Genomic DNA, 144,179 nt, shown 5'->3' with positions numbered 1-144,179 from the left:
AAATTATGGTAAAAAGCATTTACAAGGAGATTATGAACATTTGGGTGTATCACTGGAGCAATCCTAAAGTGATGTCTCTGTTGGAAGCCTTCAATGACCGAGGCTATTTCAGAGGCTCCGCATTCTTCCCTTCCTAAATAGACATCTACACATCCATATACATACACATTTTTACAATACACACACACACACACACACATGCACATTCACACATATACATAAATACACACATATATACATGCAAATATATGCAACATATACACAGATACACATGTCCATACAGGTCCACATACCCAAAAGCATATACATACAAGTACATGCACACATATACCCACACACATTCACATACACATACACACACACACACACACACACACACACACACACACACACACATATACTGATATTGTCCAGCTGAGTCAATGATTTCAGATACAAGTTACTGCGTTAAGCTTTGGGATACTTCCCCAGCTTTGTATATCCACTGACCCCTCACTGTCAGGATGCTTTCTGCTGCCATATGCTGTTCATCTGCAGGGTTGTTATTTTTTCTGAGTACTATGTTTCTCTTCCTTGTCATTTGCTAAACTTCTGCTACTGTGGGGCTCTATTTCCAGAAAGGAGGACCAAATAAGAGATATGCTAAAGCCAGACAGGAAGTCAATTGTTAAATTTTCAATGAGAGCATTTACATCTCAAAATTGAAAAGCTCAAATTAGGCCATGATTAATTGTTTTGTTGATGGTTTAGATTTAAGAATGTCAAAGAGAAAATGTTTAAAATGTGGATTAAACTTAGAAGTGCCTCAAGCATATATTTTTCTAGAAAGTTGATTGTTAAACTTTTGCCAGCATATCTTTGGAGGGCTTTCTACCTCTAATTATTCCAGAAGTGTCTCCTTCTTTGGTGGTAGCCCTCTCTAGTTCCTCTCCAACCTTAAGTTAAGAACAAAAATCCTTAGGCTTAGGTTAAATCTATCTTTTGAACTCTTTTGATTTTATCAGAGCTGCTATTCTGTTAGTTTATTCCCTTGTCTGAATTAGAGTGAGAAAATTCCTTTCCATTTTCAGATGCCAGTTAGGGTCCTCAGAAACAACCACCATGGGAGCTTTAATTAGCAATGTTGGAAAAGCAGGATGGGGTTAGGGACTTTTTGTTCCTCATTCCTGCCAACCTCAAAATCTTTGCTCTTCCTATGCTATTATTACTGAAGTAACTATTGCTGCCACCATTCATTGGATTAAATAGTTTGTTTTTGTTGCCTTATGCTAGGTTTGTGACTCTGTCTTTATTTCTAAGGAGGAAGGTCTCAGTAAACTCTTTTTTTTGACCATTATCAGCAAAAAAGTCAGAAGATTCTTTAATGTCCTGTACTCTCCATTCATCACCTTATCTGAAAATGTTGAAGCAATTTGTAAATTAGCCAAAAGAAATAGAGACATGGTTTTAAACTGGAGACTGGCTGATTAAGTCTATGGTTGTTTCTAAAACTAAACTTTCTGTCTCTTGTACAGTACAGTATTACAGGGGGGACTCTACTCTCTGGTTGGCCAGACAGGAGCATCCATAGGAACTGACGGAAAGAGACATAAATTTCCATTCAGATAAATATCTTTATACATGAGAACATACACACCTACCTACCAATGACATATTTATTTTCTTTTTTTCTTATAACTTTTTTATTGACAGAACATATGCTTGGGTAATTTTTTACAACATTATTGCTTGCACTCACTTCTGTTCCGACTTCCCCCCCTCCCCTAGATGGCAGGCAGTCTTATACATGTTAAATATGTTATAGTATATCCTAGATACAATATATGTGTGTAGGACCGAACAGTTCTCTTGTTGCACAGGGAGAATTGGATTTAGAAGGTAAAAAATAACCTGGGAAGAAAAACAAAAATGCAAACAGTTTATACTCATTTCCCAATGTTCCTTTTCTGGGTGTGCCTGATTCTGTCCATCATTGATCAATTGGAACTGAATTATGTCTTCTCTTTATTGAAGATATCCACTTCCATCAAAATGCATCCTCGTACAGTATCATTGTTGAAGTGTATAATGATCTCCAGGTTCTGTTCATTTCACTCAGCAACAGTTGATTTAAGTCTCTCCAAGCCTCTCTGTATTCATCCTGCTGGTCATTTCTTACAGAACAATAATATTCCATAACATTCATATACCATAATTTACCCAACCATTCTCCAATTGATGGGCATCCATTCACTTTCCAGTGTCTAGCCACCACAAAAAGGGATGTCACAAACATTTTGTCACATACAGGTCCCTTTCCCTTCTTTAGTATTTCTTTGGGATATAAGCCCAGTAGTAGCACTGCTGGTTCAAAGGGTATGGCATATTTATTTTCACAGTGACAAATGTCATCAACCTGATGTAAAATTGTAAAAAAAATTGTTGCACATCCCCTCTTGCCCTTCTGTGGGGACTTTGATTCCTAGGGATCCCCCATTCTATTTTTGGCAAGGCAATTGGAGCTAAGTGACTTGCTCAGGATCACACAAGTAGTAAGTGTTAAGCATCTGAGGACAGATTTGAACTTTGGTTTTCCTAACTCCAGAGCCAGTGCTCTATTTATTGTACTACCTAGCTGCTCCATGGTTCACTATTCTTATATACCTTGGTAATCTAGAGAGAGAAACTTAGGTACCTTCCCTAAACTATCTCCTTACTCCAGCTTTTGCACTGACATCTTTCCCTGTAGGAAACTATTCTCTTCTCTTAAGACACCATTCTTTTCTTCTGATAACTTTATTTGTGTCCATATTTAGTGGGTGCTAGTGACTTAAGGTGTTATGAGCAAATAATATATTTCCTTTTTTTTTTTAAACTGAGGCAATTGGGCTTAAGTGATTTTCCCAGGATCACATAGTCAGGAAGTGTTAAGTGTCTTGACTTCATGGCTAGTGCTCTCTATCCACTACTCCAACTAGCTGCTCCCTATATTTTCTTTTTTTGCTAGAAGATTTACAAAGCTACAATTCCACAACTCACAAGAATTACTGTTATTGTGACAATTGAAATCACTATCACAGACTAATTGAAAAGTTCTGATCAAGAGGAGTCTTTTTTTCTGCAATACCAAATCTTTCCATGGAGGTAGATGTTTATCCCATCTATGTATACACAGAGTTTTCTCTGTGTCATACCTACTCCCATTTCATGAGTATTTGAAAACGCACCATTTGCTATCCATCTGCTTTTGTCCAGATTATCAAGAATATAGAGTTATTATATAACAATTAATTAGAGCCCTGGGGAATGTTCAGGTACCACATTTCCAATTACAAAGAAGTCTGGGAAATTTTGATTAATTCTCATCCTATCTTTGGAAATCTTTCTTCTGTCAAGAGAGAAGTTCAAACATCTAAGAAGATCCACAGAGTTCAGTCTCTGTCTTCATCTCTAATATTCACAAACATATCACAATCATGCATATTGAGATCACACCAGAGGGCAAGAGGGTATGCCTTTTATAGGCATATTCACTTTGTTTGGTTTTTTTTGTTTTTGTTTTTGGGGTTTTTTTTAAAGCTGAAGAGGAAACACTGAAAGCCTGTCACCTCTGGAAAACTCTGACTAATGACCTAACAGACTAGCAACTGGCCCATATTGCTTTGATAAGGCTGTCTAGCCCTGTTTATTAACCTCCAGGAAGGGAGACAATGCTGGTATGTCCCATAGCTATAACCTGGAAGCTATCAGGTTGCCGAACTTGGAAGCTGGCAAGAAGAGATTCCCTGAGCTCACTCCAGTGGAATGAAAGGTGCCTAAGTTGAACAAAAGCATCTGCTTAAACAAGATCACAGCTAGGGCTTTAGAGACAAGAGCCACACCTAGATTCTATGGTTGTCTTTGTTTTCAGAAGTTGGCAATGGCCTCTCCAAACTTGAATTGGACTGTTCTTGGCACTTGGGTGGTTTAAACTACGTCAGAGATCACTTTGAGTTTCCCTTTTTTATTTTCAAAAGGAAGATAGAAATTCAGATTCCTGCTTTCTTCTTGAAAGTCATTTTAATGCAAGTTGGCAGGCCGGACCTGTCCTTCAACAGAAAAGGCTATTGCCTACATAGCCTAATAGGAAGAAAACCATTCATTCTTACAATGTCAAAATTCCATACTTAGTCCTTTAGGTTTTTCTTCCTATACAATTTCCATAAAATGCAAAATAGAGTAACCAATTTTAATTGATTAGTATTATTGACATCAGATCCTTTTTGTTCTAGTAGGAGGATTTTGGTAACAAGAAGATGAGAGGGAAGGTTAGAAGGATGAGAGGAAAACTAGAAGGCATCTTAGCCTCCTTCACAATTTTTCTGGGTCCCATGATGAGAAAGATGATAGTGGAGGATCTTCTGTCCGATGCCAAATGATTTTCCTTAAAATTCTTGTTGCTCTTGGATCTTCCTTAAGGGTGGTTACATTGGACAGACAGAGCAATCACTCAAAGTGTATGGCTGCAAAAATAGTGCAGCATAGTAATAAACCTATTATTTTATAAACAAAGGAATAAGATAGCTCAAAGTAAAGAAGTATGCTTTTATTTCTAACAGTTCAATGTCATTCTCCCATCTTCCAGGGACTGATGAATATACATTGTGGACATCAGCAGCAGCTTAATAAATGTAGTGTTAATTGACCACATTATTTATTGGAAACACGATAAGTAGTGACAGAGAAAGTGCTATCAGGTTGTCCTTGTGACTCTCATGGTGGGTCTATTGGTAAATGGAAATACTGAAGTGTTATTATGGCAACAATGTAAATGGAATATCTTTATCGCCAGAGGAAAAAAAAAGAATTATAAACAATCCTGATATACGAATCAATAACAGCCACTATATTAATGACTGTGGGTGGTAGGCAATGGCACTGGAGGAGATTCACAGAACTTACAGTTAGAAACTTTGGTGTGAACGCCAACTTATAAAATTAAGGCCTGAAGTTATTTAGTCTAGAACAAAGATGGTTATGCTGAGATTTAACTAGTGTTTTCAAATTCTTCTAAGAAATTTGCTAACAGTTAAGAGTGACAGAGGTCCAAGAAGTTATATGGCAACAAGATAAAATTAAGTGAGACAAGAAAGATGTTCTGGAGTGAATAACCATTTCCAAAGATCTCCAAGAATAGTATCTTATGAAGTAAAGTATTTCATTATAATGAACATGAAACTAATTCTCCATTTAATCTCCCTAGATTTCCATTTTCCTATGTGTAAAATGAGAGGGTTAGATTATGTGGACACTATGTTTCTTCCAGTTCAAAATTTATGATCCAAAGGGGCTACTTAAAGAAAGGGATTCAACAAGATAATTAAAGAATCCTAGATAGAGACTTAGAAAGAACTTCAAGACCTTCTGGTCTAACTTTCTCATTTTACAAATAAGATAAGGGAGGTCCAAAGAAGTCAAGTGGTTTGTCCCAGATTCTCAGTCTAATAAAATCTCTTCCAATTCTAGGCTCCTATTTTAATTCTTTGCATTTTTTTTTAGAAATACCATTTGGAATCAAGAGAAACTTTGGATAAAAATTGGATTTGCTGTCATATTTAGTTATCAGTTACCTCATTTGTGGTTTTCTTGGTAAAGATATATGAATGGTTTGCCATTTTCTTCTCTAGCTCATTTTATAGATGAGGAAACTGAAATAGCATTAAGTGACTTGCCCAGGGTCACAGAACTAATAAGCATCTCAGACTGGATTTGACCTCAAAAAGATAAGTTTCTCTGATTCTATGCCCAGAATACTATCCACTACAATTAGGTACAGTTAAAAGTGTTCATCTGCTGTTCTAATTGTAGGGCATCTTTGTTTGCTATTATTTCCAATTCACCATGTTGAAAATTAAATACCATTTCCTCCAAAACCAGCTTTATTTATAAGCTATTGTCCTAATAGTAATTTTTGAAGGCTTTTGGAGAATCAGGAAGGTACTATAGGATTTCAGAAAGGCAAATGTTTAATGTGTTTATATATGAAAGAGAAAGAAATCTGTGAAATATAGGCCTATGAGCCTAACTGAGATTCCTGGCACAATCCTAAAATGTTATTACAGGCTTGTGTATGAACACTGAAAAGAGAAAGTGGGGAATCACAAAGATCCAGCATGGTTTCTTTAAGAAGAGATTATGTATGCCAAACTGATTTTATTCCCTTATTTGACTTAGTTATTAACCAACAGAAGGGAAAGGTGCTGAAGCTATTGTTTGCCTAGATTTTAGCAGAACCTTTGGTCAAATTTATTATACTTTTCTAGTACAAAGATAGAAAGATGAGAGATCCATGCAGCAAAGCAATAATTAAGAATTCAGTGCTAACTTAGAAGAAGATGTCTGTCTAAGTGAGGGCCCGAGGAATCTGTACTTAATCTGTAATTTCTTTTTATTAATCCATGATTTAGATAAAAGTTTCTGTGGCATACCTATTCAATTTGCAGATAGCAAAATCCGGGAGGAATAGTTAATACAGGTTCCAAAATGAAACAGTAGGGCTAAATCTAGTCAATCAATATGTACAAAAGTATTAATGTATCTACTATGTGACAAAAATTGTTTTTAAAGTACTTAGAATACCAAAAAAGTAAAAAAAATATATCTCTGTCCTCTAAGAGTTCACTATTATAATGAGAGAAATAATATGTAAAAACCACAAAGATTTATAAAGAATATATAAAAGCTAATTATGGTAGAAAGGCACTCACATCTGAGGGACAGAGAAAGGTTCAAATAATTGATTTCATTAGTGCAAGATGGGGAACTATAGATAACTTGAGCTATTCATCCAATTCAGTATCATTCTATAATTTAAACTGGTAGCTAAGAAAGTTAATACAGTTTTAGGCTACATTAACAAAGATATAGCTTTCAAAAAAGAATAAGATAATAGACACTTTGGACTGTGTTCTGATCACACTAGAATATTATGTTCAGTTTTGAGTAGGAAGAACATAGATTGAATGGCGTTCCCATGGAAGATCAACCAGAGATTCAAATTCTTGCCATCAGTAAATTGGTTGAAGAATCAAAGTTTTCCATGGAGAGAAAACAACTCAAGGGACATGACAATTGTCTTTTAGCATTCAAAATTTTATTTTGTGGAAGAGGGATTCACTTTGTTTCACTTGACCCAGGAATGTGTGGAAGATACAAAGAAGCAAATGTCAGCTTAATGGGGAAAAAACTTCCCTACAATTACAGCATTTCCAAAGTATCATGATTTGCTTCAGGAAGTAGTGGCCCTTACAAGTCAGCGAGAGGTGTGCTTCTATCAGCTAATGAGAGAATATCATTAAATTTTCAGTATGAGCATTTATGCCTTGGAAATCATCAAATGCTACAAATCATGTCTTGACATATTTTTGGTTACTTATCCAGACTTAAGAAAGTGATGGAGAAGAATGGAAATAATGCAGATTGAATTTTAATTTCTCATACATGTACATTTCTCCCCAGAGAGGAAGTTGCTAAACAAGCACACAGCTGGTTCCATCTCATTGGAGGACATCAAGCAACAACTGGATGTTTGTTTGTTGAAAAAGTTGCCATGGGAATTCTTTATTCAAGTAGGGGTTGTATTTATTGGCTTCTGATGTCCATTTCATCTTTGAGATTCTGTGATTCTCATCTTCATTTCTGTCACTACCACTCACCATCACCCTGCTTAGAAAGTGACTAAGTTTCTGTGATCTTCCTGTCTTTCTTTATCCATAGTATCAGTTCATTTGGAATCACTTGAGTTATATGGAGTGATACTTAAGAGATTGTATGCTTTAAACTATAGTGAGTGCTAGCCACCACTCCAGTTGATGTACCAATTTACCATCCCGTAAGATGTCATTATCTAAGACCCTTTGAGATTCCAATGCCCTTTGATTTAGTGTCTTTACCTGATAAATCATTCATATCTGGATAGCAGATGTGATTTTTATTTGGTTGTTTGAGATTTTATGTTTTTTTTAAATAAAACAGAAATTTTTAAATATCATAATAAGTTCCAAGTCATACCAAGGCTTTTTTCACTGTCTATGCAAATAAGTACTAGTTTAAGACTCCAAGACTCCATCTAGATGAACTACTTGTAGCCAAACTATTGGTTTGGATTTAGGAATGAAGGAGAAGCAGAGCTATATCTCAAGTTGGCATTAATAAATAAATTAAAATTATTTATTGTACAATCAGGGAGGTACTAAAGGATTTTGAAAGGGCAAATGTTGAAACAGTTTCCACTAAAAGGACTTTCTCTAACACATCAAAATTTAGAGGGTACTAACAATACTTATGCTCTCTCAGGGAAAAACAACTGGAATTAGCTCCTAATAAATAAGAATAATTGGTTCAAATAAGCAGATGCCCTTCTCCCACTTTCAACTACTGGTCACATTCTAAAGGAAATTCTATCAGTCCTTTGTTCCCAGTCCTGCTACCATCATTGTAGATCCCCCCCCTCCATGTATTCCAGACTTTCCCATGTGCTGGGAATAGAGACTGGGGCAGCTCGGTGGCTCAAGGGATAGAGCACCAGGGGATAGAGACCTGAGTTCAAATCTGGCCAGAGACACTTCACATTTCCTAGCTCTGTGACCCTGGGCAAGTTACTTAACCCCAATTGCCTCAGAGAAAAAAAAAAACGGAATAGAGAGACAGTATTCTAATGCTAAGATCTCTATTTTACCTCACAGAGTGAGTCAAGAAAGCTTTTCTGCCATGTGGCCTTGTAAGCTGAAGATAAGATTTTTCTGTGAGATCTCTTTTCCCCTAATCATGTTTGTATCATCATTGTTAATTATGATTCTTAACAGAAGAAATTTACAAATAAATTTAAAATTTCCAACCTCCAAATATGACTAAAATGGTGGCAACAAAGACAGAAATAGGGGAATGGGGAAAGAAATGGTTTGGGAGAGAAAAGAATGAATCAGATAATATAATTTGAGTGGATGGCCAATGAAAAATGGAAATATCCTATACAAAGTTGAGAATATGAAATTGGAGTTTAATTGGAAGGTCAAAGGTGGAAATGTAAACTTTGGTATTATCATACATTTAACAATTCTTACTATTTAATTGATCTTTCATAAGTCAACCAGCAGTTACTGAATATTGGTGATTACCCTTAAGAAGCCAACATCTGGATTCCTTCTCTGGTGTGTACATTCTACTCTAGTGTCTACCCAACATAATATGAACAACTTATAAATCTCCCAAGTGACAAAAGTTTATTAAGCTAACTGATCACTTGCCACAAAATCTGATTCATTGAAACCAAGAACAATTGTACTACTCTAGGACAAACTTAGGTAACATCTTATTTCTACATGAATCATTTCTAAATGATGTCTAAACATCTCCAAATTATCTGACAATCCCTTAACTCACATCCCAACATAGAAGGGTCAAAAGGGAATGAGGTTAAACTATGTTCTCTGAGGATGCAATTTATTTTCATGTGAAGTTTAGGCCTATTTTTGCAATCAAGTATATGAGTCACATTTTTTTGGCTCCTGGAAAAAATTAATGTGTGTAATAGATTGCTTTAAATCTATATTAAGATCTAGCAGATGAGAGGTACTGTTTGGATACAATCTTTTCTATTTTAGTTTCTTTCCTTCAATGTGCATTCAAAGTCCACATCAATGTGTAGCTGATATTTCTGGCTTCAATTATTCAAGGGTTTCATTCTTGTTGAAAGTAAGGACTTCTCTCTATTCTAAGAAGAGACTTCCAATGGATTCCTTCTCCTAAATTTTGGAATATATAAATGCAACTTTGCCAGCATAGAATGTTTAATCCCACCCATCTCTTGCCAGTTGATGCTTTCCTTCATCTGATTTCTCAAAAGCCATTTTCCTCTCAATAGGCTCCTTGGCTGTCCTCAGATCTTCCAGGCATTTTGGTTCCTGTTCTAGGGAACAGGAGTTAGAGAGAGCGTCAAGAATACACAGTGACTACTGTTAGAAACGCCAGACCTGGCAAATGCACTCCTTGCCTTATGTTGGGATAAATGAGTATTCCCACTGCATGAAAATTCAAAGGATTAGAGCTCTAGAACTAAGCAGTTTAAAATGTCATTTAGTGCTAGGATTATAGATTTAGACCTTAGAGACTACTGAGTTTGGCTCTCTCTCATGTGAGGGTGAGAAAATTGTATAATCCTTTTAAACTTGTTTACTTACAGTTCCTTATTCCTCTTATCCCAGCATCTTTTCATAGTTGTATTTACAGACAAGGCTCAGCCCTTTCATCTCTGCCTCTTAGCTTCTTTGGTATCAATCAAGAATTAGTTTCTGCCTTCCCAGGGCAGGAGTGTCTTTCCTGGTTTCTCCCTTCCCCAACTACTAACTCTTTCCCAATCTGATTGTCCTCATCTATTCTCTATACATCCTGTATAGTCCTAGTTATTTATATTGTTTCCACACATACACATACCCTAGAATGTCTGCTTCTTGAAGGCAGGAGTTAGTGTTGGATTTTTTTTTACTTTGGTTTTGGTTTTTTACCTTACATTGTAACTCCAGGACTTATTATAAGGCCTTTGAGATATCAAATGTCCAAAACCAAGCATCAGAGAGATTTAATGATTTACCCAGGATCATTCAGAAATCAAATGTCTAAGGCAGGATTTGAACCAATGCTTCCTGATTTTAAGTTCAGAACTTTACCCGCTATATAATACTGCCTCTCTACTCTAATCTCTTCCCCTTACTTTACATTAGGAAACTGAGAACCAGGGTGGTTAAGGAACCTCCTCAAAGTGTCATAGATTGGTAAATGCCTTCTTCTGTTTCCAAACCCAATGTTCTTTCACTGTGAATTCCAACATTGAAGCCATTATGTCAGATATTGAAGGAAACCCAAATGTAAGATATAGCAATACATTCAAGAAGTTAGTAGGTAATTTGCTTATGCACAGGACATTTCCAAACATTCACACACAAAAAAAATCAAATTTATGAGGGAAATATCAATAACCTATGTTCAGGAGAATGATTGCTGATTTCTTTAAATGCTCTTATGGTTCTTCTGTATGTATGAGATGTCATCATATAGGTACTCTCTCCAACAATACAGGCCACAATTTCCATCTATAAAATGAGAGTGTTGGACACTACGAGCCCAAATGTTTCTTCTTGTCCTAAATCTGTGAAACTATCCATGCCTAATAATTCAGTGTGATTCCTGTCTATGTCCTCCCTTTAATCTGCATTATTGTTGTTCAGTCATTTCAGTTGTATATGACTCTTTGTTATCCCATCTGGGGTTTTCCAGGCCAATATATTAGAGAGGTTTGCCATTCATTTTTTTTTCCAGCTCATCTTATAGATGAAGAAATTGAGGCAAACAAGATTAAATGACTTGCCCAGGGTTATATAGGCAGTAAAGTCAAATTAGATTTGAACTAAAAAAAAGATGAGTCTTCCTAGCTCCAGGCTGGCATTCTGTTCAATGTGCCACTTATCGGATCCTTAATCCACCATAGAATCATAGATTTAGAGCTAAAAGGTGACCTTAGAAGCCATCAAGTCCAAACTTCTCGTTTTCCAGATATTAAACTCTTTAATCCATCTAAACAGGCCTACATACAATTGATGGGGTATACCCAACATAATAGAGGTCTTCCTCTATCTTTCTTTGGATTTTGCAAGTATGGTTCAACCCCATCCTTACAAGTAGATAGCACTGAAACTCTGAAATGAGCTGCTAAAATTTGCATAGATTTTAGGTAATAGTTACCAGATTTATTGATGATTTTTCTCAGGAGTTGTAGTAAAATAATATGCTAAAAGAGATATAATTCTTCTGGCAGGAAGGAAGTCAAATCTCAAATATCTAGGCTCATTTCCTTAAAAAATCTGTCATTCCTACCTTCATAGTATCCCTCATCTATGCACTCTTCTCTCCTCAGATACTGCCATTGCCCTAGACAAGGTTTCATTAGCTCCCACCTAGATTATTGCAAAGTCTTCCTTCACTTAATTCTTCCTCCACTCAACTGTCAAATTGTTCTCCCTAAAGTCAAGGTCTGATGTCACCTTCATAGTCAATAAATTCTAGTTTCTCCTTATTACTTCCAGAATCAAACATAATATCATGTTTCTCTTTTAAACACTTTATAACACTACCCCTCCTTCCTTCTAGTGTTTATAATATACCTTACTCCCTTCTAAGTACTTTACTCATCAGTGATACTCTTCTCCCTCCTATTTCTCACTCATGATTCTAAAATGATTCCAGGAATTTACACTGGTTGTTCCCAATGCCTGGAACTCTCTCCCTTCTATCTTTACTCTAGCTTCTCTGGCTTCCTTCATGGCTCAGCTAAAGTCCCCCTTTCACAAGAACACTTTTCCAGTGTATTTTCTGTCCTACTGCCTTTCCTTTGAAATCATCTTCAATTTATCTTCTCTGTGTCTTATTTGTATATACTGGTTGGAATGTTGTCTACCCATCAGACTAAGCCCCTTGAGAACACACTTTTTTCCTTTTTCTTTGTATCATTAACTTTTAGAACTAGCTATCTCATAATGGAGACTTGATAAATGTCTATTGACTTGATTTTGTCATTTTAATAACTGGCATTCCTATAGTATCCTAAGGTTTTTAAGCATTGTACACATGTAAACAATTGCTGACATTTCTATGGTACCCTAAAGTTTACAAAGTAGTATACATATATGAACAATAGGTGGTGCTGAAAACTGAAAAAGGCTGAACTCTCAATTATCCCTGGAGTTAGAGGACCTAACTGTATAGGTATGACAGCTTGTTTCCCCCTCCCTTTGTGTGGGTGAAGCTTCCCTATTAGTGAACTAGTAAACTAGTGAATTCCTTTTGCAGGTATGTTAATTTGTTTTATAACCCAGTGAGGGAAAAGGAAATAGTGGCTTCTGGGGAAATGGGAAAGTTAGAATGTATATACTTTGCTCCTTCATAGTCATTTCACACTAATTTTATTTTGAGATATCCAGATTTTGGACCCTTTGCTAAATATCTAATAGTTTCATCATGGTTATCGCCACAGACAAATGGATATTTTGGAAAGATCTTAATTTAGAAAGGTCTAGGTCACCCATTACATCCTGTGCTATTACTGGTTGTCTTGCTACTGGACTCCAATGACTGCAGAAGAGAGAACAAGAGTGATGACTTAACACAGCTCTGCCTCTTCCAACCAAATTTATGTGCAAGTCTAGACATCTCGCTGATAGTCATTGATCATTGTCAAGAATAAAAGGTGAACAACAACATAGACACATTTTTTCCAAAGTTTGCTCTCCAAGTCCATATCCTAACTTAGGTAAATTTTCTCGTCTATGGAAAGGAGGGTCATCTATAAACTTAAATACTGAGTAAAATAATATATTAACACACTGATTTTCCATTAATCAATAGTAGTGGGGTTTTTTTTATTTGTTTGTTTGTTTGTTTTGTTCTGTTTTGTTTTGCTTTTTTTAACCAGAGTAAGAAACAAAGTAAAACCATATAGAACAAAGGTATATTATTCCCTGGTTCCTGAAAAAATCAAGGAGTTTCAAATGAGCAAAAACCCAGACAAGGAAAGAGGAGGAAAAAGAAGTGGCACTGGTCTCTATCCCTAGCCTAATCCAGAACCACATTATAGATTTCACTCAGGATAGAACTCATACTTGAGGTATCCGCCCTGCCCTTGCTCAGGACTTAATTGCAATACCTCCACCTCCTCTGGATGGCTCTGACTTTGTTTCTCTTGCTTATGATGGAATGTGCCTATCTTTTTTTCTTATTTGCTTAGTTAGATATTCTGGCTTCTATATTTCCCTCCCCATTAATCCCCTTCCTAGGTTGAGTTCTGAGAACCATGAAGAATCTGCTCCCAGGTCAAAGTTGAGCCTAGCTTAAACTTTGGGAAATGCTGGACAAAAATTTTTTTTAAAAATAAAGTAAAATAAAACGGTAATAACAGCCTTAACCATCCTGCTTTTCTCAATGGTCAAGTTTTTTGAGAAAGTTTAAAAGATAGATTACACATATATGAGCTCATTTGATACAAAAATCTGAGTTAGGTACTGTCCATATTAATATCCCCATTTTAAAGATGAGGAAATTAAAGGTGAAGAGATGAAATGACTTGCTCATGGCCAGTTGACTGGTAACTGTTGGAAATAGGATTTGAATACCGGTGTGTTCTGACTAAATTTTAGTCTGTTTTGTTCTTGAGTTTGCTTTAGCTTTTGTTTTGTAAACTGTATGGTAATACCTAATAAATCATTGGAACAACATAATTAAATTATTATGAAAATTATTGGTATTTTCAAACCCATACTATCAGTTGTACAATTATAATCACCTTCCATATTATGTTGCAGTTCAATTTTGAGTGCCCATTTTATTCAATGTTTTTCTTTTTTTCCTTCACCATCCTGACACTCCTTCCCTGTCCACTTCCATTCTTTATATTTGAATGATATTATAGGTCAGCAATGTCTCTGTCTTGTGAAAATGAATGGAGAAACCAGAAATGCTGCATTTCATTTTGATAAACTGAACATCTTCCTCCAGATTTCCTTCCCCCCACTGCCATCCACACCCTTGATAAGCTGAGCTCATTGTACACTTCCAGAGACAGTCACTGGAGAAGCATGGCTGGCCTTCGTCAAGGGGATTTAGTGCCTTCATGCCTTGTTAGTCAAGTATAGCACAGACTCGTCATTCTGCAGCATTCTGTGATCAGCTTGCTTTGGAATTCTATCCCTTGACAGTCTAAGAATCACACTGGTTCCCAGCCAGCCATTTCTCAGGATGTGCTGTGGCATAGCAATCATGCTGAAAATCCTCATATTAAGAAAAAGATTCAGAATATGACCAAATAATAATGATTTTACTAGTCACTTTTCTCCCTCATGGGACTCATAGAGATTTCTTTTCAGTATTTCTCTGTCTAACCCTCAGAATGAATTGTGCTCCACAACGTACACCAGGCCAGGCCCTCAAAAATTACAGGCAGAATGTCCAAGAGAGAAATTCTGATCATATCCTTCTCTCCCTGGAAAATTGTCCAAAGTAGAACTTGTCCTATATATTAGCTGAGTATCACAGGATTGAAGTTTCAAAATTAAGAGGAATGTCATTTAGCTCAAACCCACCATTTTATTGATAAGTAAGAAAAGTTAAAGAATGTATCTTTCCCAAAGTCACAAAGGTAGTAAATAGCGAAAAGTCCTCTGACTTTGAGTCCAGTGTACTTTTTACTATACCATGCTGCCTGGCACACAAGTAGCTGATGCAATCTTGCAGTATACATTTGCATTCTCCCCTGTGATATATATTCTCCCCTGTCCAACAGCCTTATTGGTATTACTTTTCTCTTTCTACATATTTCTCCAGTCATTTTCCCAAGACTTAATATTACATTTCCAAAGGGCTCATCCATTTGAAGTCAAATATGTCAATAATAGTGTAGCCAACTTGGCAAAGAATCTGGAAAATATCATATAAGAAATGTAAGAAGTGAGGGAAGAGAAAATACAGGTGTCTTCAACTATTTGAAAGTGTATTATGGACTTCCAGTCAAGATGGAGGCATGGAGGCAGACAGCTGCTTGAACTCCACGTTTTCTCTCAGGACTTACTTCATGACAAGCCTCGGAGTTAATGCTTGACTGGAAAAGAAATCCACAATTAATCACCAACAGAAGACATACTTGAAATTCGCCAGAAAAGATCTATGTTTGTTTGGGGGAGGGTCAAACAGACTGGGTGCAGATTGAGGGCAGGCAGCGAGAGCAAGACAGGCAGCTCACTCAGCTCAGACCAGAGGGGGGAGGGGTACAATCTCTGCCGTTTCTGCAAAAAGACTTTTACCCCAGTGTACTGGTTGGCAGTAAGTCAGGAGCAGCAGAGAAGATGTAATTACTGGAGGTGAAGAATAAAACCCCAGAAAGCTAGCATCTCTCTGGACTCGGCCACTCCCCCTCACCCAGAATGACTCAGTGAGTTCTCAGAGCCTCAGAGCCCAGATGCAGTGCAGCCATCACTGTCCTCTTAGTGGCTCGCTGCTGTCTCCCTCAGTCTGTAGAGGAAGCTCATTAATACCATCCAGCCCCATCCCCCCAGAAACAGACCAATTGTTTTTCTTGTCAATTTGTTCTCTTTGAGTCCTGCTCTGAACAAAAAATTCAAAAGGGCTCCAACCATTGATAGTTTCTGTATGGAGAGAGAGCAGACTTCAAATACTGAGGACACTAAAAGAAGATTGTCTCCAGAGGAATCCCCTAAGGGAGATATGAGCTGCTCCTCAATACAAAAGAATCTCATAGAGGAAATCAAAAAGGCTCTCACAAGAAAGCTAGAAGAGAAATGGGAAAAAGAAAGGGAAGCTTGGTAAGAGAGCCTGGAGATGTCATCCCACGCATTTAATGATAGAGTGGATAAAGAAAACAAATCATTGAGAAATAAAATTAGTGAATTGGAAAAGGTAAACAACTCCAAGGAAAACAAGATTAATGAGTTGGAAAAAAGAAAACAGCTCTCTAAAAAAATGGATGAAATGGGAAAAAAAAAATTCCATAGAAGATAAAAACTCAATTGGACAATTACAAAAAGATATAAAAAAAGTGAGTGAAGAAAATACATCATTGAAAAGTAGACTCGAACAAGTAGAAATGAATGACTCAAGGAGAAACCAAGAGGTAGTCAAGCAAAACCAGAGAAATGAAACAATTGAAAAGAATGTCAAGTACCTTATTAGAAAGACAACAGACCTGGAAAACAGATCCTGGAGAGACAATTTGAGAATAATTGGACTCCCTGAAAACTATGAGGAAAAAAAGAGCCTGGACACTATTTTCCAGGAAATTATCAAACAGAACTGCCCAGACATTTTGGAAACAGAGGGTAAAATAGACATTGAAAAATTTAATCGATCACCCTAAAATCAAAACGCCAAGAAATATATTGGCCAAGTTCAAGAACCATCAGATGAAGGAAAAAATACTGGAAGCTGCTAGAAAAAAGCAATTCAGATATGGAGGAGCCACAATAAGGATAACTCAGGATCTAGCAGCATCCACATTAAAAGAACGAAAAGCCTGGAACATGATATTCCGAAAGGCTAAGGAACTTGGTATGCAGCCAAGAATAACTTACCCAGCAAAAATGAGCATTGTTTTCCAGGGAAGAAGATGGACATTTAATGAAATAAATGAATTCCATCTATTCTTGATGAAAAAACCAGACCTTCACAAAATATTTGATCTTCAAATACAGAACTCAAGAGATTTCTAAAAAGGTAAAAAGAAATATTGAGAACTATATTTCTCCATAAAAGAACACATGTATAATTTGTCCTAGAAACTAGAGGTGGAAAGGAAATTATATCATAAAACGTTAGGATTACTAGGTGAGAACTCAGGTTGTCTGGACAGTGACAAGGTGAGAATTAAGGTTGTCTGGACAATTACAAGGTGAGAACTCAGGTTGACTTGACAGTTCTCTGGCTCAGACCTTTGGTTTGGGCCTTTAAAGGAAGTTTACACCTTAGGAATTCTAAGAGGAGCAAGTTCATTGGTTGGAGTACTTCTTCCCAGAAGCCCTTGCATTATCCCACGCCCATTCTCTGGGAGGATAAAAGAGGACAGCACTCCAGAGATAGAAGAGTCTCTGCGCTACATCAGGCTTGACGCGGCTCTCTGCAGGAAGGGAAGTCACTTCTCTGGACAAGAGTTAACGACAACTGTCTGGAAACAACGGTTCTCTACAGGAAGAAGAATCTGTCTGAGAGATTTGAGTTGACACAGCAGATCGCCTCCCAGAGAGTGATCAGCAGCTTCATGACAGCATGTTACAATAAAAAAAGGTAAAGTGGTGGTATTACATCTCATGAAGAGGCAAAGGTAACCTATTGTATCTGAGAGAAAGAAAGGAGGAAGATGAACATAGTGTGTATCAATAGATATATTCGATTTATGGTGAAACTTCTTCTACTTCATTGAAAAGTGAGAGGGAAGGAATAAGCTAAGGGGAAGGCAATTCAGAAATTGTGAGAAAAAGGGGTAAAATAGGAAGAGGAATTTTAAGGTGGAGGAGGGATATTAAAAAGGGAGGGCTGTGAAAAGCAAGTGGTGTTCACAAGTTTAATACTGGGTAGGGAGGTAAGAGGGAAGGAAAGGAGAAAAGCATAAGCAGGGGTTAACAGGATGGCAAGCAATATAGAATTAGTCATTCTAACCATAAATGTGAATGTGGTAAACTCCCTCATAAAGAGGAAGCAGTTAGCAGACTAAATTAAAAGTCAGAATCCTACTATATGTTATTCACAGGAAACACACCTGAAACAGGGTGATGCATTCAAACTAAAAATAAAAGGGTGGAGCAGAATCTACTATACTTCAGATGAAGCCAAAAAGCAGGGGTAGCCATCCTCATATCAGATCAAGCAAAAACAAAAATGGATCTAATTAAAAGAGATAAGTAAGGGTATTATATCCTGCTAAAGGGTAGCATAGATAATGAAGCAGTATCAATATTAAACATATATGCACCAAGTGGTGCAGCATCTAAATTCTTAAAAGAGAAATTAAGAGAGCTGCAAGAGGAAATAGATAGCAAAACTATAATAGTGGGAGATCTCAATCTTGCACTCTCAGAATTAGATAAATCAAACCACAAAATAAATAAGAAAGAAGTCAAAGAGGTAAATAGAATGCTAGAAAAGTTTGATATGATAGATCTTTGGCGAAAGCTAAATGGAGACAGAAAGGAGTATACATTCTTCTCAGCAATTCATGGATACAAAAATTGATCATATACTAGGACATAAAAACCTCAAAATCAAATGCAGTAAGACAGAAATAGTAAATGTATTCTTTTCAGACCACAATGCAATGAAAATTACATTTAATAAAAAGTCAGTGGAAAATAGACCAAAAAATAATTGGAAACTAAATAATCTTATACTAAAGAATGATTGGATAAAACAGCAAATCATAGACATAATTAATAACTTCACCCAAGAAAATGACAATAATGAGGCATCATACCAAAATGTGTGGGATACAGCCAAAGCAGTAATAAGGGGAAGTTTTATATCTCTAGAGGCCTACTTGCATAGAGAAAGAGAGGGTCAACGAAATGGGCTTACAACTAAAATTGCTATAAAAGGAACAAATTAAAAACCCCCAGACAAACACGAAACTTGAAATTCTAAAAATAAAAGGTGAGATTAATAAAATTGAAAGTAAAAAAAAAAAACTATTGAATTAATTAATAAAACTAATAGTTGGTTCTATGAAAAAAAAAACAACAAAATAGACAAACCCTTAGTAAATCTGATTAAAAAAAGGAAAGAGAACAAGCAAATTGTTAGTCTTGAAAATGAAAAGGGAGAACTCATCACTAATGAAGAGGAAATTAGAACAATAGTTAGGAGCTACTTTACTCAACTTTATGCTAATCAATTCGACAACTTAAATGAAATGGAAGAATACCTTCAAAAATATAGCTTGCCCAGATTAACAGAGGAAGAATTAAGTAGTCTAAATAGTCCCATTTCAGAAAAAGAAATAGAACAAGCTATCAACTAAGAGATAATTATACACTTCAACAATGATATTGTATGAGGATGTATTCTGATGGAAGTGGATATCTTCAACGTAGAGAAGAGCTAATCCAATTCCAATTGATCAGTGATGGACAGAATCAGCTACACCCAGAAAAGGAACACTGGGAAATGAGTGTAAACTGTGACCAATTTTTTTTTTTTTTTGGCTTTTCTTCCCAGATTATTTTTACCTTCTGAATACAATTCTTCCTTTGCAACAACAACAATAAAATTCAGTTCTGCACATATATAGTGTACCTAGGATATACTATAAGATATTTAATATGTATGGGAATTTCTGCCATCTAGAGGAGGGGGTGGAGAGAAGGAGGGGAAAAATTCGGAACAGAAGGGAGTACAAGGGATAATGTTGTAAAAAAAAATTACCTATGCATATGTACTGTCAAAAAATGTTATAATTATAAAATTAATAAAAAAATTAAAAAAGAAAGTGTATTATGTGGGCAAGGGAAAAGCATTTTGTATAACCCCAGGAAAAAAAAAGAACTAAGAGTGGGAGAAGTTATTGGAGGAAAAACACAGATCTGAGCCCACAATGTTAAATTAAAATCCTTCTGACTTTTCCTTTGCTGACATAAAATACCTTCAAATAGTTGAAGACACCTGAATTTATCCATGGTGTTCACATCATTGGGTTAAAATAATGTAGTATCAGAATACAAATATCTTATAGGAGAAACATACTCTACTCTTACCTCTTTTAACATTTTGAGTCAAAATAGTTTCTCTTAAATTAACAGGACCAGATCAGACTAGCTAGCCTTTTCACTTAAAGAACAGATCCTGAGTTAGGGGAATCAGGACAGGTAAATTTTAAAGAAAGAAATAGAAAGAAAAAGGGTAAGAGATGGAGCTTATTTTTACATCTACCTCACTTATACATAATAATGTACAATAATATGTATTATTTACATAATATTTATAATAATAACAAATGTTTACTGAATCAATTATGCTATACTCAAGAGTATAGGTATAAATAAGTATAATTAAAGATGAGGATAGATATAGAGATGATGAATGTGAAAGTGAAAGAGGAAAGAAAAACATAAACTTCATCTATTGTATTTGATGTATTTCTCTCATTAGCAAACCATAAAACTGACTCCCTAATTTTGAGAGCCCCATGCTAATCAGTTGTGACTTAAGAAACCTTCAATCTAAACTGAGTGAACGTTACCTTTGTACCTATTACCCTCAACATCTTTTTGCAGATAAAAATCCCGTATTCCATGGGGGAAATTATTACCTGTAAAAACAATTTTCAAGAGTTCAAATAGAAAAAAAGCACTAATGAAGGTGAAATAGGTTTTGTCAAGGAACTGTATTCATCCTAAGAAACAATGACCTCACCGTGCTTAATTTGCTCAAAACAATATTGACTGGAAGAGTGTTTCTCAAACTTTTATTCTCAGTATCCCTTAATACTATTAAAAATTATTGGAGACAGCTAGATGGTGCAGCGGATAGAGTACCATCTTGAGTCAGAAGGACCCAAGTTCAAATGTGGCTTCAGGCACATTATACTTCCTAGCTGTGTGACCCTGGATAAGTTACTTAAACCCAATTGCCTCACTAAACAAAAAAGAAAGACAGAGAAAGAGAGAGAGAGAAGCAGAAGAGAGAAGAAGGAGAAGAAGAAGGAGAAGAAGAAGGAGAAGAAGAAGGAGAAGAAGAAGAAGAAGAAGAAGAAGGAGAAGAAGAAGGAGAAGAAGAAGAAGAAGAAGAAGAAGAAGAAGAAGAAGAAGAAGAAGAAGAAGAAGAAGAAGAAGAAGAAGAAGAAGAAGAAGAAGAAGAAGAAGAAGAAGAAGAAGAAGAAGAAGAAGAAGAAGAAGAAGAAGAAGAAGAAGAAGAAGGAGGAGGAGGAGGAGGAGGAGGAGGAGGAGGAGGAGAAGGAGGAGGAGGAGGAGGAGGAGGAGGAGGAGGAGGAGGAGGAAGAGGAGGAGGAGGAGGAGGAGGAGGAGGAGGAGGAAGAGGAGGAGGAGGAGGAGGAGGAGGAGGAGGAGGAGGAGGAGGAGGAGGAAGAGGAGGAGGAGGAGAAGAATAGAAAAAAAGGAATGAGAATCTGTCCTAACAGTTTTTTATTTATGTGGATTTTATTTAAAGATTAGAAATAAAAACTAATTTTGGATTTGTAGACCTTCTGAAAGGTTTCTCTGGATTCTCTGGACCATATTGTGAGAACCACTGGGCTAGAGGAACAAACCCACTTTCCTCTTAAGGTCCTTCCCACAGTAAGTATAAGATAAATAAGGGTCTTGCATGTGCAAAGAGTTTTCTAATAATACAAATGGGAACTAATCACACAGAGAAGTTTTAGCTTTAACTGGAATCAGGAAACCTGAATTCAATCTATTTTCAGATATTTGCTAGTTGTGTTAGTGGTGTGTCCCCGAGCATGTTCCTTATGCATGTAACCACATTGTGCATATTTTACATTTATTCTGCAAGTGTGTCAGGATCTATACATAATACCATAGAAGATAAGCTTCTTGAGAGGAGGAAATGCCTCACTTTTTGTCTTTCTATCCTCATCATCTGGCATAATGTTTGACACATTATAGGGTCCTTAATAAATGCTTTCTTGACTGAATAATTTATTAGTAAAGACAATTGAGAAAGATCAAGATACAAGGCCTCTAGAGCCAAATGCAACTCAATTTTCTATTTATTTCCATTTTAATTTTATTCTGAAGTTCATTACATTACAATGATACCCAAAAATGTCACTTGAATTCAATGTCTGTATTAACAAACTGCTATTTATCATACTATTTATTATAGTAATAATAGGTGAGAATGTGTCTTGATAATTTTCAAAATCTGTATGCCACAGAGACAGTAAAAAGCACATTGGTTGTGAAATTCAAAATGAGAATTTAGGCAAGTCATTTAATTTCACATGGTATTCAGTTTCCTCATTTACAAAATCTCCATTGAGATGAACAAGATGACCTCTAAGTTCCATTTCAGAAGGGGGATATATGATTCTATAAATGAAATATTGGATTTTGCATCCACTATCAGTTTTTGGATTAGTTAGTCTCTGAGTTGCAGTTTTTCATATTAAAAATTAAGAGATTACATTAAAAGACCTCTTTTAATGCTCCTAATTGTAAAGTCCTATGACAGAACTCCTATATAGGGTCAGAGCTAGAAGGACTATTAGATGCTATCAAGTCTAGCTCCCTCTCTTTTTTAGGTGAGGAAACAAAAACTCAACAAGATATAGTGAAGTATCCAGAATCATACAGCTAGTAAGGATCTGAGGTGTGATTTGAACTCAGGTCTTCCTGTCTCCAACTCTAGCCCCTCTATCCACTATCATAAATAATAGCCTCATCCTTCTTGCCCAATTATAGCTTCTTTCAAAACTACATACATAATCCCCCCATTTGGTGTATTTCTCTCATTATTAAACCATAAAACTGGAAGGTCCCAAGCTGATTAGTTATGATTTCACTAACCATCAATATAAACTGAGTCAATATGTCACCCTTGCTTAAGTCAATATATAATGAACCAAAGCCAAATTTGCCACAAAAGACCTACAATATCCTCACTAGGAAAGTCCCTTATATTTAGTTTGTCCATTGTTCCTGACCAAGACTTTCAAAGGAATTCTTAGATAATGATTTGGGAACCACAAACATTCCTTTCAATCATAATAAGTATCTTTTTCCATACTGAGAACATCCCATTCACACACAGGTCTCAAAAGCAAGAGGATTTTTTGAAATAACAAACTACATGAATCTAGGTTAGATTTTACAGCCAATACAGCATTTGTGCCCTGAAGACCAAAGAAAGATACTTTACAGTGGTCTTCAGGATCCTAACCCAACATTGACTCAAAAGAATATTTATCTGGCAGTGAAAATGCCTTCAAACATGAACTTGGGACCAATATTATGGAGAAATTGAGCCAAGGTGTGCATATGAAAACAGGAATAGACCAGAAGTTCATTCCAGTTCTAAAGCCTTTCTTTTCATGACATTATAATTTTAGTTTATCAGGGTGACCAGCCAAATTCAGTCCCCACAAATTGTAATAAGAGACTTCTCGCCCAGAGATAACTAGTCTCTAGGGGTGTTTAATTCAGGATGGATATAGTCCAAGAATCCCTGTCTGAAGTTCTTAAATAAGAAGATACGTAACTCTGTCTTGACTGTTGACAGAGAAATTGGCTCCATAGCTTAATAGAAAGAGGATTGAAGTTAGAATCAAAGAACCCACAGTTGAATCTTGGCTTTGGCATACATGTGTGAACTGGAAGAAATCTTCCTTTTTAGGGTCTGTCTTTTTCTATAAAAAATGAAAGATTTAGAGAGGATGATATCTAATTTTAGGACTTTAGATTACTTAATACAAAGAATCATTGTAATAAGAATTCTAACCAAACCTTCCTGGGCTAGATGAATGGAACCTAATTAAACTGTGCTTATATTAGAACATTATTATTGAATTATTAATTTATTAAGACATTATGAAATATATATTGATGAAAGAATTTCAAATTGCTGGAGGATCATGGAAGTCCATTGTGTATTTTTCACACTCTATTGAGGTATTATGCAGTGAGTAGTGAAAAAAAAAAAAAAAACAATAATTAAGAGCTAGAAGACTCACATTCTCCAGGGTCTGCATTTACTAGCTTGGACAGCATTGTTGACTACTCTAAGATGTATTGCCTCATCTGTAGAGAGAAAAAAAAATTTATTCCCTGTCTCACAGGATAATTATGAGAAAAATATTTTATGAATCTCAAAGCACTGTATAAGTATGAATAATTTCAAATGGAGTCATAATGTGTTATAGAGAAGTAAGGATTTAAAATCAGTGTTTGTTTTTTTTTTTGAGATGGTAAGAGTCAATCAACTAGTATTTATTAAGCATCTACTAGATGCTAGGAATCTTCACTTTTTTGAACTTCATCTTGGAAAATTGGAATAGTAGTACTGTCTAATGAGTCTGAGCAATTGATAGATTAAAGGAGAATTGTTTATAGATAGACAGATAGATAGATATGTAAAAGTAATTTAAGAAATGGGAATCTAGTTATTGACAAGATTTCATGGTGTACTGAAACAGCAATTGCCTAGGTTTTAGAAATAATGTGATATAATGGCGAGAATATTGAAATTCTAACACAAGGTTGCTGTATGGCACTGGGAGAGGCACTTAACCTTTCTATGCCTCAGTTTCCTCATCTATTTTGGGCATCTAGATAGTACAGTAGATAGATTATTGATATTGAAGTCAGGAAAATTTTCAAATATTTCCCCAGATAATAGTAGTTCTATGAATCTGGTCAAATCACTTAACCAGCCCAGCTTCCATTTTCTCACTGGTTAAACTTGAATATTAAACTCAATGGGCTCTCAGGCTTTTTCCAACTACATAGTCAAATGACCCAGATTCAAGCCCAGACTCTCCAATATTCTAGCTATGTGCTATTTTATCACAGATAACAATTCCTGTACTGCCTACCATGGGCAGCTAGATGGCACAGTGGATAGAGCACTGTACCTAGAGACAGGGAAACAAATTTGACCTCATACTTTAGCTGTATGATTCTGGGCAATTCACTTAACCCTGGTTGCCTCAGTTTCCTCATCTGCATAATAAGTTGGAGAAAGAAATGGCAAACCACCCTAGTACCTTTGTCAAGAAAACCACAAATTGTGTCAGACAGACTGAATTAACTAAACACAACCATAAAACTACCTATTATGAAATTCAAACTAAATAATGAACTAAAAGTGTTTCAGTGGTTAGAATGTTAGGCTGAGAGTTAGAAACATTTAAATTAAAATCCTGCCTCAGATAATTACTATGAAAATCTGAACTTTCCATATAAATATTGTTAGTACTATTAAAACCTAAAGTGTATGTAAAGGTCAATCATTATTATTATCAATATTAACTGGAATGAGGAGCAGAAAATATTGCTGAAGAAGTGATGAAAATAATTTTATTTGAGAATGTGTTTGTTTTTTCTTTTTAATTATAGCAAAGAATAACATATTTTACTGATCTCTTTGATTCATTTAAGATAGATCTAAATATAAGGATTTCTGGCTTTCAGCCATTGCCTATGTGATGCCCCTGTTCCAAGGCCCTGCTATAGAAAGGGCTATTCATGGTGAGGTTATCCTCATTAGTCAATGCTTATCTTGGCTCATGTCTATTTGCATTCCATTTAATAAGACCCCACTTCAGGGGGGAAAGAGGGAAGTAATCCAGACCCGTGATTTCATCAGTATAAGGAGCTCCCATGATAGAAACTCCTTACACAGAAACAAATTGGTTAGTGTTAGGGGGAAAAAATTCATTTATGTGAATCTGTAAGATTTGTAGCCTTAGAGAGTTGGGTGGAGCATTGAGAGGTTCACTGATTTACTCAAGGTCGCATAATCAGTATGTGTCAGAAGCAAGAATTCTTGACTCTAATATGAGCCTTATCTTTTACTAATATAATTATTATTTTTAACATGGGAAGACAGGAAAAGTTCTTCATTGGTTAAAATATAGGACCAAAGTAATGTGTCTTTACTTCTGCTTAAAGATTTATTAGCTCAACCATTGGAACAAAATAATCTACAATAATGCTGCTTGGCTTTAAAGTCAATTAGCTCAATTGCTTCTTTTTAAAAATGTATTTATTTACTTGATTTTTGAATCTAAGCAAAATAAGAAAAAAACAAAACAGGAAAGATAGAAAAAGAAAAACAAATCCCTGACAGAGCATGGGGAAGATTCAAAGTGTATAATAATAAATTTCCATTTCAAGAAAATGTATATAATAATAGAAGACATTGCATTCACAACTGCCCATCTTTTCTTTGTTTTCTTGTAGATTTTCTTTTGCTCTCTGCTCTGTACTTTTTACTTTATTCTTTTTTTTCCTCTCCTCACCTCAACCTCCTCCAAGCAGGCTGCAGTTAAGTATGGATATATAATGCATACACACATACATACATGCACACATATACATAAACAAATATATACATGCATATATTCCTATATATCTAATACCATATTACCATGACTTTTAAAAAATGAAATGACTTTTTCATTTAAAGAAGAAAATACTGAAAACTAAGTTTATATTAACAAGGTTAATAATAGGCGGAAATTATTTAGCACTTTACGATTTGAAAAGTCCTTTATATACATATTGATTCTCATGACAATATTGTGAGATAGTTGCCATTATATTTTCATTTTTACAATGAAATGAGATACAAGATGTTAAGTGACTTTCCTCGTATCAAACAGGAAATCTGATGTGAAATTTCAATCCTGGACTTCTTGACTACATGTTCAATGCTTTATCCACTATACCAATCAATTGCATCTAGGTTAAATGATTTGTACAAGGTCTCACAGATAATAAGGGGCAGAAATAGAATTCCAATGCAGATATTCTGATACAAACTCAGAACTTTTGTCACTTTGCCCTTCAGACTTAGAAATGGGTATCATTAACAACCCATTTTAAAAATGCTACCTGCCAAAAAACAATGACAAAGTAACAGAATCCTTAGGGATGACCTATGGAAAAAAGGAAAAGGTGGTCAAATGACTAACCCATTTATTATTAATTTTAAGAGAAATTAAAGCCCTTTTCAGGAATGTATCCGAGGAATAAAACTTTAAAAAAAACTATGGATGAAATGGCCAACCTTGACTATAAAGCACTGTTAAAACATATGGGCTGCTAGGAAGTATAGTAGATAGAGCATTGAACTTGGAGTCAGAAGACTCCTACCTCAGGCAAATCCCAGGTGTGTGATCCTGGCAAATTCAATTAACCTCCTTTGACCTCAGTTTTATCTCCTATAAAATCTGGATAAAAATAGCATCTACCTCCCAAGGTTATTTTGATAATCAAATGAGATACCATGTTTAAATACTACAGATTATTATAGTCTTCTCTCAGACAGGTAGAGAATTTAAGTATAGAAAAATATAATATCACATATGATAATGTATCATTACTTTAATATACTTTGTAACAAGGAAGGATTTTATTGGATGATGAATATTGAGAAGTGAAAACTATGTTGCTTTTTAAAAGCATCAATAAAACATTGGGGGAAGGACTGATAATATGCAAGGCATCTAGGATTCTAAAGAAAATGCATTTATCAAAACTAGTCCTCTCCATCCCCTACTCACCTCCCCCACTCCTGCCCATCTCCTCTTCTGCTAATGAGCAATACATCGTGGAAAGCTGTTAAATAGCAAATTTCATATTCTAGGTGTTCTAGATAATCATTAATATCTGGCAAGGGAGTGAGACAGACAGGTGGCAGTGCCAGGTTCCAATCAGGAGTGGGAAAGGAAGATAAAAAGAAATATGCTGTCTCTACAGGATTAAAGGGTTCTGGGTTTAATCCCTTGTCTGAGAAGGGAAAAAATACTTTCAGGGCCCAGATCTGTGATACTCATTAAAAACAAAATGATGGTCCATCACTGGACAAGGAGGTATAAAAAGAAAAGGTTTTGCTGGTTTCATTTTACAGGAGTCATTAAGTCACTAACCCAATACCATCAAGCAATTTTCAGCCCGAGTTGAAAAAACTCCCCTTTATATAAGGTACTTGCACTGCTGCCTATAGCAGACAGATTCAAAATAATAATGTTTTTCTTCTCTACTCCACCACACCCTTCTTCACTCTCCATGACTTTTCCTCTCTATGTACCCACCAGCACTTCCTAAAGTGAAAAACATTTCCTATGGCAAATAATAATGATTGTGTTGAATCAACTTGAACTACTCTCCCTTCTCTCATTTTCTTTGTAAGATCCCTCACTTCCTTCAAGAGAGAGCAGCTGCCACAGCCTCCTGGAGACCTCTCCTCAAACATCCTATTAGTTTTTTTATTAAAACTTTTTATTTTCAAAACATATGCAAGGATAATTTTTCACCATTGATCCTTGCAAAATCTTGTGTTCCAAATTTTCTCCTCCTTCCCTCCATCCTCTCTCCTGGATGGCAGGTAATCCAATAATGTTAAACATGTTAAAATATATGCTAAATCCAATATACATACATTCTATTATTACCATTCATTTCCTCTTGAAATTATTTTGTATAGAGTAGGCAGGTAAGGGAGGCAGAGAGTGATGAATACTGCGGTCAGAGATCCTTGCTTTAAATTCTGTTTCCTAGATGTGTGTCACCTGAGAAAGTTATTTTGCCTTCATGGACCACAGTTTCTTCATCTGTAAAACGCAGAAATTGGACTCAATGGCCTCTAAGATTCCAACTCTCCATCTGTGAACATTTTTGTATTATTCCAGGAGAACGTAAGCATGATGAGTGTCTCATTTTTGTCTTTACATCCCTACTACTAGTTTGGAGCCCTGCACATAGTAGGAGTTTAATGCCTGCTGATGGAATTGAATTATTGAACGAATGGAATTGCGCCCTGCCACCATTCTCATGAATGAGCTGCCTGCCAGTGGAATCTATGGACCAAGGAATTGGCTCACACAGTGACATTATCTGTAGGAGGTCTGTCATCCCTGCCAAGCTTTGTAATTACTTGCTCCTCATTCTGTTTCCAACAAATTGTAAATCACCTACAGGGCTGTATCTCCCAGATTACCCGAAAATGTTAAGAGGCCTTGGAAAAAATTAGTAGATTTTGAGTCAACACTAAGATTACAAACCTTGCCCCCTTTCTCTTAAGTCACAAATGGTGGGAAGGGGAGCATGGCTCAGAGTTTATTTTTGGATAGAGTTTAACTAAATAGACCCGTGTTTTCTTGGTCAAATCACACTCCCTTTTGGCCTGAATGAATGACTAAAGGCCCTGCTCCTCCCCTCTCTTTTCCTTTAAAGGCAATGGCAGAGGGTGGGGTGGGGCTGAGGGTGGAGGGGAAAGCTGGGTACAGCCTAGTCCAGATCCCGGGAGTGTGAATTCCCGTCTCCCTGCACACACAGCAGCTCCCAGTCCAGTGGGACAGATGTGAATCAAGCCTCAGGCAGCTGGCTCAGCTTCCTGAGCCTGACGTCACACTGGGTGACACCTCTCCCCTCTCCCCTCTGCCTCCCAGGCAAAGGGGACAGTAGGAGCAAAGCCTCAGCCTGGGATTGGTCAGAAAAGTTGGCAAGTCCTCAGCGATTGGCTGGCAAGGTTTTAGAGGGAGTCCTGTTCTCCAATTAAAGCCGCCTGAAACAGCCTGGCTGGGTACAGAGCTCACAACTGGAACTAGAGTATTATTATCCATCTCTCAACATCTCCCAGACATCAGTCATTCAAACAAGAGCTGTCAGAAGCGCTCCCCACAGCTCCCAGTGCAGTCAGTCCCTAGCACTGCAAAATCTGAACCTGCCTCTGTTCAAGAAGAAAAGGGAAAATTGGCCATGGATCTGAACCCTGCAGTCCAAAAGGTGAGTTGAGATTTTATTTAACCTGGTTAACATTCTTTTTCTACCTTTCTGCTTTCCTGAAATGTACTAGGAATTCTCAGGAGGATCAAGTATTTTTTTCGCCCTCTCTGATTCTCACTAAACCCAATGTCACCACAAAAAAGTTCCAGCTACCTCTAGGCACCAAGGTAATGGGCTCCCAAACCCATTAGTTCACAGTCACTGAAAACCAAACTAGATCCTTGGAGGTAATCTGATTCCCATCATTGCCTTCATGAAAGTTTAAACAGAAGCTTGAATTTGACAGATGAAACTTGTCTGTTCTCCTACTCTCCAGTATCAGGGAGGGAAGAACAGATTTTTCATTTTTCATACTGAAAATGTATTTTGCCAAAAGGGAAATTCTTCTTTTGCTTTCATCCTTGGGGTTTCTCCTCCACTCCAGTCATAGCCAAAACTGCTTCTTCAGTGGCTGACATTGGCAGCTGGAACAGCAATTCAAGCACAAGGGAACTGATTTCTGTCCCCCAGGGTCTGCACATTTCCCTCTTGAGAAGGGCTGGCCAGAAGCCCAGCAGGCAGCGTGTAAAGAATCACAGGTCACAGGAAATCAAGCTGAAGGAGAGGGTTTCAGTTGTTCCTGCAGCTCAAAAACATGCTATTTACCTGGCCCATGGTCAAAGGGAAAGGAAAAGTTTGAGAATCACAGAATGCTAGGGAAACCAGGAAGGGAACATAGAAAGTGTCTAGTTGTACCCTCCTATTTCATAGTTGGGGATTTTGTGAGTCAAAGATGAGATATTACTCACATAGCTAGATGACTAGAACTAGTTAGGGACTAGAACTCGGAACTCCTGTTACCTAAAGCACTTTCCATGTCCTATGAGACATCATGTACGGTTAAGCACTGGGAGGGATCTTAATAGTTCACCTGCTCTAACCCTTCATTTTAGAGAAGACGACACTGGGAACCAGATAGAGAAGTGACGACTTATCCAAGATCATTCAAATAGCAAGTGGTGCAACTGGTTTTTGAACTCTGACCTTCTTACTCTAAGACCAGCGTTCTTTCCAATACACCTCACTAAAACTGGAAAGTGGAGAATTCACTAGGGAACTAAGGCAATGAGAGAAGGTGAAATGCCAATCAGTCGATGTATTTCCTTGCTATTAATTCTGCGACAAGAGCTATTCATATACAGTTTTCCAGAGGTGGATCATTGAAGAATCCCTTTTATGGGTTGATCCCCACTGCAGTCTCTCTGTTTGATCACATCTACTTAAAGGCTTCTCTAGAACCTGTAGAACAGAATCTAATAAATTACACCGAGAACAGACATGATCTGGAATACCAGCAATAATCATTATTCCCTTCTATGACAATACCTAAATTCAGTTATAAGATAGCAGGGATTTTATTCACCTGCTTAAAAATCCACAGAACAATAAATAGAACAGAAGGATATCTGTCTGAAGACCAAGTCTGTCTGAAGTCTATCAAAAGAATTACACAAATAACAATAGATGTTGATAAATCGTAATAAGGCAGTGGCATAGAGCACTTTGAAATCTGTAATTTACTTGGGTTATCTCATTTGAGCCTTCAAATAATTCTGTGAAATAGGAGTCATAATTCTTAACCCCATTTTAAAGATGAGGAAATTGAGACTTAGAGAGGTAAAGTTACTTTGCCATGGTCACAGGGTGTCAGTGTGGTGATGCAGCTTGTCAGATTACTTCAGTAAATGACCAGAGTCCCCAAATAAGAGCATGTATACCCAAAATATGGGGGGGAAATAGATGATCTAAATAGTGATAAGTGCTCATCTTTTCATTTTTCTTTCATAGAGTAGGGACTTGCAAAAGATTGTTCTACCAGCAGATAATTTTTGTCCAAACCTCTCCTCCCTAGACTTAGTGAAGATAGCAATTTTAGAGGAAGGGCTCCTCTCAAAATTTTGTAATTTTTTCTTTTGGCCCAAGCCGATTAATTGCTAAGAAGGATAGCAGGTCCAAGCCTGCTCCAGCAGCATGCAGACAGCCCTTTTGCAGTCCTATTTTGTTTTTTTTTGTTTTTTTGTATGGCAATTTTGTTTTCTTTTGCATGGGAAAACAGGATTATCTGGTTTAGAGGAAGAACATTTTCTCCTCCTTGCCACTCTCAAATGCCAACTTCCCTGGCCTACACAGAGTGGATTTTCCATTAGGATCCAATTACAGGCTTAGAAAAGGTATGTGACGGTGCAGACATGAAAGGAAAGATACTTAATGCCTCTTGGGATTATGACAATCAAAAAGATGAGTATAGCTTTAGAGGTTACCGAATGTCTTATGTACCAAAAAAAAAAAAAAAAAAAAAAAAAAAAGGAAAAAATAATAGGGGGGGGAGGTGGCCAGGGTTGGAGGAAGAGCGTGGTTGGCTATCCCGAAAAGAATAGCAGTCATAAAGTTTCATGTCTCTCCAAATGCATGTTGGAATGCTTTATTACCTTTTTACTTATTAAATTCACAACCAGGCTGCCTTATACCGTTTGCCTAGTGGATATACAATCACAGACATTTTGAAATACTTTCATAAGTATTTAGATTTGAAAAGGATATGCTTACAGATGGAGCCATTTCAATGAACTTACAAAAGATAACAAAATAATTCCTCTCCCCCCCCAAAAAAAATCTAATGATACTAAAGTGCCTCAAGATTTGCCTTGGTGATTTGATTTTTACTTAATATAATAAACTTAACAGCTGCACTTGGAAATGCATTTGCTACTCAGAGAGAGGGGTGTCTGAATGGAAAGAGCTTCCTACAAAATGGGAAGATTCTGGATTCATAGATTTAGAGTTGAATGGGACTATAGAGCCACCATATTCAACCCTCTGCTTTTGCAGATATATGACAAACATCTGACCTTTCTACAGTCATGCAAGTGGAAAATTGCAGAACTGAAATTTGAACCCTAATCCTTTGGCCCCAAACCCATTGTTCTCACTACCAAACAACATTGTCTATTGCTATTAGATATGCTGGTGCTGGGTCATTCTGTTAGGCACAGAAGCCATCTCATGAAAACCATACCTGAACAAGAATTTCTTTGACAATAAACATTATATTCTTCAACAAGAAGGAATGCATCACCTCCAGATATGGCTCCTTCCACTTACACATAGCTGGACTCATTAGTCATGTTTCTTTAAGTCAAGCTTACATTTGCCTTTTTCAACTTTCTCTCGTTGTTCTTAACTGCCCTCTAGACCAAAGAACAAAAGCAATCTTTATACTCCATGGCTTCTGTTTTGATACTAAAGTTCCTATTGACCCATTAATTCATTGATTTTCATGCATCATAAAGTTGAGGCAATTCACTAGACCAATTGCCTTCCTCAGCCCTCCAAGTTTATTGATGTAGCCCCTAAAATGGACCACTAAGGACTGAACATATACTCCATATGAGGTCTGAACAGGGCTTTGTTATGTGCACAATTCCAAAAGAATTGACACAGAATTTACTAATGCCCTCGGAAAATGGAAAAAAAAATAACAAGAGCAGATGTTTATATTGCTCATGAAGGGTTTTTTAAAGTAATTTTGTAGTGATTTCTTCTGATTCCTTTAGGGTTTGCAAAGCACTAGGATCACATTTGAGGCTCACCACACTCAATCTTTTGAGGATTACTGGTGTTATTATTCCAATTTTGCAATTGAGGAAATTGTGACAAAATGACTTTTCTATGATTACAGCTAACAAATGTTAGTATCAGGAGCTGGATCCTGGTGTCTCCTAACAGCAGTGTAAGGTTCTTTCTACTCTACTGCCCTCCTAACCACTTTGACATTTTATTAAATAGTCCTTGCAAGAACAGCACTGATCCCAGGCATTTGCTAAGGAATTTTGCAGATCTGAAACAAAGCACCAGCAAGCATCTTATCACTTTTGTGATTGTTGTGCTGTCTTTTAGGAAATGAAGGCTAAGAAGCTGTACTATTGATAGATTTATAAAGTATATATAATTAATATAACCAAAAGAACTCTTAGAAATCATATTTCATTTTTCAGTCATTTGGTCATGTTTGATTCTATGTGGCCTCATTAGGATTCTCTTGGCAAAGATACTGGAGTAGTTTGCCATTCACATTTCTGGCTTATTTTACAGATGAGGGAACTGAGGTAAACAGGGTTAAGTAACTTGCCCAGGGTCACACAACTAAAAACTGTCTAAAGTGGTATTTGAACTCTCGTTTTCTAACTCTGGCTCTAGTGGATCTATCCACCTACTCTCCCTGATCACTATCAACTCTATGCAATCACAGTAGATTTAGATATGGAAGGAACCTCAGAGTTCACAGGGTCTAATTATCTCAGTTTGCAGATGAGGAAACTGAGGTTCAGAGAAAGGCTTTGAGTAAAGTATAAAGAGCAGCAAAAGAATTCCTTCAATATCTATCCAGCCTGAGTCTCTGTCCAGAGCCACAATAATGCATGAGCAACTGTCTTTTGTACCGGTGTCCCCATAGGCATCTCCTGGGCAAATCATTTAATTTCTTAGGGTCTCTATTTCTTCACCAAGCAAAATGCAGGCATTTAACAAATGACCTCTATGTTCCCTTTGGGCTTGAAATCTGTGATACTATGTGGCTTCTCAGATCATGTTGGGTGTCTCTTTTCCCATTATCTTACTCCAGGCTAAGTCTCCCCCTGGTACTCAGTGGACCTTCCCTGATTTCACCTCTCATTCCTACACTGTGCTTCTTGGCAAGGTCTCCAGGCAAGCCATCCAACATAAACATGGCTCCTGGGGAATTGACATTGGCTCCTTCTGTCTTCAAAACATACTAAGCCATCCCTTAAAGACTTTAATTACTATGACATTGGAAGGATGCCCATAGATACAGCTTCTTAGGCCCAAAATGAGCTAGAGGAGAATATTCCCTGTGCCAGTGCCTCTGAAAATCAACACTGAAGATGTGACTTTTAAAATTGTGGATTTTTATGGTATTATGAGAATATGCTTCAGTTCCCAGATTGGTTGAAGATTTGCAACTGACATGTGCAAAAACAGCCAATTTTAGATTACCTGTGGATATGGGGATCATTAAAAGTTAGAGAATAGCCAACAACCAAAGCTTTTAAGCCTTCAGTTTCAGAATCAGCACAGAGCTTACCAATCTAGCAAACATCTTTTAGGGGAATATTGAATTCAGGGAACTCTGTGGTAGGTGCTGGATTCATTAAAAAAAAAAAAAAAACAGTTTGGTTCCTGCCCTCTAAGAGCTTACATACTTGGGGGGTAGGATTCAACATATACTAAGATAAGTAAATTTATATTTAATTTGTAAAAGGAAAAAGAGAAAGAGCTTATCTGATTCTATTAGTATGTAAATATATTCATTTATTGGAGTTTAGTCTTCCTTTCACTTACTGCTCATCAAATGATGAAAAAAAAAATGCAAGCTCCTCACCACTGTTAAAAAGAATAAAAAGAAATGGCTCACGATAGCTGTAATAACTTTTTAATTAATTTCTTTTAACTATTTGCCTCAATTCTCTATCCAACTCCAGTCCATCCAAAGCAATCCAAAATACAAGTCTCACCACATCTCATACTACTTAATATATTCCCATGACTCCCTATTCCTTTCAGAATTAAAGATAAAGTGGTTTATTTGGTTTAAAACCCTTCACAACTTGTTCCCCTTCTATGTTCACTGGATAGAGAAAGAAAGTGTTTTGCCCAATCTACACAACTAGTGATAGGTAGAACTTGAACTCAGGTCTTACTAGACTATTCCAAAATCATATTTCTGCAGGAGGCAAAAGAATGATGCTTTGAAGGCTCTTAGTTCAAGAGCTAGAGAGGATTTCAGAAGCCACATCCTCCAATTCTTTCATATCACATTGAAGAATGCTGAGATCCAAGGACTTTAAAGAATCTGCCCAATGTCAAATAATATTATGTCAGAAGCAAAATTTTAATCCAAGGTCCTGATTTCAAAAGACCCAAAAGCCAATGTGAGAAAACTGCTGTTTTCAAAATGTCTTCATTAAAAAAAACCTTTATTTTCTATACCTGACAAGGACTTTCTTTCTATTCCATTCAAAGGCTTCATTAAGATGATTAAATGGGTTTGACTTTGTAAGGATAAATCTTCAACTAGTCTCTGAGGGGATAATATATACACATCCTTTAGCTCTGGAATTTTCTAGTGCATCTGTTGGCAATTTACAAAATTAAAAAAAAATATGCACTATCAAGGGCACTTAAAGTACTTCATAGGGAAGAGAATATGGGCCTGGAGTCAAGAAAACCTGAGTCCAAATGCAATCTCAGCTATACTTCCGAGCTGTGTGACTCTGATCAAGTCACTTAACTATATTTGTCTCAGTTTCCTCATCTGTCAAATGAGCTAGAGAAAGAAATGGCAAACCACCTTGGTACATTTGTGAAGAAAACCTTAAATGGTGTCACAAAGAGTTTGACAACACTGAAAAAAACAGCTAACCAATAACAATGAGCTATCAATCTCATCTCATGTATACTTGATGACATTTCTAATAGTTTGTGTCAGCACTCCATCTCATTCAAGCCCATGATGGAAAAGTATAATTTACTCAAAATTCTCATTTTCTAAATTATTATTGGACAACAAAAGAAGATAGCTTTAAAAGAAACATGTCCCATGTGTTCAGCACACACACATGCATACAAAATATCTGCTTTTCTTCAAGCAGCCTAGTTTCTCTGGACTGCTAATTGAATTTCTGACCAACTAGCCCTTTAGGGCTAAAAATGGGAACAGGTAGAGGTCCAGGAGTATATATTCTAATAAAACAAGGATTCTAGAGGTCAATGGTTATTATTATAGTATTTATGTGCAGATTGTAAGTTACACAAAAAAATCTGATCCAGGATTCACCAAACAAGTCCCCAGATGTTGTATAGAAACTCCTTCCTCTTCTGACCACCCACTTTGCACTGCTCTTTTTTGGTCCAAACCAGATGCTTATTAACAACAAGCTAATGCCATCTCCAGGGACTAACTACTTGATGGTTGCCTGAGGCTACTGTTGCTGTCACCCTCCATGCTATAAGAATGTCCCCTGTTTGCCCCATGGACTTCTAAACTCTGGAAGCAAGTGGGGAGAAATAAAGGTGATACATTTAAAGGAACTAAGAACACAATTTTAAGCTTGAAATTTCCCTAAGAAAAGACTGCAAATGTTCACACACTTAAAATATGTTTACCACATGTAAATATGGTCCACTTATTTCCTATGTCTAGATTTGGCCTTCAAAAGAATCCTAGAGATCCTCTGTCTTGAAGCTTCCAGGAAATACAAGTCCAGGGCACTTATTTGGCCTCTGGGATGTGTATCATTGCTTGTCTAATTGGTCTGACTCATGGTCTGCCTTGTAACATGTGAATCAGAACCAAACAAAACACCGGACCCAAGCCCCCACTCGGACATACTTTAAAAGGAAATGCTATTTCTATTTCATAGGCCTCTGAACACTGAAGAACCCGTTAGTAAATCCTTCAATCTGGAGAAAGAGAGTTGAACACTCTGGTTAGATAGCAGCTGTTTCCAATCCTGACTGTTTGTTCATAGACTGATCTTGGTTTCTGTACTTAAACATTGGATTTTTTATTAAAATTTCCTTTGAGGATAGAGTATGAATTAAGCATAGACTGGTAAATTCAACACAAATTTAAGTACTTACTATGATATAGTCAATGAACTTGGAATTGAAGATAATAATACAAAACAAAATGATCCTCACTCTCCATGAGCCCACATAACTTTCAATCTAAGTGAGGGGAGGGGAAGGAGACTGTATTAAGCAGATAAATAAATACAAAGGTATTACTATTGTTAAACCAAACAGTCTCCTACCCCCAAGAAGTTTAAATACTACTAGGGATTAAATATGCAATAAAGAAAATAGATTTGTAGACAGACAAATGAGTAAATATAAAGAATATACAAAATTATTTCAAGAAAGAGTGAATACAGAGAATTTGAGACCCTGTTCCATGAAGGAGCATTATATTTACTCTGTTTGGCCCAGGGAGTCAAAAATGAAGGCAATAGCTGAAAATGACAGAAGCAGATTTCAACTCATGGTTGGGAAGGGCTTCTTAGCAAACTACATTGTCCCAAAGTTCTGTAGGCCAAGCGCTGGGTAAGTAGATTGACTCTTCACCAGAAGTCTTCTAAGGCATGAACCCTTTGAGATCATAAGGCCATAGACTGAGAGTTGGAATTGAAATCATTGACTTTAGAGTTAAGGATGCTGAAATCCATAAAGGTTAAAAAATGGCTAGCTTAAAGTCACAAGGTAATTATTTTCCTAAATTGAGATTTGAATTCAAGTGTTATTATTCCAAATTCAGCAGGAAGGTTAATCCTTTTTCCCCTACCATACATGGATTTTTCATCATTGGGTACAGTCCCTTCTTTTGTCAAAGAATGACAAAGGCTTGGCCAAGATCTCATGACTACTTGTCATGAGTACAAGAAACAAAGCTAAGTTGTCTAAACTACCAATCCATTGTTCACTCCTCTCTCCCACACTGCCTTGAATGTTAAACTAAAAGATAGACATCTTTTCTTCACTTCTTGGCCGGGAGAGCCATGCCATCCCTCATTCTTTCTATCTCCACATGTCTAGGTTAAATATGGATCTCCTGTAGCCTATAAAAGTCAGTCCTAATTTCACTGGTTATTATCATATTATATGAATAGAGATACAAAAAACAATATAAATCTTGCAGCATGTCCCTTGTACTTTATCATTTTTGAGTGTTTTCATCTTTGATTTGGAGTCAGTAGGTCAAGGTTCAAATTGTGACTCTGATATTTGCTAGTAGCATAAACCTAAAGTAAATCACTTGCCTCTCTGAGACTCGGTTTCTCTTCCTCCAAAAGTATAACTAATAAAAAAGGAAAGAAGAATGGAGTAAGCATTTATATAGTACCTACTGTGTGTCAAGCAAAGTTCTGAGCACTTTTAAAAAATTGATACTTTCTCATTTGATCCTCACAACAATCTGCACTAGCCTACTATTTAGGTAGCTTTTAAAATCCTAGGGAGCAATAGAAATGGAAATACATTCATCAGGATATTCTTCCCCACATTAGCCTTGAGTCTCACAGTCTAATGGAGGAGACAATATACCAAGAAAAAAAAAAAAAAAACACCTATGTACTAGTAAGATAGGTGTGTGTGTATGTGTGTGTGTGTGTGTGAGTGTGGGTATGTGTGGTAAATTGAAGATAACTTCAGAGGGAAGATACAAACATTACTAAATAATGGGAAAGGCTTTCTGTTGAAGATTGAATTTAAGTTCCTTTACCCTAATGGTTCTCAGTATCCCTTTATTGTATTAAGTAGTATTGTTCAAAGACAAATTATTGCCCAAATATTGTCCAATTAAAATTATCTGTCCAAAGAGTTTTTATTTATGTAGATTATGTGTGTATATATATGTGTGTGTGTGTGTGTGTGTGTGTGTGTGTGTGTGTGTGTGTATTTACCATATCAGAAATAAATAATAATTTTGAATTTGGAGATCCTCTGAAAAAGTTTCAGATACTTTGGACCATTGCATTACCCAATCTACATGTAAATTCAAGGGCCCTCAATATCCTTATTGCCCTCCTCTTAACATTCTCTATTTTTTCAATGCCATTCTTAAGATGCAGCATTTAAATCTGGCCCTTTACCACTCCTTTCCTCCCCAAATTAACCAGTACTGAGTCCTAGGCATTCATAAACCTACTTCGATCTCTGGTACCAATATAGTTATGGCTACTAGAAGATTGATGTTTTATACTGTACTAGGGATTATATTTGCATTTATTTTTTCCTGAGGCTGGGGTTAAGTGACTTGCTTACTATCACACAGCTAGGAAGTGTTAAGTGTCTGAGATCAGATTTGAACTCAGGTCCTCCTGAATTCAGGGCTGATGTTCTATCTACTGTGCCACTTAGCTGCCCCCTATATTTGCATTTTAATGGACTTCTTTGGAGTAAATGACAAAGGTGTCATAGGTAGGCTAGTACTATTTTGGGTTGGACAGGTTTTTTAGTATTTTAAATCATGTTATCCGAATGGCTACTTTAACTACCTTTGTATAGGGCTGCTGTCTGCCCAAGATATTTTTTTTTTATTTTTGTATAAGACAAATAATTCTTTTATGAACATTGAAAACTTTATCATGTGTTAACAATATTAATAGAACTAGGGGGGATGATCCAAGAAGAGCAAAGTCTTACCTCTCTTCTCCCTGAGTAAGCAACCTGTCCTTAAGATGTTCTCATCTATTTGGACAGCATGACTAACAGGTTTTTCTAGGTACTGATTCACAAGGTTCCTTACAGAGGTCAATGAGAACATGAGTCTATGAGAAGCCAAAGGGAATCGGATCTGTCTCATGACTTGTACAACTCCCTTATTAGGAAAGTGACTTCCAGAGATTCCTGTATCCCCCTTGCCTTGGTTTCATTAAAGACATATTGTCTATCACCTGTCTCTCTAAATATGTGATTATACAATCCTGTTTTATTTTCTTATCTCTGGCTTCAGTGTTTAAACTTTTATAAAAAGTAATCATTTCTTATATTCAGCAGTTGTCTTGTTCAACAGAGAATGGACTCGTAGGATTATGGATTTAGAACCAGACAGGACCTTAGAATGCAGTCCTTTCGTTTTTATACATAAAATGAAAGCCCAAAGTAATTTAGCCAAAATCATGCTGCAGGCAGCCAATAGCCCAGCTAAGGTTTAAATCCATGTCTTTTGACTCCAGATTTTTGTGTTCTCTGCTATCTCTTTTGAGTAAACAATTGAATTTTTAAAGCTGATTGTAGGGTAGTTTTTTTTTTCTTTTGAAACTATAGTTGTGATTTATATGGTATAGGGAAATAAAAGTGAATAAAATCTCTTTCTGCTATCAAACCATCACTTGCTCTTCAATTTATAGGCATTTCCACATGTCCAGATCATTGAGAAGTTAAATGACTTGGGGAAGATGAATTTAAACCTAGACCTGCTTACTACCCACTATGTGCACTAACTCTGTTGTCTCATTCCTCCACTGAATGACTTGCAAGAATATATATTTCATGGAAGGGCCTATGATTTAGAGCTAGCTACAAAGCACTAGTACCCTCTAAGTCTACCTCCTATTTTTACACTTGGAAAAACCAAAGCTTACAAAGTGAGAGAATTGACTGGTCTGAGGTCACACAAATAACAGAACTGGCCCAAGATCCTAAAGAATGGTTCCATGCTTCCAACTTCAGTAGGGGTAAGGGGTAGCTAGATGTATAGTGGACAAAGCATTGGATCAGGAGTCAGGAACTCTCATCTTCCTATGTTCAAATCCAGCCTTAGTCATTAGCTGTTTCACCCTAGACAAGTCACTTGCCTCAGTTTCCTCATGTGTATAATGAGCTGAGAAGTAAATAACAAACTATTCCAGTACCTTTGCCCCCCCCCCAAAAAAAAACACAGGATCACAAAGAGCTAGACATGATTAGAGCCTAACAAAAGCCTAAATGCTTTTGGAATTGATTGAATATTGAATTCATTTTTTACCCATTTGTCCAAATTTTGGTAATCTAATAATAGGATCAGAAAGAACATGAATTAGTGTTGCAGAGAAGCAAATTTCATTTTCATTTTCCATCCCATCTATCTGAATACTAATTGGGAAATGAATAACTTTGCCCTCTCCTTCATTCTGCTTTGTGGCCTGAGGATACATGTTTTAATTTCCCCATCCATATAGGAGCATAACTCCCTCCTTTTCATCTGAGCTCTTACTCTCTTTCCCTTCTAGCACAAATCCATTCCACGACAATGAGGTGGCAAAAACAGCCTGCCAGTCTGGCACAGGGAGAACCTGGGAAGGCTGTTACTTGAGAGGCCCACATTCTGAAAGAAACCCAAGAACAGTTAGTTTCTTAATGTCCTCATTGCTAATGAGCCTCACTGTTTTAAGTCTCAGCTTTGCTCACTGACCAAAGGTCCCAAGAAGACATGGGACACATATGAGAAGAAGAGGGACAGAAAATATACTTACTAACTCAGTCCAGGGGTGATGATCTATATAACCACTCATTTGCCAAACACAGTACTCTATATCCTGGCAAAAGACAAAATAACATTTAAGATGTCACGTGGAAAGGATATGCTTGGCATTTGGTGTTTAGTTTTGAAATCATTTAAATAATTAGAAGAAAGGAAACTTGAATAGGAATCCTTGATGAACTATGAAGAAAATAAACTTTTTTGAAATATGGGACTTCAGTTAACAAGGTCCAAAATCTCCAGTTATAGTCAGTTTCCTTACTGTGTTCTCATTGCAGATTTTGTCAGCTGTAATGTATATGTTTTCTCTTGATATTCTGGAGCATTGGAGAGCCTGTCCTGTGCTGAAATGCTAAACACATGGTTTTTATATCAAAATGCCACTCCGGTGATTGTTCTTGACTTTTGACAGTTGCTTATGGTTACATTAGAAAGAACCAGACAGTCTACATGGTTCTCCGCCAGTTATCTGGAGAATGAAATTAGAGGGATCATCCTTCTGTTTATAGAGGCCCAGGGACTAGACAGGGGTGGATGGGAAAAGTATCCCACCTCATCCTTGCCTCCCTAACAGCCATCAGAGTTAAATGGATGGTGGAAAAAAATGCTGTTGAAATAACTTGGAACTTGCTAGAAGGAACGTGGGGCTAAGGATGGACTAACCAGACTAGAACTTTTCAGTCTTAAAAGAGAATGAAATGGGAATCTATCCAAGTTTCTAAACACTTGAAGGGGATCAAGAGAATGAGTGGGAAAGGAGGGTTTCCCCAAATCTTGGAATCTGAAAGTATCAAGAGTTCTGGGGCTTCCTTGAAACCCCTGTCCAAAAACAACTCCTGCAGAAAAAGAGGTTACTTTGGGACAAATATACAGCTAATAGGAAGTTTAAGGGACATTATGTCCATGGCCCCAGACTAAAGTTATGATAGGCTTCAAATGGTTAAGATAGATTCTTAACCCATTCGGAGTAGTGGAAGGAAACTAGAATGTGTAGAAAATGTTTCTAACTTTCTCAGAAGGGTAATCTGGCAAACAACAATACCCTCTTATTTCTCTTGGTATCACTGTCAGACAAAGCTGGTCTAAGTGATAAAGAAATGTAGAATTTCAGGGTTGGAAATGACCTAAGAGGTGACTTAGCTCACCACATTCCTGAAAAAGGATTCCCTCTACAATGCACCAAGCAAGTGATCTTCCAGCCTCTATTTCAAGAACTCCAACAAAAGGGAACCCATTCATTATCTTCTAAGGGCAGTTTTTCCCATTTAGGAATGGCCCTAAATGTTAGAGGTATCCTTATGAAGTTTGCATCCATTGTGACTATGTCTGCTTTTTGGGAACAAGTTGAACAAGTCAAAATCTCTTCAATTACATGAAGACGACTACTGTTTTTCTCCTTGAGTCCTCTCTTCTCCAGGCTAAAATTAGAATAAATTTTCATCTAACAAGAACTGAAGGCCCCCTACTATTTTGGTTGCCCTTCTCTGGATTCTAACTACTATCTTATTGTCCTTCCCAAAGTGTCATGTTCCAGCTTAATACACTTTTCCAGATACAGTCTGCCCAAGATGGATCATAGTACATGTATGTTTTCCTTATTCTTGGAAGCTAATTCTCTTGAAATGCAGATCAAAAGCATATTACTTTTTGTGGCAGCCATAGGCACTGTTTTCTCATTTTTAGATTATAGTCCACTAAAACCACCAGTTGTTTTTTGGTTTTTTTTGAGATGACTTGACACCTAACCATGACTGCTCCATCTTATACTTCTACTTGTAATGTCTTATCTTACATTTCCTTCAGATTTTTCACAGTGCCAGAGACATGATATTATTCAAGCTATAGCACCCAGCAAGAATGCTCTCTCTCCCTCATCTTCTCTGGACCAAATCTTGGTCCAGTTCAAATCTCCATTATTTATAAAGATTTCTTACAATGATTGGCCAACAAGAACAGCTCTCTGCTGGCTCACAGCACTCATTTTGCCTCCTTTGAGGAGTTAATAATGTGTGTATTTTTTTTCTTTTTTTCTTTTTCTGCTGAGCCAATTGGGGTTAAGTGACTTGCCCAGGCTCAAATAGCTAGGAAGTATTAAGTGTCTAAAGCCAAATTTGAACTCAGGTCCTCTTGAGTTCAGAACCGGTGCTCTATCCACTGTGTTATCTAGCTGCCCCATATTTTCATATTAACAGATCTTTTATTGTGGTATTAAGCATCAGGAGTTAAATTATATATTAGCTTTTCTTTTAGAATACTTTTTGTTTATTTATGTCTTTTCCTGGAGCATCTACTCACATGTAGCAGAGGGAATATGGAATCTGAAGTTAAAAAGACCTGAATTCAAATTTGGACTGAGATACTGACTGGCTGTGATCCTAGGCAATTTGCTTAAATTGCTGTTTGCCTCAGTTTCCTCAACTACAAAATGGGGATAATAAAAATGTATCTCATAAGTTTTGCTTTAAAAATCAAATGAGATAATATTTGCAAATATTTGTATTTGTATATATTTAGTGCAGTGCCTGGCACATTACAGATGCTCTATAAATACATATTTCTTTCCATATTCCTTTTCCTGCAACTGAACTATAAGGTCTTTGATACTAGGAACCTTTTTTGGTATTTTCCCCAGGCTCTAACACAATGCTTGTCATGAATTAGGGACTGTGGCAATTGTTTAATAAAAAAAAAAGAAAGAGGGTGAAAAAATATTAGAAGAAAAGTTGGAAGCTGGGCAAGTTTTATGAAGGAGGATTTGAGCCAGATTTTGAAGGGAAGAGAGAAAAGAATGATAATGTTAATGGTTGAGAGTGCTGGAAAATAAAAAATTATATATTGTCTCAGGTACCTGTTAATAAATATTAATTAAGTGCCTTATTTTGTACCACTGGGAATACAAAGAACTCCAGCAGTGTCACTGGTACTACAGGCGGTGATCCTTACTTTAAACAAATTACCCTTGGCCAATATTCAATCCAAAGGGCCCATTGAGATGAAAGCCAGAGTCAGTATTAGCAATTCTGGCACCTGAGACAAATACCACAAAGTGTGCCCAGAGCAAAATATGTGAAGGATATATTCAGTTCATACTTTAAAGACAAATACTATCAAGTGGGAAAGAGATAATGGTCCAAGCAGTATAGAGATCCTGGGATGTCACCCAAGGAAAGACATGGTGGGAGACAGAATTGGAGAGTTGGAAGGGATTACTCCACTCACAAGGGAATCCTCCCTCTAATATACTCACCAAGGAACTATCTATCCACTACTTGAAGATTTCCAAGGAGGAGAAAAATCTATCACATCTCACTTTTGAAAAGCTCTCATTATTAGGAAGCTTTATTATTATTTGTTTCCTGATATCAGCTTAAACTGACTTCTTTGCAATATATACCCATTACTCTTGATTCTGTCATATAGGAAAAAATAAAGCAAGGTTAATAATGTCTAGCAAATATCATAGGTCTTCCCAATTGAGAATCCATAGAAAATAATGAGATATAATTTCACTACAATATAAAATTGTGGACAAGAGGGCTTTAAATAGTTGAATATAGTAATGATTCTTCTAAGACACCTGAAAAGTCAATTTCTAGGAATTGAACTGTGGACATAGAAAAAGCAGGATAAGGTTGGGCCAGGGAGGACTTCCCTTGGATTGTAGCTGTATTAAGAGGAGAAAGGCTCACAATATAGCATCTTCTTATTTTAGCTAATTATTTTTGCTAATTGGTGGTTACTACTTGTAGACAGAATACAGAAACTGTCAGTACCTGGGAACAGAGGCAAGCAGTTCTGACCTAATTATGATTCTGATTATAGAAATTATAGTCAAAAGAGAAATAGAGGAATTTGGGGGTGTGGGGGAGGTATAAGAAATGGAAATAAGACCCTTTTCCAATCCCTAGACTTTAATTATAGTATTTAGCATATATATATATATATATATATATATATATATATATATATATATATATATATACATATATATACATATATGCATATGTATACATATATATAGTATATATAATTTAGTATATAATTATTCTAAATATACTATATATGTATATATATACATATATATATATAGTATATAATATATAATTTATAGTGATTTTGGCCAGCATTATTATTCTCCTAACTTGATTGCCCAGATTTCTGTTTTGTGAATACATGAATGAACCAGAAACTGGTCCATTTTAATTATGGCTATAGATTTCATTTTGCAAGGAAGTTTAGAGGTCGGAAGGTAATAATAATAATAATAACTGATATTTATAGGGTGCTTTAATGTTTACAGAACACTTTGTATTCAGAACTCTATCCTCATTTTCAAGATAAGAAAACTGAGGTCAGGAAGCTAAGTGACTTGCCCCAATGTCACAGAGCCAGCCAGTGTGTGAGTCTTTCTGACTCCAAGGCCAGTGTTCAATAGGGCCTATCTCATGCTTCCTTAGTTGTTTCAAAATCTATGCCTTGAACTTCAGTTAAACCGCCGTACTCTGCTTGGGAGTCTCAAGAGAATAGACTCTTCACAGAGATTTTCAGCTAAGAATTCTTATTGATCCACAACCATTATGTTAGCAATAGGTAAATTTCTCTACCATTAAGTGAGTCTGAGTATGTGATCCAGAGTGACAACTTTAAAATTTACCAAAAATCTGTTGGACGTTACTGAAAGTTTATATCACTTCCTAGTTTTCAGTTTCTTACAGTTTGTTGGGTTTTCAAAGTCCAACTTAAGATAACTGGAAAAGTTCTTTTCTCATTGGATTACAGGATGTCCTCTCTCCACCCCCATTTCCTTTCTTTTCCAGAATTCTTTTTTTGCTAAATACATGCTCATCAATGTACAAGACAGTGGAGACCCTGGAACCATCTCATGTCCTTTTGCTCTGTAGTCTGACTATTGGCACTCCCATTTTTAAAACAAGGCTCTCATCTCCTATTTCTGCTTTGTAATTCTGGCCAAGTCCTTGTTTTCATGGGAAGAATCCCACTATTTTGAAAATTAAGTCAGCTAAGTGATGCAGTGGATAGAGCACTGAGAAGAGAGTAAAAATAAAACTGTAGTTCAAATCCAGTTTCAGACACTCACTAGACATGTGATCCTGGGCAAATCATTTATCCTCTCTCTGCCTTAATTTCCTCAATTGTAAAATCGGATGATAATAGCATATACTTTCCATGTTATTGTGAACATCAAATAAAATCACATTTGTATAATACTTAGGGTCCATAAGACCCTAGATTTGTGATCTTCTTTACTTTAATATCCTCAACTGTAAAATGGGGGTATTAATAGCATATACTTTCCAAATTATTGTGAGCATCAAATAAGATCACATTTGTTCAGCACTTAGCACAGTGCCTGGCTATAGAGTCAAAAAGACTCTAGTTCAAATCCAGCTTCAGACACTTACTAGATATGTAATTCTGGACAAATAACTTAACCTCTCTTTGCCTTAATTGTAAAATGGGCATGATAATAGCAAATGCCTTCCAGGTTATAGTGAACATCAAATAAAATCACATTTATACAGCGCTTAGCACAGTGCCTGACTCGTAGTAGATGCTTAATAAATGTTTGCCCCCTTCTCCCCTTCCCTTTTGTAAGGGGAATAATTATCCATTAACTTATCAATTTTGTCAGGTCAATTTTGGATTTCAAAGGACAAAGACAGAACTCCTTAAACAAATCAAATAACTGTGGGGCTTACATATATTATATAAACAAATATGAGTTCAAATATTAGTTCTGCTACTACTTGTGTGAACTAAAGCAGGTCATTTCAACAGTTTAAATCCAGCCAAATAATTTCAGCAATTTAAGCCTCAATTTTCTCTTCTGTAAAATGAGAATTGTATTAAATGACATCTATGATTTCTTCCAGTTTAAAATCAATGATTCTCTCAATCTAAGCCATTGCTGATACACAGGAAAAGTATATAAGGAGATATGAGCCAGAGGACTTAAGAATGGGTGGATTTTTTTAAGGCATTTTACCTCAGTTACCTTCCAATACACCAATCCTTAGTAATTTGACTGAGGATGAACATAGACTTGGTAAAAAAAAAAAATAATGTTGTTGGTCAGGGGCTGCATCTCAATTCATCACCTTAACCATTTCAGTGTATTTCACTGACTCCCTCTAAAAAAAATGGAGTCTATTTGTACTATATGCAACCTCTACTCATCAGTTTGTCTTTCCCAACCATGGGAGCCCCTCTGTATAATCAATATAATGAACATTACTGGGCAAAAATAAAAAGAGAGGAAAATTATTCCTTGAAACCACTTGAAAGAAACTCTTGCTAGAGAAGAGGCAAGGAAATCTATTTGAAAACAAGGTTCATTTTAATTCTCACCTAACTTTTTACTTAGCTTGTCTTCAAAATTCAAACTATGTCTTTTACTATTTAAAATACCATGGTTTGTTTAAATAAATCTTTTTTCTTGTCTGTCTATCCTTCACTCCTTCCACTGTCTGGTAAAAATTCTTAAGAAATCAACAACGAGACTAGCAAAAATACTTTTGCATAAACAAAGATTTTAGAATTATTTTAAAATATATATATTTGTGAAGCAGTTACTTTAAAAAAAAACTAAAAATTAATAATATTCAAGATAAGCTCCCTCCCAAAGATATCTTTTCCTGAGGCAAACCCATTTTAAAAATGAAAACTAATGAAAGTATATTATCCTTGAAATGCTCAATCATCCTGAATTAGGGAATTTTTTTCTTTCCTTTTCATCCAAATTTACCCCCTTGTAAACATCTTTAAACAACATAAGAAGATAGGAGAGCCTTATAAAATAGGGGATAAAGTAGACTAGGGAAGTATCATGACAAGTGTCATGAAACATGACATTCCAGATGTTTATTTATAAACCATCTGGGTTAGAGTAGAAGAGAGAGAGAGAGAGAGAGAGAGAGAGAGAGAGAGAGAGAACCATGAAGACAATTCATTTTTTTAATGTCAAGGATAACCTTAAGGCATCATTTGATGGTAGGAATCATTTGTGTTCAATTAAGAAATAGAAAAATACATTTTTTAAAAAGCAGAATGAAGAAGATCCATTACAATAGTAACTTTTGGTTTTGGTGTTTCCTTGATCTTGAATCTTCAAAGTTGGATGGAAAATTCCTGTACAAATGATTCCCAGGAGACTTCAGTTACCGACTGCTTATAAAAAAGCATATGTTGGCAAAAAAGGAGTCCCCAGAAGGAACACAAATCCTAAAGGAAAAGTGAACTTTAGGGAGCTTTTTCATCCATTCAAATTCAATTTCACTCTTTTTAGAGAAGACCAAATCAAGTCATTCCATATCAACCATTTTTTTTTCCAGTTCTGAAACACAAAGGTTGTATTTGGAATGGGAGGTCTTCAGTCATCTCAAAAGTTCCCTTATAATTTAAGAATAGTTAGGGATCTAGCAGAAAAAATTTTCCTTTCCCGGCTACTAAAATAAGCCATAAGTCCTTCACATAAAGGCCCAAACAATTTGTTGGAAATGTAGGCAGTTTACAGTCACATCAGAGACAGGATCACGATAATTCCACTGATTCTGCCAGTCTGCATTTGTCTTTACCAGGGGCAATGTCTCTGTCTGGTTCCAAAGGAACTAGTGTCAAAGGAAAATATTAGCATAGCACTAAAGTCCTATCAGTGCTATCCAGTCGGAGTCTTTGTACACATAGGATTTCAAAGGAAGACTTTGGCCACAAGTACATGTAAACATCAACTATCAGCAAGAAACTGGCAAGAGAAGGACTGGTTTCCTTTCGTTGGTCAGTCATAATCATTTTGTTTAACATTCTGCTGGCAGACTGAAAAGGGACCAGAGTACTTAACTGGTACTCCAGGATGGCTTACTCAGGGAGGCTTCCTATTTTTTCCATGTTGAACCCATTAACCAAAGGTGGTCCTGGCACCTGGTTGCCAAATGCTATATTGAGGAAGACTTGGTCCATAAACAACTTTGCCTCATTCATGGGATTCTTGGGGTTACTTTGTTTTTTTTCAAAGCAAGGTGGTCCTATCTTTTAACTTTGAAAAGAGAACATATTGTTAACTATCAAGTGTAGTCTAGACAACCTCCAAGGATGCATTCCAGTTGGGAGAGACAATGTCAAAAAGTTAAATTACACAGAACTTCTGTACCTCCTTTGTTAAACCATTTCTAGTATCCAGCTATTCCAGTTGTTCCAAAAATGACTTTTTCATTCCTTTTGAACTTATTTATCTTTGTCTGAGACGATTTTTTAAAATCATTGTTTTGTTTTGTTTTTAATTGCGCTAAAAAGAATTAGAGAGGCTGGGAAAATCTATAAAATTGGAATATTCAGTTCTCTACTAAGAGTTAAATGTATTTTGTGCTATATATCTTGCAAATTAGTAAGACAAGAAAAGTTATTTTCATGTACTTCTGAGAACCAGAATGATGGGATTTCAGAACTAGAAAGAATTTCAGTATTCTTCAATCCAATCTACATCTAATTAAAAATTCCTTCTATCACATATACAACAAGTAATCACTCTTCCAAGACTGTCAACAGCTACTTGCAGCTGAAGCAGGAGCTGTGGAGCACCTTTAGCTTGGTAAGACATTAAAGACCTCATGGTTATCTGCTGTATCCTGGGCTATTGTTAGTGGTCCTGACTTTTGCTTTACCACTGGATTTTGATGACTGGAAGAGAAAGTGAGACTGGTAACTTTGCCCTACTCTGCCTCATTTAAATCTAATTCATACACAAATTAAGACATCATCCAGTGATAGCTTTGGTCCTCTTTAAAATGAAGGACAGACAATGATAATTAGTACTTCCAAAGATGAACATTAAAATGGTAAATGACATTATAAAAATGGCACCAAGGTCTGAAAGCAATACCTGTGCCCTCTGATCAATAAGTGATACCTCAACTTCTGAAAAGGACAAATCAATATTCTCACTGATGTTGATACTCCCGTCAATATATCTATTCTTACCTGTCCTGTGTGAAGCTCATTTGTATCTTTGTGTAATTCCCTCTGGGGGCTCATCCAAAATATAATTTCTTCATATCTTGAGGTGAGCCATAAAGCACATGAGATATCCATAAATTATTTAGCTTCCATGCCTACTTTACCATGAGAGCTAATTTTCTTTTCTGATCATTCTTGTCTTTCATGACATCTTTTACATTGTATTTCCTTCGTAATTTCTTGTTTGTGTAGTGTAGTCTGTTCATACCCACTTTTGGGGTGACCCAGAACTTCACTTATTTAGAAATGGCAGTGTTCCATGATTCATGAACATATAACATCCTCAGAATAACATAAAACAAACACTAATCACTCACATTTTTATAATCCTTCACCGTCTGCCCAATACTTTCTTAACAATAATCCTCAGAAATACCATTACTCCATTTTACAGATGAGTAAATTGAAAGCATCAGTGGCTTGCATATGTTTATACAGTTGGTCTGTGTTGGGAAATTCTGCCACTAGATCACATTCAAATGTATTCAAAATAATTTTATTATTAAATATATTTTTAATTTCAATTCTTTGCACCCTTGTTCATTCAAGCAGGATTTATAGAGTCTAAGTACCAGATTAACCAAAATGTCCCATTATATTACAATTCCATACCCATTCTGGACAGAAAGTTGGCACACTTGATAGAGTACTAGTCCTAGAATGAGAAAATCCATTTTCCTATGTTTGAATCTGGCCTCAAACACTTAATAGCTATGTGACTCTGAGCAAGTCATTTAACCCTGCTTGCCTAAATTTTCTCATCTATTAAATGAACTGCAAAAAGAAATGGCAAAACATTCTGCTATTTGCACCAAGACAACCTTAAACAAGGTCACATAGAGATAAAGTTATAAAACAACTGAGAAGCAACATGTGAATCCTAATCACAAAGACTTCTCAAAACTAGTCTGAGTTTAACACTATGAAGAAAAACAATTTCAGACATAGAAGCTTCCAGGTTTTATTTTACAGAATAATAGTTTATTATTATAGCTTTTTATTGATTTTGGTTTGTTTGTTTTTACATCACCTATATTTTCCAAAGTCCCCTTCCCCTGTGTGGTTAGTCCATTCTTAATTTGGTTTTTTCCTTGTCTGATTGTTGAAAGGCCTGAGCTGATTGCATAGTTACTTTGGCAAATTAATTACTCTTACCATATGTCAGAAATAAATCAACAGGCACCCTAAATTATCTACCCTTCAAAAGAAAAAAAAACACTTTATTTGGAATACTAAGGTAACACTGAGAAGACATTTATCAGCTCCTTATACTCATATATAAGTGGGTCTAAACTTCATCTTTCTGTAGAAGAAAAATGGATAGAGTCAAATTATAGATGGACTGTTTAGACTACCAAAGAAAAATTCTACTCAAGCATTTTAGTTTTTCATTTGCATATAATTAATGCAGTAGATTTAAATAATTCATTTCTATTCACTAAAGCAAGTCTAGTGAGACCTCTCTTTGATAGCCCCAGAGTTCAAGCTAATAGATGGATATACCTGAATTTAATAAACTTCATTTAACAAAGAAACATAAATCAGAGTTTTCAGGAGTTCCGATGGAACTTCATCCTCAAATTATTTCAAATTATGAGATTTTGCTGCATTAGTATTTTTATTTTAGAAGTGTAGGGAAAACAAAATTCATCCCACAAGGAAAGTTAGCTCAGTGAAAGTATTAAGACCCTCAAATAAGATACAAAGAGGGGGCCATTGACATTAAACAGGAGAAGCAAGGTACCATTGCTACTATAGACTTTTGGAATAGCTCCTTAACAACTCAGCCAACTTGAAGATAAATAATAGAGTATCAGGGGAGAACTAGAGGAAATCAGGTGGGACCTTTGTATAAAAAAGAGGAATTAAAAAAAAAAGCAATAATCTGGAATCCTGGGAAATATTTCTCCCTATGTGTGTTTTTCTCATTTTTTTCCCTGGAATTTCTCCTTTTCTGGAATGGAGATCAATAAGGTGTATTTCGTGGCATGGGGCACATCTTGCTAAATCATCTTGAATCAAGGGTCAGAGCCCAGAAACAGCAAAGTAAAGAGCAGCTTATGATGAATCTCTTCTTTGAAGGTTGGAAGTCTTCCCATTCTTCGAAGGGTGTTTAGTAGACATTAGTATGTGACATAGGAAAGCCATGAAATAAAGTAACAGTAAAAAAGAAATCTCTAAATAAATTTGGCATTTCCAAGTCATCTTCAGTAGAGGAGGGAAGAATAAGGCAAGTGAAATCACATCCTTTCCTATCAGGAAAGATAACCACCTTCTTCTTCTCTAGGCAGCATAGAACCAATTAACCATAGTTTCCATGTCTAGTGATGCACAGTTTTTATAAGAAGAATAACTATAAGAAACACTCTTTTGGAAACATTCTTATTTCCAGGAGCACCATTTTCCAAAAGTGTGACTTGATAATTTACTATACTACTATACACCCTATTTGAGCTAATGGCATTGGAGGAGATTGGGAAGGAGAATGGTTTGTGTTTATGGACATAAATAAGGTATTGGGGGTATGGATAGGCTGGAGTTTTCTGCCACATTCATGAGATATATAGACTAATCAAAGACAAAGTTTGGAGGAATGTTATTGTGAAAAAGGGGTCTGTACTTTGGGATCTGTTCCTCCTGTTTGGTTGTACATGAAACTGTTGGATGAAGACTTATAACCCTGAACAAGTCATTGGACTCTAAATCTCAGTTTCTCCATTTGTCAAATGAAGGGAATGAACTGGATGTTTTCAATAATCCCCTGCAGCTCAAAGTCACTGTTTTTATGCCCATGGCTCGGACCCCATGAATGTTGTTAAAACTTTTGAATGAGGTTAGACATCCATGTGTATTTGCCTCTTATTGTCATGGCTCTGAGTGTTAGGCAATTCCTGGAACCAGCCCCAGGGCACGGAAAACTGGCTGTACATTTTAGACAGAGAAATCTTTCACTTTATAATGTTTCCTTCTCTCCATATGGAGTTGCTTTGCTAAGTATAACTACCCACTTACTCTTGCTCAAATTTCATAACCATATTAACCCTTCATTTACATTCAATGTCAATACTGGGTGAGGAGGAGCATGGGAAGTAGCCAAATTTTTCACATATTTCATAAAACTAGCCTATTTTCTCTACTGATTTTTTAACATACACAACTATCTGCTTTCTTAAGTAATGTTATACATTTATAATTATACAATTAAAAGATTAAATCTATTTTATCTCTTTTAAAGTAATAATTAGACAGCTAAGTGAGAAAGCATTAGGCTAAAAGTCAGGAAAATCAAATTTGGCTTGAGACACTCACTAGCTGTGTGACCCTGGGCAAGTCCATTTACCACAACTGGCCTCAGTTTCCTCAATGTAAAATGGTGATAATAGCATCTACTTCCCAGAGTTGTTGTGAGAATAAAATGAGATATTTTAAAAATGCTTCTCATTAGAGTGTGGCACATATTAGGCACTTAATAAATCTTGTTCCTTTTTTCCCTTATCTCACTAAACACTCCTGCCTTCTAATGCATTTTTTCTAAGAAGCAAGTATCCTTAGTAGTATACAAAAATAAATGATATACCAGCTTTAGAGCCAGAAGACCTGTGTCAAGTGACTCTGTTGTTGCTAATCATTTGTGTGGAAGCAAGTCACATTCTCATTTAACTTCATTTTCCCTATCTGTAAAATGGACATAATGCAGTTCTATGTCACAAGGTTGTTGAGAAGCTTAGATGAAATATCAGATATAAATAACTCAGAAGAATTTAAATTATTATATAATTGTAACTTGAAGCTATTATTCTGCCAACATAGATAGATCTAACATCTTCTGGATGGAACCCAGGAAGGTCTTTCACAGCTAGAACTGGAGGATACATGTGTAAATCATGCTCCATTTCCCACAATCACATTGAGTTGTCTGAGCATTAGTTTAAAAAAAAGCAAGAGGAAGGTAGAAAACTATAAATGAAAAAAGCTCAGGATATCTATAGAATAAAAAGAAAAATCAGACTAACTCTCCAGATGAGAGGTTGTGAAACAGAATCCCATTTGCATTCCTTATTTCTTATCCTATATCTGTGTGACAGATCAATACCAACTGAATATTTGGAGCAGAGGAGAAATTTCCTAGCGTCTAACTACCTCTATGGGAGATATCACTGTGAGTTTAAATAGCAGGGGAAAATTCCATGGGGGAAGTAGACTAGAACTAGTCACTGAAGGATGGAAAGCATCCCAGACTAGAAATCAGGAAATTGGGCTCCATTTTGAGCTCTACCACCACAGAAGTGTTCTTGGGAGACCAATAATAAGAGCTAGAGTTTCTATAGCTCTGTAGGACTTCCAAAATACCTCCCTTACAACTTAGTGATAATTAGATAGATAGATAGATAGATAGATAGATAGATAGATAGATAGATAGATAGATGGAGATGGATGGATGGATGGATGGATGGATATAAAATACAAGTATAATTCTCCCTATTTACTTATCCAGGCCCATAATATGGATTAGGGCTGGGAATCAAATTTCTGTCTTCTGATACAAAGACCAACACTGTTTTGAGATGATTGGGCTAATAGTATCTAATCGTTGTTTTTTTTTTTTTTTTTTTTCATCTGTGAATCAGATTTTCTTTATCTTTCAAATGAGTAATCAAACTAGTAAAATTCTCTATGTATTCTAAAATTGTATGAGTCTATGAATGGGTAGTGTTGGATTAAGAGATAAGAAGTAAGTATGACTTCAGTGAAGGAGGGCTCACAGTGAAGTTCAAAAAAGAATAATGTCACAAAAGTGGAAATGACTGAGGCTTACTGAGGAAATGAAGGCCTGCCTAATGTAGAGGGTTCATGGTAGGGGGTTAGTAGGAGATAAGTAAAATGGAGGCAAATTGAATGAGTCTGAAGCTCTACGTTAGAAAATACCAATACTTTGCTCTCCATCAAACCCCATAGTCCTTTATATCAGGAGCATTTAATTAAAATTTAATAAACATTTTAATTTTTATGTATCATATATTACTATCTTAGACTGATACAGATTATAAATGCCTCAGAAAAATATTTTAAATGCATAAAATAAAATACATTTATATTCCAAAAGAAAGCAACTAAAGTTCTCAAAAAAATTAACCAACTTCATAAACTCCAAGTTGAGAACCTCTGATTTAATACATCCTAAAATTAGATAAACAATAAGGGAAACTATTTAAGAATCAGGAATGAGCTAGTTGACTCTTATTGCCTGTTTGTGTTTTTAGTGATGATGGTTTCTAGGAAACTTGTCTTCAAGGTACACATATCTCCCTATCCTGCTTCCTCCTCCACCTATATCCAGAACTCAAATATGATGTTTCTCTAGATTTCTATGGGTACAAAATGTATCCAGCATTCAAGTCTGCCTGTCTCTAAGGGGCACAAGTTTAAGTAGTGAATTTTCAGACTGGCCTTTCATGGGAAAACTATGTGAAACCAGGGCTGTTGTCCCTGTTTCCCTCTAAGGAAAGCCATCATTCTGGTCCATTGCCCATTGACAGTTAGCACTCATCCATCAGAAATGTCTATCTATGTGTTGTCCTGAATATTTACAAAAGGAAACACAAGTTTATTTCAAGGAACAGGAATGGCTTTGAGAAACTAGGATCCGGGTTAGAGTAACCAAGTTGTGCTTTGTACCCTTTAAACCAAGTCTCCCAATCCCCCCCCCCTTCCCATCAGATAGATGATTTCGCCATCTTTGGCCCCAGCTGGCCTGCTGTCATAAGTCAAGGCTAAAGACCGTGAGAGGATCTAAAATCAGAGGGAGTTTCTCCCTCCCTCCGCAGGCTGACATAGCCAGCTAGGCCACTGTTAAAGAATGGCCTCTTGATAGCCTGCCTATTGGAGGACTTGCATTGGTCCAAGAACTATGGCCAAGCTTATGTCTCCTGGGATAAATTACAAAGAGACCCTTCCCCTGAAGCAGCTTCCACCTAGAGATTTTCTTTCTAAGAGAATGTGATTCTCTTATCATCACCATAGTCCCAAGACTGCCTTCTCCCCTTTGTAATATTGCTTTGCTCTGTGAGCTCAGAAGCATTAGAGTTTGGAAAGTGAGAACAATGAGTTTTAGCAATGTTTCTCATTTTAAACTTGTTTAACTGGACCTTATCATTAATTATTATGATTTGCAAGCCCCCTAATTAGCATAGATGAAATCAGGGGACATTAGAGCAAGTTTATGAGTTATTATGGCATTGTTGCTTGGAAAAGCAAAACAAAACAAAACAAATGTTTTCCTTTTCTTTTTCCCGTGATGGCCTACAGTAAAAGTAAATTCTATTGTCACCACCCAATAAACCATCCATGCTGTAAGTAACTGAATTCTAATAATCTAAGGGAGGGTGCTATTCTACTGATTGAATTACTGAATGAATGGAAAATCATTTATTTATCATTTTTATGTCAAGGACTGCAATAATTGCTGAAGATACAGAGAGAAAATTATGACAATCCCTGCTCTAAGATCTCAATCCGCTTTATCACAAATTTAATTTAACCTATTAATAGTATGTAGGGCTATGAGAACTTTGCTCATTTTTTTCCTGAGGGTGGAGGTAAGAGGGAGTACAGGAAACATGAGAGCATGGAGAACTGATTCATGTAAGCATTGAGTAGCCAAAATCATAGCAACGGCACTAGTGCCTGGGGTATCCAGGTGAACAGGGGAATATTGGGGAAGGAAGTATAAATTATTAGAATGCAAAGGCTGTTGTTTTTTTTTTTTTTTTTTTTTTTTGTCTTTTTCATGTTTGCTGAATTGAATAGATTCAAGGGGAGAAAATCATTTAGGAGACAGGATAAACAAAAAGGAAAGGTAAATTAAGTAGAAAGAAGACAAAGATCACAATCCTGGGGAAGGAGATTCATTTCTACTCTACCACACTGTGAATCCAACTGGTACCAGACCAAACTTTAAAGCACCAACTTAAAATATTTTTAAAAGCATTTAAGTAAACATAAACCATAAATAACCTTTACTTTCTTTGTATCTGAACAAAAATATTTTGCTAAAAATTAATCTATGGAAAGCTCATACACTAATAAATTTAATGGAAAAAGTAATGGAAATAAAAATATAGAAGAAAACAAAAGAAAGAAATTACTTTATCCCATGCCATGCCACGTCTATGTCCCACTCTGTAGACTTGCTTTCCAGAACTCTCCATAGGCCAGGGCTCAAAGGTCAATGATTATTTCTAAGCATAGCATGGGAAATTAAAGCTGTCAAACAGGGACATGAGGAATGTTACAACTATGGGGCTATCCATCACTCTTCGTATTTCCACAGATTATAGTTCTGGTCCTTGTCAACACTTGGACCCTGAAGGTTAAGGAAACCTCAATCTCAAGACAAGCTCTATGTGCCTTCAAACTTCCCAGCAGTCAGTTCTACAGGCCTTTAGATGGAGACAGAAGAAAGAACCAAAACTCAAAAATGGGATGTAGCTCAATTTTCTGGTGATCAATCAAGAGAACAGTCATACATGGATGATAATACCTTCTAGCGATCTGGTACTCCAAGACTTACAGAGCAATATGCTTATAACAGACTTGTGGAATTGGTTTCATAAGTGTTATTACTATTAGGATTATTTAAGGAAGTAAAGTTGGTCATATACTATAATTTCACCAATTTATGAAATGCTCAGTGTGTAAATTGTCTTCATCCTTGACAAGTGGTACCTTTGTAACTTATCATCCTAGAGTATAACCAGGGACCTTGATTTGTTAAATGAATTTCCCATCATCACAAAGCTACCTGACTTCAAAATCAACTCTCTCTCCAATAGGACATATTGCCCCAAGAATTATTATAATCTCTGTTTTCCAATTTGCTGATCTACCTACTCCCCCGACCCCACACAGACGTTTTGATAGATAGATATGATTTATTTGCCCTTTCAGAACTATTTCTTGATAATTAATCATTTATCACTCATTCCACACAAATAGACATGGTAGGGACTGAGGGAAGGGGGCATATGTTGGCGTTATTTGGCCTTCTTGATCCTAAATTTCCCAGGGTAGGCTCAGACCTGCCTAGAACTTTTGGAATTCTTGACATAACTGTGTTTTATCAGATGCACTAACATACTGTAAATAGAAGATAAAGACTATTTTGCATTTTGTTGTGGTTGTCCCCCATCCCAGGCAAAAGCTCTAGAGCAGACATTGTCTTTCTTCCAAGTCATCCCTTTAATCTTTCCTTTTAAGTTATTTTATTCTTGGTTCCTGTGAGAAAGTACGCATTCTTTTGATAGACAGTCCCCACTTAATAAACCTAGAATTTATAGACAATAATATATTTAATTTAAAAATTGTTTCTGGGTGAGTTTTCCCCCAATAAACAAAATCATCATTTTTCTGAGTTCCTTCTCACAACGATATGGTTTGTCCAAAGCTTGCATTATGCTGATTTTTGAATAAATGGCAGGGAAAAAGCAAATGAGAATTTATTATGTTCTGCCTTTTGCCAGTGGCCTGGCTGCAAGTATAACCAGATTGCCAAAATGTATTTCTTCCCTGGTAGGGACACTTATTTTTTTCCTCCCTTTGGGGGCCTCTGTCACTATGGAAACCACAAAAGCATGTAACAGAGAAATGTGTCAAGACTGAATTTTCTATCTTCTCAACATACATTTGAATCAATGATTGAACATAATGAGAGTATCTTTTTTCTCTTGGCTGCCTTTTCTTTTCCTCTTTTGCTTCTTACTCATCCTATTCTTTCTCCTCCTCCTTTTCTTTTTATTATTCTGAGGAATATTTAATCTTACTTAGAGAAGAGAAATCTCCAACTGTTTTACTTGGTTCCCAGAGCGGAAAACTAGGAGCAATGGGTAAAAATTGAAAAGAATTAAATTTTGGTTTAATACCAGGGAGAAAAAACAACTTTCTAACAATTAGAGTTATTTCAAAGTTAAATGGGCTTCCTGGAGAGTGTGATGAGTGTTCCTTTACTGGGTGTCTTTGAACAAAGGCTAGGTAAGTAATTGAATGTATTACAATAAGGTTATTTGGTTTGGGTTTGGGTTTTGATCCCATTCCAACTCTGAATTCTCATAAGTCTACAGGGTATATATACATTGACTCCCTCACATACTGAGCACCATGCTCCATGATGGGAGTTCCTTGCTCTCAATTCGTTGATTAGTCTAAATAGAAACAGAGACTTAGATGAGTGGAAGAAAAATAAGGATAAAATAATTTAAATTATAATGTAAATGGAGTAAAATAGGAGTTCAAAGAGAACCTCTTCTCAGCATCTCCAAACTGAATAAATATACTAAAGCCTAGCTCTAGTGTGAGAATAGGACAAAGCCCTTCCTTCTGTGGCATCATGGCAGCTAGTGTGGCTCATTGGATAGAGTATCAGGTCTAAAGTCAGGAAGATTCATCTTCCTCAGTTCAAATCTCGCCTCAGACACTTATTAGCTATGTGCTTATAGAGAAAGTTGCTTAATCCTGTTTGCTTCAGCACCCATCTGAAAGAAAAGGAGGAAGGAAAGAAGAGAGGAAGGAAGGGAGGGAAAAAGGGAGGGAGGGAGGGAAGAAGAAAAAATAGCAGGAAAAGGAAATGGCAAATGACTTTAGTATCTTCATCAAAAAAACTCCAAAAAAATAGTGTTTCAAAGAGTCAGACACAACTGAAATGACTGAACAGAAAAAAATCAGAAGCATTCCTCCAATACTTTGCTGAACAAATGTACATTTTCTCTTACAATGTATATGCTCTCTTCATAACTGAAATCCCCCCCCATCTATCACTATTTTTCTATTTTGCTAATTAGGGGATCTAGTATATTACAAAAGGAAGAGAGTTGAATTTGGAGTCAAAGGACTGCCCGAATCCCCTTTCTGCCATTACTATAAGGTGACCTTGAGCAACTCATGTAAGCTTAGGGTTTCATTTTCTTCATCTATAAAATTAAGGAGTTAGATTAGAAAACTGTTAAGTTCCTTCCAGCTCTAAGCCAATGATCCTTCCATAAATTCTCCTTAGAAATTTTCATATGGGATAATGGTATTAGAACTTACCTTTAGTTCCATTTTCATATGTAACTATGCAAAACATATACATATTCAGGGGGGGAAAGACATATCATTTTAGAAACATATAATGTGACCAGAATAGCAATCTTCCTTACTCTGGGAAGTGCTCTCCAGTTGACTATCTATAAAAATCTCAAGCCAGGAAGAGCTTGTTAAAAGTCTAATTGAATGTGTAAGTGGCAAAAAATAAGTGTTGAATGTTTGATTATGGAACCTAAATTATTATCAAATAATATACTTTCTTTGTATGACATAAAAGAACCCCAACAGTCCAGTTAAATGATGCTATGCATTAGATGGACCTGCCTTGTCCTGCAGTTCCATAATAACATACCATCTTCTGGAAAGATTAAGGCTGCTACTTAGCATGTGAATACGTTTCTTTTCCTTTTAATTTGGTTATTCATTCATTCCCCGCTCCCCCAGTCTTCCAACTCACTGGTACGTGAGACTTTCCAGGAATCATGACTGAGAATGGATGAAATGTTGAGGTTAGGGTCAAGGACACCTGCATTCAAATCCTACTTTTGACATTCAAATATTTGATTTATAGTCAGAGGACTTGTGGTCATTACCCATCTCTGCTACTACGGGCTAAGTGACCACTTTAGCTCCCTGGGCCTCCATTTCCTGCAAAATTAAAGGAGTTGGATGATTTGATTCCTAAGATCTCCAATTTTAAATCTATGAACCTATGATCCTATCCAAGGAGGTAATGGTCTATATTGCTAATCATCTGGGAATCAGGAGAGTGATCATCATGAGAACTCCATAAACAAGTCACTTCATTTCTTTGGGCCTCAGTTTTCCCATTTGTAAAATGATAGAATTGCTCTCGATGCCTTCTGAGGACATTGCAAGATTTAACTTTCTATAATGTTTTAAAAGTGTTTTACTCTTTGTTGTTGTTGGGGTTTTTTGGTTTTGTTTTGTTGCTGATGCAAATGGGATTAAATGACCAGCCCAGGATCACACAGCTAGGAAATGTTAAGTGTCTGAGGCCAAATTTGAACTCAGGTCCTCCTGTCTTCAAGGTTGATGCTCTACCCACTGCACCACCTAGTTGCCCTTTGTTTGTTTTAAAAACAGAAATCATTTTAATCACTAATTGGTAAAATTTAAGCATTCTTATCCAAGAGATAAGAATTATCCATTTTCTAGAGTAGCAAGTTCTACCCACTGACTTCATCAGACATCCAGATCTTTGTCTTGGAAGTTGACAAAAGATCTATTTTATAATGCTTTTCAATTCCAGCATCAGTTTGGTTCCAAACATGTTCAAGTATGATCAAGTTTTTTCTCCAAACACATATTATATTGCTCTTTTCCCCTTAGAGCTTGCTATCCACATTGAAGAGACAAATATAATAGAAGTACATAAAGATCTAAACAGAATACACCATGTTGACCATGTCTAGCTAGTGATTATCATGTGGAGTTTTAGGTTTAGAAAAACAGCATTGTTCAAGATAATTTTCCCAAGTCCCTCTTTGAGAAGGAAGCATGTTTAGAATGTGTGGGTAGACATCAGGGAACTATTTGTGCATTTTTCACAGATTGGGTTCAATACACAATATGTACTGTGGCTAGTTATCTTTTTGCCCTATAACAAATACAGAATATCTTCCCTTCATCAGAAATGGAGGCCCACTTGGATCTAGCCTCCACACATTAAACATTTCAGTAAAAATATTTAAGTTCTATTTCAGACCATAAACATGTGGTGGAATAAACATCTGTTTGTGTTTGCCACTCTGATTTAATCATGCTCTGTCCATAAATCACAGATAGATGAAGCAGAGAGCCTAAGCCCAAAGATTCCATTGCAGTGAGGGGAGGGAGGGATAGAAGGAGATGGGAAATGGAGCAGGGGTTTAATTCACTTCTGAGCAATTGAAATGTTGCCTTGGTGATTCACAACAACAGCAGAGGCCCTGGGAATTAGCACCTCTATATTTCATCCTGAAGAACCCCACCCTTTCAGATTTACATCCTGGAGAGCTACTTCCCTAGCTGCCCTTCATGTAGCCTTGGTAAACAATAAGTGATGGCTTATTCATCTCGGTACTCTACACAATTCCTTGGCCCTCTAGCCAAGTTTTTTTTTTTTTCCTTTTGAGGTCAAGCATCCCAGTCCAAGATGTTTTGAAGGAAAACACCCTCTTTTTGTCTCTTTTTTCCAGATGTCCCTAGGCCAACAGCAATCAGCCAGAGGTGTGCCTTGTTTGAGATGCAAGGGGACGTGTGCGGGCTTCGAGCCACATCCTTGGAGGTAATGGAGCGGCTGTAGGAAAGGCCCCTGCCTTCCCTGATTTCCTAACTGTCCTCTTTAATAATGTTGGTCATCCTTCTATGCCAGGCCTACTTAGCTTACATGCCACACTAAGTAGAAACAGTTCAAAATGGCCTGTTCTCAGTCCAAAGTGAATGAACTTCTTACTTTTCTGAAATTTATCTTATTCAGCATGAGGCCGTGTCAATTTGAAAAACAAAAAAGAAAGAAAGAAATATTTGGCAAATGAGAGGAAGCATAAAGCCTGAGATTAACTCTTTATAAACCTTTTAAATGCTTCATATGTCTAGTTCTATTCAATTCAATTCAACAGATATTTCTTAATTGATTATTTACATAGTTGGCAGCATATTAGATGCAAACAACAGAAAGGAAGAAAGGAAAGAGAGGGGGAAGGGAGAGAGGGGGGAGAGAAGGGAGGGAAAGAGAGAGAGAGAGGGAGGGAGGGAAGGAAGGAAGGAAAGAAGGAAAGAAGGAAGGAAGGAAGGAAGGAAGGAAGGAAGGAAGGAAGGAAGGAAGGAAGGAAGGAAGGAAGGAAGGAAGGAAGGAAGGAAGGAAGGAAGGAAGGAAGGAAGGAAGGAAGGAAGGAAGGAAGGAAGGAAGGAAGGAAGGAAGGAAGGAAGGAAGGAAGGAAGGAAGGAAGGGAGGGAGGGAGGGAGGGAGGGAGGGAGGGAGGGAGGGAGGGAGGGAGGGAGGAAGGAAGGAAGGAAGGAAGGAAGGAAGGAAGGAAGGAAGGAAGGAAGGAAGGAAGGAAGGAAGGAGAGAGAGAGGGGGGGGAGGAAATTAATTAAAAATTCCACAAGAAACTCACATTCTAATAGAAGTATGGGGAGAGGGGAGAGAAGGAGATAATGTATAGTCTGATAAACATATGCAAAATTTATTCAGAGTAAATAAAAAGGAATTTTAGGAGGGGAGAGTAATAACAACTAGGTCAATCAGGAAGGACCTGCTCTGCTCTTCATTAAACAGCTTCCTAGTTTGTTTAGCACTAGCCCTGTCTCTATCTCTTCCCCTACTTTGCCTTACAGTCAGAATCATACATAACTATGATTTATATTATCTTGGTCAAGAGTATGGCAGAGGAGGTCACCTGAATGAGCCAACCAGGCAAAAGAAGCATGCCCTTGGAAACTGTAAAGTTTCTATAATGTGGAAAAATTAGCTACAGCTGTAAGGTCAGGGAGAGCAGAGAAGAGGAGGAAGCATGTTCCACATCAGGGCGCCATAAATGTCAGTGCTCTAAGACAAAGGCTCTACTGCCCTATTGTAGCCGTGATTTTATTTTAAGAATCCTTTGATGGGCATTGATTCTTGGAAGCAGTCACTCAGCTAGCTAGCAAGCGCTAATTAAGTGATTAAATGTGCCAGGCTGTGTATAAAGTTAGGGGTATAAAGAAAGTAAAAACCAGAGATCCCTGGCCTTGAGAATTTCACCCATTTCAAATGTGGAGCCAAAATACAAATATCTATGGACACATGTTATATACAGTGTCAATGGGATGTGATCTTGGAGAGAATAGTGTGGAAAAAGAAAGTTAATATTCCAGGTTGTTCTAGATTCAATTTATTTCAACAAGAGTTTATCAAGTTCCTTTTACTATTCTAGAAAAGAAGAAAACAAAATGTTTTTTATCTCTCAGATTTTAGGCTCCATGGAGGAAGTGTGTGTGCGTGTGTGTGTGTGTGTGTGTGTGTGTGTGTGTGTGTGTGTGTGTGTGTGCTGGAAGTCATTGGAAGGAAGAGTCCTAATAATTATGCAGGATATATATATATATGTGTGTGTGTGTGTGTGTGTGTGTGTGTGTGTGTGTATGTGTGTGTACACATTATATATATATATATATACACACTATATATATACATATACACTATATATACATACACACTATATATATATATGCATACACACACTATATATACATATATGGGTGTGTGAATATGCATTATATATATGTGTGTGTGTGTGTGTCTGTGTGTCTGTGTGTGTGTGTGTATATACATACACAGAGTAAACACAAAGGGATTTTGATGGGAAAAGAGTATTAGTGATGAGAGGGATAGGAAAAACCTATAGAAACGAGCAACTGACCTCTCTTTGGTCAGAAGTGAGCAGTTGTAGGAGGTGAAGGTAAAGGAGAACAGTCCAGGGATGGGCATGAGTTTAAAGCCTGGGCAAAAGCACCAAGGCTAAAAAAAGACCTGAGGCTCTTAAAATGCATTCAGTCCATAACAGCCTCTGCTTGTAATCACCAAGGCAAAAGGGGAGATCAGGAAGGATTTTCCCTTCCCTTTTCTGTCCCAATCCATTCTGGCTGCCCTTCTGATGACGTTTTTCTTTTCAAAGTTTCCCAGAATATTTATTTGAACCTCGATAGAAATGGCAAGCACAGGGGGCACTGGTATATGGTGGGATGTTTTTCATCCCTCTGCTCTGGTTTACCCTAAGGCCAGTCGTTCTTTACTAACACCAATGAGAAATATGGGCTATGTTGTTAATCAGGGAATATGTGTGAAATAAGTATATTAGACAAAGGGTTCTCCAGAGTATATAAAAATAATTGTGATACATGATATGTACACGCCTCTACTAAAGTCCATCCCTGGTGCCTCATGGCCTAGAAATGACCCTAGATTCTTGAAGGCCAAAGAACAAAATCCCTGTTGGAGGGTCTTACCCAGTTAGAGAGCTTTTTAGCATAGACCTGGGGGTTTGATTGGATTCAAAAACATTTATTAAATACTTATTATGAGCCAGGAATGAACATATGTTGACTGTTTGAGAACCAATCCAGCTAAATTAGGAAAAGCTATAAAGCAGATGGTTGATTTTTTCTTTTGTTTGTTTTTTGGGGGGGAGGATTAATGGGGGATTTTGTTTGTATGGTTGTTGTTTTGTGGGTAAAGTGATAATCACAACAAATTAATGAAACCACCTACAAGAATCATATCATAGAGGATCTATCTCTGTATCCAGATTTATGGAATTAATTATAATTTCACAGTGCCTTTCAAACACTTTCAGAAATATATAATCTTGCCTCAGTTTATGCTTGAAACTTTTGTGAAATATCCAAGAGAGATAACATTATTTTCATTCTATTCATGAGCTTACCACCAGAAATTTCACCCATGTTATATCACAAATACAGAAAATAAAAGACAAGTTGAACCCAAAAAAGAATTCATAAAAAAAGAATTCTAAACTTGAAAAATACACCTTTTTCCACACTTTACTATTTCTATTAAGACTACCACCATCCACCTTGTCACTCAGGTATCCTTTACTCTTCCTTCTACCTTGCCTTCCATCATCAATCAATTGCCAAAAATTCTACTTCTGTTAACATCTTTGTCATTCATCCTCTTCTTCCCATTCACATGGCCCTTATATCTCACTGGAATATTTCAGTAGTTTCCTGAGTCGTTTCCATTTCTAATCTTTTTATTCTCAAATGTATTCTTTTTATAAACTTCCAAGGTAAAATACTGATTTATTCCATTTACAGAGAGCTTACATAAAGAGAAGGAATGGAATAAATGTAGGATACAATCTCATTTTATACTTAAAGCTATCTTGCAAGGTAGATGCTATTACTATTCTTATTTTATAGTTGAAGAAACTAAGAGGAACATAGATTTTCCCTTGGGTGGCTAAGTCAGTTGATCTCTATTTCCCTTAGTTTTTTTCAGCTATAAAATAAGGATATAATAGAATTTCCTTGCAACATTGTTTTGTGATTTACCCAGCATCATACACTATGTAAGGCTGTATTTACACTTGGATTTTCTTGATTCTAGGCATGGTGCCATCAGATGCCTTTGTGATTGAAAGACAGGGGTGACCTATGTTTGGCCCAAAATGGCATTTTACTTCACTGAAATCCCATTCTGAAGTCCTATGTTGCCATGGAATTGATACTGAGTCCTCAAAGCATATTTCAGTAGAGGATAATTCTATTGGATCCTACCAAAGTGTACATGGTTCAAGAAAAAGCCTGCTGATGGGCTTTTATTCAAGGACTACCCTCACTTTGGAAAGGCTCACCTCTTGAAGGTTAGGTTCATGCAGTTTTTAGAGATAGCACTAGCAAAGTGACCATATCTCCTGAAGTTTGATGGAATTCGAACATGATAGGTATAACAGAATAAAAGTCAGAAAAGCCTTGGATTTAAGTCCCACATTATAACACATACTGGTTGTGTGATACTGGGCAAGTCTTTTGAGCTCTTAATGTCCCAGAAACTCTCTAAGAATAGAAATTGCAGAAAAAAAATTTATATTTGCATTGGAAGAGAGAATTCCTCCACCGGGACCATTATTAAAAAAAAAAAAAAAAAGCTTTAACCTTACCAAGAGACCCCTTGATGTGTTAGTAAATGTTATTATGACTAATGATGATAATAACAACTGTATACATAATTTCATTTGAGCCTCACAATAGTCCTAAGAGGTTAAATGATTTGTCTATATTGTCAGTAAGAGTAAGAGGCAGGATTTGAACCATGTCTTCCTGATAACTATATTTTATGATATTTTGCCTCTGGAGAAAGGTCAAGAGAGGCAATAAAGGTAGAGAAGAAGATTATTGTTTGGGAGCTGAAGCTGCCCAACACAAGATGACAAAGAATTGTACTGGCCTAGAGCTACCACAAATTTCTTTGCTCTGAATGGAAATTTCAATCTAGCTAATTTGCTATACAGGTTAATTCCTAGTTAACAGAGAAATATGATTCCAGAGTACAGTGTTGAGGGATTTCTTTAGTGCAAATACCATTCACACTATGTATGTCTAAAGGGGTTGGGTTTTCTGAACATGTGGAGAATTTCTGATTTCATTTAATTTTAGCCTTCATTTAAAAGCAATCTAGATTTAGCATTCTACATATCTAGAACTTTCTTACATGTCAGTGAAGAGAGAAAAATCCCAGGTGATAAAGGGGGAATGAAATTAGAGAACAAAAACATACACAGACATAGTACAAGGATTGTATGGCAATTGTTTATTTTTAAGGGTTAAGGCTATGGGGTTAAGTGACTTGCCTAGGGTCACACACTCTCTGCTTTTTATTTTTAAAATACCCATTTCTCTTAATGCCTACTTGTGGTAGACTCCTAACAACCTCCAACTCTAGAAGCAATTCTGAACCAGAAAATTCTCAGCAACAATTCCATATTTATCTAAATTTTTAGCAACCTGTCTTGAACATGATTCAATTTCTATATATTCCTTTTCTGGAAGAAATTTCCAACCTAAATTTGATGAAAGTGAATAGAGTTTCTTGCCTCAGCTAACTATGATGCTGTATATTTTATGGTGATATCTTTGGATTGATGTTAAATTGACATTAAGTGAGGCAGAGTTTCACAAAGTCATCAGCTTCACTCTCTCTTCTAAAGCCATCATTTTCCAATGAGATGACAGAGTCAAGATGACTAGTGATGGCTCAAGATGCAGGAGATGACCTTGGTGTCTTTGAAGTCAAATCAAGTTCTAAGCATTCCACAAATGAAGAACTTTAGCTGCCATTATGACCATTGGGATAATTTTTTCTCACCTGCCCATTCCATCAGGGAAATCCTCTACATACTTGAGGTAGATACTAACATCTTAACTTACCATAGGGTTTGAGACCCTTTTGTTATCCTCAACCTGGTTCAGCCCATCTGCTGAAATGGTTTACTGGGATGTGGCCACTATGCTTACTACAGTTTCTTGGAGCCACAGGAAAGGGTTAGGTGGATCAGGAGGACACAGAAGGTGGAAAGCAGCCCTGTAAAGGGCTGGGCAGCCTTCATCCCAGAGGTACTAGCCTTCCCTGAACATACCTGTCCCTTCTCTCTATATTTACTATACTGTTTAAACAAAATTCTAGTCTGTCAATCTCTCCCTACCTACAGTGAATGTAAGAATGATAGAGGGGGAAAATTAGATTACCTTCTACTCCAAATCTTTCATTTTATAAAGGGAGAAAGTAATGCCAAAGGAAGTAAAGTGATTTACTGAAACTCATAGGACTACTAACTGACAGGCTTAAAACTGGCGCCCAAGACTTCCAACCTACTTTCCTTCCCATTATGTTATGCTCCCTACACAAGACATTTTTAATTCATTATGTACAAGACCCTATGCTAAGCAATGGGAAAACAAAGACAGAAATAAAATATAATTTGCATTTAAGGAATTTATAGTCAACTGGGGTAATAATGTGTATATAAAAAGTCCTTTAAAATACACATACAGCAAATAAACAGTAATTTTCAGGAGGTAAGACTAATAATCAATATTCAGGAAAGATCTCACGTCCAAGCAATGTTTAAAACTGAGTCTTGAAGGAAGCCAAGATCCAGGGGTGTGGGAATATATCCCAAGCAAGAAACACAACCCAGGAAAGGAAGTAGAAGTGGGAGATGTTATGTATATTGAACTGAAAAAAGGCCAGGTTTAATCATAATGCAGAATTATTGAAGGATAATATAAAATTATTCTGGGAAGATCAACTTCAGTCAGATTATGAAACACTTTACATGTTCAAGGACTTTATATTTTATCCCAAAGATAATAAGGGGACTATGGAAATGATGTGTGCAAATCTGTATTGTATGGAATGTCCATTTCAGAGTTCTACAGAGGATAATTTGGAGGGAGGGGAGATTGAAGGAAGAGTGACTTTTGCAATAGTCTAATGCTTCTAATTTTACAGATGAGGAAACTGAGGTGCAAAGAAACTAAGTCAAGAGTAGAACCAAATTTTTTTCTATTCTATTTCCTTTCCACTATCTCAAACTTCCTCAAACTTATTTTTGCTTATGTCATAAATAGATTGTTCTTTACCATAAAGAACCCTGAATTTGATTGCAAGTGTTAATGTCTTACAATTTGTGGAGAATTGTGCATGCATATGCTACTGCAATTATAAGTTAAATAAAATTCATTAAACACTTAGCAGAAACTCAGGATACACCCCTGCACTACTTCGTGCAAGAGGTAATGAGAGTTTGAATAAATATAGTCACCTATAAAGAAGGGGATTGGTATACTCAGTGTGGAGGTAAGGAAGAAAAAGAGCTCTGTCAATACCTGTCAAATTAGGCCATGTTAGTAATGACTTATTCAATCTAATTCAATAAACATTTATTTGCTATTAAAGTTATTTGCCAAGGACTGTGTTAAGCACTGACAATACAAAAAGAGATTAAAAAAATAGCCCTTGCCCTCAAGGTGCTTACAATCTAATGGAGAAGTTTACAATCCAATTGGGTTTGAGAAATTAAATCAATTTTTCTTGTCACTAAACTATAAAACCTATTGACTAAGTAAAGATTAGGAAAACAATTTATTGGAGAATGAAGATGGCCAAGAGCAAACCTAGCATCCTAGCATCTGCATGATAGAATCAAAGGCCTAGAAAAGATAACAAATATTCTCTGGTCCAAGGCCTCTCATTTTGAATAATATTTTATTTTTCCAAATACATACAAATATATATTTCAACATTCACCTTTGCAAAGCCTTGTGTTCCACATTTTTCTCCCTCTCTTCCATTCTCTTCCCTCCCAAAGACAGCAAACAATCTGATATAGATTAAACATGTGCAATTCTTCTAAATGTATATCGATATTTGCTGAACAAGAAAAATCAGTTCAAAAGGGAAAAAAATACAGGAAAGAAAAAAAAGCAAACAAAAAAGAGATGAAAATGCTTTGATCCATATTCAGTCTCCATAGTTCTATCTCTGGATACAGATAGCTCTTTCCATCACAAATCTATTAGAATTGCTTTGAATCATCTCGTTGTTGAAAAGAGCCAAGTCTATCCAGGTGGTCATCATATAATCTTGTTTGTTACTGTATACAATGATCTCTTGGTTCTACTTCCTTCACGTAGCATCAGTTCATATAAGTCTTTCCAAGTCTTTCTAAAATCATCCTGCTGATCATTTCTTATAGAACAATAATATTCTATAACATTCATTTACCATAACTTGTTCAGCCATTTCCCAGATGATGGGCATCCATTCAGTTTCTAGTTTCTTCCCACTATAAAAAGGGCTGCCACAAACATTTCTGCACATGCGAATCCTTTTCTCCCATAATCTCTTTGGGATACAAGCCTAGTAGAGAGATACTGTTGGACCAAAGAGTATGCAGTTTGATAGCCCTTTGGGCATAGTATCAAATTGCTCTTCAGAATGGCTGGATCATTTCACAACTCCATCAACAATGCTTTAGTGTCCTAGTTTTCCCACATTTCCTCCAACATTTATCATTATCTTTTACTATCATCTTAGCTAATCTGAGAGGTATGGAGTGGTACCTCAAAGTTGTCTTAATTTGCATTCCCCTAATCAATATTAATTTAGAACTTTTTTATATGACTAGAAATGGTTTTTATTTCTTCATATGAAAATTGCCTGTTCATAAATGTCTGTTCATACAGATGAGGGAACTGAGAACCAGAGTCTAAGTCCAGTGCAGAATCCAATTTTCTCTGTTTCATTTTCTTTCTACTATTCCAAACTTCCTCCAAATCCCTTTGGTATACCCAAAGCCTTTCCTAGAATTATGAGACAATATGCTATGAAATATAATTGCTAAGCTCAATTCCCATTCTCTTCATTTCCTAATAGACTTATACAATTAAAATTCATGGGATGTTAGCCCAACACATCCTTGGGCATCCTTACAACATGAAACTTTTATAACCCAAAACATCATTTACTGATCTTCTTGAGGAGACTCAGAGAAAAAGAAGAAAAGATTAAAGGGCAGCCCTAGATGGGGAGTCAGGAGACTCAGCTCCTCATTTTGGTTCTGCCCAACTAGACTACCTTGAGAGATTCGATTGTTTCCTCTGAGCTTCATCTTCTAGATGCTCTTCAAGGACTTTTCTAATGCCTAAAAATTCTATGACTAGATATAAACTAGGTAAAGCCAAGCTGGCTTTTAATTCATGTAAATGAGGCAACAAAAATGGAATGTGGGAACAAAGTATCTTCCCTTTTAAGAAAATACCATAAAGCAGAATTTTCTAAAGGAATCAGAAATTCTCCTAAGAAAAGGAATATAGAGTAACTAGAGTTAAAAAATGGCAGATACTGTCCTTCTGTCCTTCTGTCTGTTCTCCATCCCTCCCTCCCTGCCATCCCCTCTGTGACCTTGTTGTCTTCCCATGTCTCTGCTATCCCTTGCCCCACATCCCTGCCATCCCTTCTGTGTTTTTGTCACCTTTGTGTGTTCCTCCTCACTTCATTTTCCTCATCCCATTATTTCTACTTGTAAAGTTGCATAAGGAAGTAGGAGAAATACAAATATAAAATGTGCCTTGAAATAAAATATGTTGGCAAGACATGATGGTGCATACCTGTAATCTCAATTACTGAGGGATCCTGAAGCTGATGATCTTATGAGCTGGAGGGTGCAAAAGGCTCTGCTGATGGGGAAGCTGTGTTAAGTTCAGCATTTAAGCTGATGAGATCCTAGGAATGAGGTGTTAAGGGGGCTGCCTCAGTCCAAGTGAGAAACAAAACACACAGAAAAAGCTCAGATGCTGATCACTGCTGAACTCCACTTTACTGAATAAGCTTTTAATGCATCTAAGTTAAAGCATCAGCAGCTTAGTCTATCTCCAGTAATTCTTTGCAAGGGAAAGGACTGATTTTTCTGCAATTGAACAGTAACAGTTTCTGGATATCTAAGGTTTAGCTGCATGACTTAAAGTAGCCAGATTCTAATGTGAATAATATTTGACAAATATCAGAATTTCAGTATTACAAAATTATTCTTCTTTGTACACATACTGACACTCAAACACCCCCTCACCTCAGATTCCTTCCCTCCAAATTAAGTCAGACTTCATCCATCCCAATATCTCCTGCTTAGCTTTTAGCCTCTTAATAGGTTTCCTTTCCTCCGGGTGCTGTCCACTCTTCCCTAAGACTCTCACAGCTGCCTTCTGTCAAAAGTGCACTAGCTTAGCCAAATGTACAAATGTCTGTTTTTATGGGGCCCATAAATCTTGGGGGAAACTCCTAGGAGCATCTTTTTAATGAATGAGCCTACCCCGTCACTACAGGACATAAAAATCAGCTGGTTGTTTTTTGTTTGTTTGTTTGGTTAGTTGGTTTGGTTTTTAGGGGTTTTTTTATTTTTATTTTTATTTTTTTGCAGAAGAAAGGTGGGGGACATTCTCCATTTCCTCATGGGAAAACAGTAAAAATTTGTCTCATATTTTACATTCCTCACAGAACTATCACGCTGACTTTTCCCAAATAAGGTTTTCAATCACAAAGGCGGCTCCTTGTCTAGGGTCACAATCTGATCCTGCCGCTAACCTTTCCAAGGGATTTAAGTTAAACTTTGAGCTTCAAAAGAGCAAATGCCTCCTCAGTCCTGCTCATAGCCAAAGGATGATCTCACTTGTCCCACCATCCTCCCCCCCACAGGAAAATATGCAAGTCATGTAAATGCAGCTATGAAGATCACAGCCTGAGCTCTGAAATGGAAGATGATCGGAAAATTGGCCGCTTGCTGACAGATTCCAAATACTCCACCCTCACTGCCCGAGTCAAAGGCGGAGATGGCATCCGCATTTACAAGAGGAACCGGATGATTATGACCAACCCTATTGCAACAGGGAAGGATCCCACTTTTGATACCATCACATATGAATGGGCTCCTCCAGGACTGACTCAGAAACTGGTAAGCACATCTCTCTAGTCATGAGGAACCTCCTAAAACCCTGAATTTGATAGGCTGTTGCTTAGTAGCCATAGAAAGAGATTAAGTCAAATCAAGCCTTTCTTCTATTCAGATATCATATCCAAGTCACATTTCTTGTAGCTTGTTACTCAACATTTACAAACACAGGACATCAGAGGTGACTGGTTACCACCTGGATAACTAAGGGTAGTGCCCTGGATCACAGCTTCTTATGCTGTGGGTTGCTGGTCATGTAACTGACTGTGGGGTTGCAAAAAATTTGGCAACAATAAAAAGTTTCTTAATGCAACGGCCAAAAATTGATTGAAAATCAACTATGTAATGAATGTGAGATGATCCTTTTATATTGTGATTTTACTCCAGCCTTGGTTTTGAAATATATATATATATATATATATATATATATATATATGTATGTATACATACATACATACATGCACACACACTTCGCTCTTTGCATGCATGTGCTGCCAGAAACACCTCCCTTCAGATTTAGGACAGAGTCATATAAAAATTTCTTGAGTAAAAAGGAGTTATGAATGAAAAAAATTTAAGAAGCCCAGCCCTAGATGTTGATTTACTCATTTGCAAAATGACAAGATTATAAGGAGTGGTTCCTGAGGTCCTTTCCAGTCTTAGATTCATTATCATTTGTCTATCTATTCATTTAACTGGTCAAAAATTCAATTCAATTCAATTATATTTAATTAGCACCTGTCTCTAGATAGGAACTAAGTTAGGTACTAGAAAAATAAAAGAAAAATTAATTATTCCTTACTCTCAAAGAGTTTACATTTTTCTGGGGAAATACAACATTAAAAAAAATAAATGAATGTAAGTGTGAGAGGCAATACAAAACATGGCAGAAAGCATTATACAGTGAAAGGAATGCTAGATTAGGAAGCCTACAAGTAGGTTTTACAAGGAAGGAAGGAAGGAAGGAAGGAAGGAAGGAAGGAAGGAAGGAAGGAAGGAAGGAAGGAAGGAAGGAAGGAAGGAAGGAAGGAAGGAAGGAAGGAAGGAAGGAAGGAAGGAAGGAAGGAAGGAAGGAAGGAAGGAAGGAAGGAAGGAAGGAAGGAAGGAAGGAAGGAAGGAAGGAAGGAAGGAAGGAAGGAAGGAAGGAAGAACATAAAACATTATTTAAGGAATTTGAAGTGGAAAGATGCCCCAGCAGCCATGTAGTTTAAACCATACACTAAGTCTCACTGTAACAAACTAACTAAATAATAATACAGCCTCTACTTGAAGATTTCCAAACAGAAGGAGCTCCCATGACCCATATCTCCAAATTCAGCCCAATCCATTTTGAAATGGCTAGACTTGTAACTAGCTTTCAGTTTTGTTTCCTACCCAACCCAACATCAAATTAAATTTCCCTCTTCACAAATTCCACTGATTATTCCTGGTACTGCCTTCTTCTTGGGCCAAATAGAATTACTTTTAATTCCTCTTCCATATGACAAACTTTCAGATACTTGAAGTCAGTTCACCCTAAGTCCTCTCACCTTCATGCTGTACATGTCCAGTTCCTCTATTTATCCATATATGTCACAAACTCAAAGCCCTTATCATCTTGATTGCTCCTCTGAATATTCTATATACTTTGGTAAAGCTCTCTATTATTCTGGTCTTCTTTTGTCTCCTATGTAAAATAAGAGAGTGGAACTAAATAATGTTGAAAATTCCTCATTTGCAGATCCCTAATTCTAAAATCATGCTCATCTATAGTTTTGGGTTTCACAACTCAAAAAGAAAGATGAGGAGGGCAGGTAGATGGCACAGTGGATAGAGCACCAGTCCTGGTGTCAGGAGAAACTGAGTTCAACATGGCTTATCACCCTACAAAAACTCAGTGACCATTTGCTGGGTATGTTGTAGAAAGAATTCATGTTCAGGTACAAGTTGGCCAAGATAGCAGCTGAAGTCCCTACTGAAGCTGAGATCTTATGGACCAGGAATGCATTGCCTCATTCTAACCCAGGCTTATCCTGCATGGAAGAGAAAGTACACATCCTGAGCAGAGAAAGTTTCCTCTCCCTTTCCTACCCAAGAAGGCTGGATTCAGAACAAGAAAAAAATAAGATTAATTTTGCTTTCATCCTGAAATGGTTTAATCCTGGTAAGGAGTCCTAAAAGAATGGAAAGGCAATGGAATTTTTGACAAAGATTTTAGAAATGTTACAAAAAATAAAACCCAATATTCCTTCAACAGAACAACTGTAATTTTTAAGCATTTATCAAAATCAAAAAGATCAAAGAAGTTTGGGAAAGCATACTTCTATGTAGGAGAAATCCAGAATAGCTTTACAAATATAATTTAGTCAAAGTTTTTTTTAAAGTAATAGTTCATTTTGGAAACATCCTACACAAATATTTCTAAGATTCCTAATGTACTTAACATGCCCTTCTTCTGTTGTTGAGTTATTTTCTTTCATTTTGTTCTTTAAGTTTTTAAATGGCATTTTCCTCAAATGCATGTTTACAACCTTATATTTCATTCCTTTTGCCTATACCTTACCTCTCAACAAGTTGCTTTTTTTCAAGAGTTTAATTTTATTTCTGTTTCTTGGGTCATAAATACCAGTTGCCTTGGGGGGACCAATAGCAGGGTTAAGAATAGATGATACTCAAAGTGGTATTGTCATAAAAAAACTAAATATGGGAAGGATTTTAGAAATTATTTAGTCCAGTTTTGAGCTATAGATGAGGAAACTGAAACCCAAAGAGTTTGATTAAGTTACTTAGGTATATGCAGCTGATTATTGGCTGAGCTGGGCTTAGAACCCTGCTGCCCAGACTCCCAGTGCAATGTTCTTTCCACTACAGCCTACTTAATGAGCATGGCATTCTAAATTTGTACTCCCAGGTTTCTTTTCCACTTTAAAGTAAGCTGTAGTTCATTCATTTCTTTGTGTCTGCTGACGCCATTATTGATGACTGATGGTCTGAGCATGTTGAGTATCATGACTCAGCAGTTAAGTCTGCAGACCTACAGATTGCCTACTTTCCTCAGTAAATCATCAAATGGCCTCCTGCATCTGGAATTGCATTTTTAGCTCCTTTTTAGAGTGACCTTAAGATTACATCTGAATTCATTCATTACTTAAAGGCTCAGGCTGAATTGTCTTAAAGTTACCCAGTGGCCTCTTTGATAATAGCACAAATAATTAGCAGTTATTATACTCTACATATACATGCAAGATTGAAGTGAAATTGATGTATTTTTATTTTTTAACTTAATGCTTGAAAAAGTCCTTAACAGATTTTCATTTGCCTTTAAAGTTAATATTATGCATGGAATATTAGGCTATGAATCTGAAGACCTGGGTGATACCCAGTGATCAGCCCCTTACCTACTGTGTAACTTTGGACAAATCAATTGCCCTCCCTGGAGAATTGGATTATAATCTCTTTTATAATTCAGGTGTAGCTTTTGAAGTTGCCAATATATTATTCCTGACCCACCACCCAAAGAAAAAACCCAAAGCAAAGTTTGTTTTCCCTTTATGAGAAAAAATTCATTCTCTCACCCAAACTGGTATGTGGTAGTTCACAGAAAATGTAATCTCGTGATCCAAGTCTCACTCACATTAAATTCTAATCAAATGTCATGAGCCATGCCCCAACTAGTGTTCTCATTTCTTAACACTAACATCACCATCACCCAAAAGACCACAATATTACCCATCAACAATATACATATATAACTGGCACTTACAAAGTATCTATTCAGAATGAGGTGCTTCAGGAGATAGTGATACATAAGACATGGTTCTTCAAAAAACCGATCCTCTCATAGGGAGATGACATCTACAAAAATAACAATATAACTGAATATGAAAACATGACTGCAAAAAAAAGAGATACAGAATTCTAGTTCTGGGAGGAAAAAAAATTTAAACCATTATCTTTGAATAGTGCTTGAACAATGACAGTGGCAGGTAATATCATCACAGAAACACAGTATGTCATGGTGGAAAGAAGATTGAATTTGAAGTTCAGAAAAAAAGAGATTTAAATCCTGTTTTAAACACCTATTAGCATTGTGAGTGGGAACAAACAAAAAAAAATAAAATAAAACCACTTTCCAGAACCTTAGAGTTCTTATGTGTAAAATGGGAATAATAATATTACACTATCCTGTAACCATATTTTTGTTATAAAGAAAATGCTTTTCAAACCTTAATGCATTAGATAAATATGAATTTAAATAGTTTTATACAAATAGAATTATAAATAGAGCAGATCTGACCAGAAATTGACCGTCTGCTGGATAAAAACTTGCAGCAGCTAAACTGCTCCTTCCATCGCTCAAGGCATTTGTTCCAGTCCATTCCCATACATTCCCAACTTCTGTTCACCAATGCCCACCCTTTACCACTGACCTTGATTCTGACTTTCTGAAATGTTTCCCTTTATTAAAATTGACCCACAGAAAACACAACCAGAGGCCAATTTGAATGCTAGTCCTGCCATTGGCCATCTGGCTGGTGTCCCACAAGACGCTTAGCCTCTCTAGTTCTCAGTTGCCTCAACTGTAAAATGAAGTTCATATGAATAACCTCTAAGTTTCTTTCCAGTTCTGTGTTCATAATTTATACTCAGAACCACCAAGGTCATTGACAGGCTAAAACACTTGTCAATGGTCACATAATGAGTATGTGCCAAAGGCAAAGATTGAACTCAAGAGCCTCCTAATTCCAGGGCCAGCCCTTTATGCACTAACCCCAGGCTGCCTTTCTAAACATAAACTAGACCAAAGTCATTGCTGAGCTCAGCTCTGCTTTTATGATGTTATGGGAAAATCCTGAGCCAAACCAAGATCAGGATGCCATAAAATTAGGATGAATTAAAAGTCAAAAGGGAAAAAAAGCTCCAGATCTGATAACACATTCCTTGCCTTGCCTTATGTTTGGACTCTGAATAGCACAAGACAGATATAGTAACAGATGTCAGAACCTCCAGGTGCAGTATTCTAAAGGGTAACAGGCAAGACATGCTCCTCTTGGGCTGCTATTTCAGCAATTCAATCCCTAGATTGTCCTAGGAACCATAATCCTCATTTCCCTTGCTTTCCTACCCTTTCCTTCTTTTCCTCTGCCTCCCTCCCTTTTCTTCCCTTTCCTTCCTCTTTCTTTCCTTTCTCTCTCTCTCCTATTTCCTCTCCTCCTTTTCCTTCTTTACCTTTCTCTTTCATCTTCTCTCTTTTTTTCATCTCCTTCCTTCTGCTCCTCTCTCCTCCCTTTTTATCTTCCTTCTCTTCCCCCTCCTTTCCTTCTCCTCTTCTCCCCTTTTTCCACTCCTCTCTTCCTCTTTATTTCCATTCCTTCACCTACACTTTTAACATTATTCACAGAATACTTTAAATATTATTTCTATAAGTTAAAGCAAGATTTTATTTTATAAATGAGGAAACAGGAGCATAGATTCACCAAGCCCTTGAGAACATAGTCCATTAAGCTCCTTGTCATTTTCCAAAATGGCAACAAAGTCCTGACTTGAAATGCTTAGTATAAAAGAGTTGCTGGGCTACTACTCAGAGTCAGTATCTGAATCAGTTAGAGAGACATACTAGAGACTGTCAATATTTTTTTAATTCAATAGTATTTTATTTTTCCAATGACATGTAAAGATAATTCTCAGCTTTCATTTTTGAAAGTTTTTAAGTTTCAAATTTTTCTCCCTTCCCTCCCTCTTTTATCTCTCCCCTCCCCAAGACAGCAATCAATATGACATAGACTCTATATGTATAAGCATTTCAAACATTTCCATATTAGTCACCAATGTTTTCAGTGTGAGTACTGACACCTCAGAAATTGGCAAGTGCTGCAAATTGGGGCTTAATATGTTGCCTTGTTGATCTTTAAGACTTACAAAAGGGATGGTGGAAATGTTAATAATGCAGATGAAATTTGAAAATATGTGAGGTTCATTTTTCCACCCAGTATTACAATTCTTTAACATTTACTACTATGATAGTTACCAGGAAGACTGTGCATGATGTCTCTAGCTATGGAGATGAGGAGACAGTTGGGGAGATCCCAAAGGATCTCATTCCCAAAGCTATCTGGATCCTAAAATCATAGATTTTGAGATAGAAGAGATCTCACAGATGAAAAAGCCTTTCATTTTATAGAGAAGAAAACTGAGGTCCACAGATGTTGAGTGACTTTCCTGAAGTAATACAAATATTCAATGACAGAACTGGGATTTGAACTCAGGGCTTCTTACTCCAGAGCCAGCACCCTTTTTATTTCCCCACAGTATTTCTTAGTTATCAGAATGTAATTAATATTGGACTATGAAACCCAAACTTGACAAAACAAAACAAAAAAAACAAAGAAAAAACCATCTCTCTCAGTATAAACTGAATCCAGACTGTGTTGGCAAATTTGTTTTTTGTGACTTGATGGACATCTCTCCCTTTCCTCTCAGTGCTCAGCTCTCCCACCATTCCGCTTCCAATCCCAAAAAGTACTGAAAAGTTTCAGGAAAGAGAGAAATCACTGAAGGCAGAGGCAGTCTGAGAAGATACTTAAACTGAACTTTGAAAGCCAAGGGAACTTGGGCTCCCTAACATGAATCAGGGATAGTGCATTCCTTAAAATAAGGGCATGTGTATGTGTGTATGTGTGTGTGTGTGTATACTATGTGTGTATATATGTGTGAACATGCAGGTATGCATGAATACATGAGTATATATGCCTGTACATATATGTATGTATGTGAATTTGCACATGCATGCACACATGCATGTATACTATGTGTCTAAGCACTGTATGTAGAGTGTGTTTGTGTGTATACAACTATGTTGTATGTATGCTTTTGTGTGCTACATATGTGTATTTGTATATGTATTTGGATTATATACAGGGAATATATGTGTACATGTGTGTAAATGCTATATGTGTGTGGATTGTATATTTATGTGTATATATGTGTATTATATGTGGGTACACATGTGTATCTATGCATGCATGCATATGCATATGTGTGAATGCTTACATAGATTTCATAAATGTATATTGTACATTGTGTGAACACATGTGTGCACACACATGCTAAGGCAAGCATGTAGTATGACCTCATTCACATGTATGCATGCAAACATGTATGAGTGTATTGCATGAGTGTGAGTGTGTGTGTGTGTGTGTGTGTGTGTGTGTGTGTGTGTGTGTGTTGAAAATGCCTGTGGATTTCAAGGTGCTTTTAAATGAATGTCCTTATTCTACAGAAGAGAAAAATAGAACTCAGAGAAATAATGCAGAGTCCAAGGCCACCAAGCATCAGGTTCAACCTTAGGATTCCATCCCTAGTCTTCCTGATTGGAAGATAAGCATGCCTTCTATAATGCTTCTTATTTAGCCAGTTCCAAAGAGTGAAATTAGAAAAAAAAATGTCCCACGGTCACTTAAAATCCTCAAAGGATAAATTTTCTTCTTTGGTTATATTAAGGCAAGTTCTTAATGTTGACTTTGAACACTGAATGAAAATAAAGAAAATGGAAAATTGTGTTTTAATATTATTTCTCCCTCTTTCTACCTGGATTACTTTGGACAAGTTAAAGTGACTTCCTCTCCCTCAGCCTCAGTTTTCCCATCTGTAAAATGAAAGAGGTAAACCAGATGATCCCTGAGATGCCTTCCAGCTCTCCCTCTCTATGGTCTTGTTAGTGCTATTTCAAGAGCTGGATGCTCTCCAAAGTTGGATTGCTGGCATTGAGAGCAGCCAACAATATTCAGGGACAAATGGCAGTCATCAAATCCAAAAGCTCCCCCAGCCACCTCCTTTCCATTAATTTACTTCATCTAAAAAAACAGCAAAGTCCCAGCAGCCTTTTGGCAGTAGAAATGCAATTTAATTCAATAAGCATTTATTAGACATCTCTTCTATGCCCGGCATAGTGCTAACCACTGGGCAGAGACTCAAGACAAGAATGAAACAATCTCTGCCCTCAATAAGTATGCATTCTACTAGGAGAGGATGAGGGAGAGGGGAGTCACACACTGAGAATTGCAAAAACACAATCATGTGAAATATATGCAAAGTAATTGGTGGGAAGAGACAATATTAACAACTGGGAAATTAAATGAAGGCATGTTGAATTTAGCCTTGAGGTGAGCTACAACTTCTAAGAAGTAGATAGGAGGAGGAAAAATGTTCCAGGAGTCATGGGAGAGGCAGCCTAGCAAAGTCACCAAAGGAAGGAGATGAAAAAAGGAAGAGCACATGAGCCAGTTGGGCTTGAATGTAGAATATATGATGAGAAGTCATGGGGAATAAATTGGGAAGGGCTTTAAACACTAAACATAGAGGTTTGTACTAATCTTAGAGAAATAATCATTGAACCTTCTAGAGCAGAGTAATGACATACTTAAATCAAACATTTAATCTTGATTTTAGGAATAATACTTTGGCAACTTTGGGAAGGATGGATTGGAGAGAGGAGAGAGATTAGAGCTAGGAAAACCAGGTGGGAGGCAATTACAGTAGTCCAAGGGAGAGGTAATAATAATATTGATTACCTTTATAATAATTTAAGGAAGGAAGGAAACAGGGAGGAAGGGAAGGAAAGAGGGATAGAAGGAAGAGGTGTTGAGTAGTCTTCAGTGTTTCTGGAAAACTCACGTGAGGGGAAAGTAAGAGTAAAGAAACAAAGACTAATGGCAATGAACCTTATCTTTAGATTCCTTTGGAACTTTCAGAGCTGTCAGCTTGGAGGAAGATGCATGTTAATGGTATCTTAGAGGTGTCCTAGAAGTTCCTCTAACTGGAGAAAACCTCAAATGTCATCTGAGCCAATCTTAGAGGCCAGAGGGGTTTGTGAAGGTCGCACTGCCAATAAGTTGCAGAAGCAGGATTTGAAGCTGGGGCCTCTGGCTTTATACCAGAGTTCTGTGTCAAACTGATTTCTTAAGCAAGTCACTCCTTTCTGAACATTTCTGATATAAGGGGACTGGACTGGATCACCTCTAAGGTCTTTTCCATTCTAACAAAGACCCAAGGAACTTATCTCTACATTTTCCACTGATTTCTGAAAAGGAAGATTCCTGATTGTCTTTTAGCATGATCCTATTTATGTTTTTGTAAATCATTTTTTGATTTTAATGGCTAGGCAGAGATATCTCTGAAAGAAAGGGTAATTCACTTGGAAGATTTAAACATTGATCCAGTTTTTTCAACAAACCTTTGAAAAAGCCAGAGGCTAATGGGGTTGGTCTTCACAACCAGTTTTCCTGGAGGTTCAAGACAGCTCCAGGTAATTGACACTGAAGAAAATTTATCTCCTCATCAAGCCACCCACACACAGTTGGTCATTGGTTGGCTTCTTACTTAATCCCTAGCCAGCCGTGTGCCTGCTAACCATGTACAAGCACATCTGTGGCAGCTGTAAGTGTGATCTTTACAATAGAATGGCAAAAGGCCAACTAGCCAGCCATGCTTAAAGCTACAATAGGAAAACGGGTCTCCTGGGAAGGAAACTCCCTTCTCTCCCAGGCTTCTGTCCAGAAATCAGTTAACTCATTGGTTCCCATAACTTAATGTGCAATTCTACTAGAGTTCTGCCAGACATCTTGAATTCCAGAGAAAACAAATAGTTATCTATCCAATAGATACTATAAGAAACAGTCAGATAGTCAAGGTCATTTTACTTAAGTTGATATACAAAGTAGTATATATTCTGTTGTTGAGGACCAGACAATACAGCTAGCTTTCTGCCTCCCTCTCTCTTTTTCTCACTTTTTCCCTCCCTCCTTTCATTCCTTCCTTCTTCCTTCCCTTCCTTCTTCCCTTTATTCTTGCTTTCCTTCCTTCCTTGCTTCCCCCCACCCTCCCTCCATTTTTGTCTTCCTCCCTTCCTCCTTCTATCCCTTCTTCTCTCCCTCCCTCCCCCCTTCCTTCCTTCTCTCCTTCCTTCTTTCCTTCCTGATCTTGAAGTTTACCAGCTTAATTTCTTTCTTAAGGACCATGCCTTAAAACCAAATCACTTTGGCTCTTATTGATTGGCTAATAAAAGGTCCCAGACCAAATCCCACTTCGTCTTGGTTTGAGTCCTGATTGCCTCAGAGTGAGTATAAATAACCATCACAGTGGTTTGGCCAGAAACCCTGAAAGTCTACTCCTCCCAGACTGAAAAGATCAAGAAGAAAATGAGAACTTTTTTCTAATGCTCAGGAACTCTCACTTTCCCCTTTTGCAAATTACTTAAATTCAAAATTGACCCAGACATAACCAAAACAAAAGTACCTTCTCAATGATCTGGGACCCTTGGTATTTAAATAGCAAACTCCTTCAAGGGAAGAAACTAGGCTAATCTGATTTGGTTTTGTGTGATGCTCAGACTTACAGGCAGTGTCTAGATCCAAGCATCCTGGATGTAAATCTATGGAAGCTTTTGCTGTGGTTTCATACCAGAGAAGATTTTGCCCTTTAACTTTATAAGACCATTTTAGAGGTAAAAAGAGACATTGTGCCTCATGTCACACAGGCAGTAACTAGCAGATCCAGGTTTCTAATCCAGGTTTTCTGATTTCTCAGGATTCAGATTCAAGATCCAATGTATCTTCCACCATTCCACAAAGCTGACAAACAATTCCTTTCTAATCATGGGAAACTGAATGCTTTTCACTTGACTCTGAGATATAATAGAAGTAAATATTTGAAACTTCTTTCAAATAGAGGCTCTGGTAAACCATAGACAATCTGAGAGCCTCAACCCCAGAAACTCCCTTCTCCAAGGCAGATATCAGACTATGCATGACTTAATAAATAAATCCTAGGAAATTGCTTGAGCCACATAGAGGTTAAATGACATAACCATAGCTGATAATTCTCTTTTAACCAGAGGAAACTGCAAAACGTTGACCTGGTTCTGAGATGAAGTAGAAGTATTTATTTATTTTTTTTAAAATCATAACCTTAGTCCCAGGGGATCAGGTAAATCATAGGCAAATGTGAGAGCCTCAACTTTGGGAGTTCCTTAGGTATTGAATTCTCTACCGAGACAAATCCCAACTCATCTATGATTTAATAGAGAAATCCCAGGAAGTTGCTTGAGTCACATAGAGGTTAAAAGCCTTGAACATAAGTATAAATGTTATTTTTGTTGTGGTTATTATTATTATTATCACATAATTAATGTGTGTCAAGACATAGGATCTGAATCCAAGTCTTCCTAAAAGTGCAGCACTCTAAATGCTATTGCTATGCTACCCCTAAAATGGAAAGAAGAGATTAGGAACTTTACTTCCTTTAAAGATTTCACTTTCTCCTCTGTTCTGGTCTTTAATATGGTTAATAATTATGTTCATATAATGAGTCAAGAACCAGCCAATTATGTGTAAGACAATTGATTATATTGACTCCCCAAATCAATTTATGAATTTTATCTTGAAACATGCTAATTTTACTCTTTAGGGCATAAACATCAATGCTTTTGATCTCAGCAAACTATGTACTGCTTTAAAAATCTGTAATGATTTCATTACAATTTTCTAGGAAAAGTAATATAAAATTAAACTGCCAATTTTTAATTAAATAGGCTGCCCTGTATATGAAATCAGGAGCTGAATTTCAATTTTGAAGGAAACAAAATTCATCTAGCAAAACCAGTAAGATAGAATTAATGTCAATTTCAATTATATAATTGTTTAGGAAAATAAATGGCCCTGCTACATGTTGCCCTCCTCAGACCACATCTGAGTGTAGTGCTGAGTTCTTGGTACAAAGAAGAGCATCTAGAGAGTGAGGCAGTGTGGATAATGAAGAAACTTAAGTCCATGCCAGATAAAGAACCATTGAAGGAAGTAGGAACATTTTAAGCTAGAACACAGAAGATTTGGGGGAGGGAAAATAGAGAAGTGGGGGAATAGAAGGGAAGAGAAGAATGATAGTTATCTTCAACTATTTCAAGGTCACTTGTATGGAAGAAAAATTAGATTTGCTTTACTTCTAGCCCCAGAAGTCAAATTAAGAGAAATGGATGGAAGAAATAGAGGCAAATTTAAACTTTTTGGCAAGAAAAAACTTCCAAACAGAACCACCCAAGAGTGGAATGAATTGCCCATTGGGAAGGAGATTTCCTGATATTGGAAGTCTTCAAGAAAATAGGGACTGCTTGCTTGTTAGGTATGTTGATTGTGCCCAGGCTGCCTATAGTCTATATGGACTTATAGAATAATTCAATAGACTTCCCACTGGACTGCATATCATATCTTGAACAATATGAACTCTTCATCCACTTTTATTTTTTCTTGTATGAAACAGAGAAGCCTTAAAGTGCTTCAATAAGAATGAGATAATAGCTAAGGTTCCTTCAAACCCTAAATCTGTGATTCTATAATCCACACAAAAATAGTATCTGGAGAAGCTTATGTACCATCCAATACAATCCAATAAGCACTTCCTATATTTCTATATGTGTACGACACTGTACTATTCACTGAGAATGCCCAAAACAAGGAAAAACAATCCCTGCCTCAAGAAGTTTATATTCTATTAGATGGGCATAGCAACAAAGAAATAAAGAAAATCCAGGGTCAGAGAGAGCTCTACCAATTTATAGAAGAAGGAAGGATTTCCCATTGTATATATATTTTTTAATAATTTTGATCATTTTCCATATCATTGAACAAAGTTATTTCTGAGATTGTATCTCTCATAGATCTTTAAATGATCTTATCAGAGGCTATGAATTACCCTTTGGGAATAGCAATATTTTATATTCTGTACACCAAAGGCCCTTTAACTTGTTCTGTAATAGATCTCATTAGTAGTCAGGTGAAGCCTTAAGATTCTTTCACAGAAAAATATTTTAGACATATTAAATAAAATGCATAGCACTATCAAGGGAATCAACTGATACAATTTTTTTAAGAAGGTCATTGACCTCAGAATAGGAATCTATGCTCTCCATCCTTCAGATAATTATAAGATTACTAAGATGTGGTCAGCTGTAACTTAGCCAGAACACAGTTTATGTAAGGTGGAATGGTATGAGAAAAGAGTGGGCAGGTAGGTTGAAGCTAGTTTGTAGAGGGTCTTAAATATCATGATCAGTAACTACTCTATTTTTTCAGAGTTGGAAGTGATCTCACATTAGTTGAGTACAACCCATATCTGAAAAATAATTCCTTCTGCAACATAACTAACATATGCTCATTCAGTCTCTGTATGAAGATTTCCAGGGGAGGAATCCACGACTCCCAAAGTATGCCATTTTACTCTGGTATAGCCCCAATTGTTAGGAAGTTTGTTCTTAATACCAAACCTAAATTTGCCTCTTAGAATTCCTAACCACTACTCCTAGCTCTTCTTTGTGAGCAGAACAAATTGAAATCTGTCTTCCACAGGAGAGCTCTTTTAAATATGTAAAGAGAGCTATCATGTTCCCATTAAGCATTCTCTAGACCAAGTACCCCATATCCTTCAATGTATCCCCACATGCTGCAAATTTGAGCATCTTCACCATCCTGGTTGCATTCATATGGACATTTTCCAGTGATCACCGTCTTTCTCAAACATAATGATGTCCAAAACTTAACTTAACATTAACTCAATATGATATGACCAGGGCTGGGAAATTTCCCCCCCTTTATTTGGTAGGCACTGGGGAGCTAAAAAAAAAGGTTTTAATATAGAGGAAGTGTGCCATCATTGTCCTGTATTAAGAAGATGACTGTAATATATGGATAACGTCCTGAAAAAGATCTAGAGGCAGGGCAAGAGAGAACTCATATAATCATCACACAGATAGGCAGACAGATAGATAGATTACCTATATTATGCATGTTCTATCTTCCTCTCTTTTTCTTTCCATCCTCTCATCTCTTCTAGATTTTTAAATTTTAGAACATCAAGACAAAGTTTAAATAATATTTGTGTATATCTCATCCACCATAAATTCTTTGCACACAATAAATATTTAAGAAAGAGGAGGAAGAATAAGCCTAGACTGGCTTTTGAAGATTGATTAAGATTTGGTAAGTCTAGGGAAAGAAAGAAATAGGGAAAACAACATAAATTGAGGCACAGTGGGAATGATCACGGAATGGTTTTTGCCAAAGAGGAGTTCTGGTGGACAATAATGGGACTGGCCTGACAGTACCCATCATTGTGGGAATGGAAGCAGGTTTTATTACTCCTCACTTTAGCATGAAAAGCTTTATAAATTGATACTTGAACAGCCTGACAACAACCCACATTTTCTAGTGGGTAAGTTTGAAAAAATGATTTTCTCCTTAACACCTGCTGTTCCTAGTAACATGGTGAGATAGTCCAAGTGATAATAATATCAATTATTCTTTGCAGAGAAATACGTTGGCTTTTAGTGCTTATTTGCAATGCTCAATTAAAGATTGTTCTGGGCTCTAGCCATGTCCTGTTTCTTCCCTGGCAGGCTATCCACTATATGGAATTGATTCCAAAAGAGATGCAGCCAGTCACAGGGACTGAAGGAGCTTTCCTCCGCCGGCGACAACTCATGAGGCAGCTGCCAATTTACGATCAAGACCCTTCTCGATGTCGCAGCCTTTTGGAAAATGAAGTGAAACTGATGGAAGATTTTGTCAAGAAATACAAAAGTGATGCCCTTGGAGTGGGAGAGGTAGCTCTCCCAGGACAAGGTGGGCTCCCCAAAGATGAGGGAAAGCAACAGGAAAAATCTGAAGGGGCAGGAAGCACACCACCCACCACAAATGGAAGTATTGGTGACTCAACAAAGGAAGTGGAATATGTAAGTATTTTGCCTATTGTGAGTTTCGATTTCCATGTTTCCTTCTCCCTCAAGTTAAGGGCCAACCCAGGCTAGAGTCAACTTAATTTAATAATCTTTTAAATTAATTTAATTAAATTAGAAATTAAATTAATTAAATTAAAGACTCTGCTTTGTGCCCAGGAAAGAGCTGAGCATTGGGGATGCTAAGAATGAAAGTCTTTGTACTCAAAAAGCTTACATTCCACTGGAATGTAGATGGATAAGCAAATCTAAAATATATTCAAATGAAATACAAAGTTATTTGAAAGAGTATCATTATTAAAGAATGTGGTAGTTGAGCTGGATTTGGGGAAAAAAAACAAGACTTCTAAATGCAGAGGTGAAGAGGTAGAATATTCTAAGCACAGTCAGAACAAATACAAAGAGGTCAGAGATAGATGGTTTCTTCAATTCTGTCAGCCTATAAAATAGTTGAAGTTGTTGCTTTAAGCTTTTTTTTATTTTTTTGTTTTGTTTTGTTTATGTGGTTTTTTGTTAAGGCAATTGGGGTTAAGTGACTTGCCCAGGATCACACAGCTAGGAATGCTTTATGATTCTTGCAATAAACTTTGTGTTACTTATTTTACTCAAGTCTTACAATAACCCAATGAAATATGTTGTACTATATTTGGTTCATTCCTGTGATTCCATTTGTGGAGAGAATTCCCAATCAGGAAACAGTTGTATAACTCATAGTGAGAGAAATTATTATTTTACTTTTATATTAATAACCAATTATTAAACTGAGATCCAAGCTTTATTTCTCAGTTTTCTCATTAAAGCCCAGCTCTTGTTAAAGAACTGAACAGGACTGATTGAGATTACCTCTAGACCTCAAGAAATTTCTATTTACAGTATAAAGAGAATTGATTCAGGGTGAGTTCTCACCTTGTGGAAAGGATCTTCTGTCTTTGTTGCCCCTCCCTTAGAATATAGGGTGACCCAGGTCATGAAGGAAAAAAAAAAAAAAAAAACAATGGATGGATGGGTGGAAATGGATTCCTCTGTCCAGATTGTTGAAAACTGCTGAGTGTCATGATTAAGTCATGTACTTAGCAGAAGGGGCTTAAGACTTCTATCCCACTTCCCCATTAAATGTCTACTAATCAAGGTTTGTTTTCCTTAGTCAGGGACATTCCTTTTAACAAATGTACTTAAAACTTTCAAGTCTCCATTGGGTATCTTTAATTACTTAAAGAAACCACTGGCCACCATCAATTTATTAATTGACAACTAAAGCAATGTTTTCTAAATTGTTCAGGGATATATATAAAATCTCGATTGAGATTAATGTTTTCATCAATAAATACCATCATGGACTTCTTGTCATGTGTTAGTTGTCAAATACATGTTTTCAGGGGCTTGGGGAGTATTGACCCAATTTATCCCTGCCCAGGAGGTTTCTGTGTGGAAGATCCTCTTTTAAACAAATTCACATTTTGGTTATCATTTAAGTAGTTAAAACAATCAACCTCCTCTAACATTGTTTTCTCTGAAAACTTAGGAAAAATGGTAAAACTGAAGAACTTTAGCTTTTTTTTTCCTTTGGCTCTTAATGGACAATGATTTTATAGTTGTATTTAAGAATAAATGGCAGCCCAATGGCCCAGGGAGAAAGACAGATCCAATTGCATTGCTCTATTTCATAATTCATTTGTTTCCCACCAGCTGACTGCCTTAAAGCTGGAACAAATTGGGTAGAATGCCAAAGAAATAATCAAGTTTTCAAATTCTCTGCAACCTCCCTGAAGGAGACTAGAAAGGACCTTAAAGTTATACTCCAACTACCTCATTTGCTTTTGGAGAAACAGACCCAGAAAGGCTGTGACATACCCAAATTCAATTGCCAGTTACTGGAAAAAACTAAGATTTGTATATATGAACTGAGAATCTAAACCCTGGACCTGTTTTCATCATATATATATAATGGTGACATGGATCCTTTGCCATTTATTTTGCTTGAAAACAAGATGCATTGTTCTGGCAATGTTTTTGTTTGTTTGTTTCTTTTTTGTTTTTAACTTTTTTGCTCATTTTCCCCTAAAACAGGAGTCCTTAATTTTTTTTTTATGCCATGAATACATGTGGCAGTCTGATAAAGCTTATGAACTCCTCAGAATAATACTTGTTGCCTACATTTATAATTGAAGAAAATGTTCAATTTCAGTTATAGATTAGTGAAAATAAAGATGTGTTCCTATGTGTTCAACCTAGGTTAAAAACCCTGGCCCCAAGGGCAGGACTTTGAGACAAAAACAACTATAGATTTAGAACTGGGAGAGCTTTTAAACATCGTCTATCATCTAGTCCAAACCCCTCACTTTACACATCAAAAGAAAAGATAGTTTTTGTAAATCTTAAAGCATTGTAGAAATGCTAGTTATTGTTAGCTATTATTACAGTACAGATGAAAAAACAGTTTCTGAGAGATGAACAGACATGGCCAAGTTGACTCAGGTTGGGGTAGAGTCAGGATTTGAACCCAGTGACACTGAACTGGATTAATCATTTAGGAAATCTAGAAGGTGAACCTGATCTGGGGAAAGTTTGGTTGATCTTTCCCCCCTCATGGGGTGACTATACTTTTTCCAGGTTTTAGTACATAGCATTAGGGAAAGAATTTCCCTTCTGTGACTCCCTGTTTGGGAGTAAGGAGCAGAAGCGGGTTAGAGACTGTATGTGATGATCTGGTAAACTGTCTGTTTCTTATTTAGAATTTGCTCTAATATGTTAACATTAGATTCCTTTGTGTAGATACAAGTGGGGATGTCCCTGCCTCTGCAGTTTGGCCTGGCGCCTAAGAGGGGCCATATTTTGTGGATTAAGCTGCTCCCACAAGGAAGCCTTTCTGCTGCCAGCCTAGTTTGCACCTGTTTATTTTCTTCTCTGCACTTAAAACAAAATTCAGGGTGGGGGTGGTCTTAGGGTAAGTGCTGCAAGTCTGTGCCCATTTAATAAGAGAAGCTAATTTTACCAGAAGTCAGAAAGGCAGCTAAGCTTATAGGACTAAGGTCTATGGAAGAAATATAAATTTTGTGGGTAAATCATAATCAAGATGATGATATATAAGAACATAGAGAAGACAGAGACAAAAGGAGGGAGGAAAAAACAGTGAGATAGGGAGAAACAGAGACCTAAAGTCGGGGTAAGAGGAGGGTAAAAGATAGACAGAAAAAAACTAGGAAATTTTTCATTGAATTTACTCTTAAGAATTATCATAGTAGGGCAGCTAGTTGGTGCAGTGGATAGAGCACCAGTCCTGAAGTCAGCAGACCTGAGTTCAAATCTGACCTCAGACACTTAACAATTCCTAGTTGTGTGATCCTGGGCAAATCACTTAACCCCAATTGCCTCAGCAAAACAAAAAAAAATTATCATAGTAAGGTAAGTCTGGCTTATTTAAATTAGAAAATTGTCCTTTCCAACAGCTACATGGATTTCTAAAATGAAGGGATGGATGAGATGCATAACAAATCTTGTCCAATGTATCTGAATAGCAGCAGTGTTTTTAAAAGCCATAACAGTCTGTCTCTATCCAATGAATTAACATGCATAAATGCTCTTTGCATTATTATAAATGCTATTATTGTTGTTGTTAGCTTATAGGAAAAAAGAAAAAAGAAAGGTGGGCTGACTGATAGTGAAGGAGACAGTGCAGTACAGGAAAGACTAAGAGTTCTGCAATTGGGTTCAAATTTTACCTCTGATATTTAGTACCTGTGTGGCTGTGGACAATTCATTTAATCTCTCTGAGCCTCAAGTCCCCTGTCAATAAAATGAGGTAGTTGGAATAAATGAGCTGGAAGGTTTCTTCTAGATCTGGAAACCATTTTTAGGTGCTGGTACCCCATTACAATGTCCTACATTTCTGCTGTCATCAGCCTACTTTAATACATTCCTTCTGGGAACAAGATATTCTTTTTTCATTTTTTTTATTACCAATGTCTATTGATCAATAAATAAACATTTATTAGGCATCTGATATGTGCCAGATACTATGCTAAGAACAGAAAGACGGTAGAGAAATAGTCTCTACCCTCTAAGTGCTTATGTTCCGTAGGGCAATCCAAGTAGTACACATAGAAATTGTTGCTGTTGTTTGTCCTTTGATATCAAAGAGGACCATGACATGCAAGTGAAATGGATTTAAATGAGTGAGGGCTGTGCAAAGTCATCAGCCTCACTTTCTCCTCCAGAGCCATCTGGATCCAGTGGCAAGATATCAGGATGAGTGGAAATGACCTCAGGAGGAATCAAATTCAAATCCATCCAATTCATCCATCAAATCCTTCCATCCACTTACTAGATGGGCAAGTCATTTAAGTCATTTAAACCTGATTGCTTTATCCCTGCCCCCCCCCGAAAAAACTCATAGAAATATGTACTAAATGAATATATATATATATATATATATATATATATATATATATATATATATATATATGTATATATATATATATATATATTACATATAATTATTTTCCTGAACCCCTTTTCTTGGCAGAGATTAATTAGAGTAGATTTTCATTTCCTTTTCCAGCTCATTTTACAGTTGAAGAACTGAGAGAAATAAGGATTAAGTGACTTGCTTAACATCACACCCCTAAGATGTATCTGAGGCTGGATTGAAATCATGTCTTCCTCACTGAACTATATTCTTTCCATGAACCAATCCCAATGAAATGCACACATTCCAGCCAACTTCTCTGGACTGACTATATACTATTCTACCTCTCCATCTTCTGAGGCCCAGGTGACCAACCTGTATCATAAGAAATTGGTTAGGCAATATATCCCTACTTAAAGACTGTACTGAATTCCTTCATTTACTCATTGATTCATTCAAGAAACATTTATTAAGCACTTATCAGGGACAATACAAAGAGTCAAGGAATAGACCTTTCTTGTCTTCAAGGACTTTTTTAAGGTAATGATGTGTATATAAAATGAGGAGATTGGCCTAAATGGCCTCTGACATTCCTGCCATCTCCGTTTATGATACTATAAATACATATCCAATATATCACTATAAATAAATTCCAAAAATTAATATAATAAAATTAATTTATATATTATATATTCAGGAGGGTCCTATCAGTGAAGGAGAATCAAGTAGGGCCTCATGTACTTGATCTGAGTTTCAAAAGAAGCCAGAGATTCTAAGAGGTGAAGATATAGAAAGAACATAGGAATCAGGAGGAAGGACATCAAATATAGGGAAGTATAATTAGTCATCCAGTTTTAATAAAACATAGATCCAGGTCAAGGGGAGAAATGTGCAATCAACCTTGGAAAGGTAAGTTGGATTCAGAATGTGAAGATATTTAAATACTAAACAGAAAAGTCTGCATCTTAATTCCAGATATAATAGGGAACTCTTTGGATTTTTCAGTAGGGGAGAAATATAATTAAACTTTTCTTTGTCTTTTTTGAAAAAACCCATGAAAAACTACCCTTCTCTCTAGATGCCAGGTTAAAGACGTGACAGAAACTAAGAGGGAAAAAATTCTGGGACAGTATATGAAAAATGAATATTATGTAAGGCAATATTATTTTAAAATATACAACTTAATAATTTATCTATCATCATTCATTAACCATTAATTGGGTTGTCATTATTTTTTCATTAAAATAACTGTCCATTATTATTAATTACCCATTATAGCAATTAGACAAACTTTATAATTTAAAAAATTGAACCACACTTCTTACCTTCAATTTTCCTACTAGTTTAGATAGAGGAAGTTCTGGTGAATTCTTAGCAGGTTGTTAAGTAACAGGGGGATCAATATCACTGCTGTGTACCAAAATCTAAAGGTTTTAAAATAACAATGCTAGTTAAATTTGTGAATTTCTAGTCCTGTACTTTGAATGGTTAAGATGAGGAGTCAGTCCTTGAATATTTCTCCAGTCTTCCCATCTCTTCCCCCAATACACTTCCATAAGTCATGGCCTCTAATAAGTTTGTCTTAAAAAGTCTTGTGTCTGGTGGGCAGTCAGCCTGAGACAAGTTTGCCTTGATCTCGTCAACATCCCTTGTTTTTCAAGACCTTGACTCACAGGGATGAAAGTAAGAAGTGTTCCCAGGCTTAGGCAGCTGAACTAAAATCATAAGTGTCAGCATTTATGTGAAATGGGCTCATTCATTTCATTTATTCAGGCTTTCAGAAGGCTTTTACAGGAATCATATTTCCAAGTTTCCAGAGCAGATACTTTGGCCAAAGAATTCTCCCCTCTTCTACAAAGCACTGAGGTATAGTGAAAGGATTATTGGATTTGCAATCAGAGAAATGGTTCAAATCTTAACCTCTGTCACTTGTGATCCTAACCATTTAGCCTCAACTATAAGAGTTATACTAGGAAGACTATAAGAATCTTCCTGTTTTTAATCCATATTCCTACTCCATAACTCCAGTTAAAAAGCCACTGAAGGTCATAAATAAAAAGTTTTACTTAATATCCAATAGATATCAATTTTTTATTGTTCCAGAATCCCTTTTTTAAAGTCAAATGATTACATTAAAATCTTGAAGTAAAGAGCCTGATTGGGGGGAAAAAAAGGAAAGAAAAATAGGGACATTCCTTCTATTCATAAAATTCCACTAATTTGATCTGGAATTTGACAGTGGGGACAGGGAACACGTAGAGTCCAATCTCCCAGAGTCTCAGTAGATGAACATTCAGAGGCCATATAAGGCTGGGAGGGTCCCGAAATATATCCTTGTCCCAATCCTAGCAGCCAAATGTCTGGGATGCAGATGGAAACTCCAGGCAACTTGAGAGTTTAGTTGGAGTTTGCATAGGCTGCTACTAAGGTACATTCTTGTGGGCAAATGAATCTTCCAGGATGTTGTCCAAGCAAATGTTTTGCTTGTGGGCTAATAGACTTTTTTTTTTCCTTGTTGAATCTTCTCTGGAAATTTGAAAACTCAGCTCTCCTCAGTCACTAAAAGAATAAAGTATCATTGGATTTAGAACTGAAAAGGATTGTGGAGATCATTTCTTCCAACCCAGCCCCATTTAACAGAGAAAATGAGGCTCAAAGAGCTAAAACTGAGGTTTGAATTTATTTTTAAACTCCCTTAAATTTTTATGTATCATTTAATCTATAAGTTTAAAGAAGAAAGAAAAATTAAGAAAGAGCAGAGCTGGAATAGACATCTTATTTACCCCTCACTCTACCAGAAAAGGCCTTGGAATATAGTCTTAAATAATTATCAGCTTTCTGGATTTCCTAAACCCTGTGCTTTCTTTCAGCCTAACTAGTCCCTTTTTTTGGCAGAACCAAGTAGTTACCAGTTTACCACTCCATTCAGTACTACAGTCTCACAGATTAGAGCAATTTAGTCCAATTGCATTTTTTATGGGAGAAGAATTTCTTACAGTCTCATATTCAGAGAAGTTTGAACTCAGGGCATCTGGCTATAAATTCAGTTTTCTTTCCATTATATCATGTTATTTCTTCTTTACATGTGGAAATAGTTCAAAGGACCATTGGACCTTATAGTTCATGAAGCCCAAGAGCACCTCATAGATTCAACAGCTATACTACATATGAAATCTACTTCTCAAAAGCAAATATAATACAGTGACTTGAGACATTTCAAGTTAGAAACTATTGATGTTTTTATCCCTGATGGTAGAGAACATGATGTTCAATAACAAATCCATTTCTTCTTCCCAAAGAAGTAGAGATGGCAGATAAAGGAGGCATATCTAAAGGAGGAGTATCTATTATAGTTATTATGCATATTTTTCCTTAAATATTCTCAGCATGAAGAAGGGGAAGAGTGCTACAGACCTCAAAAACAACAAATGTAGGAAAATCCCTCCCTGATGATCTGTTAGGTTGCTAAGTGAAGATAGTGAATGATCACCATAAGAGGAAACAGGGAGATTGTGTTTATAAATAAATTGGAAGTATTTGCTTTGGAAAGAAACCAGAGCTTGGATTTAAGGCTCTTGTGTTAATATTTACTGTGCTGTAATAGTGAAATTTTCACAATCCTCTTTGGATTAATGTGGGTCAGCAACTGAATAAGGAGTTTCCAAAAAGAAACATCATATGATGGAGATATGACTCTTGGCCATTCAAACCACTGGGATTACAGTGTTAAGCCACCACAGTCCAGAGGGATTTTCTCAAACATCACTTTAAGATGGTGAAGTTTAAACCAAAAGAATAGTGTGTAGCTATTAACCATATTAGTCTGCTGTTGCTTGAAACAAAATATAAATTGATCGCTCCTACTAGAAAGTCCCCTTGGGATGCTATCAAGAATAAAAGGAAATTTTATGATTATCAGAGAATTTTTGATTCTCTCCAGTTAGGTATTTTATTGATTCCAATCTCTTACCTTCTTCTCCTACCATGTGAACAGCAACTGTTTTTATCTTTGTTTCCCCAGAATTTTGCTGAGGGTTTGAACAAGAATTGGGCATTTAATAAACACTTATTGAATTGAATTGTTGGGAAAGTTCTAATCAGTTTGTAATTCTGTGTGCTTTCTGGGAGGATAAAAGATTTACAAGGCAACTAAATCATGCAGTGGATAGAGTGTTGGGTCTGGGAATTGAGATGACCAGAGTTTAAATCCAGACCTTACTTCTTGTATGATGGAAAAAATCATTCACTTTCTTTTTACCTCATTGTTTTCAACTGTAAAGTGAGCATAATAATAACACCCACCCCCCACTATTGTGAGGTCAAATAAAATGATATTTATAAAAATACTTTACACAATATCTGACATATAATAGTTACTTAATAAGTGTTTTCATCTCTTCCCCTCCCCCAATCTAGACAAAATTAGAAGATAAATGTTTAAACTCTCTAAGTAGCCAGCTTGTTCTTTGAAAAGCAAATGGTATGCTAATTATAAATTATCCTTATCTATTCCTCAAGAAGAACTCAGATAATCTCTGTGAGCACTGTCATTCTCAGAATACATTTGAGAATCACAAATATTTTTTTTTTTCCTTTAAAAGAGTCATTAGACATTTTTTACCAAAACACTTTGACCTTTCCTACAATTTGGAATTTTTTGCTATAGTTTTCTATAAGAACCTTATATATCTATGAGAACATTCTATAGAACATTTCTATAAGAACATTATAATGTTTCCTTTTTCTTTACAGTCAAGGAAATACCACTCGACCTCTCTGACTTTAAAGGTTCTCCAGGCTTTAAAGGGAGGCTAACAGGAATATATACTCCAGTTTTCAAAGCTTACTATTATGATACTTTACCCTTCTGTAACATATTAGCTTGAATTCTACCTGCTCTCCTTACTATGCTCATACAGCATGCTTATTATGAGATATTTAATTGGACAACCAAAGCACAATGATTGGGAATCAAATGGTGCTCAGTTGTCCTACCTCATTCTGCAGTAATAATGTGATTTTGCTCTCCATCTGTCTTTTTGCTTCTAATACTGTTTATAAAATATCAACTTGACTAATTCCTAATCTGGGACTCTGGCAACAATTCCCATTTTCCAATAACAACAAAGGGATTTAAGATTTCAAAGGATAGAAAAAGGATCTTGTGTCGAAGTCCAGAAGTCTGGAATCAAATGAGACCTGAGTTCAAATTCTTACTTTTCTCCTCATTAGTGGTGTGACCTTGAATAAGTTAGTTACTTCCCTGAATTTCAGTTTAGTCATTTTTAAGATAAAAAGATTGGGTAAGATAACCCCATATAGCTCTTCAAAATCATAGATTTATGTTATTCTATGTGATAAATGAGGACTGATGTTATCAAGGAAGGATTCGTGGAAGAGACAAAATAAATAAAATAGAACTTAAAATTAAGATCAGATTTGAATAAGGAATATGTAGAAAATGGAGAAAGAGTAAGGAAATCAGAGGAAGAAAAATGTACATTAGTCATACATTTAGAGCTGAAAAAAACTTCAAAGCCATTAAATCCAACTCTCTCTTTTATAACAGGCATAATAAGGCTTAAATGACTTTCCAGAAGTTCTACAGCTAGTAAAAATCTGAGGCAGGATTCAAATTCAGCTCTGCTTTCCTCCCTGCCTTCTGCTTTCTCCACTGGCCTTCTAGATATTTCATGTATAAGATGGAACAATAAGGTTTTACTACAATGCATAATGTCCCTTAGGAAGTACAGGAGTTTAACTAAGTGGCTGAATTGACCCATGTCCTAATGAACAAAACTGAATTTAGGGTGAAATATCAAAGGAAAAAACATCATCTTTGAGTTGATTCATGTTTAGGGGGGTGAGATCAGAAGAAAAAAACCTTGTCTTAGGGTCTTATGCTTTTCCCTTCCCCATTTTTATTAGCTCATAACTAAAAGTAATAGTCATAATCCAGGTTCAACTCCAGGATGAGAGCAGAAATTTGGGGTACTAGAATTTTTCTGGGTCATCAAAGTCACTCTCTGGAATCTCTTAAGATTTCACAAGAAAAAGAAATGGAAAACAGCTCATGGCAAGAAAAGGAAATTAATTCCTGACATGTGCTGACAGACCTTATTATTTGGGACATCTTGTTTTCATAAAATGGCAATTAGACTGTTTGCTTTAAAGGCTACTGGAAGAAATAAAGCCTGTTGTAGAGATGTTGTAAGACAGTAGAGGCACTGATATTCCCCAAAGCATTCTGGGGTGGCTGGGAAAGTTGAAACCCGTAGCAGATAGAGCATCCATGAGAATTAATGGAGCTAGGTAAATCAAGATCAGAGATCTTGAGATCAGAGAATCTCCTTCAAGGAAGAGAAAGCTCTCATATTGTAATGATGAAAATGCTTTGGATTCAGAGGTAAAAAATCTGGGTTCAAATCCCAATTGTAAGGTTGGACAAGTCTCTCTTGGTCTCAATTTATACATTTTAAAAATAGTGTTGAAGAAGGGATTGGAGTCCATAACCATTAATTTCCTTCAGCTCTAAATCTTCAGGTACTTTGATATAGGATTGACCTGCTTTAGACCAAGTTCAAAAGTTCACCACTTTTACAAATAATCAGTTGTAAGGACCAGACCATTTTTTGTTGCATGCCAAAGAGAATCTAAGTCTCTTGAGATCAAGGGCTCTTTGGGTCTTAATCTTTGTTTCTTCAGTGCTTAGTAAAATGCATAACATATAACCATAGCCTTTGAGTGACCTGAAGGATTTACCTTTTTAGATAAGGCTGGGGATGAAAGTTGGGGTGATCTGGAGAGCTCTATCTAATAATGGGGCATGCTGGGAATTTGTCCTGTCTCTTCTTTGGGATGAGCTACAGACTCTCTTCCAATAGTCCCAGGGCAGAAAACATTTTGCAGTTAGAGAGCTCATCTTGGTCTAGTTCTTCTAAATAATGTACCTGTTTCCCATTGTTCTGATATGCTTTCCCTTCTTTAATCAACAATATATAATATATATATATATATGTATATATATATATATATATATATACAATATAAATATAAAGTTACATGTATATATAAATATATGTAGAGAAAGAGTATATATATATATATATATATATATATATATATATATATATACAGAGAGAGAATATATGTGTGTGTATGTATATATACATATATGAAAATGCACTAAGCCTAGTTATTCCTGGATCACGGCACTCTTCATGTTTTCAGAATAAAAGTTTGTTACAGAATATTTGTGCTAAGGCATGATCCATTTCACAGAGTAGCAGCATTTTATAGTTGAAAGGGTCCTTCAAAAGTCATCAATCCAAACTCCCACCCAGTAGAGAAATTTTCTGGATTGCAAATGACCAGGCAGACCTAATTATTTAAAAACACATACTCCAGGCCTTCAGGGACTCCAGACAATAGAAGAAAATTCAAAACCCTGAGCTTTCCTTTATAAGACTCGCATGGCTTTTGAATATATACATCAGAGCAGGGAAATAAGCTAATTCCTTTCCCTTGGGAGTCATGACCTTAGAAATTGTAAAACTTTTAATGTTTTTTAGCCAGCCAGGTAGAAAATGTACTTTACATCCAAATAGCATTCACAGCATACCCTTCCCAGCTATTTTTAGTTTATCATGAAACTAATGAATTAATTGATTAATTCTAAGACCCCTGATTAGCTCTAGGCCATCTAGAAGAGTTAATATCCACAGTCACATTAGGAAGCCATATTACCTGTGCATCACATTAGATCTTAAGGAAAAGATCTTAAGGAGAGCCTCTGCAGGCTCTAAAATGGAATTTAACAAGGAATAATTTTAAGGAAGTAGGAAGAAAAGGAATAATCATTTTTATACAGCTTATTGCTAAGCACTATATACATACATATATGTCTATAAATATGTACACATATGGATATTCTTATATAATATGCACAACATATATACATATACATACATATCAAATAAGATATATATATGTGTATATATATATATATATATGTATATATATATATATATAAGTAAAATTGTATTTAATCCTCATAGCAATGATCTGAGTAGATGCTATTATTATCTGCATTTTATTGCTCAGGAAACTGAGGTAGACAGAGGATTATACAGCAAATAAGTGTCTAAGGCCATATCAGTTCTTCCCAACTCCAGGTCCAGGGCTTTACCCATTATGCTTTTCAGCTCAGCTTGGAATCAGAAAATCTGGGTTCAAGTCCTGCTCCTAACACATCTTGGTTACCCAACTGACAAGTTACTAAGCTTTCAGTGCTCTAAGTGACTCTCTAATAATGTTACTCAGAAGGTACCAACTTGGTAGAGAGAATTTTTTTGGTAAAAAGGAATTTACTTATCAGGGAACTCCATTCTCCAATGAATCAGTCAACAGGATTCATAGGGGAATTTGCAGGTGGAGTTTTCTCACTAATAGGATGGACATTAATGACACCTTTCTTGGCTACTTCATGAAAATAAAATGAGGTGAGACATATATCTGAAAGTCAATCAACAAGCATTTATTAAACACTATGAACAAAGCAATATGCTCAGCTTGGGGGATACAAAATATGGTTAAAAGGCAATTTTATGTGGTGATGGAGCTCACATTCTAATTAAGGTATGCAAATAATGATGTACATTCAAGATCTACATGGTATAGATAGAGGGTCATCTCAGAGGGAAGGAAGCAGGACTGGGGGAGAAACATGAGCTTAGAAAGGCTTCCTGTATCAGGCAGCATTTGAACTAAATCTTAAAGAAAACCATGAGGGAAGAAGGGAGGGAGAGGATTATACACATGGAGGGGTGGGAGATACAGTCCAAGGTAGAGGGAAAAGAAGCTTAAATGTCCTGTGCCAGAAACAACAAACAGGTCAATGGAGCTGGGATTTAGAATAACTAGAGGGGAGGAAAGTATAAGACTGGAAGGACAGAGAGGAGACACATTAAAAGGGAATAAAAAGACAATTTTATATATGATTTTGGACATACTATGGAACCATTGTAGTTTATTGAATTGGGAACGGTGGGTGTAAAATAGCTTCTTCTGTGCTTTAGGAAAATCGTTTTGACAGCTAAGTTTTGACAGCTAAGTGAAGGGTGGATTGCAATGAGTGTGGGGGTAGCAGATGATCAGCCAGACTTGACCAGGGAGTCTGAGCAAGAGATGTCAAATGGGGCTATCACAATTTCCTAGTGTGGCAAAACCAGGTTAAAATGTAACTAAGAAATATGACACAAAATAAGTAAAAATACAATATGACATAGATAATGTTAATTTTGGTTTTCTGAGAAAATATGAGGTCCATAAGAATCTCTTCCTATTTGAAATTGACACCACTGATCAGTCATTCCATTTAGTACTTAAATATGTTTATCTCCTAGTGTTTAATTTTTATGCTTCCGAGCTTAATTTCCCCAATAATACATGTATTCAGAATTCATAAAGGGAAAAGAATGTGTCCTTTTAGATTTTTGGACTATTATACAGAAATGCAGGTGAGAAAACCCCTTCTACCCATGAAACTGCTTCATTAATACATCATTTAAGGGATGCTTAGAGCACCACATGGGTAAGGGACCCATCTAGGGTCATAGAAATAATATGTATCAATAATATAATATAAACCCTACTTTCCTTGACTGAAATGACTTTTCTTTATCCTACTGTATCTGGCATGTTTTTTAATCCTCCCTTATATCTCCCACAATGTCCAGGAAAAGCCCATTATATATTTTTGGTGGTTTGCTTTGCAGCATGGGATTGAATTAGTGCACCCACTCACTGTGTGCCTTTTTGTGTTCTGCTTTTAGATCTGTGAGCACTGTAAGCAGGCTGCCCCTTCAGACTGCCCTGTAGTGTATGCAGACCGAGCTGGTTATGATAGGCAATGGCATCCTGCCTGCTTTGTATGTGCCAAGTGCTCTGAACCTCTGGTGGATCTGATCTACTTCTGGAAAAATGGGGTTCCCCTTTGTGGGCGCCATTACTGTGAGAGTGTACGGCCCCGGTGCAAGGGCTGTGATGAGGTAAGCATATTATTTCTTGCAAAGATAGTCCTTCCCATGGAGCCCATATGGATCTGGGGAATTATCAAGTAACAGAGGGTCATAGAACTCAAGTTACAGTGGACTTCAGGGGCCATCTAGTCATCAGAGAAAATCCACAGAGGTTAAATGACTCATCCATTGGTAGAATTCACTTGGGCTGAGATTTGAACTCAAGTCTTCTAATTACAGAGCCAGTACTCCTTCTGTGGTATCAGGTTCACTTTCCCTTAATAAGTCTTACCTCCCATAAATCTAGGAACTTCCACCAAATGATTCCCCTGTCCACAGCTAAAGGTTAGATCACCACTTTCCATATATGGGATTAGGATGCAATAACGCTCCTGGAACTACATGATTAAAAGACATATATATATATATATATATATGTATATATATATATATATATATATATGTATGTATATATATATATATGTATATATATGTGTGTATATATGTATATATGTATGTATATATATGTGTATATATGTATATATATATGTATATATATGTATGTATATATATGTATATATATATATATATATATATATACATATATATATATATGAAATATCAACTCCATGGCCCAAATTCTTGACTTTTGTCATGGAGAAGCAATAGTGTCTCTCAGTCCAAGAGATGGTAGCTATGGAGAGGTAAACCACATGTCTAAGTAGTGGGAGTTTACATATCCCAACTTTGCAGGAGAAATGATACCTCTCCTATAAGTAAGCAAATCTCTAATCACACAGAAGTTTAATGATGTAAAAAAATAATAATATAACCTAGAAATTACAACTATAAAGAGCAGGGGTTCTCAAACTATGGCCCACAGGCCAGATGCAGCCCACTGAGGACATTTATGGGACCATGGCAAATGAGCTGAGGAGCAGAGACAGAGTATGAGTTTTTGTTTTTACTACAGTCCGACCCTCCAACAGTCTGAGGGACAGTGAACTGGGCCCCTATTTAAAAAGTTTGAGGACCGCTGATAAAGAGCTTTATCCAAATCCAAGTATGGTCACATCAATCATCTCATTTAGTTCTCACAGCAAGTCTGTGATCTAAAATGGGTAGCATCATAAACCCCATTTGATAAACTAGCAAACAGAGATCCAAAATGTTTTAAAGATTTAGTCAAGTTTCAAATTAATACCAAGTATTTTGACTCCCAGTTAAGCTCCCTTTATTCTTTTTCTGAGACTTCAATAAAACATGACCCCTTTTGGCCTGTTTTTCCCCCCATTCCCTGTGGTTTTATTGTTCATAGCAAACTGAGACAACCAAGATTTCTAGGACTGAGGTCATTTCCAAGACCATGTGAGTATATAGGAACATAGTGATTGGGAGTTGAAATGATCTACCCACATGATTCTGACCTATATGAACTTCAAATTTACTCGATGGCTTCCGCTTCCCTTAAAGCAGAGGTTAATATGATCACTTACTAGGGAGACCCAAATCTTAATCAATGACCAAGCCCTAGAAGATCACTAGTTACACAAACTCACTGCATTTGGATTTATCTTAGGCAGAGAAAATGCCTTTTTAGAAGGAAGGGTTAATCCATCAGGCCCAGGGGAACAAGAGGACTGAGAGCTGGATTTTGGTTTCAATCCAAAGAATATCACAGGATATCATGAAGCAATAAGTTGACTGCAAGTAACCTCAATCCCCAAGTGAAGAATCTTTCACATCTGTGGCTGGGAATGCTATATACCACATCCCCCAAGTGCCATGCTTATACATAGAGCATGGTGGTAGAAGTTCTCTCCTGAGTTTCTTATGGATCAATTTAAAGATGATTTTTGTTTGTTTGTTTTTTAAATAGTCTGAAAGCCTAGACTCTTAAGTCTATAATATTGCCAGGTCACTGACTTTTGTAAATCTGGATGAGCTCTTTTTTCCTTGCCTAAATACTGAATTGTGTTTTGTGGCTTTTTTTTTCTATTCTGTCAGATTATATTCACTGAGGACTACCAGAGAGTGGAAGATCTGGCCTGGCATCGAAAGCACTTTGTCTGTGAGGGTTGTGAGCAATCATTGACTGGCCGAGCTTACATTGTGACAAAGGGCCAGCTTTTGTGCCCCACCTGTAGCAAAACCCAGCGTTCTTAAGGGGTGTCCCCTGGGAGTCGAAGTGGAGCCAGAATCTCTGCCATCTCACCCTGAGGCAGAAGAGAATGTCTGAGCTCAAGCAAGCAACTAATACATATTTCAGTGGGATATTTTTTAAAGGAAAGATACTTGTGGGTAGATAGTTTCAAAACCAAAAAATGTTCTGTGTAAACATGGGGAAGAAAGCTATTTTCAGATGAAAGGAGGAGTGCTACATGGCACCACTGGTGTTTTATAGAAGGAGTTTCCCAAAATGCCAGTGTGAGAGGTTAGATCATATAGGAATAGAATCTGAGTGCTTTTTCATGAACACAGGAACTCCTGAAACATCAAGGAATTAGAGGGGGGTGGGTGGGATGTTGGATTCCAAAGGTTTTTTTTCAGCCTCCTTTTCAAATATAATTCAAATTTCAAAGTGCATTTTTTGCATGTTAAGCTTATTCTCAATAAAAATTCTATTAAATCAAGATATTTCTCCTTATTTGGCTATTCACACTATCCACTGTTTGAAAGATTCTGGTTAATGATCATTGTATATACTAACAGCAATGTTGTTTTAACAAGAACTTTGAGCAATTAAGTCATTTTGACTATTACAAATATCCAAATTAATTACAAAGGAACTATGAAGGAATATACTATCTGCATATAAAGAAAGAACTGATAAATAAAAATGTGTATAGCATAATTTTATACACACACATATTGTGTCTACTGGTAACAAATGGCTAGAGAGAAAGCAAAAAAAAAAAAAAAAAAAAAAAGGAAGTTACATTATACCTCGAATTAGTTTCTGCTGGCGAAGACACCATCAGAATAGAAGAAAATAGAAGAGACACAAAAGATTAATCTGAAAGGGAAAAAATAACAAGCATTACTTCTTACTTGTCCCTCCTTCATTTCCCTACCAAATCTTTTACCAGAGTTGTGTAGAATCACAGAAAGATGGCACTGGAAAGCCTTATAGAAACAATCTAATTTAGAGGTTCTGAATTTTTGTTCATGTCATTGATCTTTGGTCGTCTGGTCCATCCTCAAAAATAATACTTTTTGAATAAAGTAAAACACATTAAGATGCAAATGAAACAAACTACATTAAATTATAATTACCAACAACATAAGTTTATGGACTATGGAGGAAGAATCCTTGATGACCTGACCTCTTCACATTACAGAGAAGGAATGGATATTCAGAGAAGTTATGACCTGTCCAAATTCTCACAGATAATTAGTTGGTGTCAGGACAAAGATTAAAAATCCAGTTTGTTTAATTATCAATTCAATACTTTTTTTACTACGTAAATTAAAGAACAGTAAAACCAACTGGTCTACATTTTACAAACTTTCACTTTAATGATTTCAGTATAATGTAGTCTTTTGAGGTCATATCTGATTTGGTATACAATGTGCAATAAGGTTTTAATGAGGTGATTCTGTCACTTTCCCCTGGGAAATGTTTATCTGGCTAATGCCAAATTCCACATTGTCATGTGCTAACAAGGAGATCATGGACTCCCTCTGGGAAGTGATAATAAGAGGGAAATGGACTTTAAAATGCAGGAGGACAGAAAAAGATGAACCCAAAGGTCCAGATGTCCCACATCTGCATTTTCATCACTTAAACCATCAAGATTCAGCTGCATTGGAATTACAAACATGAGCTTAAGAGACTTTACTTTATTTAACCCTAATCCTAAAAAGCCAGGAAGTAAAGGTATGGGTTTATCAAAAATACTTTTCTGAAGCTTCCCTCTCTATTTTCTTCTCTTTCCTACTGCAGTCAAATTTTCAAGAATCTTCAGTCACTTCCACCTGGAAACCCTAGGCTAATCATGTTTGGGAACTGTTCATTTATACAACCATTGTAAACTTGAGAGAGAGAGAGAGAGAGAGAGAGAGAGAGAGAGAGAGAGAGAGAGAGACTGGGATAGAGAAAGAGACAGATAGAAACAGAGACAAAGAAACAAAGAAAGATACAGAGAGACAAAGAGAGAGACAGAGATAGAGAAGGATGGGAGAGACAGACAGACAGAGAGCTAGGGACACAGAGAGACAAAAAGAAACAGAAAGACAATGACAGACCCACACATTGAGTGAGAAAAACAGAGAGAGAATATCAAAATTATCTAAAATTATTATTAGTTCCTGCCCTAAGAGTAAAGATATAAATGTTGCCTGGATAAGCAACATTTGTTTCAATTATCATAATCTGCTCAAAAATATCATATATCTATCATCCAGGAACTATGTCTGGATCTAATGCTAATTCCCATTTCCTAGATTTCTTGCCTTGAATACCTGACTATTCCACAGACCTTCTTTCTCCCTAGCTTCCATGTCTATTGCCTGTTTTGAGCCCCATTATCTGCCTCACCACGAATCAATCCTTAGATTTTAGACCTAATATTACCTTGGTCCCTTGTGGTTGTTGGTCTAGTTCCTGACTTCACCTTGCCTACCTGACTTCCTCTGATTAGACTGGCTCAAAGTCTAGGTATGCTCCTAAACCAGGCTTCCTTCTATACCCGATTCCACCTTGATCACAACTGTTCAGGTCTTCCTTTGTGTCCTGCTGTCATAATAATTAAAAAAAAAGTATATTTTGCTTCAACTTTTATAAAATACTTCTCAAATATTATCTTATTTGATCTTTGAACAAGTCTGTGAGGTAGATGCTATTATTATCATCTCCTTTTACATGTAAAGAAACTGAGGACATTAAAGGCATTAAGTGACTTGCCCAGAGTTACCCCAGCTGGCAAGAGCCTGAGATCACATTTGAACTCAGATCATCCTGACTTTGAGTCGGGTATTCTATCCATGATACCACTTAACTTCTTCAATCCACTACTCATTATATTCTTGCCACTAACATTCCTCAATAGGGTATCTTACAACCTGTTTTAGAGAGGTCTGGGAATTCTTTGGTTATTCTCCTTAGGCATCTTTGCCATATTTCCATTAAAAAAAAACCACACAATGAGAAAAAAGAAGTCCCATGAAAATGAGTGCATCATATTGGTTGGATTTGTTAAACTGATGTTTCTTTTTTTTCTGACCAGGTTATATATGGAAACAAAGGTGATATGAAACCAAAATATATCAATAAAAACTTTTAAGGGAAAAGAGATGTGTAGCAAGATGCGTAGTGTTTACTCGATAGGCGTTCTTGAAATGGAAATTTATTGCTTTATATTTTGAATCCTCTCATGTTCTGCTGCATACATGGATTTTTTTTCTTTTTTGATTTTGTATTTAAATTGAAAATAAATAATGAAAGAGAAAAGAGATGATGGGACATTTCTACATTTGGTCAGAGGCTAGAATAAGTAAGTGATTTTAAGTCAGTCACTCAGTTACTAAGCATTTATTAAGCACTCACTGTGTCCCAGACATTATGCTAAGCACTGATGATACAAAAAAAGACAAAAATAGTTTCCTTATTATAAAGATATTCTATACATACCTCACTTTGTATATAAAAAATATATATGTGTGTGTGTGTGTGTGTGTGTGTGTGTGTGTGTGTGTAATGGAAGGTAATCTGATCTTAGGGTTAAGGTTCTTAAACTAGGGTGTAATGTACTTGTGATTTAAAAGAAAAACATTTTGATAGCTTTATTTTAACATGTTGGATTTTTTTGTAATCCCATATATTTTTATGCATTAAAATACATTCTTCTGAAAGGGGATCCATAGTCTAGTCTTCACCAGATTGTCAAAGGTGTCCATACCACAAAAAGGTTAACTTTAGAACTTAGAAGAAAAGGCTTTAATATCTGGGGAAAGCTTGGAAAGAAAGGCCTTTTGTAAAAAGTGGGATTTGAGTTAAATCTTGAAAAAAGCCAGAGAAGGCAGAATATTCTAGGAACAAAAGAGGATAGCTAGTTTAAAAATACTGAAAATAGATAGAATGTTGTATAGATGTAATAGTAAGTGGGTCTGTATAACTCACAGTATAGACTCTCTGAAGAGAAGAAAAATATAAAATGATTGGAAGAGGTCAGGCTACGGTTTTAAATGTCAAACCAAGGATTATATATTTGACCCTGGATATAATGGACAGACCCTGGAGTTTATTAGGGGTGTGTAGTGAGGAGAAGGAGGCTGGTCAGATTAGGAAAATGCTAAGGGTATATTAAAATAGGGAAATAATGAGGCAGAGTTTTTTTTAAGACTGATGATGGAGAATAATGATAAGATTCTGTGACTCCATGGTATACAATTTACTACAATCTTATGTACAAACCTAAATGTGTAGTTTAAGCAAGCTGGGTAATTTTGATTTTATCCAAACATGTTTTCTTGAGATATAGTGGAGATCAAAGGTCATATATAAATTTGTACTATTTCTGGCTGCTAGTATGATTTATGTACCACCAACCTTCCAATATGCTGCAAAAGAAAAATTTACAGATAGGTAATTTAATGATATCATGAGGAGTGAGACCATCTAACAGTTTTTACTACTTACCAACAAAATTAGATCCCTAGAGAGGAAACCTTGCTAGTCCACATTACTACCATTTATATCTATCCTGTCGACTGGGAAAGTTTTAATTGAGCAAAGTTTTAAGGAGTCCATGCCTTCACCAGTGGAATCACATACCTCTTTTTAAAGAACAAATTGGCTTACAGACAAGGGTAAATTTATTTTCTAGATTAGGTCTGCCTTGAAATAGACAATACAGCCATAATTGAGACATATTGCAGTTTTGGCAGACCACTGCAATAAAATTGAGTCACGCATTTTTTGGTTTCCCAGAGTGTATAAAAGTTATGTTTATTCTACACTATAGTATATTTAGTGTGCAGTAGTATTATGTCTAAAACCATATACATATATATGTTAATTAAAATAGTTTATTACTAAAAATGATAACCATCATCTGAGTCTTTATATAATTGTAATTATTTTGTTGGTACGTCTTGCCTTGATGTTGGTAGTTGCTGACTAATAGAGTGCTGGTTGATGAAGGTTATTTTGGCAATTTCTTCAAAATAAAACAACAAAGTTTGCCACACTGGATGACTCTATCTTTTACTTGAACACTTAGAGGCCATTGTAAAGTTATTAATTGCCCTAATTTCAATATCGTTGTGTCTCAATAAATAGGGTAGCCCAAGGAAAGGAAAAAAGAAAGAAAGGTTAATGAAAGCGTCAGAACACACATAACATTTATAGATTAAGTTTATCATCTTATATGGCATCACAATTATCATATGATCACTGATCACAATTATCATAATATACAAAAACAATGAAAGGCTTGATCTATTGCAAGAGTTACCAAATCATGATACAGAGACATGGTACGAGCTCATGTTATTGAATAAGTGGTGCTGAAAGAATTGCTTGACATAGGCTTGCCGCAAATCTTTCATTTGGTTAAAAAATGCATTATCTGAGAAGCACAAGAAAGCAGAGTATGCCAAGAAAAATAGACAAGTTTGTCAAGATTGAAAACTGGCCAAAGATTCTCTGCTAATTAAGACCAATGTACGTGACATTCCCAAAGAAAGTAGGATTTTGGAAAGTCCAAGAGATTAGTTTCATTTTTGGAAGATGAAAGTGTGAGGAAAGAATATAAAATGAAGATGAAAAAAAAATTAATACCACAAGTATTGAATGGGACAATATTTTGTGATCTAGACATGCATTCACAATTAGTTATAAGAATGTCCCAATATTTAGCATATTCCATCCTTTTGTCATTAAAAAAAATAGACAAATAGATAAAATGAGTATTTTCTAATTCTAAGTGCACCTGACCTAAATTGTAGGAAGGATTTACTTTGTTCAAATCAACAAATATTGATTAAGTACTAGCTATTAACTAGCCAGGTATTTTGCTAAATACTAGAAATAGAAAGACAAAAACAAAAATAAACTTTCCCTGCCCTTAGCCAACTTACCATCTATATGGTTTTGTATTGATAGAATTCCCAGAATCAAATACTTCAGCACTTCAATGCATCTACAATCTCATTGTAGTTAAGTATTATTCAATCTCTCTATACCTCATCTGCATGGTACTAGTCCATTTTCCTTCCCCCTCCCCATTATCTCTTCACAGAAAATGGGTACAACATGCTTAAGTCCTTCCTCTATTTTTAGTTTCTCATAGATACCAGTGTAGCAATTAAGATATCTATATTCCCTTACTGCATGAATAACTACTAAATGATTAATCCAACACTTTTTCTATATATTAATTTCTGAATGATATCCCTTAAACTATTTTTATATGCAAGTCATCATTTGTATTTCAAGATACTTCCAACTCACAATGGTATTAGAAAGATGGAGTTCCAAAAAAATTTGACTGCTGCCTTGAGTTCTAGATATATCCATATCAATGATTGCTTCTAATACTGGAATCCACAAGTTCCTACCAGTGTGTTCCTCATTAACACCCATCTAAGAGATCTAACTAGTTCTTAGAAAATATATTTATTCAAATGGCAGAGCAAATACAGTATTTATAAAGAAACACTCTCACTTCTGGCATTCTATTCAATAACTGGAGTATACTTCTCCTATAAAAACATTTAAAATTGAGAGTGGGGCAGAGTAGACACAGATTTAGAGGAGTGATTCATTTGTATAGGGAACACACCTGGCCAAATCACTCACAACTGAACAAGAGAACCTTCCTCCATATCTTCTCTTTCTCTGGAAAGTCCTCACGAAGTTCCCTTCAGGATAGAGTGAGTCACTCTGCTGCTAAGCTAGTGAGCTCTCCACAGAACATGCTCAGCTAGATGGGGAACATTTCAATTGAGAATCGGGAGAATACATTATAAGTGTGGGAGAACAGAGAGGATGTTGGGAGACAGAAAGTGATAGTCAAATTTGTCATGAACATAAATAAGACTAAAAAAGTGCAAAATTGTAAAGAGCATTAAATGCCAAAGACAATGGATTTGAACCTCATTCTGAGAATAACAGGGTACCACAAAATATTTTTGAACAGATGCTCAACAGGATCAGATACAGGCTGAAGGAAGCTTACCTGGCAGAAGTATGTTGAATCAGTTGGAAAAGGGGTTTATTTACACCTTAATTATTTCCATTGGCTTGTGTAGATGTTGACCATGTTTTTTATATATACTAATTATGTCACAAGATAAACTTGATATTTTAACTTGCTAGTTTAGAGGATGATGAACTGGATTGGAAGACATGTGAAAATCTAATAGAGTAATTAGCATGTAGAAGTGAATCTGATTAGTCTTAGGTAACCAATAGAAATAATTACTGAATAAAGATGAAGTTAAAGGAACTAGGGATATTCAACATGGAGAAGAAAAGTACAGTTATCTCTTGCACATCGCAACTTTCCCCATTTAGATCTCAAAATATGACAGGTCAGAAATTAAATAGGGATTTTGGGGGCGAGTTTTGCAGAAGACTTAAATGATGCAAGAAGGCCAACAGACAACACAAAAAAGGTTTTGGAATTCAGAAATGCATAAAACAAATACATAGAATTATATAATATCAACTCAAATTTTATATGAAGGTATTGTAAACATCCCATAAAAGAAAAAAGAAAAAAATCAAATTTCTCTGATACAAAGGGAGGGCCAAAAATATTATGCATATTTTCAGATGGCGACAGTTATATGTCCTTAACCCCCACATTGTGTGAACTTTAGCAAGAGTTGTCAACTTTCTAAGATTCAAGTTTTCTCTTCCAAAAAATAAAGGAGACTCCCTGAACTAGGTAGCAGAGGCAGTTAAGTGATACAGTAGATATACTACTTGGTCTAGAGTGAGGAAGACCTCAGTACAAATGTGGCTTCAGACACTTCAGACACTGACCCAAATCACTAGCTCTGTGGACAAGTCACTTCACTTGTGCTTCAGTTTCCCCCACCAGAAAATGGGGGCAATAATAAACAGCTACCAAATAGTTGCGAAGATCATCTGGGATAATAATGGTAAAGCACTGAGCAGTCTCTGGCACATAGAAGGTACTTACTAAATCCTTATTCATTGGAGGATTTCTGAGCACCTTTCCAGCCCTAAATATAGGATCCTGTGAGAAAAGTGAAGCTCACAGAGGGTCCCATAGCTAATAAAAAATCTGAAACAGGATTTGTAACCTGATTTGTCCTAATACCAAGACTATTACCCACTGTTCTACATTGCCTCATGCTACCAGATGGTTCATGATGCAGCGAGTTTTCCATCACCAGAGACAATGATTTCAATTAGAATCTAGATGGACACTTTCCAAGAATATTCTGTAGACATTTCTTCACTGAAATATATGGCTTTTAAAATCATTTTTACCCCAAGATACCAAGATTCTGGATTGTCCAAGAAGCTGCCATATCTGCTTGGAATTTATTTAATTTAACATTCCCACTAATTTCCAAGTCTTTCCTTCTTCATTTAAATTGACAACATTGAACTAGGAGATCTCTAGAGATCTTTCAGCTAAAACAGTACATGAGTCTATAATTCTAGATCAATATATACAACTTGTGAGCTTTGAAATCTAGAATATGTAAACTTTCTACTCATACCGACACAGACACAGAAGGGAACTTCCTTCCTGTAGAATCTCTTAAGTCCACACCAAATATTTAATTTTTCTTAGAAGTTGTGTTAATTATTGATGTTACAATAGATATTTAATAAAATTACATTATATACAAAAATCCTTCACAGTTTTTTATCCCATAAAAGATGAGGAGGTCTTACTGAATTCTTTCCTTCTTTTTTTGGTGGGAAGAGGGGAACAGGGCAGAAGCTTAATAAATATGAGGGATGTGTTTCCAAGAGTTCAAGTAAGGAAAGGTTTAAAATAGCAAAATGACACAATCAGCTAATTATTTGAATATGCTACATTTTACTCACTGTTGGCAATCTATCTGGTTTTTAATAAAAGATAAAAATTACGAAAGTTAGTGACTAGTCTTTGCCCCTATATGGGAAAAGTCTTTGCTTCATTGACAGGAGGTTGTGGAATCTCTCTTCTCTAACTGATAAGAAGAAAAAGAGCAAGAAAAGATAGATCTGAAGTGACCCCTAAGGACTTGGCTTAGCAACAGGGGGAGGATGCTAAGCTTACCCAGTAGGATATATATTGACTTAAAGTGGATGCCAAATGGGAAGGATTTCATTTTTCAGATAAATTGCCTATGTGGCCTCTCTCTAAGAGAGTTTCATATTTCTTTCCCTTATTCTTCGGAAATAATCTCTCCTAAGTGAAAAGTACCTTGAGGCCTGTGGTCCCCTTACCTTAGGATTAATATGGCCTACTGGGAAAAATAAGTTGTCTATAAATATGTGCTTCTTTTGGCATAAGCCCCCTTTCCAATTCAGCTTAGCACTGTTAAGACCATCTAAAATGGTCACAGGAACCAAATTCAGCCCACCATCTGTTTTTGTACGGCCCTCAAGCTAAAACTATTTTTTAAATTTTTAAATAAAATTTTATTGTACTTTACTAAGAAACTAAAAAAGCTTATACCATTGTTTTATATTTTTAAATAAAGTTTTATTATTTTTTAAAAGTAAAAATCATTCTTAACTCACAAGCCTTACAAAAAGAGGCCATCTGTCTGGATTTGGCTAAGGGCTTGTAGTTTGCTGACTCCTACTCTAAACTCAGATTTTACTAGATAAGGAAAATGAATTATTAAAAGCATTTAATCAGGACTTTAAAAAAATAAAGAAAGCAATATTTGCTATCACACTGTCTTTAGATTTGGGTTTCATCTCTGAAGAAATAATGAAGAAAACAAACTAATCAGAACTCTTGGATATAAATATTTTTTTTTCCAGTTTTCTGCTTCCCTTCTAATCTTGGCTGCATTGAGTTTGTTTGTACAAAAACTTTTAAAATTTAATATAATCAAAATTATCCATTTTCTATTTTATAATGTACTCTAGTTCTTCTTTGGCCATAAATTCAAAAGATTTGGATTTTTAAAAATGAAAAAAAATTAAAATAGATTCATATTTCCCCAATTTGAAACATAAAATTTACTATTAGACTTTTCCTTCATTATTTCCCTGTCTCTGTCTCAAGTCTTTTCTTCTGGAATGAGATGGATATAGCCTTTATTGTCGCATACTAGGTTGTAGCTTACATCTGCTGCCATCAATTTGTTCAAACTCAGTTCTTTGCTCTCAACAACCATTGATTTTTGCTCTATGGAATCTCAGAAACATGTGACAATTCCTCAGTTTCTAGGTGCCATGACTGTAGCCTCTCCACATGACTTTCTTCTCTCTAAAAGTCTCCATCATCCTTATTAAGCAATCATCCCATGCTGGAAATATATAATCTCACTGGAATAAAAATCCTGGAAACTTGAGACCCAGAATCTCATGGAAAATATAGTTCTTTCCAAGGATGTTCACCTATTAGTTTATATTCAAGACAGAGAATTTAACTGGGAATAATCTAGATCGGGGGTATCTAACTCACGTTGAAACAGATCCCTGCAGTGGTATAATAGAAAACTGCACATTATCTATATTGTATTGTATTTTAATTTATTTTGTTAAACATTTCCCAATTATATTTTATATCTATTATTATATTATATTATATCTATTATATTATATCTATATCTATTATATATCTAGTTTAGGTGGTACTCAGGTGAATGTGACCTAAGGTTTGAGAGCTTGACATCTCTACTTTAGACACATTTCTTCCACTAGTTATATGTGTTATCTTGGTAACTTAACATCCTGGATACCCAATTTCTTCTTTCACAAATTAAGGGATTGGGCAAGAAATTCTTTAGGGCCCTTTTCAACTCTACTAATCTATCACTTTGATATTTGTTATCAGTATACATGCATTATCATCTTGAGAAAGGACTTTGGTACAATCAATTTACTATACTATACTAATTTTGTCCCTGATAAGCAATTGTAAATGAATCATTCATTCAGTTTCTTTAAATATACCACCACTGTTCCTACAGTCTGCCATCCTTGTTTTCTTTGTCTTCCAAACATGTCTTCATTCACCTCTACCTTAATGAAAATAATTGACACAGAGATATATCTCTCAAATGATCAGAAGAACAGAAAGGCTGTCCAGAGCTCCAGAATGTCTGCAGAATTTACAGTTTGTTTTCTTAATTTGTTTATAGAGAAACTATAGGAAGTCTCACTACAATGAGTCTCCTAAAACTCAAAAAAGTACATGAAGATCCAACACATCAAGAAATAAAGGTCTTAGGCCAGGTACAGGGCTAGAAGGCTACTTTCTCCAAGGCTGATTTGGGTAGTATAGGGAAAGTTCAAGAATATGGATTTATCCTACCATGCCAGAATAAACCCTCAACAAAACTGTACAGTAAGAAATCATTCTTTACCTGTCAATTAAACGCCCCCACAATAGGTAAATCTCTCATCCAAATACCATAAGCCTTATGCACCTTCTCTTCAGGGTTCAACTTAATAATATCAGCTCACCCTGAACAAGTCACAAACTGGAAGGGTCCAGGAGAGGGAGTTGCATACAACTATTTGAATTTAACAAAATCATCTCCACAGAGGAAGTGAGACTCAAGAAATGAAGTTGTTTCATAGGGCTTAGAGCTACAAAGAATCTCAAAGATTATCTGGCCCAAGTTCATTATTTTATAAAAGAGGAAAGTGAGCTACACAGTGATTAGGCAACTTTCCCAAGATTAAATAGGCTGAGAACTGAGTTCCAGGATTCAAGTCTTCTGACTCTATATCTAATGCCCTACCCACTAGATTAAGTTGAATTATACTAAACACTTGCTGCCTCCCACCCAAAGTCACAAGGCAAACTTTAAATCCAAATCTTTTGAATTTATGGCCAAAGAGTGCATTATGAAATGCAAAATGAGTAATTTTGATTATATTAAATTTTAAAAGTTTTTTATACAAGCAAATCCAATGAAGCCAAAATTGGAAGGGAAGCAGAAAACTGGGGGGAGGGGGATTTTTATATCCAAGGGTTCTGATAAAGGCCTCATTTTAAATATAGAGAACTGACTTAAATTTATAGGAACACAAGCCATTCTCCAACTGATAAATGGCCAAAGTATATGAACAATTTTCAGATGAAGAAATTAAAACCATTTCTAGTCATATGAAAAATGTTCTCAATCACTATTTATCAGAGAAATGCAAATTAAAACAGCTCTGAGATACCACTACACTCCTCTCAGATTGGCTAAAATGACAGGAAAAGATAATGATGCATGTTGGAGGGGAAATGGGATTGTTGGTGGAGTTATGAACTAATCCCACCATTCTGGAGAGCAATAGGGAACTATGCCCAAAGGACTATCAAACTGTGTATACTTTTGATCCATCAGTGTTGTAATGTGGAAGCCACCTGACAGTGGCTGCTGGAAACCTAACCCAGGCCTGCAGAAAGGATCCCCTCGTGTGATACAAGAAGATTGAGAGGCTGTTGTGTTGTCTGACCTCCCTCCTTTTCCCTCTGCATCCACTTTATTTCATTCCCATCCACAAGTAACACCTATGTCAGTAAAGGCTGCCTAGCAACTCCCTCAAGAGTCACAATCCACAGCTGCAGAAATTCTCAGAGAATTGACTTGCCCTTTCACCCAGGTATGGTCCTACACAGCAATGTGTCTACTGGGTCTGTATTCAAAAGAGATCTTAAAGGAGGGAAAGGGACCCAAATGTGCAAAAAACATTTTTGGCAGCCCACTTTGTAGTGCCAAGAAACTGGAAACTGAGTGTATACACATCAATTGGAGAATGGTTGAATAAGTTATGGTATATGAATGTTATGGAATATTATTGTTCTGTAAGAAATGACCAGCAGGAGGAATACAGAGAGGCCTGGAGAGACTTACATGAACTGATGCTGAGGGAAGCAGAACCAGGTGATCATTATATACTTCAACAACAATACTATATGAGCATGTATTCTAATGGAAGTGGATATCTTTGACAAAGAGATAACTGAAGCCAGTTCCAATGATCTTGTGATGGAGAAAGCCAAGGGAAGAGCCCAGCGCCGAATCCCTGCCCCTCAGTGGGGCACAGGCCATGTGGCATAAGGAAGACCCACTCCCCGGTGCCGCTCTCGGTAGAGGCCCAAGTCCTTCTGATCGAGGCACAGCCCGTGGACGGTGTGAGGTCTGTAGCGGCCCCCGGCACACCGGGACCGGGTCTTCTCGGAGTCGGGTTGCTTGGGAATGCAGCCCAAAGCGGGTGGTAAACTCCATCTAAGGCTAAATACAGGCGAGACAGATAGTCACCTAGCACCATAAGGGAAAGTTGAAAAGAACTTTGAAGAGAGAGTTCAAGAGGGCGTGAAACCGTTGAGAGGTAAACGGGTGGGGTCTGCCCAGAGCGAGGACCATGGGAACTGAGTTTAGATCATCATATAGAATTTTCACTTTTTTTGGTGGTGTTTGCTTGATTTTTCTTGTACAGCAAGATAACTATATAAATATGTATAGAAGAACTGCACATTTAACATATATTGGATTGCTTGCCATCTAAGGGAGGGGTTGGGAGAAAGGGAAAGAGAAAAATTTGAAACACCAGGTTTTGCAAGGGTGAATTTGAAAACTTTCTTTGCATATACTTTAAAAAATAAAAAAAAAGCTATTATTAAAATAAATGAATAAAGTCAAATCTTCCAAGATAGATTACCTGTGTGACCTTGGACAAGATATGGGATCTCCTTGGGGCTGTTACCTCGTCTATAAAATCAGGGGGTTAGACTAAAGGACCTTTGAGATTTCTATGATCCCATGATCCCAACATCAGGGCTCTTACCTCTATCTCAAGAAGGTAATACTGACTACCTTTTTATGTTAGTCTGGGGAGGGGGGGACTAGAAAGAGAAGCAGCATTATAAGGTTTTCATTTTTTTGTCCAACAGTTTGTTTATTTCATACTCAGTTTTCTTGTTTGGCATTTTCTTACTCCTTTTGCAGCCAAAGAACTTTCCTTTCTTGAAATTTCCATATCATAATTAATTTATGCTTTTGGACTTGTGGGAAACCAATTAGATGTTCCTAAGTGAAAATTTCCCATCCCTACAAGATCTCTGATCCTCCTCAGAAGCAAAGAGTTGCCCCACTTCATGCAGTGAGTTTGGGAGAAGTGGTCAGAGCTTGGTGTAGGTCAGAGCTTGGTGTAGTGATACCTCAGTCCTGAGAATGGACTGCCACAGAAGCTCTTTGGAATTTCTCTCATATTTATGTACAAGAACTGCCTAAACTGCCTCCCCATTTCTAACTGACCCTCTGTAACCTATAGTGTTTACCTGTACTGCCAGTTATTGAGATCGGATCCTTCATATCCTAGCCAATTCCAGATTTTCTTGTCCTCTTGATGATTTTGCACACTGTACTTTGCTCCCTCTGCATTCTGGCTATGTCTGGTGCTCCATTTTTAACCCCAACACTTCTATTCTTTTGGGCATCTTCAATTAAAACAGGTAGTTTTTCCTTATGTTAAAATACTCCAGATAAAAGGGCTTATTGTTTTGGACATTTATTAGCTCATTTGATTTGTCCTTAAAGTCCCTTTTTTATCCCAGAAACAAGTCCACTTCAATATAAATAGGTTATTTCTTTGCTCTCAAACTGTGGTTATTCTGAAATCTATCTATCTATCCCATCATCCATCCCTAAGAGGCAATCATGAGATTGGAGAAGGGACCAGATATAACCCTATAAGAAAAGAAAAAAATCCCACATTCCTCTGGATATTTAAAAAAATCGATAATGAGACTTTATAAAATGAGGTAATCAAGATAAAGAAAATAAAAGTGTGTCTCTAAGATCTGGCAACTAGAATCCCTTAAATCAAGAAGTTATTTTTCATTCTGAAAACTCCTTCAAATGTTTGTATATGATGTCAAAAAGAGATTTCTTGGAAACTCTTCGTCTTGGGGAGCACTTGTAAAACAAAATCAGTCAATATGTTGACACATCAAGATTATTCCATAAGGAAATTCCCCAAAGTCAGGCCCCCTATTGTTATATCTAAGCCTGCCTGAAGCCCAATCACATAAAAATAACACATTTTAGAGGAATATGTGAATTATGATCATAAATAAGAAAGCCACAGACACTAGAGAAAAAGAAGCTATGGCAGCATGACCTAGTTTTTATCCAAAACAATTACCTCTGCAAACCTTAAAAATATCACCACATGGAGTGGTGAAAGGAATGTTTCTGATTTTAAATCAGTGGTTTCTCAGTAAGGAGGTTTCTGGTTATAAAAATGTCATCATAGAAGTAGAGGATGACAGTTGACTAGAGAAGGAGTTGTATTCAATCATGTCTGTTTGAGGTGATTTGTAAGCAATCAACAGTACCATGACTAACATAGGGCAATCAGAAATTTGCCTCAGAGCTCCAAAATTTAGAGATTCACTAGTGGTACTAAATTCTTTCAACATTATAAAAACCTCTTAACTTTGTATCTAGTTAGCAAGAATATTTAGTTAAAATAGGAAGCTATCACATTGTGTCTTCTATATTCCAGGCAACTATACCCCTAGGTGAGTTTCTTCCCGGGTTAATCATGTTTCTCTTTAAGTACCAAACTCTCCAACAGCAAATCCAAAGTGGTCTAGAATCTGTTTGATCTTTCAAACCACTGGCAACTGGAATTGAAGGTTTATTTTATAGCACTTGATCTAGGCACAGAAATAATTAATTATGTCTCTGAGGTTCAAAGTATTTTGTAATAAATTTTCCTCTTCATTATGCCGATGCACAAAATACACAAAATACTGGAAAATTCCAGTTGGGGGCCAAAAAGACATGAACCCACTAAGCCAGAAGAGTGCATATTTGGCAGAGCATCCAAAAATAAACAAAAAAACAAAACAAAAATAAAAAGGTCCACTGTGCATTAAAGATATCCCAAAAGACATGGTATATTTAAATAAGTCATCAAAAATATTGTCTTATAAAGGAGATAATTAATTTGTTTTGACCAGTAGGAACTGATTTCCCAAAAAAAAAGTGTTCTAGAAAAGGAGCCAGTAGAAGCAGGGGAAAGAAAGATGAACACCCTAGTTTTTGACCTTGAAAAACTTGCAGTCTACTGAGTAGAAAACAATTTGTATATTAATAAATATAACAAAAAAAAATAGTGTGTGACTGGTCAAAAGTGAGAACAGATAAAATATTCCACAGAAATATGGCAAAAGAGGAAATAAATTCATTATCTGGAACTTCATCTATATTAGAATCTTCCCCACTGATAGATGCAGTTTGCAAATTCTTTATACTTAGTAGATAATTTTCTATGTATGCTGCTAAAAAAAATACACATGGGCTAGTGGTCATTGTATTCTCACATCACTAAAATATCTTGAAAATCAATATATGCTTATCTGGTCAAGTTGCTTATTCTGCTTCATGTTTTTCTATTATTTCTACCTACTTCCATTCCAGTTTTGTTTTGTTTTTGTTTTTTACTATCTTTGCCCTTGCACAAAAGGTTAAAAAAATAGAATACTGTGATTTCATTATTGAAGAAAAAAATAGACAATTACAAAAATGTTGATGAATCTGTACCATATCAAATCTGTTTGTTGTCCTTTTTTGGGTTTCATCTACAATTACTCATGGGGGTAATCTTAAGAATTATCTGAATTCTATGCCAAACACTTGGCATATTCCTTGTTTTAATCTGCTTTTCTAGCATGCTTTTGCTCATAATCTTCCATCATTTTCTATTATGGATTTTTATAAATGGGCTAATACTTTACACTTATTTGATCATCAACTATTACATCTCTTCAATTATCAAGGATAGCATTTGTTGATTAAAAAGTATCTGGGTTCTTTTTACTTCTTCAAAATCTTAGCTATTTTATACCAGTTAAACTTGACTGGAACACAGTTAGTGGTAAGAATGACATTTTTACTTTTATTGACTGAATTTTCACAAATTCCAGCTTATTTAAAATAGTTTTTAGGCTGATTAAAATGTGTTGTTCAGTGGTGTCTGCTTTTTCATGAGTCTATTTGGATTTTTTCCTAGGAGGAATACTAGAATGACTTGCCATTTCCTTGTCCAGTTCATTTTACAGATGAAGAACTGACACAAATAGACACTTACTAGCTGTGTGACTCTGGCCAAGTCATTTAACTCTAAGGCCAGATTTAAACTCAGGGGGGTCCACTCTCCACTACATTAAGTAGGAAAGGGCTTAATCCCCTTCTTTGCTATAGTAATTTCTTATCTTTGGTCTTTCTGCTTTGAGATCAGACAATTGAGTAAGCAACTGACAAGCCTCCAAGGACATAAAGATTTCAAGAAAGCTGAATCTTTCTTGAAAGAGCAAAGCATTGTCTTAAAAACTTTTCTTAGACAAAATGTTCCCCATCCATCTGTCAATATCATCCAAGATTTCATGACAGATTCAACCAGGAAGATTGCCTTGTTCAACAAACTCCTAAAAATTAACATCAAGTGAAGCATGAGTAAGCTGTATTCTGCATCATTGGAGAGAATAACTACATTTATGAGATCACAGACCTGTCTGAGTATTTGAGTATTTTTTGACGAGTATCTTGTCAGAAGGTATGTGTTTGCAAAGAGTGATTGCTAGGATCATAGAGTACCCTGCACAAGGTCAAGAGGAAAAATAAAGATTTCCTACCAATGCCAAGATCCTGAAAGGACTCTTTTTTATGACTGACATTCTATTTATTGCACTGAATCCTAGAAATACAACAAAACATTTTTAGTGACATATGTAGGAATGTAGAAGGTCAATATAAAAATTCATATAGGAAAAACCAGAACTAAAATTTATCTATAGTAGATGCTTAATAAATGTTTCTTGAATTGAAATAAAAGTAAATGCAAACACTACTTATCCAGAATATGACATTCAATGGATAAGTGGCTTATGGGACTAATCTGTTCAAGGAGAATTTGATTCAGCTTTGGTTGGGAAGAAGAGTAACTTGGATTACATTTCTGAATTTGCATAGTACTTTTGGTCACTAAAAATCATTCACTACTACAAGAACCCATTTTCTTAAGTCCATTATTCTCTTGGTCATGGAAGAGTGTCATAATGGAAAGAGTACTGTACTTGGAGTCCAAAAAATTTTAGTTCTCTAGAGTAGGGCTTCTTAAACATTTTTCACTACCAACCCCTTTTCATCTGAGAAATTTTTACATGGCTCCAGGTATACAGGTATATTAAAACAGGTATACAAATCCAACATTTACTGATAATAAATCATAATTTTATCACATTCAATTACAAGACCCCCATATGGAGTAGCAAGCCACAATTTAAGAATTTGGAACCTAGTGTTAACTATATGATTCTGGGCAAAGTATTTCATCATTATGTGCCTTAGACTAGTCCCTAGGATTTATCTACTAAGGCAGAAATCCCTTGCAAGTTTCTTGGTTCTTAGCCTTAGTCATTTTTTTTCACAGATCCCCTAGACCAAAAGAAAAACCTAACCGTTCCATTTATTGGGTTGTTAAGTCAAAACTATAAACTACCCTATGATGTCCCCATGAGTTCACTACAGTACTAAGGATTAGAACCTAAGCAACCTGTGATAGTTGAAGGAGTTGCCACACTGGGAATTTCCCTTGTTAGTGGAACCATAGATCTTTCCTAGAGTACGTAGAACTGGCTGTCAACTATGGGGCACAATCTTTGTCCATAGAAGAACTAAAATTACAAATAACTTGCAGGCCAATAAGATATATATTAGGCGTAATAAGCATTTATTCAAGTATTATTATTACTACTATTAAGGTAGCTAGGTGACATAGCAGAAAGAGTGTCAGGTCTGGAGTCCAGGGAGACTAGTCTTCCTGAATTCAAATCTAGCCTCAAATACTTAGTAGCTGTGTGATTCTGGCCATGTCACTTAATCATATTTACTTCAGCTTTCTCATGTCTAAGATGAGCTGAAGAAGGAAATGGCAGAGCACTCCATTCTCTTTGGCAAGAAAACCCTATATAAGTCATAAAGTTAACCATGACTGAAAAATTATTATTATTAAGTCACTGTGTGAAGCACTTTACAAATATCATCTCATTTGGTACTTATTAAAAACTTTAAGAGATATATGCTATCATAATTTCCATTTTTACAGTTGAAAAACTGAGGCAGACCAAGGTTAAGTGACTTGCTCAAAGTCCCACAACTAGCAAATGTCTAAGGTAGAATTTTAACTCAGGTCTTCCTGACTCCTAGCACAGGGCTCTCTCAATCAGATAATCAAATAATTTTCTGCCTCTATCCCTAATTGTTCATACACTCCCACACTGGTGGGTAAGAGAATAAACCCTACATCGCTCATAATCTTGGGACAGTCTTGCCTCTGAAAAGAGGCTCACAGTTCCATCTTTTGGTAGTCAGCCATACCTCATTGCAGCTCCCCTTTGGCAGCACAACTGCTGTCTCCAAGACTGTGGTTCTTTGCTTCTCTACAAGCTACTGCCATATGCTACAGCTGTTTCTTCTTCCTCCCAAGTGTTATCACTTTGGTGAGAGAGCCGGCCATCTAACAACATATTTTTTTTCCTTTTTTAATAATCAAGCTTGCACATAAAAGGATCCCTCAGCTAGTGATTCTCTCACTTTTTAAAAAACCATATTCGCACTCCTTTCAATGAGAATCCCTTAGCCTCCCCATGTTGTCTTAGAGTAGGGGAAGGGAATTTTTTCAATTTCAATCAAGCTTCTAGCAGCTATCATCCAGGTCACATGAACTTTATTAAAACTTTTTTTATATATTTTTAAAATTTATTTTTGTTATATCATTTTTATTTACAAAACATATGGATGGGTAATTTTTCAACATTGTCCCTTGCAAAACCTTCTGTTCCAAATGTTCCCCTCTTTCCCCTCACCCCCTTCCCTAGCTGGCAGTAGTCCAATACAGGTTAAATATGTTAAATTATATAACATAGATTTTTAAAATAGATTTAATCACCTAAATGTCTTCCATGCCTTTTCTCTCCCCCATTTCTCCTCCTCTTTCCCTATCCTTTATAAGAAAGATTATTTTAATAAAAAAAAGAGAAAGAAAACAATTCTCTAAAATTGATCAACGTATTAAAATATCTGTAATGTTTTGCATCCATGGAACTTCAACCTCCACAGAGGACTTGAGAAAATCTTATCCTCATATGTACTTTTTAGTTCTGAGTTTGCTCTTTATAATTTTGCAACATTCAGTTTTGATTATTTTATGGTGGTTGTAATGTAATGTATTTTTTGCTGGTTCTGCTTACTTTACTTTGTTCTATTCATGTAAGTCTTTCTATGATTCTTTTTATTCCTCATATTTAATGTCTTTTAAAGTACAAAAATATTCCATTACATTTATATAGCACAATGTGGTATACTAATTCTTTACCACTACAAAATATTCATATGTTTATCTTTTTTATGAAATTTATTTATTAGGATATATGGAACTTTGCTTTCTATCAGTGACCTCCTTTGTATATATGTCTACCAGTAGAATCTCTGGTTTGAAGGATGTGGACATTTCAGTCCCTTTATTTCTATAGTACCCAAATGTTTTCCAGAATGGTGGTATTCATTTTTAACTCCACCAGTAATGTATGAGTTTAATGGTCTTTCTACATACATTGATTACTACTGCCTTTTCTCATCGTTGCCAAAAAGAATGTTTTCTCTAAGGTTGAGGGACCTGAGTTCAGGTGCCTCCCTCTTATTAACCTTATTCACTTATTCGAAGCCCTTGAACTTTTGATAAGTTAAATAAACAAATTTCAGAATATTATGTATTGGAGGGGAGCCAAAGAGCTGGAGTCCACTTGCCCTTCATTATAACCAACATAAAAAAGGTCTCTTTCACACATGTGGATACTGGAACCAGCTGGAAACTGCCCTAACCCATTGTTCCCAATCTTTCATCAAGAGTTATACCTCAAAAACTGGCAAAGCTACAAATCAGAGTTTGATTTCTTATTTAGTTGTCTAGATTTAAGAAATAAATTGCAGGGAAAATGTTAAAAATTAAAATTAATTTTAAGTTTAGGGAATCACTCGTAAACACTTACAGCACATTTCCTCATTAAATAAGTAAGATATAAATGACTGATCTCAGATCAGGGGTAAAGGGTGTCACAGATGCAGGAATGATACCGAACAAGGAGATGGGTGGTCCAGACAAAATGTGGCCTCCTCTCTAACGCTGCTGACAGTCAGATCCTTTTGCAATGTCAGGAGCCTCCCAGGTGCAGGTTTTCTCACAGCTGTCTCAATCAGTCAGTGCTTCCCTCCAGGGAGAATCTTCTTTCTCCCCATCATTCATCAAATGTGGCTGCTGCTTTGGCAAGCTCCCAGAATACTGTGGGGTTGCAGCAAGGAATTCCACATTTATATAGTATAGAAGTCTGATTTCATGATCTCCTAAAGATTTGAAAGGTATAGAATTAAGAAACGATGGAATTTTGATTTTTCCTCCCCTGTATTCAAAGTTCAGGAGGAAAGGAGTAGGAATCAGAAAGGCTTTCTCCCCTCCAAAATGTATTTGGAAATGTTCTCATGATGGATCTGTCCAGTTGCCAGTGTCTCACTGCTTTGCTAACAGAAGGCTAAGTATGGAAAGTATTTTAAATTCCCCTCAAAATCTTTCAGGCAAAGATAAGTATATCTAACATATTCAGACCCACATCAGGGACATCCCTGGCAAAGGCTTTTGAAATTCATAGAATCACAGAATGTTAGAATTGGAAATTTCCTTAGTGATCTAAATCAGACCCCTTATTTTTCAAATGAGGAAACTAGGTTGAGATACGCAAAATGCAATAGAAGAATACCGTCCTTAATTGAGTACAGTGAAAAGTATGTACCACTTCTGCCATTTGCTATATGACATGAGATTGCTTAGAATGTTTTCTTTAGGGTCAGAGGACCTGAGTTCAGATCCCTCCTTCTTATTACTTTACTTTTTACTATATTCACTACTCTTGTGACATTGAGCAAATCCCTCAACAGCTCAGGATCTCACTTTTCTTCCCTGCAAAATGGCAGGTTTGGAATTTGATGGTCTCTCAGATCTTTTTTTAAGTTCAGAGCTAGGATTTCTCTTAATCTGAGTTTCCTCCTTTATAAAGTAGGAGGACTGGACTTGTTGGCTTCTTAGATATTTTTCACCTAGAAATTCCATGCTTTAATAAACATAGTTTTAATACAAGGGATTTACCCAGTTGATGCTGTTCCAAAACTATCATTATATCAGTGTATGAATCAAATGAGATAATATTTGTAAAGTATTTAGTTGGGTGCCCAGCACATGGTTTGAGTTATTTAAATTTTTTTTATTTTAATTATTTCATAAGCTCCTAAAGCCTTGAAATGTATAGAATTAAGAAAATATGGAGGTAAACAATAGGAATCAGAGAGACTTTCTGCTTTTTTATTTGTTTTTTAGTTTTAGTTTTCCCAGTTACATGTAAAAAACATTTGGGGGGGGTTATACATGTAAATTTTTTTCCATGTTTCTTATAAATCATGTTGGGAGAGAAAAATCAGAACAAATAGGAAAAATCACAGGAAAAAAAAAGTAACATTAGCATGTGCTGATTTACATTCAGTCTCCATAGTTCTCTCTCTTGATACAGATGAAACATCCAAAGTTTGTTGGAATTTTCTTGGATCACTGAGCCTCTGAGAAGATCAAGTCTGTCATAATTTATCATTGCACAATCTTGCTGCTGCTATGTTCAATATATTCCTAGTTCTGTTTGGTTCATTCAGCATCAGTTCATGTAAATCTTTCCAGGCCTTTCTAAAATCAGCTTGTTCTAGTATTCCATTACTTTCATATACCATAACATATTCAGCCATTCCCCATTTTCCAATTCTTTGCCGCCACAAAAAGAGCTGCTACAAACATTTTTGCCCATGTGGGTCCTTTTCCTTCTTTTATGATTTCTTTGGGAAATAGGCCTAGTAGTGATACTATTAGATCAAAGGGTATGTACAGTTTAATAGCCCTTTGGCCATATTTCCAAATTGCTCTCCAGAAAGATTGAATCATTTTAAAACTCCCCCAACAATGCATTAGTGTCCCAATTTTCCCACATGGCCTTCAACATTTATCATTATCTTTTCCTGTCATCTTAGACAATCTGAAAGGTGTGAGATGGTATTTCAGAGTTGTTTTAATTTTCACTTCTCTAATTAATAGTGATTCAGAGCATTTTTTCATATGACTATAAATTATTTAATTTCTTCATCTGAAAATTATATGTTCATATCTTTTGATCATTTAACAACTGGGAAATGACAAGACTTTCTACTCTCTAAAAATTATTTAGTAACTCCCAGTGAGTTACTAAACTCACTAAAACAGATCAACCTCTTGAATGAATGAATGCAAACTTTATTTACTGAATACTTGTCAGGTACTATACTAAGTACTAATAATATAAATAATTATAAAAAAAACTGAATAATCCCTGCTCTCTTGGATCTTACATGCCAATGAAAGACAATAGGGAGTCTGCTAGAGCCAAGACTGTTAAATTTTCAGTATGTTTCCATCTTAGAAACCAGAAGGAAATTAGTATAAATTAGAACATGATTTACTAGGGTTTTTTTGTTTGTCTATACCTAGGAAAGTGGAGAAAATATAACTAATGCAGATTGTTCACCTTTGGTAGTACAATGTATAAAGAGGAAAAATTGCCAAGGAAGGATGAAGTCAAAAGGAAGTGGAACCTCAGGGAAATTAGATGATGACTTTTCTCCAAAAGCAAATATAATATTGGAATATAGATTTTCTTTGCCCCTATATACAAAGCTCAGGATTGAAACAATAGGAATTAGAGAGACTTTCTGCTCTTATTAGTTGAGGTAGAAGAAGGGCCTGGTGAAAAGCCCCAGTTGAGTGGTTAGAGATGCCTGAGGGCAGGAGCTGGCAATCTGACCAGGAGGGTATGGAGCAGGAGTAAGCAAATAGAATGCTGGCAAAGTGGCAGTTTATAGTCTAGGAGCATTGCTTAGGTCAAGCAGAAATCAAATGGCTTGTCCTGAATATGTCAACAGGGAAGAACCTTGCATCTAGGCCCAGCAAGCTCTCCGGCCTTCTCTCCCCTGTGTCTTCCCAAAGTTAAGGATAATTATTCACATTACTCATTACTCTTTATGGTCATTGTCTAAACTTGCAATCAGCAAATCGAATTTGAGAAACCTGGATTAAGCACTCACTTGTCTGCAAGCTCATTGCTTTTTTTTCTACCCCTGTTACATCCCCACCTTCCCCTGTACAATAAAAGGTAGAATGTCAGCTTAGATGAGTTATAATGAAAAACTCTCAGTAAATGGCTGGACAACTCCTGACTTGCCCCTGGACCTCTGATGCCCATGATTACAGATGTTGAACTTATTACTTTATAGTCACCTTGGTAAGTGAATAGCCAAGGAGAGATGCTGAAAGCTGTTCCACTGATGGGTGTTTGCAACAGGCCCTGGACGAATGATCTATGTCTAATCCTTTCTAAGAAGCTATTGTTCCCTCACCATGACTCTAATGAGGGCCTGTGTACAAGCGTGTTATTGTTGGACCAGATGTTTGCTTTAGTGGGTCCTTACATTCCTCCAGCAATACACCCTGGGAGTTGAGCTACAGAAAGGAGCCTTCAGATCACGGGCGTTCGGTGTGGATCTGAGCGTGCAAACCATAGAAGGTTTGGGCCAAGTTAGAGCTTGGGGCCCAAAAGCCTCTTTTCAACAGAGGTCTAGTGAAACAGTGCCAAGCTTGTCCCGCGGGACCAGCCCGAGCAAATTCCCTCAGACAAACTTGTCTGGCAAAGGGACCTTTTAGCCAACCTGATTCAAAGACTGTTTAACTTGGGTGGGGCTAGTTTCACTTTTTCCCCAACTAAATTGTATTGACTTGCAAATGAAAATTTATTTTTTAACCTCAAAAAAAATTGCATAGTAATTTAGAGTCTTGGGTACTGAGACTTATGTCCCTTGCTGAGATTAAAACAACAAAGAGATTTACTTGGAAGCAGCTAAAGTGGGGAGAATGTAGAGGGAAAAGCCCTAAATGGGAAATCAGAAGGGAAAAAAAATTTTGAAAAGAAAAAATTCTACACACTGAGGCATTAATAGTGATAGTTGTCCTGGCTCAACCATCAACTAGCTATATGATCATGAATAATTCAATTAACTCTCTGGACCTCATTTTCCTCCTCTGTAATTCAACTCACCAAGCATTTACTAAGACATGTACAAAGAATCCAGCACTATCAAAGCACTGGAGCCTGACAAAAAAACTAAACAGTCCTTGCCCACAGGAGAATGCATCCTACTGGGGAAAATTAACAAAACAAGAATATAAAATATATGCTTTTGGATAGGAGCAAGGAAAAGCAACCAAAGAGATCAGGAGACAGTTCCTGTAAAATGGGAACATTTTACTGGCCTTATGCGGGTGTTAGGAGAAAAATGAATGAAACTGATATGAGGGAGTTTTGAAACATTATGCAAATGAAATCATCTTTATGGTTTGCATCACTAAGTCTTCCTGACTCCAACAATCCCCTTCTATCTACTAAGCAATGTTACTGCTCCTCTCTGAAGCTATTGGTTGCTTATTCAATGTTCTCCACTGTGTTTTCCTTCCTGTCATTAAAAACTACAATATTAGGAACTATGTGCTTACAGCTGAGGACTTGATCTCATTTCTTTGTAGAAGTGGGGGTCTACCATGTGGAATATTACATATATAATTCTTTTTTAATATTGTTTAGTGTAGTGTTCTGGTTGGTTTTCTGGAGCTCCTTTCAGTAGAGTAATCACCAGGAGAATTGCTAGGTATCCAAATTCTTTTTTCTTTATTGTCTCCTTGCCTGGGGCTCAGCTAGATTTCTTGAGGCCCTTCCGATGAGTTTATAATTTTACAGCAAGTGGAACCAGATTCCAAAATTTAATCTTACTAAATTTATTTTAACTAACAGACAAGACACTTGTTGTTTTAAATCTTTTATTTTAAAATGATTTACTATAGTATTAAACCTCAATACAGTCAAATAAACTTGTTTTCCAACTATTTAGATTTAAGTAAATGAAATTTAATCTACAAAATGTTGTAAATGATTTAGTGAGAAGATTTACTTGTAATTAGCAATCCAGAATCTAAAGATCCTAGAATTATAGTTCTGGAAGTGACCTTTAAAATCAGGTGATTCAACTCTACCATTTTACAGATGAGAAAACCAAGGTCCAGGAAAAGAAAATTATTCATCAGAGTCATGTAGTTGATTAGTGGCATATTAAATATTAAAACCCTAGTCTCCTGACTCTTAATCCAATGATCTTACCACTTCATTTTGCTTCATATAGATAAATATGCTAAAGTCCAAAAGAAAGAAAAATTATCATAATAACTTCAACATAACTGCTGCAATTTATTTTGCATGATGAATTGCCCACACAGTAAGATTTTCATAGAGAGTAAAAAGGCAAACTAGTCCAGTTTGTATTAAATCACTAAAACTTTCAAATGAATGGAATTTTGAATGAATATTGAATGTCTGAAACTATATCTAAGACCCTAAAATTACACATAACTAAAAGATCAAGTCAAAATGATATAATAATAATAATAATAATGATCTTTTTGAAAGGACAGAATGTCCCTAATTATAAAAAATACTATCACAAATCAAAAGTCTAAACATTATATTTTGGAACATGGAACACAAGTTCAAATGACTCCAATATACTTTCTAGAAACAAGTGAGATCTTTCATTATTTAAAAGTCTGAAATAGCTTAATGGTAACAAATAGCAGCTGCTGCCTTCAAGGGATAAACTTTCTGTTTAAACTCGGTTTTTTCCTGCTTCTTTATTCAAGGACATGAATGCTCTCTGTTGGAATACCTTGAAGGACCATGCTGTGTTAATTGATGTGATGCTTTTCTTTAATCCACAAGGCAAAGAAAATAGAAATAGTAAGAGAAAAAATTATTCCAAAGTTAAATTACAATGTCTGTTTGTAATTATTTGTATTTCAAATGCAGTTCAACTGATAAAAGAAACTGTAGTAACATAATGGAATTATGAATAAATATTTGTGTTAATTGATACACCACATTCATCTTGTGTTAAATATATTGGAGATGGAAATTGCCAGTCTACAAAGCCTAGTGAGATCCTAAGACTAATCTGAGGATTACAGAAATGGGGGCTTGATAAAATTTAGAGATCATCTTGTTCCATCTTTTCATTTTACATATGTGGACACTGAGGTCTAAGGTCACTTGTCCAAAGTCACACAAGTAGTAAGTAGCAAAGGAGACATTTGAACTCTGCTCTTGTTCTCAATGTGGGCAGCTAGGGCTGCAGTGGAAAGCAATGAACCCACAGTCCCTAAGACTCATTTTCCTGAGTTCAAATCTGGCCTCACACATTTCCTATTTATGTCATTCTGGGCAAGCCACTTAATCCTGTTTGCCTTAGTTTCCTCATCAGTAAAATTAATTCTTTCATTGTTCTTGTTTCCATTGTTGTTTCCTAAGGCAGAAAGCCAAAAAGAGTGCTGGATATGAAATCATTTAAATCTACATCTATTTAGAAGCTGTGTAATAAAGGCAAATTACTTAATCTTTCCTTGATTCAACACCACACACACACACACACACACACACACACACACACACACACACACTCTTCCATGTTCAACACAAAGGTATACAAAAAATAAAACAATATTCCTGAACCTTACATTCTATTTAAATGGACATCCAATAGATACAGATTTGTGGACTCTACTGTCTACAGATGAGTGGAAAATTAAGAAGGTGTAAGGGTGTTAATGACTGCATCATGGAAGCCTTCACAGATGAGGGACCACTCAATCTGAGCCTAGAAAGAAGCTACAGATTCTGAGAACTAGGGAAGAATGAAGCGAAGGCTTGTGGGAAACCACAGAGGCAGATATAGAGCACAATATTCAAGTAACTAAACTAAATGTAAACTCTTTGAGGGTAGCAGCTATTTCATTTATATCTTCATATACACGTAGCTTAATATGGTACCATATATAAGTAGGCATTTAATAAATATTTCTTAAATTAGAATGAAATGAGGGTTGCAGTTGAGTTTTGCTGGAGAATAGAAATCATGATAGTGAATAGCATGAAATAATATTGGAAAGGAGGTGGGAGTCATATCACAAAAGATCCCAAATTTTAGATTAAGACATTTAGTCTGCTCCATAAAACACACACACACACACAAACAAACAAACACACATACACACACACACACACACACACACACACACACACACACATATATATATACATATATATATATATATGTATATGTGTGTATGCAAATTAGGATTCTCCATAACATCACTCCTAGGATTCCAGTAGTGTTATCCTGAAAAATGTTTGTAATATTTAAATATAGGTTTGTTTTTATACATCTATAATTATATATGCATATAATTACATATGATGTTGTTATTGTTTGTCCATTTTCAAATCAATGATATAATAAGGTGATGTCGACTCTAGGGTGAATTAGCTTGAAATGAAGTAGAGTCACACAAAGTCATCAGCTTCACTTTCCCATTCAGAGTCATCTGGATCCAGTGGCAAGATATAGATTAAAATAACTGGAGATGGTCCTGGATGAAATGGGAGACATTGAATGCCTTTTTAAGCTAAGGTCTTCCACAGATCTCACATTGATTGAGTCTTCATTGCATTGATTTTTTTTTGTACAAAAGTTTTTTTTTTTATTTTAACATAATAAAATTATCTATTTTACATTTCAGAAAGCCTGACCCTTCCTTAACCCTTTAAAGAATTTGTATGTTATGCTACTTGATGCATATGTGTTCAGAAATTATATTACTTCATTGTCTATGGTGTCTTTTAGTGAGGTGTAGTTTCCTTCTTTATCTTTTTTAATTGGTTTTAATTTTGCTCTTACTCATTGTGAAATCAAGATTGCTACTCCCTCCTTTTTTACTTTAGCTGAAGCAAAATAGATTCTGCTCTAAATCCTTACCTTTACTCTGTTTTTGTCTTTTACTGATTTGTCTTTCCATTTCAAGGAATATTTCTTTTCTTGTAAACAACATATTCTAGAATTCTGGTTTTTGATCCACTTTGCTATTTGTTTCCATTTTATAGGAGAGTGCATCTCATTCACATTTGCAGTTATGATTGCTTATTGTATTTTCCTCCATCCTATTTTTCCTCCCATTGGTCCTCTCTCTCTTTTTACCCTTTCTTCACCAGTGTTTTGCTTCTGTCTACCATTTCCCTTGATCTATCCTTCTTTCTGTCAGTTCCTCCTCTCCCTTACTTAATTTCCTCCCCTCCAACTCTGTCAGATAAGATAGATCTCTATATTCAACTAATTGTGTGTTATTTCCTTTTTGAGTCAATACAGATGAGAATAAGACTCAAACAATGCTCACTGCTCCAACTTCCATGTTCTTCTCTCCTTTAAAAGGTCTTTTGTATTTCTTTGTGTAAAATAATTTATTCTACCTCTCCCATCCTTCTATACACCTAGTGTACTCTCCTTTCTCATCCCTTAATTATTTTGTTATTTCCTCACATTTACTTTACACTCATACCATCTGTGTGTGTATATGTGTATATATACATATATGTATCTATATTTATATATATATATACATATATATATATATTCCTTCTAATTATACTATTAGTAATACAGTATTTAAGAATTAGAAGTATCACCTTCCTATGTAGAGATATAAACAGTTTAGCTCAATATGTTTTCATTTTCCTTTTTATCTGATTATTCTTTTCATTGGTCTTGATATGATATCAAATTATTGGTTTAATTTTAGTCTCCTTACAAAAACTTGAAATCCTTCTATTTAATTCAACTTCTATTTAATTTTGCTGCATAAGTGATGATTGGTTGCAGTGCTAGCTCCTTTGCCTTCTAGAATATCATGTTCCATGACTTCTGATCATTTAATATTGCAGCAGCTAAGTTCTTGTTAATGCTGATTGTGGTCCCTAATATTTGAATTGCTTCTTTTTTTCACTTTCAGTATATTTTTTCTTTGATCAGATAGTTCTGAAATTTGGCTATGTGTCTTGGTATCTTTCTTAAAGTGATTGGTGGATTCTGTTAATACCTATATTGCTCTCTGGTTCCAGGATATGAGGGAGATTTTCCTTGATAATTTCTTGAAAGATATCCAGGTCCTCTTTTTAATTATGTCTTTTAGGTAGCCAATGATTCTGATATGGTGTCTCCTAGATTTATTTTCCAGGCCAATTGTTTTTTCCCATGAGATATTTTACATTTTCTTCTATTTCTTCATTCTTTTGAATTTATTTGAATGCTTCTTTGCTTTTCAGAGAGTCATTAGCTTCCATATGACCAATTCTAACTTTTAAGGAGTTGCTTTCCTCAATTAACTTTTGTACTTTCTTTTCTATTGGGCCAATTGTACTTTTTAAGGAGTTGTGTTCTTCAGCAAACTTTTGCATCTGCTATTTCATTTGTCCCATTCTATTTTTAAGTAGTTGTTTTCTTTTTCTAAGCAGTTGACTCTTATTTAATAATGTTCTTGCATTGCTCTCATTTCTTCTCCAAATTTTTCTTCTGCTTTTCTAATATAAATTTTAAGCTCCTTTTTGAGCTCTTCATTGAGACAACTTGCCATTTTTTTGGGGTTTTACCCATAAGTATGTTGACATTGTTGTCCTCCTATCACCATAATAAATTTCTTTTTTTTTCCCCCCCTGAGGCTGAGATTAAGTGACTTGCCCAGGGTCACACAGCTAGAAGTGTTAAGTGTCAGATCAGATTTGAACTCCGGTCCTCCTGAATTCAAGGCTGGTGCTCTATCCACTGCGCCACCTAGCTGCCCCCATAACAAATTTCTATGGTCCCATTCTCTTTTTTGTTTTCTTTTGCTCTTTTTTGTCTTTTTCCTTTCTTTTAAATTTGATTTCTGTTTGCATTAGGGAAGGGGCACTGTCTCAGGCTGCTTGTGATAAGGGCTGCAAGTCCTGGCTGTTTACCTGGTGCTGCGATGAGGTTACCCTGATGGAGGGCCTCATGTCTGGTTCTGTGCTGAGATGTGGGATGACTGGTTCTGGTGAAAGCTTTAGGGGTCTGGCAGCTTACCTGGTCCTGAGATGGGATCCTAAGGTTGGTGTCTAAAGTGTTGCAAAAGAGCTTTTCTGTATTTCCCCAGAGATACATTGTAACTCATGATGGTCTGGTCACTGTTTGCCTAGGGCAAACTTCCTGTTTGCCTAGGGACTCCTAAAGTCAGTGTCTACATGTCTGCCTAGGGTTACACTGAAACACCAGATGGTTCTCAAAACTGGAATCTGCCCAGTTCCCCAGTTGTGCTGAGGCATGGGGACCAGGATCTATTACTGGTTTGCTGAGATAGGGCCTGCTGATGGCTTTCTGGGTCAGGTCCTGTCCTAGACTGTGCTTCCTTTTTACCCAAATCCTGTCCATCTTCCAAAATTCTTGGGCTCAAGATTTCACCCCATGTTTTTTGCTGGTTCTGCTATTACAAGATTTGTTTTGGGGAGCTATTTTATGACTGGAAATGAATATGGGAAAATTACAGTAATTTGTGGCATATTCCACTATATTGGCTTCTGATAATCCCTTTTGTGTATTTTTAAAAGAATGTTTCGGTGACATTTTGGGACATTTTATTATTGCTAACCTTTCCTCTCCTCCAATTTGCTAACTAAAAAAAAAAAGGAAAATACTATCATACTATAAGATATGATGAGCAATATGATTTCAGAGAAACCTAGAGACTTACACAAAGTGATGCAAAATGAAGTGAGTACAATCAAGATAATATTGTATATAGTAATATTGATTGTTATGATCAACTGTGAATGACTGAGCTATTCTCATCAATATAATGATCCGAGACAATTCCACAGAACTTATGATGAAGATTTATCTCTAGAGAAAGAACTGATGATGTCTGAATACAGACTGAACCATACTATTTTCATGGGTCTTTGTTTTGTTTTATATATATATATATACATACATATACATATATATATGTATATATATATATACATTTTTTTAATGTGACTAATATGAAAATGTATTTTGCATAATTGCACACATACAACCTATATAAAATCGCTTATCACCTCAGGGAATGGTGAGTAAAAGGAAAGTGAGAAAGAATTTGGAGCACATTTTTTAAAAAGAAATTTTTTGGTGGGAAAATAAAACATTCTAAGATTATTCAAAATGTTAAGGATCTCCATGTTTGCCTGGGCTGTCCTCTAAATGTTTTGCTACTGCATTGATCATTTCTACTCCTTGGGTCTTTCAAGATCACCATCTTGTACCTTTCTTGGGAGGATTCTTACTTACTTACTCACTTAGTTCTTACTCTCTTTGTATCATATCATTGATTTTGTTTTTATTAGAGAGGGTCCTACAAGCTGCTCATATCTTTGGCCATCTTTTGGAGAGATTAAATTTGTTTGCCTCTCCTAACTCAGGTTTTGCTATTGCCTCCTCTCCTAATGACTGTGGCCTTTTAATTCACTTTGTAAGTAGTTTTGAGATGCAAAAAGTCACATACTCTAGTTTATCACTCAATTTATTTATCATTATTCAATGTGGTAAAAATTTCAAATATCTACAAAAGTAGATACAGGGGAACTATGTGGCTTGATCCCTATTCAGGGATTCCATTTTGGCCATAACTTACTTCTGATGTATTTTCAGATCTTTTCTAGAGTATTCATGAGAGAGTTAAATTCCTCTAGTTCCTTTCACGCCATCATCTTAACTGAAAGTTACCAAATTACTGTCCAAAGGGAAAAAGGAAATAACTTCAGCTAAATTCATTTAGACCACATTTGTTTCACATCCTGGCCACAATCATAATTATTTTGTCCAGTGTCATTTTTCTCCCAAAAAGGTAACATCATCTGCATGCTGAAAGAATACATGTCAGAGGAATGCTGACATAGAATTAAAGAATCTGAGTGATATCAGCAACCTTAAATTTCCTCTAGGCCAATCTCATTTTAAAGTGAAAAAAGTGAGAGGGAATGGGGATTTGTTCAGGATTACATAAACTCAGGGTAGAAGATTTAATACTAAAACTCAAGGCTTTTGACTTTCAGCCAAATACTCTAGTACTCTACCCTGTGAAAAACAGAGGTTGGCAATAGAAATGAGGTCAGAAAGGCACAGAGAGAAGGGAAGAGACAAAGACAAACTACTTCTTCCAGTTGCATCTCATTCAAACTGGGTTAGGTTGGATGAAAGGGAAAAGGTGAGTGGCCAGTGTGAATTAATAATAATTAAAACTATATGCCATTAAAATAATTTGATTTCAAATAAATTGAATTAGGCAAACAAGAAAGGTCTGGTTTTCATAGGATTTAGAAATGGAAGAGATCTTAAAGATCATCTGATTTAATCTACTCATTATACAGCTGAAAAAAACTGAGTCTGAGTCATTAATGGCTAGCATGAGATTATACAGTAATAAGTGGGTACTTTAGAGAAGATAAGTAGATAAGAGGCTAGTATTCTTTCTAGCTGAAGGGTTCAGTGAATAAGTACCAGGCCTAAATCAAGAAGACTCATTTTTCCTGAGTTTAAATCTGGCCTTTGACACTAGCTGTGTGATCCTGGGGCAAGTCACTTAATCTTGTTTGCCTCAGTTTCTTTATCTGTAAAATGAGTTGGAGAAAGAAATGGCAAATCTCTCCTGTATCTCCACCAAGAGGACCCCAAATAAGGTTACAAAGAGTGAGACAAAACTGAAAAATGACTGAAAGCTCTATTTTATAAAATAGCCTTATCAGGATCACCCTTACTGCCATATCCCCCAAAATATGTCTTTGTTTTCTTAGCCCTCCATTTTCTAACACAGAAGACCTTCCTTTAGTAAGTAAAAAGAAAGGAAACCAATTAGTTTTTTTTTTTGAAAGCATTGATTAAAGCCTAACATTTCTAGCTAGTCCCTCTTTCCTTTAATCTTATCTGGTAACCACTTATAAACAAATCTTCCTAAAAGAAATGATTTATTTTATTTTATTTTGTTTTATCACAGTCATGTCCATTGCTAAAGATAAATTATTGGCCATGGGATTATATAAATTGAACAAAATATCCTAATACTTATTGTATAAGATCAATATTATTTTTCTTGGCTTTCAGGAAAGGATATCCTAAGCTGTGTATCCTGTTCAGTCTTTCTTCTACCTCCCCAAGCCCCAACTCATTCCTCATTATTCTCCAACACACATAATATGTCCTAACCTGACCAATCCCTTGGTCAGGACTATCTTTCTACTCAAGCATAGTATGTCTTTATTAGTACAACCTAAAACCATGTTAGGGCTTTCTGATTGTCACAGCACAGTACCTCATAATGAACTAGCATCTTACTAAAACCCTAAGATATTTTGTGATGCAAGGACTTTGTAAACCTTGAAGTACCTTAACTTTTTAACTTTGAGTTATTACTATTGACCTAGAACAAACTTTAGAGAATGTTTTGTTTGACTCATATCCCTACCCTTATTTTATAAATGAGGAAATTGAAGCCCAAAGAGAAGAAAAAAGTTCTAAGGTCACAAAATTCTGTCTTTGTCAGATTTTTTTAAGCTAATCTGCTTTTGCAATCCTTTTCAAATAATAATTGCTACAGGTCTTTCTATAAACAACCAAAATGAATGGTTGCACCCCTAAGAGATTTCATCATATTATTGAGTCCTTCTTCGCTTACTGTCTCTACCCTTTGTGTCAGTTATATTAGGGTACTGTGGTATATTAAGGTGAAAAGATCATTTCAATAAGAGCCAAGATACTTGGATTCAAATTCTGGTCTTGTTATTTTCCAACTATGTGACTTTGAGCAGTATTATTTTTCTCTAGGTCTAAGTTTTCCCATTCACTTAATGAGAATATCATCAAAGATGATATCAAAGATACCTAGATCACTTCTACCTTTAGATTCCCGGCTACATCCAAGACATCACCCCAGGACCTTTGTTTTCTTGACCCTCCATTTTCTAGTAAGGAAAAAGAAAGGAAACTAATTAGCCTTTTTTTAAAAGTATTGATTACAAGATGGCGGAGAAGAAACACACGACTCAGTGAACGTCCTCACTCCCTCACAACCAATTAGATAAATTAAGTCTCAAAATTAGCTCAAGACTGATAGATACCACAAGGACTGGAAGCACGACTTACCAGCTGAAGAGAATCTGGAGTTTCAACAGGAAAGGTCAGTTCTCAGGGGAGGAATAAGAGAGACCAGCACAGACGGTGGGGTAGGGGCACACTGCGTCCATTGCTCTGGGAAGGGCTCTGGGATCAGAGAAGCCACTGAGGTAAAGGAATCTGGCACAGGCTGTTAGCTCTTCTCTGCTAATTATTTAGCAGTTCAGAAGAGAAAGCCAAAATATTTTAAAACTCAGATTAGATTTTCCCCGATCCTGGGGGTGACTCAGCAGAGAATCTGCACCAGGGGGTGCGGCCTCAGCTACCACCTGAGAATAGTTAAGAGATTGACAAGTGGGTGGATACGGCCCAAGGCAACACACACTGCCTAGTTTAGCTGGAGGGAATGGAACTCAGCTCCAGGAAGTCCCAGAGAAGTGGAACCTTTGAACTAGGGACCGCGGTTTCTGGCAGACACTTCCAGTTTGAGCGCAGGGGCTTCTCACGTCACCTGCTGCAGACATCCACTCCCCACCCGGACACATAAGCTGGGCTTCCTGCTGTCTTTACTATTCTACGCCCTCGAAGCACAGTAGTGCTAATCACCTCTGAGGCACTTCCAGGGAGGGGGTGGGGAACTCTCTCCCAGAGCTCTATCTTAGCTCCGGCGCAGGAGCCGCTGCATCCATCCGGTCTGGGAGGAAGCTGGTAAAGAAGTAAATAATTTCCTACCCCAGGGACAGACCCCAAAACATTTTTTTTAAATATGAGCAAAAAAGCTAGAAAAACCATAGATTCCTTCTACACAGAGAAAGAGCGGGTATCCAACCCCGAGGAAGTTGACAGCAGAGAGTCAGCAGACAACAACCTAAAGGGGAACGATTCCTGCCCCCCATCACATAACTCTCTCCTAGAAGAAGCTCTTAAAAAATTGAGGGAGATAGAAGAAAAATGGGGAAAGGAAAGGGAAGCTATGATAGAAAATAACAACGTCCTGAAATTGGAGTTGGAAAAAATAAAGAATTCACAGGAGATGCAGGGAAACAAAATTTATGAATTAGAAAAGGTTAAAAAAACACAGGAAAGTAGGATTTCTGAATTGGAAAAGATAAAAAAGTCTCAAGAAAATAGAATTTCTGAATTTGAAAAAGAAAATTCTCAAAAAAAAAAAATTAGGGAAATGGAAAAAAATTCAATAGAGCAAAATAATTCATTTAAAAATGAAATTGGGCATTTACAAAAAGAACTAAAAACTGTGAAAGAAGAAAATAACTCCTTAAAAGTCAGGATGGAACAAATAGAAATGAATGATTCACAGAGAACCCAAGAATCAGTCAAACAAAACAAAAAAAATGAGAAGCTGGAGAACAACGTCAAATACTTACTGGGAAAATCTATAGACCTGGAAAATAGATCTAGGAGAGATAATCTGCGGATTATTGGACTTCCAGAAAACTATGACCAAAAAAAGAGCCTAGATTCTATTTTACAGGAAATTATCAAGGAGAACTGTCCAGAGATAATAGAAACAGAAGGGAAAGTAGATGTGGAAAGAATTCATCGAACTCCTTCTGAAATAGACCCTAAAAAAAGAACACCACGGAATATAGTGGCTAAGCTGCAGAATTACCACACAAAGGAGAAAATCCTGCAAGCAGCTAGAAAAAAACAATTTAAATACCAAGGTGCCACAATAAGGGTCACCCAAGATCTGGCTGCCTCCACATTAAAAGATAGAAGGGCCTGGAACCTGATATTCCGTAAGGCAAAAGATCAAGGACTGCAACCAAGAATGAACTACCCAGCTAAGTTTAGCATCTTTTTCCATGGAAGAAGATGGTCATTCAATGAAATAGAGGAATTCCATATGTTTCTAAGAAAAAAACCAGACTTAAACAAAAAATTTGATCTACATCCACAAGACTGAAGAGAAACAGAAAAAGGTACACAGAACCCTTGAGAACTGTAACTCTGTTGTGGGTATATAAAAAAATACTCAAGGATAATTTGATTTTACTAATATAAAAGAAAAAAAGGGGGGTGTAGTAAAGGGAAGGAGGTCGGTTCAGAAAAAGGGGAAGGAGTGATAAAAAGAGGGAAACTACATCCCAGGAAGAGACATAGAAAATACACCATATCTGAGGGAACTTAGTGAGGGGGAGAATCATTGTGTGAATCTTACTCTCATCAGGAGAGGCTCAAAGAGTAAATAATTAACATATTTGTTTTTCAGAGAATTTTCTCTCACCTCATTAAAAGGGGGGAGAGAAAAAGGGAAAAGGAAAAGGAGAATAAGTGAAGGGACTTGGAGGGAGGGGGGAGGGATCCTAAAAAAAAAAAAAAAGAGGGAGGGTTGCGCGTCACAAGGGGGGTCTGTAAATTAAATATCGGGGAGGGGGATCAGGGGGGTCAAGGGAAAAAAGCATAATCTGGGGATAATACGATGGCAGGAAATACAGAATTAGTAATTTTAACTGTAAATGTAAATGGGATGAACGATCCCATCAAACGGAGACGGATAGCAGATTGGATCAAAAAGCAGAACCCTACAATATGTTGCCTACAGGAAACACACTTAAAGCAGGGAGATACATACAGAATAAAGGTAAAAGGTTGGAACAGAGCCTATTATGCTTCAGGTAAAGCCAAAAAAGCAGGGGTAGCTATCCTTATCTCAGATCAAGCAAAAGCAGAAGTAGATCTCGTTAAAAAAGATAAGGAAGGAAACTATATCCTGCTGAAAGGTAGCATAAATAATGAAGCCATATCAATACTAAAAATATATGCACCAAGTGGTATAGCATCTAACTTTCTAAAGGAAAAGTTAAGAGAACTGCAAGAAGAAATAGACAGTAAAACTATAATAGTGGGAGATCTCAACCTTGCACTCTCAGATTTAGACAAATCAAACCACAAAACAAACAAGAAAGAAATTAAAAAAGTAACTAGAATATTAGAAAAACTAGGTATGATAGACCTTTGGAGAAAACTGAATGGCAATAGAAAGGAATATACTTTCTTCTCAGCAGTTCATGGATCCTATACAAAAATTGACCATATATTAGGACATAAAGATCTCAAAATTAAATGTAGGAAGGCAGAAATAATAAATGCCTTCTTCTCAGATCTCAATGCAATAAAAGCTACATTCAGTAAAAAGTTAGGGGTAAATAGACCAAAAAGTAATTGTAAACTGAATAATCTCATCTTAAAGAATGACTGGGTGAAAGAGCAAATTATAGAAACAATTAACAATTTCACCCAAGATAATGACAATGATGAGACATCATATCAAAATCTTTGGGATGCAGCTAAAGCAGTAATAAGGGGAAATTTTATATCTTTAGAGGCTTATTTGAAGAAAATTGAGAAAGAGAAGATTAACAAATTGGGCTTACAACTTAAAA

At 36.2% G+C, this 144,179-nt stretch overlaps 1 protein-coding gene across 1 annotated transcript; it reads left to right on the top strand.

Moving 5' to 3' along the window:
- Nucleotides 1–29,729: 29,729 nt before the first annotated feature.
- Nucleotides 29,730–106,037, top strand: LMCD1 (LIM and cysteine rich domains 1). Its single transcript, XM_074284033.1, has 6 exons — nucleotides 29,730–30,026; nucleotides 63,411–63,499; nucleotides 73,967–74,222; nucleotides 88,642–88,977; nucleotides 103,219–103,434; nucleotides 105,412–106,037. The coding sequence occupies exons 1-6, from the start codon at nucleotides 30,000–30,002 to the stop codon at nucleotides 105,568–105,570; spliced, it is 1,083 nt and encodes a 360-aa protein (XP_074140134.1). The 5' UTR covers nucleotides 29,730–29,999; the 3' UTR covers nucleotides 105,571–106,037.
- The last annotated feature ends 38,142 nt before the right edge of the window (nucleotides 106,038–144,179 follow it).

This window comes from Sminthopsis crassicaudata, chromosome 1 (genome assembly GCF_048593235.1).
Source record: "Sminthopsis crassicaudata isolate SCR6 chromosome 1, ASM4859323v1, whole genome shotgun sequence".
NCBI classification, from domain to species: domain Eukaryota; kingdom Metazoa; phylum Chordata; class Mammalia; order Dasyuromorphia; family Dasyuridae; genus Sminthopsis; species Sminthopsis crassicaudata.
This window is presented reverse-complemented; position numbering and strand designations above follow the sequence as displayed.

Excerpts from the sequence above, each read along its gene's own strand:
- LMCD1 (XM_074284033.1), top strand. The coding sequence starts at position 30,000 with ATGGATCTGAACCCTGCAGTCCAAAAG. Across the intron at positions 30,027-63,410 it reads TGAACCCTGCAGTCCAAAAG|ATGTCCCTAGGCCAACAGCA; the intron begins GTGAGTTGAGAT and ends TCTTTTTTCCAG. Across the intron at positions 103,435-105,411 it reads GGTGCAAGGGCTGTGATGAG|ATTATATTCACTGAGGACTA; the intron begins GTAAGCATATTA and ends CTATTCTGTCAG.